The sequence below is a fragment of the Saccopteryx leptura genome, chromosome 2, assembly GCF_036850995.1.
Source record: "Saccopteryx leptura isolate mSacLep1 chromosome 2, mSacLep1_pri_phased_curated, whole genome shotgun sequence".
NCBI lineage: Eukaryota > Metazoa > Chordata > Mammalia > Chiroptera > Emballonuridae > Saccopteryx > Saccopteryx leptura.
The window spans coordinates 33366225-33493061 of record NC_089504.1 but is presented as its reverse complement, the minus strand read 5'-3'; the positions used below and the strand labels follow the sequence as shown (position 1 = coordinate 33493061).

General features: G+C 43.0%; 2 protein-coding genes across 3 annotated transcripts; one reads left to right on the top strand and one right to left on the bottom strand.

Moving 5' to 3' along the window:
* Positions 1-5333: 5333 nt before the first annotated feature.
* On the bottom strand, positions 5334-10229 carry ALG2 (ALG2 alpha-1,3/1,6-mannosyltransferase). The gene is made up of 2 exons (XM_066367567.1): positions 9759-10229; positions 5334-6831 (listed from the first exon to the last, which is right to left on the bottom strand). The coding sequence occupies exons 1-2, from the start codon at positions 10101-10103 to the stop codon at positions 5929-5931; spliced, it is 1248 nt and encodes a 415-aa protein (XP_066223664.1). The 5' UTR covers positions 10104-10229; the 3' UTR covers positions 5334-5928.
* A 204-nt stretch (positions 10230-10433) lies between these two features.
* SEC61B (SEC61 translocon subunit beta) lies at positions 10434-62941 on the top strand. Of its 2 annotated transcripts, XM_066367568.1 has the most exons (5): positions 10434-10591; positions 10776-10873; positions 16392-16493; positions 19961-20032; positions 62086-62941. In XM_066367568.1, exons 1-5 carry the CDS (start codon positions 10589-10591, stop codon positions 62117-62119), a joined length of 309 nt encoding a protein of 102 aa, XP_066223665.1. In that variant the 5' UTR covers positions 10434-10588; the 3' UTR covers positions 62120-62941. The 2 variants fall into 2 exon arrangements, with proteins under 2 accessions (XP_066223665.1, XP_066223666.1); XM_066367569.1 differs by lacking the exon at positions 62086-62941 and having other exon boundaries at positions 10435-10591; positions 19961-20327.
* The last annotated feature ends 63896 nt before the right edge of the window (positions 62942-126837 follow it).

The following is a 126837-nucleotide window of genomic DNA, read 5'->3' as shown; positions in this document are numbered from 1 at the left end:
GAAAAGCTACTCCAGAAGCTGTATGGCCCCCCTTGTGAGGAACCTCTTCCATTCTACCAAAGCAGTACTCAACACAGATCGATTGTTCTGGTAAAGTAGCATACCTTGCCTCAGAGAAAAGTATAGGGGGAGGTCTCACACAAAAGTGGGTCTGCTGGGGCAAACCTCGCATAATTCCCAATGTTTTAGGCAAGCCAGGACCCTGTGCTGCTGAGTGTACTAACTTCCAGGATCAAATGCACTCCTCTTGTTATGAAAGTTTTCAGGAATGCACTAGTGGTAATTATACCTATTTCACTGCCATCCTTCAGAGAACTCAAGCTGGCGTGAGCCCGGAAATAGGATCACATGGCCCAATGCAGGCCTCATGCAGAGAGGAGCCCAGAAAGTCCGTATGTTGGTCCAAGGTACCCTCTCTACATATTTTGGATGGTGGAGGACCCCAAGATACTATTAGGAAATCTATAGTACAAGAAAGAATTGAACAAATCATTAACCTTATGTACCCAAAAATTAGTTTATCATCCTTTGGCTTTGTCAAAGGCACGAGGTGTCAACTTAGACACTCAATCCTCTGATATACTCCTAGCTACCCATCGGGCACTAAATGCCACAAATCCTGCCCTAGCTACTGACTGCTGGCTCTGTATGACTCTAGGCACCCCCATGCCAATTGCTTTACCAGCAGCATTCAATGAGTCTTTGCTTACCACACACTCAAATTGCAGTGCTAACACTCCTTTTAGAGTTCAGCCCATGGACTTCCTTAATACCTCTTGCATCTCCAGTCACCCACAAAATAACAGCTTTGATATAGACGTTGGGTTTGCGGATTTTGCTAATTGTAGCAAATTCATTAATTTCAGCTCCCCCTTCTGCCCTAGCAGGGGGCAAGTATTGCTATGTGGAGGTAACCTAGCTTTCTCCTATTTGCCCGCCAATTGGACCGGGGTCTGTGTGCTAGCCACTCTACTACCAGACATAGACATTATACCTGGGGAAGAGCCTGTTCCCGTCCTCACTTTGGACTATATCGCAAGACGCTCTAAGAGAGCTGTTACACTCATCCCACTGTTGGTAGGCCTAGGTATTACCGGGGCCGTAGCTACTGATACTGCTGGACTAGGGGTTGCTGTTTATTCCTATGCCAAGCTTTCTAACCAGCTAATAGATGACATTCAAGCCATATCTAGTACAATTCAAGATATTCAAGATCAATTAGATTCGCTTGCAGAAGTAGTCCTGTAGAATAGGAGGGGTCTAGACTTACTTACAGCAGAGCAGGGAGGCATCTGTTTGGCTCTACAGGAACGTTGATGCTTCTATGCCAACAAATCTGGTATAGTCTGAGACAAAATCAAAAGGCTACAAGAAGATCTAGTAAAAAGAAGAAGAGAGCTTTTTGAAAGCCCCTTATGGAGTAGCCTCAATGGTGTTTTGCCTTACCTTCTCCCTGTACTAGGTCCATGTATTGGTTTCCTATGCCTCTTGTCCTTAGGGCCCATTTTGTTCAACAAGCTACTCAGTTATTTTAAAGAAAGAATAGAAGTAGTGAAGTTAATGGTTCTGTCCCAACCTTATACCATTCTTCCCACTGATGAAGAATCAAGGGTTTGATTTATGCCCAAAAGAGATGGGGGAATGTTAGGTTTGGGGAGGTGTGCTGTGGCTGCCAGAGTCTGACTCTTGAAGGAGCAGAAACAGGGAAGTGCTGATAGGGTCCCTGTGAGGCCGAGAACAAAGAGATCAGCACAAAGCTGAGCAAACATCCTGTATTACATTGGTTAGAGATCCTTATCAGAAGTTTATGTTTGAAATTCACCACTGAGCTAAACCTTTCCCCTGTTGCTATGTTGCGCGTGACCCCCCTAGCGAATAGCGAACTGCCACATCTGCTTCTGTAAATGCTTGCTCACTTAGGATATATAAGGACCTAGTTGTAAGTGCCAGGCGCGACTCTCGTTTGCAGCCCCTTGTGGGTACGGTGTCTCTGGACGCCTTGAGAGTTCGCCCCTGTGCAGGTTAAACTTGGCCAATAAACAAGATCTAAACCCCTGAAAGTCTCCGACATTTGTTCTCGTACTCGGTGGATGCAACAGTGTTACCTTGAAAGTCTTAATGGTTTTGTATATCTTGTTGTAAGCTTGTGCCATTATGTCATGCTCTCCCCTTGCCTGTGTGTGATCAAGGGTATATAAACAGCTCCTGAAATATTTTTGGGACACATGATTTGGGCTTGGAACAATTGCCCCATGTCAGCTATATGCGGCTGGCTTATTTAATAAATCTCCTCCTTTAAGAAAACTCTTCAAAATTCATCTGGACTTGGTGTCTCTACATTAACCTGCGGAATTGAGGTACAGGTACTTCACAACATTTTGTGTTCATTTTTGTATATAGATCCATTTTGTGTTCATTTTTGTATATAGATGAGTTAAAGGTTGAGGTTCATTGTTAGATGGTGAGGAACACATCTAAGTGTTCCAGCACCATTTCTTGAAAAGACAATCTTTTCCCCCCTTGAATTACCTCAGTACCATTGGCAATAATCAAGTGACTGCAAATGAGCAGATCCATTTTATGACTCCATGCTGTTGACTTGCTCTACTGGTTTATCTTGACTTCCCTACCACTGTTTGACAGTTGGGAAGCCTCCTGATGCTGAGTTAAGCACTGAGAAGGATATTGCTAGGGCTGTTATACCATCGATCCATTTGCCCTGGTGTGACTCCCTGGCTTAGACTTCCACTGCTACTCTCACTGGGGTGGCGACTGACTGGGGTGATTCATTCAGGCCTCTGAAAGGCTGCCTTCATCCCTCACAAGGTCATGATACTGAGTTTACAATCCAGCTTCACATCCTGTCTCAGTCATTCATATGCTAATTCAGGGCCTCTCAGGTGCTCTTTTATTTGTCTATTCTTCACGAACACCCTCTGGGGTGGGCTACTTAGATCTGATTATACCCATTTAACAGATAAGGAAATTTAGACTTCAGGATTAGCACCATCGGGACACTTTCTCAAAAGTTGAAATTCTAGGTTAAGTAACACAAAACCAAAGGTCAGTCTGAGTTCATCATCTTAGCAGACTGTTCTAATTCTGCCTGGTAACTTCTTGTGATAGTGGCAGGCCTCAAGGTTAAGTCACACCTCTGTTACACTTGGGCCCTCTATACACCCCCACCCTCCCCACGCACACCCCTGAGCAGCTCTTTTAGACCATATTTGTCTCAAATGGTATCTGTGGCTGGCCTAGTGATAATACTTCTGCAAAATATTTCAGCATTTGCTTGTGGTCATATTTCTGGGTAACAAGGGCAGGTCACCCTTACTGTGAGCCCCACTCAATCCTCAGTCCTCTTGACAAGGACAGAGTGCTGGAGGGTGACTGTATTTTCTGGCTTGGATTCTTTCAAACACTCAACTCAAAATCTTCTGAGTTAAGCTAGCTTGAATTTCTGCTTTGTGCAAGTAAATGAATCTGATACCTCTACTAGGACTTTGCAAAACCCAGTGGAGGGCAGGCAGTGTGGTCTCAACGCAGTGATTCTCACAGGTGTTGAGATAGTGTAATGGGATGCGTATGGAAGATTCACATCTTTTCAGATCAGAGGACTAATTTGAAGACAGAAAAGCATGTTGTCCCCTCCTGTAGACATGACTTAGAATGCTATTTGTTTAAATTTCATGAAGTATTAAAGGACATTTAAGCTATTAAAGAGGGGTAGGCTGAAAAATTCTGGCCCATGCCATCCTGGATGGATCAGGTAACCATGGGTGGAATCCCAGCTTGCTTACTTTTCAGTTGTGTGCTCTTGGGCAAGTCTTTCGTCTCTCTGAGCTTCTTTCCTTGTGTATAAAATGGGGGATAATCACACCCACCTCACAGTGTTGCTCTGAAGATGAAAAGGGAGTGTTTCTAAACCCAGGGACCAGAAGGTGCAACTACAATGCTGCAGGTGGGATTTCACTGAAGAAATGCCACACAGGAGACCGCACCCATACAGCGGATGAAAGGTAGAGGACAGACTTCAGAATCAGAGAGCCTTGAGAGTCTAATCCCCCAGCCCAAGGCTGTGTAACAGAAGCAAGTTGCTCAACCATGCTCATATATAAAGGGAAGACCACCTACCCACATGCAGCTGCTAGGAGTCAGTGAGCTATCTGCTATACATCTCACGTTATACCCGGCACACAGTAAGAATTACTATTGTAAGGAAGCTGGAATTCCTATTGATAAGGTCCCAGACAATTCACTTCAGTGTTCCATGCTCCCATACTCCCCAACTACAGCTTCCTTTTGGAAGCTGTAAGCACCTCCTACGGACAAAGCTCCATCCTGGATCCAGGAGCCAGGGGTCAAAGCACCAGAGCCTGAAAGCTCCTGGCAGGCAGGGCTCTGCATCTCTCTCAGATCTGGGGTCTACTGTCACCTGACGGAGCTTAAGGCAATGAAGGAAAGTTAAACTTTAGGCCCACGAATCCCATTTTGGAAGGATCTGCAAAAAATGGTGAAATACACAGAAGTTTTAGTGCTTGGAATGGGTAAGCACTAATTATGGGTCAGAACTGACTCTGTCCTAACCCAGCAGCCAGAGCCACCAGGCCTCTCGGAGGCTGCAGTTCTCTGAGAAACACATGCACCCTGCCAGAGTGGGGATGACCTGCTTTTCTGGACGGTAAGATTTCACAGTACCAAAGAAAAAAAACTCAACAGAACTTTTCATTCCATAGAAGACTCAATATATCCACCACTCCCATTTAAAAGAACTCCTTTTTGGTACTGTAACCTGCAGTAACCACCTTGTGAGAACAGAACAGAACATCCAGTCATCCCACTTTATAGCTGCAGCAGCTGAGGCACTGAGATGCAGTAACTGGCGCAAGGCTCTCGGGCCTGTGCTGTCCGAGGGGGTTAATGTGGAGCCTTTGGCTAGTCATCATCGCTATTTAAAAAAAAAAATGAATTTAGCTTTAAAGGTTTGTTGAAAAGTGCTTTAAGTTTATTTGTACTTAGACCAACAGGTAAATAATGAACTGTAAGACTGGTCAGTGCCACGAAAAGGACAGACTACATAAAAGGGGAAGATCAAGTCCTCTGGGAGGTGGGTGGTCAGGAAAGCTCCACAGCAGTGGCTGAGGCAGCCTGGAAGGGCAAAAAGCATTTGTGCCTCACACAAACTGAACAAAACTGACGCGTCAGATGACATTAAGAAATAAACTGTAACCAACATGCATACTACATGCATGATAGTATTCTTCCTTTACAGTTCACTCTTAGTCTCTGACTCCAGGCTTGGCTGTCAATACCTACATATGGATCACGGAAGCCAAAATTTAATATTTATTGTCTTTTCTTATGATAAACATCTTTCATTGATCTGCCTCAGTGTGCAAAAGTACAAAAAAGTTATCTTTGTAAAAGAAACAACAAAACAGAGCATTCTTGCTATGGATCCAGGAAAAGTTATGACTAATCAAAATTTCCCCATGGAGGACAGGGAACACGTAAGTGCACCGATTCTGGGAACTAGTGTGACCCTGTTCTCATTATGCTATGAAGCCAAATTCTTCAACTTTGATGATGATATACAAGTGATCAAAACCAATTAAGTTACAGTATCACTCAAAACTTACAGGCAGAGCAGCAATAATCTAGAGAAAATATAATTAACACATAGATTTATATCATATCTTAATCAATACTGATAAGACTTAGAATTATAGCATGAAGATATTGTTTTTCTGAAAAAGTAGACAGGAAGGTATAGTATATAGGAAGTTGACTCAGACCAAGATTCAAGTTTATTTAAAAAAAACCTCTTCGGCACTAGATTCTAGGTTTCCTTTCTGGTTTCAAACTTGGGCATACAATCTATAAGAATGATATTAACGAATGTAGCATAAAGACCTTAAAAAAATCTGATTATACTAGCAGTTTGGTGACATATTGGTAGATCTGTTCTGTGAATGCTTCGGAGGAAAACTTTTCCTTCACCCTGGCTCTGCCTGCCAGTCCCATTGCGGCTTTTAAGGAAGGTTCACGGATGAACTTTTCTAATGCCTCTGAGAAGTGCACTGGGTCAGGCTCGCACAGAAACCCCGTGACGCTGTGGACAATGGTCTCCAGGGGCCCTCCTGAATTAACAGCAATGACGGGGCACTGCATGTACATGGCCTCCAAAGGGACGATGCCAAAGTGTTCATTGCGTGGTGTGTAAATCACACACGTACAGCTGTGGAGGAGTGAGATTTTCTGTTTGTCTGAGAAAGACTGCAGGAAGGTCACAGACTGGTGAAGGTCATACTGCTGGACCATTTTCCACAATTCCTGATAGTGTTCCACATTCTCCAGGACTCTCTCATCATAACCACCAGCCATGATCAGATGAACCTTGTCCCAGTCTTGGGATGTCAATCGTCCACGCAGCTCTACCAGGGCTTCTAGTGCTAAAGTCAGATTTTTCTTCCTTTCATATCTGTTGATGGAGAGGAACAGGAATTTTTTCCCCTCGGGGACTAGATAATCAAGTTTTTCAGGGACAGCTGAGTCAAAGCTGGTAACATTCAGAGATGGGTAGAGGACATCAGGGTCTATGTGAGACAAGGATGTAAACGTTTTCTTAAATATGGCAGCTGTGAACTGGCTGTTGACTAAGATGCAGTCAGCCATGCCTGTGGTGCATTCTTCTACCCAGTCAATCGGGGCTCTGTATAGACGTTTGAGAAAAGAGTCCCTCTTGGTAAGAAGCAGATCTGGGAAATGACAATAAAACAAGATCTTCTTATGCCGTCTGGCCAGCTTGAACACTGGGATACAGGCAGACACCTAGCCAAGGCAAAAATCAGATCAAGTGATTCATCAACTAAACTTCAACTATCAAAAGAACAGACACCCAGCCTGCCTACTAGTCTGTGGGCTCCTTGTGGGCAATGTCTCATTCTGCTTTGTGTTTCTACAGACTCTCAAGCAGTACAGTGCCAGGTATATTAAAGGCTGAGAGACATTTTCTGGATGTGTGCTAAATACTTAAAGCTGCAAGTCCAGTGTTTTCTCTAGAATAGCATTGTACAATGAAAACAAAATCTAATAACCACATTATAATTTTTTAGTGCTCATCATATATATACAAAGGACAACCTTCTTTCCAAGAGCTTATGAATAGGTTCAAAGGTAAAGAAAATATATGAAAGAGTAAATAGCAATGCTATAGACTGAATATTTGTTAACCCCCCCACCCCAATTCCTATGTTGAAACTATTCCCCTAGTATGATGGTATTTGGAAGTGGGGCCTTTGGGACATAGTTAACCCCTTACAAAACTACCCTGACAAAGAGACCCCAGAGAGCTCCCCTGTCCTTCAGCCATGTGAGGACACAATGAGGAGATGGCCATCTGTAGACCAGAAGTGGGTCTTCACCAGACACAGAACCTGCTGGTACCTTCATCTTGGCCAGCATAGTCCCCAGAAGAGTGAGAAATGAATTTTTGTTGTTTATGGGCCACCCAGCCTGTGGCACCCTGTTATCGCAGCTAAACGGACTAAAGACAACTGAGTTCTCTGAAGATGACATATGATTAAGCACTGTGCGAGTGGCAAACTTCTGAGCACATTATAATTTTTTAAAGGGTTAAACTAACTTTAATGTATTTTGTTTATCTAAAATATTACCATTGCAAAATGTAATCAATATAAAAAATTTAACAAGATAGTTTATACTTTTTTCCACATTAACTCTTTAAAATCAGGTGTGTATTTTACACTTACAACACATCTCAGTTCAGACTGGCCACATTTCCAGTGATCAATAGCCACCTGTGGCTAGTGGCTACTGTGCTGGACAGAGCACCTGTAGTATACTTCTCTTTCTAAGGGACTAAATGAACTACAGTAGTCAGAGTGCAGGCTCTGGAATCAAGAATGCCAGGGTGTGAATCTCAGTTCCACTAGTTGGCTATGGGACCATGAGCAAGTCATCTACTTCTCTCTGGGCCTCAGTTTCCTCTGCTGTTAACATGGTGGTGACATATATAGTACCAAAAAAGCCCATGGATTTTGTGATTATTAAATGCAATAGGATGTATAAAATGCTTAAGAATTTAGCACGTGGTATGTGCTCAATAAACATTAACCATAATCATTACTGAACATGAAAGTACCTTCATGCCTGCATTACTAGACTTCCCTGTTGGATAATCTTCCAAATCACTTACTCGCCAGCTCACTTAACACCTGAAGGTGAGCTTCAGGGATATGTAGGAATTTATCCAGAGCTACTTAGTTAGAAAGTAGCAAATAAAGGAACTTGAATCCAGGTCTATTTCCAAGCTCAGTTTTTTTCTTTACCCACTGCAGTCTCAGTTGCTTCATACTTATGGAAAATGTTCACATTTCTCAAAAAGAACGGCCTTCTACACAAGCAAGGATGATCAAAAGTAACTCAGGAGTCATAATTAAAGGAACACAAACACAAATGTGATGCCATTTCCCCCATCAGTGTGGCAAAGATTAAAACCTTTGATAACATTCAATGTGCACAAGGAGCATGGACCGAAATGCTCTATCACACACGTGGAAAAGGGACAGAACCGCTTTGGAAGGCAAATATGGCAATAGCTACTGACATTTAAAATGAACAGCTCTTAGACTTTCTAGTTTTATTCCCGGGAAGTTACCCAAAGGACACAGATGTAGAAGTACAAAAAAAAATACAAAGATGTTCATGACAGAACTGATCTATTCACAAAAAACTGGTCACAATGTTAGTGTCCTTTACCAGAAGAATGTGTAAATGATGGTACATTAAAAAAAATACACAAAAATAAAACAACACAGATCTTCCAGCCACTATGATGAAGTGACTCTTTAATATTGATATATAAGGATGTCCCAAACAGAAATTTTTTTGTGAAAATCTTTCCAATAATAGATATGTCATAATCCTAATTATTACCAATAAGATTTACTTATGAACAGCCTGATGTAGTCATAGACCATTTCTGCAAGGATATAGGAGCCATTAACAGTGACTATCTTTAGAAAGAGGAACTGGGATGAGACTTCTATACTTTTATACTATGTGATTTTTTAGTCCTAGTGAATGTTAGTTATAAACCTTGGGGGGAGGGAGGAGGGATGACAAGGAATCTTTAGAACAATTAAAGCCCAGACCCAGGAGGGCATTCTTTGAGCGAAAGAACTTGGGCTTTTCTACAAAGACTAATGGAGAGCCACGTTCAAGTTTCAACGGGGACATGACATGTTTAGCTTGGTGTTTTAAGACATGGCACCGCTGAGGAGCAGCGGGGTGACCTGGCTGCACAGGCCACAGACAGTATGATGCACGTGGCCTAGTAGTGTCAACAGAAGTAATGCATAGAAGGAAGACATAGGAGTTACTCCTAAGTATTGTAAAAGATGACTGAAAACTGCCTTCTAAAGCCTGTGTTCCTTACAGCGAGCCCCAAGGCCCACCTGCTTCAGAATCATCGCATGCGCTAATGAAAAATGCAGATGTTGGGGGCTCCATCTCAGGGCTTCTGGATGAAACGTCTGAGGGTGGAGCACTGTAAAGTGCAACTTATATGTGTCCACACTAAAGTTCGAGAACTACAGTCACTCCCAGTTCTGATCTTTCCATATCATTTCCAATCTTTCAAAATTGCAGACCGGTAGAGGTCATCAGCGGTCATGCAGTGTGCCCACCACACGGAAAAAAGAAGGCGCAGCGAGGGCCCAGCGTGGTCACCTCACCTGGTCGCACACGACCACGTCGAACTCCTCGTCGCCGAGGAACAGCACGTAAAGCGCCAGGAAGATCATGCGCACGTAAGCACAGACCGCGGCGCCGCGGCCGCCCCATCCCAGGGTGCGCGGCAGCCAGTCCCCCGCGCAGCGAACTGGCAGTCTGCGGCTTTCTGCAAAGCAGTGGCCTGGGTCATAGTGCGCGGTCCAGATCTTCACGCTACACCCGCGCGCCTGCAAGGCCAGCGCTGCGTCCAGCACCAGCCGCTCGGCGCCGCCTATCCCCAGGTCTGGGTGCAGGAACAGCACCGACGGGCTGGAACCCAACTCATCCTGTGCCTGCTTCTTCGTCATGGTCCAGGTATCACTCGGACGCCCCCACCCCTAGGCGCTTGCGCGCAGTCTCCTACTCTCAGGTCCAGGATGGTCTCTGCGGGATGACCACGCCCTGCGGCACCGGTCACGCCCCCGCGGCGCGTGCGTCGGTTAGGCCACATCAGCGCAAACCTGTGGGCGCCTAGTAACTGCCGGAGAAAATTTCTCGTTTGACCATGGCTATATCCTCCCTTTGGTAGTAATGGGACTCTATGAAAGACGCTGTGATCTAAAAGAAGAAGGCGGAAGGTCTGTACTTCCCACACAGAAGCTGACCCAGTCGCCGGAAACAAAATTTCTGCAGGCATATAGTAGGACAACCCAAGAGTCCTTGGAGTCGGAGAGGACCCTGCCAGCAGTCTGGGGGCGGGACCTGAACTAGGTTCTCCAGACGCCAGTCTTTTAAGGACTCCGCTGCTACACAGCTGTCTGCTTCGGTCCCCTGCCACTCTCCAGTTTCCAGCATGGTAAGGCAACTTCTGCTGTCTCTCCTTAGTCCCCGTCTCTCCCCGACTTCTACCTAATTCCTTGTTCTCCTCCCGGGGCTCCCTTGCTTTAGCCACTCTCCCGTGCGGACACCGGTGCTAGCTGTCAGGGTCTGGGGGCCTGCGGGCTGCGCTCATCCGTCTGTCTCCTTGTTTCCCTCCACAGCCTGGTCCGACCCCCGGTGGCACTAATGTGGGCTCCTCAGGACGCTCTCCCAGTAAAGCAGTGGCCGCCCGGGCGGCGGGTTCCACGGTCCGGCAGAGGTAAGGATCCCTGCTACCCTCTTGGATGTGGGCTGGAAGTGATGGGGCCCCCAAACCCGTTTTCCTGAGAAGGAGACCCCGGAATATTAAGATTCACAAAGACAAAAAGTCTCAGGTGACGTGGCCGTAGGAGTAATGGCCTTTTGGTCTTTTGTAAGAGGGAAGTAACATTTTCTGATCATTGCACAGTTTCGGCTGCCACTTTAAAAAAAAGGAAAGTTAAATTAGAGTAGGGTCAGAGACAACGATGAGAAAACTGGTATCATTGAAATGGTGTTTCTGGACCTGAGCTTTGCAGTCATGTTTCTACCTGGAAGTTCCCTGCACGCTCAATGTAACGTGACTTGTCCAACACTAAACAGTCTCGGGGGTCATCCCAGTGCGGTCTCAGTTACATTTCTTCACTTCCATATGGCACTGCTCTACACTCGTTCACCCGAAGCCAGAACTTCAGCGTCATTTTGGAATTTTCTTATGCTTTGTCTTTATCCATTCACTTGTCAGACTTTAAATTATATTTATATTAAGAAACCTCATTATTTGTTTCTGTCTTCATTTCTACTGCCTTAGTTTAGCTGTCGACTTTGCTCATCTAGACTTTGCATTTTCTTTTTTTAAACAATATTTATTGATTTTAGAGAGCAAGGAAGAGAGAAACATCAATTTGCTGTTCACTTATTTATGCACTCATTGGTTGATTCTTTTTTTTTTTCTTTTTGCAGGAGAGAGAGAGACGGGAGAGAGACAGATAGGAAGGGAGAGAGATGAAAAATACCAACTCATAGTTGTGTTACTTTAGTTGTTCATTGTTTGCTTCTCATCCCTAATTTGCCGGTGTGGAGGGAGGCTCCAGCTGAGCCAGTGACCCTTTGTTCAAAGCAGTGTCCTTGGGCTTCAAACCAGCGACCTCTGGGCTCAAGCCAGTGGCCATGGGGTTGTGTTGATGATCCCACACTCATGGTGTTGAGCCTGTTCTCAAGACTGCCACCTTGGGGTTTCGAACCTGGGTCCTCAGCATTCCAGGTCGATGCTCCATCCATTGTGCCACCACCTGGTCAGGTCCAGATTTTTGTATTTTCTGTAGAACTCTTCTCTTCAGGTCATTTCCACTCCAGTCCATCCTGTACTCTGGTTCTGTCACTCTGCTGCTTAGTTTCTCTGTTTCTTTTTGCTGAACTTAAAAAAGTGTGTGTGTGTGGGATAATACAGTTTTTGGTGATACATTTTTTCAGCCTGACATCCTCTTTCCTTCCCTTCTCCTGTGATCCAGCAATGGTGAATTTATTACTGTTTTCTGAACCCTCACCACCCCCACACTCACACAATTTCTATTTATTCTCCCAAGACTAAGCTCAGAGTATTTCCTCTTGAGGCCTTCCCTGACTCCAAAAGTAGCAGTAGCTACCAGTTTTCTGTTTTGCTCTTAGAGCATTCCATTCATACTGTGGTAACAGCATTTATTTCTATATTAGACTTTGATAGAAACTGCCAAGTTATTGTCTATTTTACTGTGAGGCCTGATACCGTAAAGGATGAATGAAGGAATGAGTCAAGCAACACCTTTGTCTTGGGATTTTTATTTATTTATTTATTATTAAAAAAATTTTTTTTAAATTAATTTTAATAGGATGACATTGATCAATCAGGGTACATAGGTTCAGAGAAAACATCTCCAGGTTATTTTGACATTTGATTATGTTGCATACCCATCACCCAAAGTCAAATTGTCTTCCATCACCTTCTATCTGGTTTTCTTTGTGCCCTTCCCTTCCCCCCAGTCTCGGGATTTTTGAAGGAACTAGTGGGGTTTTATTTAGAGAGGGTAAGTAAGACCTTGAAGAACGCGAACTGTTCAGAAGGATGTGAAGATTGATGAGATTTTTGTGGTTGGTAACAGTAGCTAACTAGAAAACTAACAGTTTAACTTACATGAGACAGATTTCAGCTCAGAGGAAAGCAATCCTGGTATAACTGAGAAATTGGGCGGCTATCTTGAACAATTGGGAGTTCCTTGTCACTATGATGTTCAAGGGAAGGCTGGGACCCTGGAAAGTATGCCAGGCTGTGGTTTAGGTTGTATGGGTTTGGCTTGCTGTCCCATTTCCACCCTGTAGTTCAGAGGTTCTTTGCGCTGGAATGGAGAACACGTCCTGTAGGGGCGGCTCCTTGAGAAATGGGTCTGGTTAGTAAGAATGGGCAGTCCTGTGGCAGCGCAGTTCGGCATCTGAAATTTTTAAAGAAAAAATAGAGAAATCACATATTTATCAAATGTAAATAAAATAATGAAATAGTGTGTTTACTTAATAAAAATGAAATAGCTGCTACACATGTGAGATTGAGAAACAAGCATTGGAGGACAGGCAGCTTTTCAAGTTGTGGGTGTTGATGTCATTTGGGGTTCAGTAATGCTAGGACTAGTGTAACTAGCAGATCATGGTTGTATGTACTGAGAGAGACTACAGTGTTCCCTTCTAGAATTTGGCCACTCTTTAAGTTACTTAATGCTTGCAATAGTTGTTGGCTGTCTAAGAATATATCCCTGCTTTGTATGAAAAAGTTGAAGCTAATGCTTTAAAAAGTTGAACATAATGGTTTGGATTCTATAGTGTGCAGATTTGCATTCTCTCTCCATGCTTAATGAGGTTTTAGAGGTAGTACCCTGGAGAGGATTTCAAGTCAGGTCAGGGGTGGAGTCCTTGTTCTTTTCAATATAGAGTAAAATGAGATGGCTATGAGGATGAAAAGGGGTAATAGTGCATTGTAAACTGGAAAGCTGCAGAATACGCCACAGAGTTCAAGCAGGATTAATGAGAATCAGGGATATAAACGAGGGAATAGCCAGGGATTTTAAGATAGTCATCAAATAGTTATTTAAGGGAACATGCCAGGCTCTGTTTCAGCTCTGAGGATATATCTGCGATCAAGATAGTCAGAATTTGGCCTCATTTAATTTATATTCCAGTGTGGAAGACCGTAAGCAAGGCAAATAAATAAATCATGTAGTTTCAGACGAGAAGGGCTATGAGGAAGAGTAAGGCTGGGTGGGGATAGAGAGTGCGGGGGCTGGGGTGTGGTGAATAGCTGTTTCAGACAGGCGTTCAGAATAGTGGAGACAGAAGCAAGAGAGGAAATCACACGATGGTCTGGGGAGGAATAGGCTTCCTAGACATAAGGAAGGATTAAGTGTAAAGTCTAGATGGGAATGAGCTTGGCTTTGAGGAACAGTCAAAAGGCCATCTTTTTAAAACAAAGTACGGAAAAGGTCAGTTATGAAGACCATCGTGGTAAGGTATGGGAAGAGGGAAAGAGTTACAGTGGCAAGAAGAAAAGGGTAAAATAGACCCCAAATACTGTAGAGATTAAAACGGGCTCTATGTACTTCTGCCTACTTCCCAGTGGGGGGGATGGGAGGTATTTTGAATATTTTTGTTATTTCTAGGGGTCCTGACTTTCAAATCCTCTTCTGTGTTCCATATGCCAGTAGATGTAAGAAATCTTAAAAGAGGCCAGGCTGATCCTTTTGAATTCCTGTAATTTCAGGAGACTTTGAAGACAGGACCTGGAGTTGGGAGGTTATGGGAAAAGTAAAAGTGCATAGGTCCTAGTCCTGGTTCAGCCCATGACTTACCATGTCCATGCTGGTTTACTGTCTAGCTCGACTTCCCTTTTATGAACAAGGAGGAAAACTTCAGGGACCTACCCCACAGGTTAAAAGATATAGGTATGTCTCTGTGTGAAAGCTTTTCTAGGTGTATGAATTACTCCTTAAACCCTGGTACAGCATGTTTGCCGCTTACAGTCAGATGAACGGTGGTCTAAGCTCCCGGCCACTGTGTAACCTATAGTTAATGTATCTGAAATGTGTCTGAAATCTTTGTAGTGCAGTAGACCCAAATCGTTGTTTGACACTGATTGCTCCCAAGGTTCTAGCATGAACACAGCTCTTTTGCTGGCACGCAGGCTGGAACCAGGACTCTACTCTCTTATTCTATGCATCAGGGCAGGTCTGAGCTCTAGAACTGGGTTTCTTGCATGGTATGTGGGGTAAAGGCCGTGGCAGGACGAGCTGGGGTTAGGATCAGATTTGGGAGGGTAGCAGAAGAGATGGTAGGGATAAGGTTTTCACTACTGTTTTCTCCCTGTGGAAATCCATGATCAGTAGTCCACATTACTGGGGTAGGATTTTAAGGGGGGTGTACTGGGGTCTGGTTAAGAATGAAGGGCAGTGATGGGGCAGGGCTCCCCCCCCCCCCCAGGATTTCTGAGTTGGTGATAAATGGGCTGACTTTTCTCACACTTACTATTCACTCTTGTGTTGTAGCGCTCTAGCACTGAGGCAAGGTGAGAAGTGGAGTGAGTGGAGTAGTGTTTCATGGGAGCATGGTTGTTGGGTGGGCCCCTCCGTGACAGGAGAGGAGGAATGGGTTCCCGGGCCTGTTGCTGGCTGGTGTAAGTGACATCTGGCTCCTTCCGTGTGCTGGGACTGTCTGTGGTACACAGCTCGGCTCACAGCCTTGATCTCCTGCTGACGGAGGGACAAGTTCTGGTTGGGTCTTTTGTGCATTTTTTCCACATCTTACCTCTCTGTCCAAGGTCTGTGGTATATCAAAATAGTGAAAACGGGTTACAAAATATTTTGTTATAAAATGTATGTTCTACTTGCAGACCTGGATTATAATTAAAGCTCAATATTTTTGTCTCCCTTGTAGCAAATACAGTAATTTTAAAACATTTTAAAGTAATTTAAAAGTCATATTACAGTTTACCCTTGAACAGCATGGGAGTTAAGCCCCCCCACTTCCCCCACAGTCGAAAATCCACATAAAACTTTTGATTCCCCCAAAACTTAACTACTGATAGCTCACTGTGGCCTTACTGATAACATAGTAGTTGATTAACACATTATGTATGCTACATGTTATATACCGTATTCTTACAATAAGGTAAGATGGAGAAAAGAAAATGTTATTAAGAAAACCATAAAGAAGAGAAGGTACATATGGTATTGGGTGAAAAAAAGTCCATGTGAGGAAAGGGAGCACCCAGTTCAAACCCGGACTTGTTTGAAGGTTGACTGTATACAGATTCAGGGCATTTTAAAGCAGGACTTTGTTGCTTGATTTCACAAAAATACATGTGAGGAGGAATTGGAATATGATATATTGTCCAATGTATTGTCTGTATGTTTGGGCAAATAGATGGGCGTTAGAGTCAGAACTGGCTCCTCAGTCCAGCTCAACCACCTGCTGGCTGTGTGATCTTAGTAGGCCCTTTGCTTAACCTTTTCTGAGCCTAATTTTCCTTTTATGAAATAGGTTTATTGTATGCATTAGCATGGGGCAGGTTCTTAGTTCATGAGGTTGTTACGACCAGTGGAGAGAAAACAAGAATTTGGGGTATACTAACAAAAGAAGACTTTTTCTTGTTCTGTTTCTTTAACAGTGTAATGGTAGCATATGTTACAATGCCATTATAAGGGTTTCCCAAAAGCCATTTGTAACATTTTATCTCCTCCCAGGAAGAATGCCAGCTGCGGAACAAGAAGCGCGGGCCGCACAACCTCCGCTGGCACCGGGGGGATGTGGCGCTTCTACACGGAGGATTCGCCTGGCCTCAAAGTGTAAGTCTCGGAGTGCCCGCGTGTCTGTGGGTGTCACAGAGCTGGCAGCACTGTCTCTGCCACCAGTGTGCTGGGTTTGGTGAGGCTGCAATACACAACAGCTTCCTTTGTGCCGGGTGGGCTGGGTTTGGTTTGTCCATACATCAACCAATTAGTTTAAGGCCTGGAATGACGTCTCATGGTTGAGTGAAAGGGAAGCCCTTCCTACAGCTATGGAGAAATAAATGATGGGAGCAGAGAGAACTGGAGGGAAAACTGCTTCATTGGATGCCATTGCTCTTCATTTGGTGTTCTTGTCCCACACTGAGAAATAGGGGTAACCATTTGAATAGGAGTTGGGTGATTTTTCAAAGCTCTCCTGGAAGCAGAAGCCAATGTTACTACAGCCTAATGGAAGTTTCTGTATTAGGCTGTGTTACCAAAAGTTCTTTGGCCTTCTTGTCTTTTGTAGGGAGTGAGTAGACCCTGGAGGGTGAACATACCACTTTCCAAGTTCTTAGGCCTCAGAGTGTACATTAGGTAATGGGAAATGAGGTGTCTGTGGGACCCTTGTCTTCATGCCTTGCTCACCTCACTTTCCAGGGTTTCTGGTACTGTGAGGCAGGCCTCGTCCCACAGGTTTCTGATCAAGTAGGCTCTAGGACACCACTGCTTACAGTGTTTTCCTGGCTCGGCCCAGTGGATGAGGAATTGAAGTAATGATAACTCTTGTTTGCATAACACTGCATGTTCAGAAAGTTCAGGTTTAGAGGGACAGAGTCAAGAGCTGGAAACATATTCTGACTGTTCAGTCCTGTGCTCCATATATCTGTCTCGTAGTAAAAAGACAAAGTGAGATTTATTTGGATTAGTTTAATTAACTAGACTAATAGCTTGGTTTGGGTCACAAATTAGACTTGTATGGTAAGGTGAGAATGTGTTCAGGAAGTAATTCTTGGGGTCAGGGATATATAAATTGGCAGTATTCAGATAATCTTTTCTTTTTTTTTAGTGAGAGAGAGAGGGGGGGGCAGACAGGCAGGATGGGAGAGATGAGAAGCATCAGTTCTTCATTGCAGCACCTAAGTTCATTAATTGCTTTCTCATATGTGCCTTGAGTCAGGGGGGTAGGGTGACTCCTCACTCAAGTCAGTGACCTTCGGCTCAAGTTGGTGACCCTGGGGTTTTGAACGTGGGTCCTCTGTGTCCCAGTCTGACACTCTATCCACTGCATCACCACCTGGTTAGGCATCAGATAACCTTTTGGTCTTGGTTAAAGGTAAACTTTTTGAGTATTTCAGGGAGAGATTTCGAAGCCCCTTGCTCTTTTATTTTTTATTTATTTTTTATTTTAGTGAGAGGAGGGGAGGCAGAGAGGCAGACTCCCGCATGTACCCCAACTGGGATCCACCCAGCAAGCCCACTAGGGGGCGATGCTTTGCCCATCTGGGGCTGTTGCCCCACTGCAACCAGAGCATTTTTTTTAGCGCCTGCGGTGGAAGCCATGGAGCCATCCTTGGCGCCTGGGGCTAGCTTGCTTGAGCCAGTTGATCCATGACTGTGGGAGGGGAAGAGAGGGAGAGAGGGAGGGAGGGTTGGAGAAGTAGATGGGCACCTCTCCTATGTGCCCTGACTGGATATCGAACCTGGGACATTCACACACACACTGGGCCGATGTTCTACCACTGAGCCAACCGACCAGGGCAAAGCCCCTTGCTCTTTAGGGTATCCAGGGGACTCCTTTTAAACCCTTCTCCAGAAGGTGGGAAAGCTGCTCTCCTGTGAGTGAGTCTGGCTTGTGCATGGTCCTGCTTTCTGTTGTACAGCCAGGCTTGCTCATTACTACTGCTTGAGGGTTCCCAGGTTGCTAGAAACCTTTCCTGGAAGTATCATAAGGCACACTCTCATCACGCCAGAGAGATGGTAAAAGGACACAGCTGGGAACTCATAGCCACAAATCCACTTGGAGCAGTCGAGGAACATCTTAAGAGTTTGTTGTTGGCTCTTTGTAGGAGCTTAGAAATGTTTTCAGGTTGATTATAGTAGCAGTTTCTGAGCACTTACTATAAGCCTGTATTGGTTGAATATTAATTTATTTAATACCTCAGTAACCCTATGAGAGGAACTAGGATCATCCTTTCTTTCCAGATGAAGAAACAGGCTTGGGAAAGGTAGTGATGGGGCCACAGTGACAGCTCATACGTGGCAGACTTGTTTTACAGATTCTGGCACTTGGACTCTGAGAGCTGTGCTCTCAGCTTCATGCTCTGTGGCTGATCCTATTGGGTTACTCCACTGCCTATTACAGAGATTTCTGGGGTCTTTTCTGCGATGTACCCCCCAGTTGTATCTCGGAGGTGGAGTGACAGCCAAAACTTGGTGTTGGCAGGAAAAGTCAAAAAGGCAAGGCCCGTAACATATCACTGAAGTGAATGATTTAGGGAAGGGCTGAAGAGTGAAATCTATTTCCAGCCTGAAAGAAACCTGTAAGTAAGACTTACCACCATTACCTTAGAATGTTTGGTCCTTGGAGATGGGAATCTTAAAGCAGTAATATATGTGAATCAGAAAACCTGAGCTCAAATCTCTTTCATTCTGGCTGTGTGTTCTGAGGCAAGTACTCAAGTCTATGGCCTCAGTTTTCCCTATGTATAAAATGAGATTAATATTTGTTTTGCTGGTCCTGGCCAGTTGGCTCAGTGATAGAGCATCGGCCTGGTGTGTAGATGTCCTAGGTTTGATCCCTGGTCAGGGCACACATGGGAAGTGACCATCTGCTTCTCTTCCCCTTCTCTTTCTCTCTCTCTTCCTCTCTCACAGCCAGTGGCTTGATTGGTTCGAGCGTCAGCCCCAGACACTGAGGACAGCTTGGTTGGTTGGGGCATAGGCGCCAGATGGGGTTGCTGGGTAGATCCCTGTTGGGGTGCATGTGGGAGTCTGTCTCTCTCTCCCTTCCTCTCACTTAAAAAAAAATATTTGTTTTGCCTATGTTATGAGTTTGTTAATCAGTGGGATCATATATTTGAAAACACTTTGTAACTTAAGATTCTTATCTTTATAGGCCTAGTATATATATGTAGTTAGACGATGAAGGTTGCCTTTAAATAAATCTTAATTTGAAATAATAGTTTGATAATTGGGTTATTTTTACTTAAAGAGTTTTGGGAAGTTTTTCTTATTTTATTAAAGAAAATATCAAATACATGAAATTAGAGACTAATGTCTCCAGGACATCAGATCATTTTATTTGTATAATTTTAGTATGTTTAACTAAAAGAAGGATTTCTCCCATCTAAATAACCACAATGCTGTCTCCACACCTTCAGAATAACCACAGTAATTTGGAAATATTTTTAAATGATGCAAATAATATTCTTAGATGAACCTTCGGTGCTCTTCCCTCCCCCACCCCCAGGCAGTCTTTAGTATTAGAAATATAGTAATGTATTATTACTGAAAGTAAGCATGCCTTTTCTTCTTATTTTCAGTGGCCCTGTTCCAGTATTGGTTATGAGTCTTCTGTTCATCGCTTCTGTATTTATGTTGCACATTTGGGGCAAGTACACTCGTTCATAGATTTGGCTACATCCATCTGTCTGTCATCTGAAGAAGAAAAAAAAACAATATATCTTGGACCAAAAGCATAGTGATTTTTCTGTTCATGAAAAAGAAATTTTCTTTAAGCTTACTGTTTTACAGGGAACTTGATGAGAATTGATTTTAAGGAATCACTTTTTTTCTATGGTTAATAAACTTTTTAATTTCATTTATAGCAAGTCTGATTGTTGATACCTGACTGTGAGGACCCTTAATCTCTCTGCCTTTTGATTATGAGTAAATATATAGAAAACATGATTTGTGGAGTTTTTTATTGTTGGATTGATAGTTTTTTTTTTGTTATTTGTTTGTTTTACATAGAGAGATAGAGAGAGGGACAAATAAGGACAGACAGACAGGAAGGGAGAGAGATGAGAAGCATCAGTTCTTCGTTGCGGTACCTTAGTTGTTCATTGATTGCTTTCTCATATGTGCCTTGACTGGGGGGCTACAGCAGAGCAAGTGACCCCTTGCTCGAGCCAGTGACCTTGGGCTCAAGCCAGTGACCTTGGGCTTCAAGCCAGTGACCTTTGGGCTCAACCAGTGACCATAGGGTCATGTCTGTGATCCCACACTCAAGCCAGCAACCCCGTGCTCAGGCTGGTGAGCCTGTGCTCAAGCTGGCAACCTTGGGGTTTTGAACCTGGGTCCTCCACATCCCAGTCAGATGCTCTATCTATTGCATCACCACTTGGTCAGGTGGATTGATAGATAGTTCTTTATATGACCATGTAGTCATTCAAATCCAAGGTATTATAACTGGCCTTGCCTTGTTTTCTTCTGGGTATTTCTGTCCTGGTGATTGTCATTGTGGGCGGTCTGTGGTTTTTATGGATTGTGCCTGTGATTCCATTAATCAATTCTGTAATCAGAGACAGCTGACACCCAGGGGAATAGTTATACAAATCAGAAATCTTGGATGAAATATTTGTTTATTCTGTTCTTTGTCTCAAAACCACAGATAATATTTTTGCCTCTTTTCTTTCTAGTTTCATAATTCTGTGAGTGTAGACTAGGGGTTTTCATCTATTTATCACTTGTCACTAAACCTATTTTGAAAGAATTCATTTGATAAGTTGGATTTTTCAAGTAAAATTTTATTTTCAATTTGAAAATTAGAGACCTTTTTAATCAGTGAGATATCAAAATTTCTAAACTGAGTTGATATGATTCCAACCAAAATATAAAGATTTTGAGGTTTCACAAATGTTGTCATTCTAAACATAAACATTCAGTTTCTAGTAGAGCCTAGGAAACACCCAGGACACCTTTAAGGTGCATACTTCAGGACCCTGGGACTCCGAGCCAGAGTTTCTAAGGAGCTAGAGATCCATGTAAAGTCCCCTTAGTTGTCCAGCGGGATCACGACATGCTGAAGAGGTGTATTAATTAAAACATAATTTTTAAAATAGATATTTTTTGGTAAGTAAAACTTTAAAAAAGTTCCTAGACCAGTTAAGTGGTTTTATAAGTATTTTTTAAAAGCCCTGTCTGTAAATTTAGATCCACAGTACCAAATTTAAATGATGGAACCATGTATATAGAAAAAATTGTATTTTTCAAATTTTATTTATTGATTTTAGTGAGAATGGATGGGAGGGAGACAGGCAATTTCATTTTGGAAGAAATTAAAGATGATAGTATTTAGAATGGAATTTTTTTTCTCATATTCATGTTGGTAATCCTAGTAACAGCTAAAGAAGATGCTTTTAATTTGGGGAAGAACTCTATCCCTCTGTCCAGAGGGGTCTTTTTCTTTGGTGGAGCTGCTGAAGCCACTTGGGGGAGCTATTGGGTTGTCGGGGGTGCATTCTCTTTCCTGTATAGTGCTGCCGGTTAGTCCTGTCTGCCTAACAGTGGTCTCTAGTGGACTGATGGGGAAGGTCACTGAATTTTCTGAGCTGGTGATTTATAAGAAAAAGGTATTTTGTAGTGGCAGAGCAAGGGCATGCTTCATTCAGCAGAAGGAAAAATGGGGGTTGGGCATAGAGATGGACAGCATCTGTTATGTAGCTTCTTTTGGCTCTGATGATGCAATGCTAATACAATGTCGGTGTTCAGCCTGTTCCTTTCTCTCCTTTTTTTTTACAGTTTTTAAATATTTTGGTAAAATACACAACAAAATGTACCATCTTAACCAGTTTTAAATATTCACATCAATGGTATTAAGTACATTCATATTGTTGTACGTCCACCATCACCACCACCTCCCGTACACTTTTTCATCTTAGAAAACTGAATCTAAACCCACCAAGTACTAACCCCCCATTCCCCTCAGCATTTGGCCCCACCATTCTACTTTGTGTCTCTATAACTGTGACTCTAAGTACTTCATATAAGTGGAATCATACAGTATCTTGTACTTTTGTGACTAATTCCACTTAGCAAAATGTTCTCAAGATCCATGTTACAGCATGTGTCACAATGTCCTTCCTTTTTAAGGCTGAGTAATATTCCATTGTATGTATGTGTATATATATATACATTTATATATATATATATATATAAATGTATATATATATACCACATTTTCTGTTTATTTTTAAATGATTCCTCGACTTGTTTCTTGAACCGTTGATAGTAATTCTGGAAGCCTAACAAATTAGATGTTTACCTGTATTAAGGTTACCTTAGCCCAAAGAATCCTCAGGCTGCTTTGACTGTGGGCAGTAATTCTCACCACCTCTTGAGTGGCGGCCACCAGCCAGCACATGCTGGGCAGAAGGTTTAAGTGGTTAAAACTGGAGAAATGATTTACATTATAATGCAGCTTGGGCTGAGCCTTTAAGTCATTGAGAGACAGCCAACACAGGGAAAGGGTGAGACCCTGAGACAGACGGGGGATGGAGAGACTAGGATCTCTGGGCACAATGGTGCCCTGAACACATTTGGTAAAACAGTAGTTGGGAAGAGATCTATCTGTTCCTGGGAGAGGTGAAATATGCCTCAGCTTTTCTTCACTCCTGTCTTGGCCTAGACTCTAGCATTTTTCCCCAGATGCTAATGTCCTCATAGGAAGAATTGAAAAAGACGTTCTGAAGTCATGCACTGTTGGCATCAAGTTGAAATGGATGAAAAGGTCTACAAAGCTGGCTTCATTCAACAGAACTTACACAGTATGTGGAGTTCTGTATGCATGGTGCCATGCTTTTGATTCCCTACAGCTGCCCTTGGGGAACCTCAGAGCTGCATCGCCTCTCCTCTCGGGGTCTGTTTGACTCTTCTTGTGCAGTAGTAGGACTTGCAGACTTACTACACTTACGACCCAGCTTCCAGGCTGGCAAGTGTGCCTGGCCTGGGTTCAACTGCTGGCCCTACAGTTTACCAGTTGTGAGAACGTGGGAGACTTACTTTCTCTGGGTCTCATTTTTCTTATGTGTAAGTGACTATGGGTGTGATAATTCCCACAAAATAGTGTTGAATGAGAAGAATGATCCAACAGTGCTTTGTTAATTAACAGCAAGTGCGTATTCTCAATAATTTTAGAGATCTAGGTTTCTTATTTAACAATCTGATGAGGAATTGACTCTTTGCCTCAATTTATACAAGAGGAAACTGAAGCTTAAATCACTTAGCTTGTAAGTGAAGGAGCTGGGATTTAACTCCAGATCTCTGACTTAACCCACTAGAGTCACATAGATGGACTATTAAGTACTTGGTGTGGGGGCACGGGAAGGGTAGCACAACAGAAGAGGTTCCACAGTGGAGCTTTTAAAAATAACACAATTCCAAGAAAGTGCCACTCAATCATTTGGTGTGTGTGTGTGCATATATGTATATTTCTTTTTGGTTGGGGGGAGTGTCAGACAGGGGTAGATGAAAAGAAGGAAAAGAGATGAGAAGCATCAATTCTTGTTGTGATTTCTTAGTTATTTATTGATTGCTTTCTCATACGTGCCTTGACCTGGCGGGTACAGCAGAGTGAGTGATGCCTTGCTCAAGCCAGCAACCTTGGGATCAAGCCAGCAACCTTTGGACTTAAGCCAGTGACCATGGGGTCATGTCTGCAATCCCATGTTCAAGCCGGCAACCCACACTCAAGCTGGTGAGCCTGTACTCCAGCTGGTGACCTCAGGGTTTTGAGCCTGGTTCAGCATCCCAGGCGATGCTCTCTCCACTGTGCCACTGCCTGGTCTGGCTCATTTGGTGTATTGAGGCATTACATAACTTTAGTTCAAGGTTTTCTGTTCCACAGAAGGAATTGATTTCTCTGTTTTAATACTTCTGGGCTTTGTTTATGGTATGAGACTCCTGTGCTGGTAGTGAAAGCATACTGTTTATTCAACAAACATTTACTGATCACTGTGTTCCTTGCCCATCTATTGAGGCTTTACAAATGACCTGATATGGTCTTTTATAGTTTAAAAGGGCTTGACATTTGGCTGCTAGGTCCTAATCCTATCTGGGCTACAAGTTCTAAATAGCTATGTGATTATGGGAAACCAGACAGGAAACCCTCTCAAGGCCCCCTCAACTATGAAATTGACAGTTGGGAATACAGTTTAAGAACTAGTCTGTTCGTCGTGTGTGGGCTGTGGTGCCAGGGATTGCAAACTGGCACTCCATACTGTATGGCCACTCGTCCAACAGCAAAGCCAGAGGACCTGGGATGCCTTAGCTGGAGTGGCCGAGAGTTCGCTGTATCCTCCCTGATACAACAGAGGAGCATGGGGCCCAGAAAGGAGAAGGGACTTGCCCCAGATTGTTTTCTTAGCAGAGGAGAGCCAGAGCCAGGCTTCCTGTTTCCAGGCCAGGGCTGCTTTCCAGAACTGCACTGGGAACCCTATTTGGGGCCTGTGCGTAAGCCAGCTCACCTCTCTCTAGAGGTGACGGTCTGGAGTTAGATAAACCTAGTGGTGGGCTTTGATTAGTGGGCAGTGCTAATCGGATGGAGGACTGAAGGCAGCAAGGTTAGCTAGTTAAAGTAAAACGAATTATGTTAGTAAATGTAGGAGAAGGTTGACAGGTTTATGAGCCGTAATAATGGAGAGACAAAATAGGGAAAAGCAGCCAGCAGGACTGCTCTGTTTTGCATTCTTGTGACCACAAATGGTAAGTGAGCCAGGAACACAGTGAGGTAGACCAAGTAGGGTTAAGGGAAAGGCTGAACTGTTTAAATACTTCTCCTGGTCACTCAGGCAGCTAGGTCTTTTTGCCATGCTAAAGACAGTAAAACAAGATAAAGTGTGCAAATTAACTAAATAGGAATCAAAGGTAATAGTCATACACAGTTGTAGTTTAGATTGCTTTAATTTTGAGAAAGCTATAGAAGTTTGTACTCAGAAAGCAAATTGAAAACATAAGAGGAAGAACTTGACTTACACACAAAAGGGTTAAATTGGTCCTGCAAACATACTCGCTTTCCTTCAGAGAACAAAGCCTGTGGTTGTGTGTCCTTATTGTCTCACCTGCTCCACTCAGTAATAGGCTTCTGGTAAGGAAGGAAACTCATTTTCCTAGGACCTTATCTAATTTTGTTTGGGTTGTAGAATTTTAACCATTGGTTCTCAGACTTGGGCATGCATCACTAAGAGGACTGGCAGATTGGGCCAGCAGCAGACTGGGAGTCCCGGCTCCTTACAACAACAGTCACAGTGCAGGGCCAAGGTTGCTGGGCCTGTGGCTTATTCCAGACTGGGAGTCCCGGCTCCTTACAACAACAGTCACAGTGCAGGGCCAAGGTTGCTGGGCCTGTGGCTTATTCCAGGCCCATCACTTGTACAAGTGTGTTAATTTTGCACACCATTTTCTTCTTTGAAGCTTTCACTGTGGCACTGTTTTGCAGTCTCTATGCTGTATCTGGGGAAATTCAACCTGCCTTCTGTGATTTTGCATTTTGTATATTCATAACCTGGTGGTATGCTTGGTCAGCTAGCTGTGGAGTGGGAATACCTTGAGAGGCCACAGAGCCCCGATTCTCCCTTCAGTTCTCTCCCTTTGACTCAGCAGGGCCTCTTTTATAGAGGACGTGCTGCCTAAATGAACAAGACTCTTGTCAGACTTCCTTTTTTTTAGCAATCTGGCTGTACAGCCATCCCCGGAGAAATGAAAGAAGCAAGTATGTAATGATTGTGCTGGGCAAGGATTTTCTCACTAGGTGGACTGGTATGGCATCCCCCATATCCATCCTGATGGTGTGAACAGCAGGGAGCCATGGCTCTGTGCTCCTGTGCCCAACAGATGCCTCACTGAAATCTGCTGAATCTACCGGACTTGAGGCACACCTCTGTGAGACACCAGGGAAGGTATCAGGGAGCCATGAGCATTTGTGTTAATGCTGTGTACATCTTTTCCATGCTTGTTGGTGGGCTTAGTAGTAAACCAGAATTTAAGCAAATTTAGGTGAAATTGGTGGTCTGATGTAGCTCACTGCTCTTCCCCTTTCTTTTCCTCTTTCCCCTTGTCCTCTTCTCCTTTTCTTCTAGTTCCTCTCCCTTCAGACCCTCCTCTTCTTTCACCCTTTCATTACTCTCTTCTGTTTGTACAACTCAAATATTCCTGGGCTATTGTGTGTGCAAATAGAGTATGCAAAAAAACATAACCCTCCAATAAAAGTTAGAAAGTAATTCTAATTTTCACATATACACTGCTCCCAAAAATTAGGGGATCAGGGAATGTGCAGATACTCCAGTACTTTCAGCCTTTTGTATAGAGCATTTTCACCAATGAAATAAAAGTTGGTTTTGCATCTCATTTGCATAATCAAACAACTTGCTTTGACTTGTTTGCTTTTCTGATGTTCTTGTTTAATAAAAAATCAAATGCTTTTTTTTTATTACTTTATATTCATTTTGAAATTTCCCCTAATTTTTGTGAGCAGTATATTTTCCCAAGTTATGGGTTGACTTGTGTCCTTCCCCCATTCATATATTGAAGTCTTAACCCCTAGTATCTCAGAATGTGACCTTATTTGGAGATAGGGTCTTTATAGAGGTAATCAAGTTAAATTGAGATTCAGGATGGCTGCGGAGTAGGTGGAAGCTACACTCACCTTCTCCCAGGACCAAACTGGAATTACAAGTAAAATATAGAGCAGTCAACATGATAACCAACTGAAGCCTAGCTGAAGAAAAGTCTTACAACCAAGGATTTACAGAAGAAGCTGCTGCATTGAGACTGGTAGGAAGGATGGAGAAGTGAAAAGGGCTGGCCAGTCCTTTGGGATATCTGGGAGAGATATCTCCAGAATCTCTCTGAGAAGTGTGAGGGTCTCAATTCAAATTGGGCTACCCAACCCAGCACACCAGAGCTGGAAAGAGGTGCCCACATAGTATCTGGCTATGAAAATGGGGATTCTGTCCACCTGAGAGAGACAGTTAGAGACACAGGTGCCCTCTTAAAGGGCATATGCACAGGATCTCTTGTAGCCACTCACCCTGGGCTCTGGTGGAGGGAGGCTGGAGCAGACTAGAGTCCTGTGAGGAAAGACTGGGGTTTGTGGCTCTGGGGAGAGAGCTGAGGGGATAGCCACTGGGACTGCCTGTGCCGAGTTTCTCTCCCACATCTCAGACACCATCTTTCTTTGGTGGAGCGTGCCCTTGCTTCCACCTGGGGCAATGCAATAGCCCCACCTCCAGTCTTCATGTACACTTGAAAAGACTGTGTTAGGACACAAAACAAGTCTCAATAAATTTAAGAAGGTTGAAATCGTATCAAGCATCTTTTCTGATCACAATAGTATGAATAACTAACAAAGCCCAAAATGAATAGAATAAAGAAATAATAAAAGTCAGATCAGAAATAAAATAGAGTCTGAAAAAATGCAAAAGATTAATGAAACCAGGAGCTGGTTGATAAGCAAGACTGACAAACCTTTAATCAGAGTCATCAAGAATAAAAAAAGAGTACCCAAATCAATAGAAACCAAAAGCATGAGAAGTAACAACTGACTCCACAGAAATACAAGGGATTGCAAAAAAATATTACAACTATATGCCAACAAAATGGATAAACTCCAAGAAACATACAGTCTTCCAAAACTAAATCAGGACGAATCAGAGAATCTGACTAAAGAGATTACAAGTAGTAAAATGGAAGCAGTAATCAAAAAGCTTCCAACAAAAGTCCTGGACTAGATGGCTTCAAAGATAAATTCTACCAAACATCCAAAGAACTACTACCTATTCTCAAACTATTCCAAAAAATTCAAGAGGAGGTAAGATTCCCAAGCTCATCTTATGAGGCCAGCGTTATCCTAATTCCAAAATCAGATAAAGACACTACAAAGAAACAAAAGGCCAATATCCCCAATGAACACAGATACTGAAATCTTCAACAAAATATTAGCAAACCAGACCCAACAATACATTAAAAAGACAATATACCATGATCAAATAGGATTTATTCCTGGGATACAAGGTTGGTACAATATCTGAAAATCAACTAATGTGGTACACAACATAAATAAAGGATAAAAATCACATAATCATATCAACAGATGCAGAAAAAGCAGTTGATAAAACCCAGCTCCCATTTATGATAAAAACTTTTAGTAAAGTGGAATAGAGGGAACATACCTCAACATGATAAAGGCCATATATAACCCATAGTAAACATCATCCTCATAGGGTGAAAACTAAAAGCATTTCCCTTATGGTTAGGAACAAGAGAGGGATATCCTTTTTCATCGCTCTTATTCAACACAATACTAGATGTCCTAGCTGTAGTAATCAGAAAGAAAAAGAAAAGGCATCCATATTAGAAAGGAAGAAGTAAAACTGTCATTATTTGCATATGACATGATATTCTACCTAGAGAATCTTAAAGATTCCACCAAAAACTACTAAAAAGAATTCAGTAAAGCTGTAGGATACAAAATTGATATTCAGAAATCACTTGCATTTCTATATACCAATAATAAACTCTTAGAAAGGGAAACTAACAATCCCATTTACAATTGCATAAAAAATACCTAGGAATAAATTTAACTAACGATGTAAAAGATCTATACTCAGAAAATTATAAGACACTCAAGAAAGAAATTGAAGAAGATACAAATAAGTGGAAGTAGATACTGTGTTCATGGACAGGATGACTTAACCATTAAAATGTCCATACCACCCAAAGCAATCTATAGATTTAGCACAATTCCTATTAAGATACCAATGGTGTATTTCACAGAACCAGAACAAATATTCCAAAAATTTATATGGAACCACAAAAGACCTCAGATAGCTTCAGCAATCTTGAGAAAGAACAACAAAGTTGGAGAAATCATGCTACCTGATACCATTATACTACGCTATAATTGTCAAAACAGCATGGTACTGCCTTAAAAACAGACATCTAGGTTAATGGAACAGAATAGAGAGCCCAGAAATAAACCCACATCTTTCTAGTCAATTAATATTTGACAAAGGAGGCAAGAACATATGATTGGGTAAAGATAGTCCATTCAATAAATGATGTTGGGGAAATTGGACAGATACATGCAAAAAAAAAAAAGAACTAGACAACCTTCTTACACCATAAACAAGAATAAACTAAAAAATGTATTAAAGTCTTAAATGTTGCACTTGAACATAAAAATCCTAAAATAAAACAGTAAAATCTTGGACATTTCTTGTAGCATTTTTTTGCCTTGTATATCTCTCAGGCAAGAGAAACAAAAGAAAAAAAACCCAGAAAACAAATTGGACATCAGTCTAAAAAGCTTTTGCACAGCAAAGAAAAACCATCAACAAAATGAAAAGACAACCCACTGAATGAGAGAACATACTTGCCAATGATACACGTGATAAGGGGTTAATATCCAAAATTTATAAAGAACTTACACAACTCAACACCAGAAAAACAAACAATCCAGTTGAAAAATGGGCAAAGGACCTGAATAGCCACTTCTCCAAAGAGAACATAAAGATGGCCAAAAGACATGAAAAGATGCTCAACATCACTAATCATCAGAAAAATGCAAGTTAAAACCACAATGAAATATCACCTCACACCTGTCAGAAAGTCTATCAATAAATCAACAAGTGTTCTTAAGGATGCGGAGAAAAGGGAATCCTCAAGTACTTTTAAAGGTGGGAATGCAGATTGGTGCAGCCACTGTGAAAAGCAGTATGGAGTTAACTAAAAAAATTATAATAAATGGATCTGCCTTATGACCTAGCGCAGAGGTCGGGAACCTATGGCTTGCGAGCCAGATGTGGCTCTTTTGATGGTTGCATCTGGCTCGCAGACAAATCTTTAATAAAAAAAAAAAATGTTAAAAATATAAAACATTCTCATGAATTACAATCCATTCATTTCCTACCGCTCATGTTCATGGTTGCGGGTGGCTGGAGCCAATCACAGCTGTCCTGAACAACACCAAATTTTTATTGGATAATGCGTAATGTACATGGGTCATTGTGAAGTCAGGAAGTAAACTTTCCTCCTTTTAATCAAGTAGTCAGCTAGCTAATTGCAGAAACCCTTTTGACGAAGAAGATGGCTAAAAGAAAAAAAGATGAGGAGTATCGTACTTTTCAGCAGGAATGGACAGAGGAATTTGCCTTTGTGGAGAGAGCAGGTTCTGCAGTATGTCTAATATGCAGTGATAAAATTGTGTCGATGAAATGGTCAAATATAAAGCGGCACTTCGACACACGCCATACTACATTTGCATCGAAATATCCAGCTGGGGACAGCAGAAAGAAAGCATGTCAAGAGCAGAGTGCAAGCTAGTCAGCAGCAACTCCGTGTTTGGACCCAACAAGGTGACTGGAATTCGGCTAGCTTTGCTGGTGCTTTAGCAATTGTGAGAAAAGGAAAGCCATTCACAGATGAGGAGAATGCCAAAACATTCATGCTTGATGTTGCCAGTGAACTTTTTGATGACTTTTTGGATAAAGACAAGATAATCAAACGAATAAAAGACACGCCTCTGTCAGCAAGAACTGTTCATGATCATACCATCATGATGGCAAATCAAATTGAGGCAACACAAGTGAAGGACATAAATGCAGCACCATTCTTTTCTCTCACTTTGGATGAGTCAACAGACGTAAGCCATTTATCCCAGTTCAGTGTGATTGCAAGGTATGCTGTTGGTGACACACTATGTGAGGAAAGTCCTGCTGTTTTGCCTATGAAAGAGACAACAAGAGGGGAGGATTTATTCAAGTCTTTCACTGAGTTCGCTAAAGAAAAAAATTCTACCGATGAATAAACTTATTTTGGTGTGTACTGATGGTGCTCCGTGCATGGTGGGGAAAAACAGAGGATTCGTAGCGCTTCTTCGTGAACATGGAAAGAGACTCATCCTAAGTTTTCACTGCATCCTACATCAGGAGGCACTTTGTGCTCAGATGTGTGGCGAGCAGGTTGGTGAGGTGATGTCGCTGGTCATTCGGGTGGTCAACTTTATCGTTGCCCAAGCTTTAAATGTTGCCAGTTTAAAACAGTGCTGGATGAAGTTGGAAATAATTATCCTGGTCTGCTTCTGCACAGCAATGTGCGTTGGTTCTAAAGAGGGAAGGTGCTCAGCCATTTTGCGGCTTGTCTGAGTGAAATCCAGACTTTTATTAAAATGAAAAATGTCTAGCATCCTGAGTTAGCTAACACTGAGTGGCTCCTGAAGTTCTACTATCTCGTGGACATGACTGAACATCTGAACCAGCTCAATGTGAAAATGCAAGGTGTTGGAAATACAGACTTATCCCTTCAACAATCAGTGTTTGCATTTGAAAAGCTGGAACTCTTCATCGCTGACATTGAAACTGGTCGTTGACTACACTTTGAAAAACTGGGAGAGTTTAAAGATGCATGCACAGCAACTGACCCTGCTCAACATCTTGATCTCCAGCAGCTAGCAGGCTTCACATGTAATCTCCTGCAGTCATTCAAAGCGTGCTTTGGAGAATTTTGTGAGCGCACTCGTCTTTTTAAGTTCATCACCCATCCACACGAGTGTGCAGTGGACAGCGCCGACCTGAGTTACATCCCCGGTGTCTCTGTCAGAGATTTTGAGCTACAAGCTGCTGACCTGAAGGCCTCAGATATGTGGGTGAATAAGTTCAAATCACTGACTAAAGATTTGGAAAGACTTGCATGACAGCAAGCAGAGTTGGAAAGCAAAAACAAGTGGAGAGAAATAAAAAAACTTCAACCTGCAGACCAGCTGATTGTCAAAACTTGGAATGCTCTTCCTATCACATACCACACACTGCAGCGTGTGAGTATTGCTTTACTGACAAGTTTGGCTCTACGTATGCATGTGAGCAGTCTTTCTCACATCTAAAGAACGTTAAGACCAACTTACGATCACGTTTAACGGATGGAAGTCTCAACGCCTGCATGAAGCTTATCCTCACCACATATCAACCAGACTACAAAGCCATCAGCAAAACCATGCAGCACCAGAATTCGCATTAATGGTAAGAAGTACTTTATTCATCATTGGTTAGCAACAGCATAACCACGTTATTAAAAAGAACTCAGAGACTTATTGTACTTTAAAAGTGTTGGTCTAACATAAAATGTACACATTTACTTGTATTTAGTGTTCAACATATTGTATGGCTCTCACGGAATTACATTTTAAAATATGTGGCGTTCATGGCTCTCTCAGCCAAAAAGGTTCCCGACCTCTGACCTAGCGATTCCACTTCTGGAAATATATTCAAAGAAACCTGAAATACTAATTTGAGAGGATATATGCACCCCTGTGTTCATTGTAGCATTATTTACAATAGCCAAGATTTGGAGGCAGCCCAAGTGCCCATTCATAGATGAGTGGATAAAAAAGCTGTGGTGTATTTACACAATGGAATACTACTTGGCCATTAAATGAAGGAAATCTTTCTGTTCGCTGCAACATGGATGGACCTGGAGAGTATTATGCCAAGTGATATAAGCCAATCAGAGAAAGACTAGTGCTATATGATTTCATGTGGAATCTAAAGGACAAAATAAAGTAACAAACAAAATAGACTCATAGATACAGAAAACAACTTGACAGCTGTCAGAGGGGAGGGGATGAGGGATTGGGTGAAGAAGATAAATGGATTAAGCAAAAAATAGATAGTCTCATAGTTGACAGTATGGTGATTACTAGAGGAAAAGGGGAGTGGGGGAGGTAGGAGAGGGTAAAGGGGGTTAAATAGTGATCGAAAGAGATTGACTTTGGGTGCTGAACACAATACAATATACAGGTGATATATTATAGAATTGTACTCCTGAAACCTATAGAATTTTATTAAGCAATGTTACCCCAATAATTTTTTTTACAAAGTTAAATTGAGGTCATTAGCATGGTCCCTCATTTGATATGACTTATGTCCTTACAAGAAGGTGAAATTTGTACTTAGAACACCACGTAAACTTGAGAACATCCATCTACAAACCAAGGATGGAGGCCTGGAACAGCTCATTTCCTCACAGTTCTCAGAAGGAACCACACCTGTCAGCACCTTGACTTTGGACTTCAAGCCTCTAGAACTGAGACAAAAACATTTCTGTTGGTTAAGCCACCCCATTTATGGCACTTGATCATGTCAGCCTGAGCAAGCCAAAGCATGAATCTATTACAGGGGAAGCCAATCCAGAACTCTCAGCAATGCCATTAGAAATCCCCCTTCCTATCTTCTAGTTCTCTCATTTTGTGTAGCTCTGAAACTTCTTTTTTTTTTTTTTTTTTGTATTTTTCTGAAGTTGGAAACGGGGAGGCAGTCAGACAGACTCTCGCATGCGCCCAACTGGGATCTACCCGGCATGCCCACCAGGGAACGATGCTCTGCCCATCTGGGGCATTGCTCTGTTGTGACCAGAGCCATTCTAGCACCTGAGGCAGAGGCCATGGAGCCGTCCCCAGCGCCTGGGCCAACTTTTGCTCCAGTGGAGCCTCGGCTGCAGGAGGGGAAGAGAGAGACAGAGAGGAAGGAGAGGGGGAGGGGTGGAGAAGCAGATGGGTGCTTCTCCTGTGTGCCCTGGCCGGAAATCGAACCCGGGACTCCTGCATGCCAGGCCGACGCTCTACCACTGAGCCAACCGGCCAGGGCCTTTTTTTTTTAATTTATGATTTTAATTTGTGTTTACATAGATTCAGGTGTCCCACTGAATGTATCTCCCCCCACCCACTTATTCCCCCTCGGCCCCCTCATGCCCCCTACCCCCAATGCCTTCCCCCTTCCCTCCAGGATTTGCTGTCCTGTTCTCTATAATGCTGTGTTATGTATATATAATTTCATTAATCTCTTTCCCTTCTCTGATCCCTTCTTCTCTTCTACTTTCCCTCTGACCGCTTTCCCTCTGAAACTTCTTGATCTCTAAACTCCAAAATCCTTCCCCACTACTAGCCTTGGTGATTTTTATTTTTCTTTCACCTCTCCCCTGGGGAGCGAGAAATCAGCCGGCTCTGATTCATTGCTCTGGTATCTTAATCTTGAGAAAGGTGGTGCCTCCTAGATATGAGACAGAAACATTTTGGATCACTAGAAGTGGATATCTCCATTGTAGATAAAACACTGGCCTCTGTTTATGTACGACATTAGCACTATTTCCCTTTAGATTGTTTAGTCTGTAGACTCGTTTATCTCATGGTGAACTGATAGAAACCTAGTGTTTTGACTGAAGAGACCAAGAAGAAGACTTTGGTTCGTGGTAAAATCTTGGCAGGGAATTTGGTAGTGACCAGAGTTTGTTTAGCTTGGCCCAGTACAGGCCTGGCATAGCCAGCTGGCGTTGGATGGTATACACAGCAACTTGGGTACCCAGATTCAAATGACCACTTGTGTGTATTATCCTTGCATTGCTAGAATGAACTCCACTTGGTCATTTGTGATGAAAAACATTCACCCAGCAGGCTGGACACGGCTATTCTTAGAAAGGTCTGTTTGTGAGGTTGGCCCTCAGTTGCTGGTCTAGAGACTTGGCATTTGAACTGTCACCTAACTGATAAGCTGTGAGACAAAGGGGTTTATTCTATACTCTAGCTTTCCCTCAGGAAGTCTGGACTTTTGGTAGTTGCCAAGCAGCAGATGACTGTGCTGCGACCACCAATAAAATCCTTGGGCACCAAGTTTTTAAGGGGCTTCCTGGGCGGGAACATTGCACACATTACTGCATCCTCACAGCTGGAGAAAGGAACATGCGTGATGTGCTCCTCACAGAGGAAAGGATATGGAGTTTCTCCAGCCACACCTGTGTCTTTCCCCCCAATGACCCCATTGTGTATCCTTTCACTGCAGTAAACCTTACCATATACTGAGTACAACTATGTGCTCAATTCTCTGAGTCCTTCTAGAAAATCACGGAACATGTGGGTCGTCTTGTGGACCTCTGAACTAGTCACACTGATATTTTAAGACACTGTTACATTGTGTTTGCTAATATTTTATGTCTTCTTTATCAGTATTCTTCAGTTCAACTTGCATTTATCAACCTTCTGCTTCACATACACTGCTCTAGATATCTTGACATATGGCAACTTCTTTAATCTTTTGAGGAACCCTTGACAACTCATTTTACAGATGAGAAAACTGAGGCCCACAGAGATGGAGTGACTCATCCAAAGTCATGGAACTACTCACTGCCAGCAGAGCTGAGAACCAGGGCCATCTGCCCCCATGCTAGGGGGCCCGGCCATCTTGGTTTACCCTTGACTGAGGGCTCTCCTGGGACACGGCACTTTGAGTGCTAAAACCAGGATGGTCCAGGGAAACTGGGAGAGTTGATCATTCTGTTTCAAGTCTATGGCTTTTTATACTTCATCTGGATACTTGTGTTTTTGTCCCCATTAGAAGCTGGGCATATTTAGGCCCAAACTAGAAGAGCCCAGACCTGCCACGTCTCCCAGCCCGTGGGCTCTGCCTGCTCTTCCCTCCTCACCAAGCCCCCCTGCCCTTGGCTCTGCTCAGCACATTTTTCAGCATTACTGGTTTTAATTTCCTTTGCCATCCCCTTTGCAAAAACTTCTTTGCTGATTTAATTACTATTTCTCTTAATTCAATTTTATTCTCTTGATTGTTATTAAACTCCTAAAGTTGTTTCTCCAAAGAATTTAATGGCTAGACCTTGTGCTTAGAGATTAATTGTCGTCATTTTGCCTTCAAACCGAGGTACTTTCCTACTTCTCTTTAATTATCTCTGGAAGGAAGGAAAGTCACCATCCTTCTTCCCAGGGCCTCTCTGAGAACGAACACCACTGGCGGCGGCCTTTGGAGGGAGAGAGAAAGCCAAATCTCCTTAATTTTTTCTTCCACCTCCTCCTGACTCGAATCTCTGAGTCTGAGAGGAGCCAGACAAGCGCAGGCTCCTTCAGGAGGCCTTGAGAGACGCTGGTTCTCTGTCAGGAGGGGTTTGGACTGGGGAAGAGGGGACCAGGGGCTGGCTTAGCCTCAGGCACCCACCCAGCCAAGGTCTCTCCGAGGAACTCAGGCTACAGCTCAAAGGAACAGAAACGCTATGGGCTAGAATTTCCCTTCCCTGGACTCGTCATTTTAGAAAACTTCAGTGTTCCACCCTCTTCTCATGCACTCAGTCCAGCAGCCCTTTGACCTTTAAGAGACTGCTCCCCACCCAACCCCATTAGTCTTCAAACTTTCTATTTCCCCAGTTCTGTTAGTCCTGAATCTCTGTCTTTGCATACAAACCTTGAAAAATGAATGGGAGCCGGAGGAGGAGGGACTGTCCCAGGTGGGGCTCTGGCCAGGTTCCAGCAGGTCAGTGGCCACAGCCCCTGCCCCTGGGTGAGTGAAGCACCCTTGAGAGTGGAAAGCACAGGCTCTGGGGTCTGAGACCCAGCCTGTGACACCATTGCCAGCTGCCTGTGAGCCCCAGGCCCATTGTCTGAATATTTGGATATAGGACCATGTGAAAGGGGTTAAAAGCTGACTTTTATTTTTGTCAGGGTTAAATGACAGACTGCAAGTTAAAGAATTCAGCACAGTGCCTGACACGTGCTGAGCCTTAAATGACATGTAAATGAAGCATTTGGTCCTATGTGCTATAGAAGCCCCACCTTTTAGGACTAAAAAGAAAACAGAAGTCCTCTAGATCATCCTTCTTACTGCCCTCCCCCATTTGAATATGAAATCCTTTATCTAGTCTCTGACTGTGTTTGGGTATCTGCTGTGATGGGGAGCTCACTGCTCTTTGGAAATCCCTCCCTTCTTTGGACCAGTTTATAGTAGTCTACTAGGAGCTCTGTTTAAAGGCCTGTTGTCCTTAAACTGCTTTCCACTTGCAAAGAATAGGAAGCCTTTCCCTATTCAACTACAATAATTTAGGCTGCCAGAGAATAGGACCAAAGGATCATTTGGAGGGTAAATCAGCAGATATCTCAATGACATACTCATAGGGGAGGGTTCCAGACTCTGGAGTCTCCCTTTATCCAGTTCCTGGGAGTCTGATCCAACTGAAGACAAGGTCTAGCAGTGTTTCCCAATCTTTTTTGTGCCATGCCCCACCTTAACCTTTCTAAAATTTTTATGTCCCTCCCCATGTAACATACATAATTTTTAACATTAAAAAATTGATTTGTTCACTTAATAAACATAAATGATAGGTTCTAGGAAGAAATCACTATGAAATTGTTAACAAAACACAGTAAGTAAAATTTCAAAACATATAATGAGAAACAAATTTAAATTCCAAATAATTTTAATACAGATTTTTTTATATTAATTTATTATTTTAATTTAGTGTGATTCTTATGCTTGATGCTTGCTGCACAGAGATTTTATATTAGGTTCCAATTTGGTTAGCTTTAGTCTCAAGTCTTCATGTTGTGTTATATCCAACCGATTTCTTTTTTTTACCAGTAAATCATTTACAGCACTAAATCCACATTCAGCTAAAAATGAAGATGGAAACGGTAGCAATAGTTTTCTTGCACATTTGGTTGAATTTGGGTATTTGATTTCTGTTTCCTCACAAAGCCATGCCATCGCTCCTTTGATATTAAATAAAGCTTTAACTGACTCATCATTTTGCAATTCTGCGAGTTCTTCTTGATACTGCATATTTGATATATCAGACAAATCCACTAACATTGGCTGCATCATCCATGTTGGGAAATCAATTTGTTTTAAATCAGAAAATCTTTCTTTTAAATCAGCCGATAAAATATTCAAATGATTGACAATAACAAGTAAAGCGGTATCAGTTACTTCACATTTTTGGAGCCAATGAAACTGTTTAAAGTTTTTGTTGTTAATATGTTTCTGACATAACTCAATATTGGTAATGAAACCAAATATCTTTGCTTTTGCATGACAAGAGTTTTATTTGTTCCTTGAAGTTGCTTATTTAATATATTTAGTTTTTCAAAGATATTGGCTAAATAACTCACAAATGCTTTACCATCTATTGTTAACAGATACTTCATTTCAGGTTTGTCGCTTAAAAAATCACTAAGAGTATCAAACAGTTCCATAAATCTTTTCAGTTTCCTTTAGATAGCCATCTTACTTCAGTATGAAGTAAAAGTCTCACATGGTCTTCATTTTGTTCTTCACAAAATAGCTTGAAAAGACGCTCACATTTGGCACTAGCTTTAATAGCATTAACACACTTTATTACTGTATGTAATACTTCATTCAGAACAGGCAAGATGTTTTTAGCTACCAAGTTTTCCCTATGAATAACACAATGCACAAGAATCATTTCTGGATTCGCATCTTTCATCAATTTTAAGCAGCCATTTTTCTTGCCCATCATATTGGGAGCACCATCTGCAGCACAAGATGTTATATTTTTCATTGGTGTATCATTGACATCTAAGTAGTTTTTTAGCTTATTATATATATCTTTGGAGGTAGTGGTGCTTTCTCATCTTTTACAGAACAACATTTCTTCAGCAAAATGTCCTTTATCAATATATCTTACGTAAGTTATCAATACTGCCTCACTGTCTCTCAAAGTTGATTCATCCATTTGCAAGGAGAATTTTCTTGTTTTCAGCTTTTCAATAAGTTGTTTTTCAATATCCTCACTCATTTCGTCTATTCTTCTGCTAACAGTATTGTCACTGAGTGGCATAGCTTTTACATCTTTGTCATCTTTTTCAAGAACCGTTTTAAGAAATGCTGATATTGATGGTTTTATTAAATTCTCTCCTATAGTGTGATTTTCTCCAGTTTTAGCAATGAATAAAGAAATTTGATAACTAGCCTCAAGAACACGATTATTAGTTGAAGTATGAGCAGTAAATAGAGACTTTAATGTTGTTCTTTTTTCAAATTTTTTCTTTAAAGTTTTAAAGTAACTCAAATCTGAATTAATATGAGCACTATGTTTCGCCTTCAAATGCGCCTCAAGACGACCTCGTTTCATTGATTCATTGGTCAAGCATTGCTGGCATAAAAGACAAAAAGGAATCCGCTCATCATGAACAGCGGGTATGAACCCAAATTTTAAATATTCCTCCGAATATTGACGAATTTTTTTCTTGCTTGCACCACTCATTTTACTATGGGCTATAAGAAATAAAAATAAGATCAATTAAAAACTAATATTAAAATATGTGTTAAAATATATTCAATGTGACATAGAGTAAACGTATACTAAAAATTCATATTTATTTAAATGTATATAACACATTTACTACACTACCACTGCAAATCAAAAGGTATCTATATTTTTTCCACTTGACAAAATTTTCTGGAAAGTTATGCTTCTAAAATTAAAATTGTCGTGCATGTACTATTATAGCCCCAATAATATTTATAAAATATTAGTGCTTTCTAGCCCCGATGCAAGAAGTACTTAATAAAGAGTTTAATATTGATAAAAATAAAATCAAATACTTACCAATTATATCTATACAATATATATATGTATATTTATTAAATCAATGAGCTTTTACAACAGTTTTGAGTGATACTTATTTCAAATTAACACCAACTGAATGATGTGAAACACTACAGAAGTTGTGATGGGCCAATTAGGTGAGAATAACTGCGTTGTTTAGCGAGTTTTTAAAACGTCCGGGGTTCCCCGCGGCAGACGGCACGCTCCGCAGTGAACCCAGGACGAAGTTTACTTGACGACACCAATCACCCAGTTGATATTTTGGTCTCGTCAAACGAAATTATACTTAATAATTATTTACCGCAATTATTTAAGAATTGCATTTTTTGTTAAATTTGGCACTGATATCTAGCATTGCATTTAAATGGCCCGGGGCGAAAGAGTTGAAGTCATGTCGAGTCCATTTTCAAATTGCCCCCCTTAACTATTGAATTGCCCCCCTGTGGGGCGTGGGCCCCACGTTGGGAAACACCGGTCTAGAAGATAAAGAGGAGCCCAGCTAATCCAGGTGTATTTTATAGACATGGTCTCCATGATCCCAAAGGAACCTTTGACTTCACCCTTTCCCTGGGTTCATGAGGACTCAGAACGATTCCATCTATTCCTGGTTATTCATGCTCATTAAATGCCAAGATAAAGAGCTCAGTGCTCCTGAGGGGCTACATCCCCACTATTCCAGGGCTGCTGGGCTGCATTTATGATGAGAAGGCCCAGGTTATTTAATAAACAGCCTGGCTTGTCTAATAACCCCCTTTGTGGCCTGCTGATGTTACCACCTTCATGTCACACACTCTTGTGCTATTGGGACAGTACCAGAATGTACTTTAAATTCCCATTGTGTCTGTTTCATTTTTATTTAAAGGAAAAGATTTTCAAGGTTTAAAGCAGATTTGTTCAGGTCAATGTATCTTTATAAATACATGTGAGGAGCGAGAAGTGTGCTATCATGTGTATCATGACGGTGAGGCAGTGACTTAGGGTGAGTCCAGGGGAGCAATGAGCAGTTGAGCACCCACGGCTCATCTAATCACAGATCTATGCTGTTCTCCTGAGTGTGGTCACTTATGAAATAGCAGATTCTCACTGTTACGTAGCATACATTTATGTAGAGCTGAGTTTATTTTTGTTTACTGCTTAATAGATTTAACCCTACTTTAATGGTCTATTTTATATAGGCTCATATAAGGTGAGAGGAGGATCGGGCTTTAGAACTTTGTGTGACCAATCCATCCTGTCACAGATGAAAAATATTAAGGCCCAGGAAGGTTAAAGGATTTTCCCATGATCATACTGGTATTAAGTATAAGGCTGAGATTCAATTTATAGATATATACTTTTTTAGAGAGAGAGAGGAAGAGAGAAAGAGGTGAGGGGAGGAGACATTGATTTGTTGTTTCACTTATTTATCCATTCATTGGTGGATTCTTGTATGTGCCCTGACCAGGGATTGAACCTGCAACCTTGGTGTATTGGGACAACACTTTAACCAACTGAGCTACTTGGCCAAGGCTCAATTTTATATTTTTAAAATTCAAATGTGGTGCTTTCTCTATCATAATAAGAATCCCTTAATATATAGCAATATGTACCTGGCTTTCATATACATACCTCCAAGGAAGTAGGCAACATGTACACATCAACATGTTTCTAAGAAGGGAGTCTGGCTGAATTATTTGTCATCATTAGCCACTTGGATTTGCATGGCCCGTCTGGTGCCTAGATGACTATTCTTTTCTTCCTCACTTCTCTCCTGAATCCTGGGTCTAGCTCTGGTGTAATAAAAAGTAGACAAACCCTGAATTGGAAAAGCCACTTTCAAGCCATCTGTTACTTCACCTCCATGGCCCTCAGTTTCCACAGTTGTAAAGTGGGGTTACATTTTCCTGTAATCCTAATACTAATGCAGTACCTAATAGGATGCAAATGGTGTTGGCCCAGACTCACTCCACGTGTAGTAAGGTAAGCTCCTCGGGCAGTCTCTGTGGTATGTTTCCCCTCACGTGCACACTAGCATCTACATGTGTGCAGACTTCATAGAAGACGGAGGAAGCTGAGAGGTTTGCATCACCATGTTGCTGCTTCCTTCCCCTTTTTAGAGTATCCTTCTGCAGGGTTCATCCCAGAAATTCTCTGTCCCTCTTTTCAAAATACAGGATAACTTAGCTCATCAATTCTTTATTATTTAGAGACTGTGTTTTGCTGCAACAGAGACTTGTAAAACAATGACTTAAATAAAGTTTATAATTTCCATCTGTGTAAAAGAAGTCTGTGCTATTGGGACAGTACCAGAATGGGCTGGTATGATCATGCTGTAATCTCATCAATGCCCTTACATCTTGTCTTTCTGTTTCGCTATCCTTAGCACAAGCCTATTTTCTTTTCTCAAGACCACCTCAGGACTGCGAAATGGTTGCTGCAGCACCAGCCATTACGTTCACGTTTCAGGCATAGAAAGAGGGAAAGCCATCAATGGGCCTGCTATCTGCGAGAATCCTCTTTTCAGAGGGCATTTCCAGAAATTCTATACTATAGTTTATTCCTTCATTCCATTGGCCGGAAGTTAGTCATATGGCCACTCTTACTTGGGAGGGAGGCTGCGAAATGTAACTTTTCAGCTGGGCAGATTGCCACCTCCAACAAAATTAGGGCCCTTGGTAAGTAGGAAGAGAAGAATACATTTTGGATAAGCAACCAGAGAGATGCCTGTCACAACCGCCAACTCAGCTCTGGACCTATCTTTGCTTAGCCAGTGACTCATTTGGTTAAAACAGGACATCACACTGCTGAAGGGAGGGAGCCAGAGGGAAAGAACTGGCTGAATCTTTCATCTGCTGCCTTCACTATCAGTGTCTGAAAGTGGAAGGGGCAGCAAAGGGGTTGATTTTCCCACAAATGCAAAATTTACCACCTTCCTTAGAAGGCAGAAGTGGTACAGTTGCCTTTCATTTTCTTATCACTATACCCAAGGATTGTTGTGAGAATCAACAGAGATGAAAAAGCTTGTTGTAAACTATAGAATGCTATTCGATGACAGAAATGATCGTTTATCATTATTATGAGTGTTGTTATGTCTCCTAAAGCTGCCTGCTGCGAGGAAGAGTGAAAGCCAAAGAGAAAAGAGAGAGAGAGAGAAAGAAAGAGAAAATATAGAAGAAGGAGAGATGAGGGTGGGAGGGGTGGAGAAAAGAGGAAAGAGAAGAGTGGAGGCCCTTTTAACATCAGAGGCAGAACAAAATTCTGTGGACATACCTGAACGCCATGACTGAGCAGACATACACAACCCGCTGGGAGACAGCATCAGTTCTGTGCTCAGGCTTTTCTATTTAAAAACATCTCCCTATTTCAAGCAATGGATTATAAGTGAAAACAGGTAAAGGCACCAGGAAATTAAAAAAAATAAATTTTTTTTTTTAATTTGTTGATTTTAGAGAGAGGAGAGATAGAAAAAGGCATGGGGGAGGAGTGGGAAGCATCAACTCATAGTTGCTTCTTGTATGTGTCTTGACGGGCAAGCCCAGGATTTCGAACTGGTGACCTCAGTGTTCCAGGCTGATGCTCTATCCCCTGTGCCACCACAGGTCAGGCACAAGGAAGTTTCTTTAAAAAAAAACAAAACTGCTTTATTGTTGTATAAGTGACATACAATAAACTTCCAAATTTAAAGTTGTATACATTGATATGTTTTGACCTAAGTATACATATGGAACCATCACTACAGTCCACATAAGGAATATGTACGTCATCCCCAACAGTTTACCCGTGCTCCCTCCTTCACGCCCCTCCCTGCCCCCACCCCCCAGAAACCACTGACCGGCTTGCTGCCACTAGAGATTAGTTTGCATTTTCTTGAATTTTATACAAAAGAAATATAAATTTTCATATATCATGTATGTTGTTCTTGTCTGGCTTCTTTCACTCAGCATAATAATTTGGGAAAAAATCCTCCAAATTACAGAGAAGTGTAATTAATGACATAACATAGGCCCACCAGGATTGAGAACAGTTAATATTTAGTCATATTTGCCTCAGTTTCCTCCTTTTTTTAAAGTAATGTGATTTATACAAAGAGAAAAAAATTTTAATTATACATTTTAATGAGTAATTATTAAGCAAACCCTTGTGTAACCACCACCCAGGTCAAGAAATAGAGCGTTGCAAGCACCCTGTGGTCTCCGTCCTTTCCCTGACAACCCCCTTCCTTCCCCCTCCAGGTCACTGCTATCCTCACTTTAAAGAGAACCGTTTTCTTGCTTGTCTCTTTGGTTTATGACTTATGTATTCATCCCAGTATGATGGAGTTAAGTCATCTGTCTACGAATTTTACAGGAATGAAATTATGTTATATGTCTTCTTCTGTGACCAGCATTTCTCACAGTTACGTGTGTGCAATCAGCCATATTGGACCATGTGGCTATGGTTTGTTCATTCTGATAGCTGAAGAGTATTTGATTGTATAAATAGACTGTGGTGTGGTACAGCCCACGCCTCTAGAGAAAACCCTTTCCGTCATGACCAGGATGATTTGGCCTGCGTTGGCACTCAGGCCTTGCAGCTATCACACAGTTGTCACTAGAAACAGCAAAATGACACCCACCCTTACTGCCAGTTCCCTGAGCCTCACCCTGTGCTCACAGGAAGTTAATCCCATAAATATTCACGTGTGGAAATCATAAATATTGACAGAAATATCATCTGCCCTCCCTCTCAGTATTCTTTCTCAAGAAGCACTGTACAAAGTGGCTTTAAAAAAGAAAAAAAGCGTGAACTTTATGTCATTGTATTAGCTCAGGCTACAATAACAAAGTAACACAGACTGGGTGGCTTAAAACAACAGAAATGTATTTTTTTCCTCATAGTTCTGGAGGCTGGAAGTCCAAGATCAACATGTTGGTAGGTTTGGTTTCTTCTGAGGCTTCTCTCCTTGGTTTGCAGACAGTTGCCTTCTCCCTGTGTGCTCACGGGATCGTCCCTCTGTCCTCTCCCTGTGTGCTCACGGGATCGTCCCTCTGTCCTCTCCCTGTGTGCTCACGGGATCGTCCCTCTGTCCTCTCCCTGTGTGCTCACGGGATCGTCCCTCTGTCCTCTCACTGTCTTCCTCTGCTTCTCTGCGACCCAGTCCCTTCTTATAAAGAAACCCAGTCAGGTGGGAATACAGTCCATCCTAACAACTGCATTTTACTTTATTTATCTCTTTATAGGCCCAGTTTCTAAGTACAGTCACTTTTTAAGGTACCAGGGGTCAGGGCTTCAACATACAAATTTCAGGGAGACACAATTCAGCTCATCCAGTTGTGCCAATCATAGTACAGCTAGTCATGGTCTCTGTGAGAGAAAGACAAAAGAGGAGGTCAGTAGGCAATCTCATTCAAAAGAGGTTTTCACTTCCACCCTTTCCCTCAGGCCTTCCTTCCAGACTGTCCTGGCTCACTGCTCCTAGATGCCATTACTCACATGCTTCTGTAAAAGATGCTCTCACTGTAGATGATAGAAGGGCATAAAAAATCAAAACCTAGTCTTATGTTTCTTCATTATACAAAGCGTTATAATAAGAGCAATCGCAGTCACTGATTGCAGTCTGAGACTTAAAAAAAAAGAATTCAGTGCATTATTCATGTTTAGAAAATGATTTAAACGTTGCTTTAGTCTCTAGCAGGTAGACCATGTCACCCCTCCCCAGCCCTTTCTTAAGTCCCCTGAATTCTGTGATACCCTTAAGTGTCTGCTGGCATGGTGGTTTATTAACACATTCTCACGTGGTGAATAATTAGATCCTGATCCCACCCAGGGAAGTGGAGAAATAATCCCTGCTATACACATGAGATAACTGGAACATAAAGACTGTGGGATTTCCAAGGTCACACAGCAGGAAAGTCACACAGCCAGTTTCTGTTGCTCAGTCTGGGTAAATATGGACCTCACAATTCCACGTTGCCTTCTGCCCCTGAAGTGGAGGGCTAGCCATTTTTCGTTTAAATTGGGGTGCAGTACTGCTAGTCATTGGGAGGGCAGAGCAAATGCAAACACCATGATGAATCAGAGCAGTCAGTAAGAAAATGGACTGTTCTCAATGAGGCAGAGCTGGGAAGTAGTTTTCTTCTGATAGTAGGGTGCATGTTTTGTTTTTCAATCAGCATGCACATGGGGTGGGCATCCTTCTTACCTTTGTCTTTCATGTTTTCATAGCTTCCTTTTTCCTTCATATTCCAAACCTACAGCACTTGTTTTTCCATTCTTTCTACATTTAGTAGTTGTCGTTCTACTACAAAGAAGGGCTTTCCTGTTTGCTCCGTTCATTATACTTCCATTTATTAGTTTATATTACTATGGTCTCATTGATTCTTACTTTATTCAATAGGTTCTTATTTTATTCCATGCATTTTGATCACCAGGCTGTACTGAATTTGGTCGGTGGGAAACCCTTCATTTTTGCTCCTGTCTTCTGGCACGTTCTTGTAATTCTTGGAGCATATCTTTGCTTTCGGTACAAAAAGGTCTTTCATGCTCATCTCATACTTTCAATGCCCCAGCCTTAAACTCACTGTATTCTGAGCGTTGGTTACTAGCCAGTGTTAAAAGTCTAAGTCTTGCTAAAGAACAAGATTTTCCCTAAAGGATGTGACTCTTCCTGGCCTTTAAGTGAAGGGATTAAGAGGACAATTGTCCCCATGGTGGCATGTGCTTATAATTCATTACAGGAACAAATAGATTATTGTCTTGAGTTTCTTATGACCTCAGTTTCATGGAAGAGAATTTAAAACAGCCTCAGATGACACTAAATGGAAAATGGGAAATCAAATTTGTGGGATGGGGTCATAGGAATTGGATATGGGATAGACTGTCTCATTTGCTAACAATGACCGTTGCTGGACTGCCATTTTATATATTTTAGAATTTATCAATTTCATATAGGTTTTTTTTTTTTTTTTTAATATTTATTTATTTATTTATTTATTTTTTTCATTGTGCGTTACAACACCTTAGTTGTTCATTAACTGCTTTCTCATATGTGCCTTGACTGTGGGCCTCCAGCAGACCGAGTAACTCCTTGCTGGAGCCAGCGACCTTGGGTCCAAGCTGGTGAGCTTTTTGCTCAAAATCAGGTGAGCCCGCGCTCAAGCTGGCGACCTCGGGGGTCTCGAACCTGGGTCTTCCGCATCCCAGTCCGACGCTCTATCCACTGCGCCACCGCCTGGTCAGGCTCATATAGGTTTTCAAATTCATTAGTGTAGAAGGTTTTATACCTTAGGGTCTCGAACCTGGGTCTTCCGCATCCCAGTCTGACGCTCTATCCACTGCACCACTGCCTGGTCAGGCTCATGTAGGTTTTCAAATTCATTAGTGTAGAAGGTTTTATTCCTTTATTTCCCCCTTTTTGTATCTTATTGTTTCAATTATCTTTTGTAGTCAACATATTATTGATCTTTTTTTAACTGCCCAATCTGAAAGATTCTGTCTTCTCATTGGAGCATTTAGCTCATTTATATTTATTTTATAGTAGGACTTACTTAGCCACCTTATTTCATATTTTCTATTTATGTACCTTCTTTTATTTATTTTTATTCTTTTATAAATTAAAAAAAATTTCCTGACCTGTGGTGGCGCAGTGGATAAAGCGACGACCTGGAGTGCTGAAGTTGCCGGTTCGAGCCCTGGCTTGCCTGGTCAAGGCACATATGGGAGTTGATGCTTCCTGCTCCTCCCCCCTACTCTCTCTCACTTTCTCTCCCTCTCTCCTCTCTAAAATGAATAAATAAAATATTTTTAAAAATTTATTGATTGATTTTAGAGAGAGAGAAACACTGATTTGTTTTACTTATTTATGCATTTATTGATTGCTTCTTAAATGTGCCCTGACAGGGGATCTATTTTTATTCTTTATTCCCACTTCCCATTGGAGATATTAAATTTTCATTTAATATGATTTAAAAATTATGCTTTAATCTCGTACATCGGTTTTAAACTTAAGACTAATATTGTTTATTTTCTCTAATTAATGTATTAAACTTATCAATATTATGCCTTTCCCTTTAAAAATCAAGTACTTTAGCCTGTTCTCATGCCCGTCAATCTCTTTCCTACCACATCGGTCCCTTTGCCATCATTATGTGAAAATGCTTTCTTCTTTTCTTTTTTTTCAATCACTCCAGATTTTAAAAACTTCCTGAATTTATGTCTCTTAAGTTTTGAGTACTTTTTCCAAAATTATTTATTCTTTATGTTGTAACCCTTTTGGTACCCTGTATGCCTAAGAATATATATTTTTTATTATTATTCATATTTTAATGCCAATTTCTGGATATAAAGTCTTAACTTCCAAATTATTTTCTTCTAATTTTAAAAAATATTACACTTTTGTCTCTTTGTATCCAAACCTTCTTTTGACAAGACTAATGTCAATCTTTGTAGGTCTTTCTTCTCTAGGTATTTTTCTACTCTTTCTCTAGGTAGGCATTCTCTATTCTTTGGAGACTTCTAGAATTTCAACCTTGTCTTTGGAACATTAAAAAAATAGCACTGTAGTAAACCTATCATTTTTCTGACCTACTGTGACTATTTACACTTGATTTTAAAAATTAGTTTGTTGTCTATGTTTCATAATGCAAATATTTATTACACTTATTTTAAATTCTTGATCTATTTTTCTGCTTCATATTGTATACAGTGCTCTACTTCTATATATTTTTTCTTTTTGATAGTCTTACTTTTCACATACGTAGTTTTTGTTTTCCCAGTGAGCTCATGCGATTCTGGTAATGCACATCAGGGGATTTCCAACTGAGAGCTCTCGCATGTCTTCCTTGTGGGCAGTGAACGGGCACCAGTGGACCACTGTGATCACTGCTGATTGTTGACTCCCCATAGGCAGATTTTGGGGTCATAGTTGCAACTTTAAACCTCTAAGGCAGTGGTCCCCAACCTTTTTTGGGCCATGGACCGGTTTAATGTCAGAAAATATTTTCACGGACCGGCCTTTAGGGTGGGATGGATAAATGTATCACGTGACCGAGACAAGCGTCAAGAGTGAGTCTTAGACAGATGTAACAGAAGGAATCTGGTCATTTTTAAAAAATAAAACATCGTTCAGACTTAAATATAAATAAAACGAAAATAATGTAAGTTATTTATTCTTTCTCTGTGGACCGGTACCAAATGGCCCATGGACCGGTACCGGTCTGCAGCCCGGGGATTGGGGACCACTGCTGTAAGGAATAGGTACAACGTGGTATCTTGAACTGGATCCTGGAACAGACAAGACCGTTAATGGAAAATACTGGCAAAAGCTGAATAAAGTTCGTAGTTTCATTCATCATAATGAACCAGTTCAGTTTTAACAAACACATGGCAGTTATGTAAGATGTTACTATCAAGTGAGAGTGGGTGAAGGGTACACAAGAAGCCTCTGTATTATCCCTGAAACTTTTCTACATATCTGACATTATTTCAAAATAAAAGTTTTTATAAATCTTTTTGAAAATAAGTTAGCTATAAACTCATGATATGTGTATTTGTATCCACATATATACTTCCCTGAAATAAAATATTACAAATGTAAAGCACAAACCCATACCCTAATAAACCCTTTAAGAGCCCCACTGGGTGAACAAAGCCACCCTTTGGCGGTCCCCCAGCCTTTGAGGGTCTAGAAGGGGAAGATTGAAAAAATAAATGCTCAAGTCAAGCTGGTCCATCTTTATTTTCTTTTTCTTTTTCTTTTTAAAAGTTCTTTTTTCTCTCTGTGTTTCAGTTTGCATAGATTTATATTGCTATTCTTTCAGAGATCACGAGTCTTGTTTTTCTGCACTCTCTAACCTACCATTCATCCAATCAGTGGTTTTTTTTGTTGTTTCTTTAAATCTCGTGTAGCTTTCATCTCTGGAGGTCCGATTTGGATCTTTTGTGCATTCCCTGTGTTGCCTGTTTGAACGCTGAGAGTACCGCTATAATAACTGTTGAAGGTCCTGGGTTGGTTTTGTTGATTGGCCTCATTATGGGTCGTGTTTTCCTGAGTTTTTGCATGTCTGGTGTTGATTGGATACCAGACCCTGTGAATTTTATCTTGTTGGTGTTGTATATTTTGCATTCTTATAAATCTTGCGTTTTGTTCTGGGATGCAGTTCAGTACTTAGAAACAGTGTGACTCCCTCCGGTCTCCCTTTTCGGTTTGCTGAGCGGGCCTTGGGCAGTGCAGCTTAGGACTGGTGATCCCTTATTGCTGAGGCAAGACCCTCCTGCGCGCTGCCCCTCGTGCTGGGATTATGAGTCTCTACTGCTCCCAGTTCTGTGTGAGCACCAGGCCCGCTTCCTCCAGCTCTTTCAGGTGCAGTTCCTTCCACCTCGGGTGGCTTCCTCACGCAGTGTGTGGTCGATGGGCCGAGGGTCCTGTGCAGAGTTCTGAGGTTTTTTCTCTGTCCCCGCTCTCCTCTTTGGTGGTCTGTATTATGAACTTGGGTGTTTGGGTCCCCCTGGACCCTCAGGTCCATCTCCTCAACTCAGGGGCCTGCCAGGCTCTGCCTCGGTTTCCCCTCATGTGCCACAGCCAGAGATCTGTCATAAAGTAGTAAGTTGGAGCAACCATAGGGCTGACCGCCTTTGCTTCTGGTCTCTCAGGCATGATTTCCTGTCGTTCCTCCCCTCCCTGCCCCTTCCTCCTTTCGTCGTTGTGTTGTCTCAGCGTAAGTCAGTCCCTGTTACTCCGTCTTGGCTAGAAGCAGAAGTCCCCACATTCTTTTTTTGGTTACAAATTTAAGTAGCCTGTGTAGGGAGGTTACTGTGGCAAGGGCAAAGAGGGGCCAGGACAGCTTTGCCAGTTTCATGCAAGGGCTCCCACTTCCTTTGTTCCCGCCAAGAACTCAAAATGTGGCCTCTCCGTGTTGTCACTTAGTCTCTTAGGGCTAAGCTTTCTGCCTCCAGTCTGTGTTTCCTAGAGCCTTCCCTTCCCTTTCAAGCCTTCCCTGCCCACGTGGATAGGGCACAACTCTTTAAAGACAGAGAAAACAGCAGCCTGTGTTGGAAAGGAAGCCCGTTTGTGAAATAGCAGGGCCGAGGGAGACCCCGGGGCAGATGCAGAGGCGGGTGGAAACACAGGCTGAGGACCACGTGTTCACATGGTCTGTGGCAGGGGCAGGTACACGGGGTGAGTCTGCCGAAACAGAGGAGGCAGCCGTGTGTGAGAAAAGGCCCACACGTGGCTCTCTGGGTGGAGCATTTGAGAAGAGCGTGGTGTCTGAAACATACGTGGCAGAGATGGCTAGCTGCCTACTGAAGAGAAGTGCTTCCTTTGTAGAGCCTGTCACTCCCAGAGTCCACATTCCCAGTCCCCTTTGTAGGTAGATGTGAGACTCAGAGCCAGGCCATGGAGTGTAAGTGGTGGTGGCGTTCACCTCCAGCATGGGCTAGTCCATGTGCTTTTTCCCTTCCAGCTGACTGCGATGGAGATGACCCCCAGGACAGTCCTTGAAGTCAGTTGCTGACATGGGAGATCCTTCATTACATTGGGACTAGCCCACTTCATGAGGGCATGAACTATTGCTACCAATGTCATGTGAAAAACTTTCCCAGCAAGGCAGTAACTTTTGACAATCCAGTTTTCAGTGGCTTCTTCCCTGAGTAGTGTGTGTGTGTGTGTGTGTGTGTGTATCTCACTTGGTTTGCTTCCTTTGGAAAGACCCAAGTGGTGCTTTGAGTAGAATGACACACCAGTTTTAGCAAAGAAGCAGATGATTTTACTCATAGATTTATTTCATAGATTGTTTGCCCTGTGGTTAGGTGTGGAGAACTTGCCTTCATTTTTCTCCTCCCATCTTTAGGATGCCAACCTCCCTATAATGCTCCCTCCACACATAAAAGGAAGAAAACTTAAGGGGAAAAACAGGGGAACTAGAGAGAGGGGAAGAGAGAAGGGAGATCACAGAGGGGACACTCATTTAAGGTTGGCAGAGCCGGACTAACCGTGGACCAAAAAGACTCAAGGGGAAAAGCAAAGGCCATTGTGCCCCATCCATGGGCCATGTGTTTTGTATACTAGATTCTTTAATTACTAAAGGTAATGTTCTGCCCTTCTTAATGTTAGGGGCATAACAGTGGAGTTATAGATCTAATTCTTTCATTTTCTAGAGGGGCAAACTGAGACCCATGCAGAGACCTGGGGCAGCCCACAGTGCAGAGTTGGGATTTCCCATACTGACTTGATTCAAAGACTTCACAGAGGGTCCTTGCTCTCTTTTATGCCCATTTTTACATTTGACCAGTTGAACTTGTCTTCCTGTGAACTGGTGGAAACCACAGGGTGGGTCTACATGGAGTCAAGCCCAAACAGAAGGCATGGTGCAGGGAGAACCCCACCGCAGAGAGCTGCTTCTTGCATGGGGCCCCACCAACGCATCTTGTCCCGGTTTTATTTTCAGGGGAATCCCGCCGGTCTTCAGCTGGTGGTCCCGTGAGGCAAATGGCTTGAGTCACCTTCACCGCAGCCCTGGGGAAGTGACCACAAGACTGGGAACTGAGGTCTGGAAAGCAGTTTCCCTCTTTTTATTCTTTTTAGGTGAGAGGAAGGGAGGGAGTAAGGTAGACTCCCACATGCACCCTGACTGGGATCTATCTGGCAACCCCATCTGGGGCCAGTGCTTGAGTACTGAGCTATTTTTTTTTCTTTTTTAAAATCTATTCTTTTATTTAAACAATTAAATTTTACAAGGTGACATTGATCAATCAGGGTACATAGATTTGGAGAAAACATCTCCACATCATTTGGACAGTCGATTATGCTATATACTCATCACCCAAAGTCAGATCATCCTCTGTCACCCTATATTTTGTTTCTCTTTAAGCCCCTCCCCTTCTCCCACCCCCTTCCCTCTCCTCCTTTCCCCTCTCCCTGGTAACCACTGCATTCTTATCTATGTCCATGAGTCTCAGTTTTGTGTTCCACCTATGTATGGAATCATACAGTTCTTAGTTTTTTCTGATTTACTTATTTTACTCAGTATAGTGTTATCAAAGTCAATTCATGTTGTTATAAGTGATACTATGTTATCATTTCTTATGGCTGAGTATATTTGTACTACATCTTCTTTATCCAATCCTCTACTGAAGGGCATTTTGGCTGTTTCCATGTCTTGGCCACCATGAACAATGCTGTGATGAACATGGGGGTGCATGTGTCTCTATATACCCATGTTTTCAAGTTTTGGGGGTATGTACTCAGTAGAGGGATTACTGGATCATATGGTAGTTCTATTCTTAATTTTTTGAGGAACGACCATACATTCTTCCATAATGGTTGTACTACTTTACATTCCCACCAACAGTGGATGAGGATTCCTTTTTTTCCACAGCCTCTCCAACATTTGCTATTACCTGTCTTGTTGATAATAGCTAATCTAACAGGTGTGAGGTGGTATCTCATTGTAGTTTTGATTTGCCTTTCTCTAATAGCTAGTGAAGATGAGCATTTTTTCATATATATGTTGGTAATTTGTATTTCTTCTTGGGAGAAGTGTCTGTTTATGAGTACTGAGCTATTTTTAGTGCCTGAGGCTAATGCGCTCAGACCAACAGAGCCATCCTCAGTGCCTGTGGACACGCTTGAACCAATCCAACCACTGGCTGTGGGAGGGGAAGAGGGAGGAAAGGGAGAGAGGGTGGGGAAGAGAAGCAGATGGTCGCTTCTCCTGTGTGCCCTGACTGGGAATTGAACCTGGGACGTCCCTATGCCAGACTGACACTGTATCCATTGAGCCACCGGCCTAGGCCCAGTTTCTCTCTGACTGTCTGTCTAGATCTGGTGTTTCTCTTTACACATCTTCCCCATCCATCTGTCTGTTCTCCCCAGGCTCCCCCTAATTGTAGTGTTCTAAGCCATGCTCTGACCCTGTTGTTCCTGAGAGCCTACAGAGTGGCATGCAGACTTCCCAGCAGGGCCTTTGGGGATCTTCTCCAGCCACTGTGGCTCCCCAGGCTGCTCTGTGTCTCATACACTGGGGTGCCTTGGCTATTCTCCCTCACCTGGGCATGCAGACTTCCCAGCAGGGCCTTTGGGGATCTTCTCCAGCCACTGTGGCTCCCCAGGCTGCTCTGTGTCTCATACACTGGGGTGCCTTGGCTATTCTCCCTCACCTGGGCATGCAGACTTCCCAGCAGGGCCTTTGGGGATCTTCTCGAGCCACTGTGGCTCCCATGCTGCTCTGTGTCTCATACACTGGGGGTGCCTTGGCTATTCTCCCTCACCTGGGCTGCTTGGAAAACTCCTGCCTCATTCTTTTATTTTTTTAAATTGTGGTGAAATACGCATAACATAAAATTTACCATTTACCATCTTAATCACTTTTTTAGAGTACATTCAGTGACATTAAGTGCATTCACAGTGTTGTGCTGCCATCTCCATTGTCCATCTCTAGAGCTGTTTCATCTTCACAAACTGGCACTGAACTCATTAAACACTAACTGCCCATTTCCCCTGCCCCAGCACCTGGCAGCCACCATCCTACTCTCTGTCTCTGTGACTAAGTGCCTCACTGGGGTGCAGTCAGATGGTATCGGTCCTTTCGTGCCTGGCATTTACTTTGTATAATGCCTTCAGGGTTCATCCAGGTGGTAGCAAGTGTCAGAACTTCCTTCCTTTTAAAGGCTGCATGATTTCCCATTGTATATGTACCACATTTTGTGTAGCATTTCACCTGGTGATGGCCACTTAGGTTGACACCATCTTTTGGCTGTTGTGACTTATTCATGGCCTAATGTGGTAGCCTGTCCTGAAGAGTGTCCCATGCGCCTTTGAGAAGAAAGTTTGTGCAGTTGCTGCTGGGTAGAGTGTTCTGGGTTATGTCTGCGCTGTTAGTTCCAGTTGGTTTATAGTGTTGCTCAAGTCCTCCCATGGCTTCCTGATCTGCTGGCTGTGTCATTCATTACTGAGAATGGGGGGTTGAAGTCTTCAACTGTTATAGTACAATTGCCTATTTCTTCCTCCAGTCTGTCAGTTTTTGCTTCGTACATTTTGGTGGTCCGTTATGAGATGCGCCCATGCTTGTCATCAGTCTCTAAGACTCCATTCTAATGCCATCTCCCTGGTTCCCTCACGCCCGCCTCCCCCGTGCCCAGTGTAGTTCCTCTCTGCTGTGCTTCCACTGTGCCTTGTATACGCCTCTGTGTAACGCCTCTGTGTACCACCTCTGCCTCAGTGAGTAATTGACACTTCTGTCTTCCCAGTTAGCTTATCTTGGAGGACATGGGATTTTTGTCTTATTTATGTTTGCATTTCCGGGATCTGGCACAATAGATACCCAGGGAAAGTTTATTACGTGGACATTAATTATTGAATAGAATTGTTGAGTCACCCATGTTCTGCCTGGGATAAACATAATTATAGCCAGAAATTCTCAACACACCATTGCTTTTTGTATAAGTAACCTGTAGCCTTCAAGGCCTTGCTCTTCTCTCCCGTTTGATCCTTACCCAACCCTATGATGAAGATAGGGCAGGGGTATGTATACAGCTCCATTTTATAGGTGAAAAGAATTGTGATTCACTCAGAGAGCTGAATGTCTTGGGAGAAGCCAAGGTTGTAAGAAGCGAGCTGGGACTTGATCCCCAGTAGGTCTGACTCTAGAGCAAGGCTCCTTTTTGGTGCCCACTGCCCTGGTAGGCTCTGCTGTGTGTGGCTGCCTGGCTGGGATGCAGCCTCCGTGTGGGGGAGGCTGAGATGGACACACACGACTGCTGAGCGTCCTTCCTCTTAGGGAATTGCAGGTTTGTCTCTGGATGTGCTACAGGGAGTTCTGAGTGAGTCTGAGATAAACCTCAGAAGATTCATTTCAGAGGTGCTGACTGTGAGGACCTTGCTCCCTGGGGCACGGGCAGGAGCTGGGCTCCAGTCTGCACTTCCCTGACTCCTAAGTATCATGTGCTTACCCTTTGATCTGAAGTACCTTGGGCCATCCTGGGACAGTAATGGAGATTTTTCTTATTTTAAAGAAAGTGTTCCCCTGTGACTACCCTCCCACTGCAGGCTGACCCTGTTCTCTCTGCTCCTACATCCTTCCAGGGACATGGAACACGTTCTCCTAAGGTTCCTTTTCCCCGGGACAAGTGGCTCCAGGGCCTTCCAGCTCTTACCCTGCTTTTCCAGGGACCCGAAGTCCAGCCCCTCCCTCTCTCGGCCACCTTCTCCGGTTGTGCTCCAGTTTGTCCACTGGCTGGGTCTGAATGACAGGGAGGGCACAGCCAGGGCAGGACATCGCCAGGCTGGCAGGAGGCAAGGCTGCCGAGGGCTCAGGGCTCTAATTGTGGCTTCCTCAAGTGGACGGCAGCTGACTGCGGCGGAGGGCAGGAAGAGAGGGCCGGGAGGGGGGGAGGAGGGAGAAGGAGCCGGGAGCAGTTTGGGTGGTGTGATGGAACAAAAACAGAGGCACTGGGTTCCTGGGGGCCAGGCTTCTTCCCAGCATGTGCTCTGCTGGAGGCTCCTGCTCAGGTGAGCCTCCTGCCCTGTGCTGGTCCCAGGGGGCGCCACCTGTGGGGAGCGTGGACATTCCCAGGCTGTGCCCTTCAGTGGCTGGAGAGGGGTTTCAGATGGCATTTACCAGAGTCTAGATCAGGGGTCCCCAAACTTTTTACACAGGGGGCCAGTTCACTGTCCCTCAGACCGTTGGAGGGCCAGACTATAAAAAAAAACAACTATGAACAAATCCCTATGCACACTGCACATATCTTATTTTAAAGTAAAAAAACAAAATGAGAACAAATACAATATTTAAAATAAAGAACAAGTAAATTTAAATCAACAAACTGACCAGTATTTCAATGGGAACTATGCTCCTCTCACCGACCACCAATGAAAGAGGTGCCCCTATCGGAAGTGCGGTGGGGGCCAGATAAATGGCCTCAGGGGGCCGCATGCGGCCCGCGGGCCGTAGTTTGGGGACCCCTGGTTTAGATAGTGGTCCCGAAATTCTATTACGGTCATTCCCTCCTGTTCCAGGGGTTCTGTAGGGAGGGCTGCTTTACCCCTCCATTGACTGGCCTCAGTGAGGGGCAGGGCGGGGAAAACATGGCCAAGGGATGACCAAAGAGGGCGCAGTGAGGGCCTCTGGCTAGATTCTCATGTAAAGGAAGGTGATAACTGCACTTACTTGACAGGAATGCTGAACACAGCAAAAGGCAGTGTGGCAAGCAAAGGCCTGAGGCTGTCACTGTGCTTGGTGCCCTGTGAGGGTGCTGGGTGGCTCCTATGGATGTCTCCCTCATGACACTGTGGGAGCCTGCAGGTCTGTCACCTCCATACTCTGAAAGTGCCTGTTGGCTGAGAACTGGACCGGATGACGGGACCAGAATTTAGTCCTGGCTCTGCGCTGCTGTGTGACCCCTGGCAGGCTCCTTTCCCTCTCTGGGCTTCTGTTTTCTTTCCTCTACCATGAAGGACTTGAGCTAGATCTCTGAGGTCTTTCAGCTCACAGAAGTTGAGTGATCTGGGCCAAGGGCAGGGTGTGACTTTCCGATGCCCTTGGCTCTGTCTTTGGGGAGGGCATATACTCCCCCTTTGCCGAGCTGGTCTGCTGGCTTCCTGAACAGGCCCCACGAGACGGGTGTGCTGGAAACAAGTCTGGAACTAGGGGTTCTGAAACCCAGGCTGTCTATTCTCTTTGCATGACAGCAGGAGACGGGATGGGGCCTTCCTTCTCCATGCCCTGCAGATACCCTGGACAGAGGTGCCGCCTGGATTACTCTCAGGGTTTCTGCCCGTCTGCCGGAGACAGCTCAGCACGTCCTCCAGTCCCAGGGAGAGCTCAGCATGTTCTGCTGAGGGCACACGGGACAGAACATGGCTAGAGGGCAGTACACCCAAGCCCCCCTGGTGGGCAGGTGATCCTTGTGGAGCTAGCCAGGCCTGACTCAGTCTCGGCCTGCCAGCCCCCAAGCCAGCTGTCCCCTGGGCCACCACACAGAAATCACGCTGTGGAGGATGACCTCGAGCTCCGAGAGAGCGTGTCCCACACTGGGGCCAAGGAGGGGGATACAGTATCAACCTGGCACCAACTGGCCTAAAAGAACAGCTGATGCTCTGTAGGCAAAGCTGAGATGAAGCCCAAGTTCAAGGTTGGCCAGTAGCCTTGGGACAGAGATTGCTGATGGTCTGACCCACAGCCAAGGAAGGAGCTGGACTGGGCTCTCTGAGTGCAAGTCCCTGTCCCCCCTCCACCTGACTGTGTGCGACCTTCTCTTGGTTCCTGCCCCTTCTTGGGACCTCTGCTTCTTCTGGTCTGAATATGAAGGTGCTAGTTAAGAGAACAAATTTTGTGGTGCCTTTACTTAAAATGTGTGGACCCTGTTCCTTCAGCCTTTAATGGAAATGTAATGTAACTATGAGGGTTAAGAATATGATAGGGAACTATCTGCAGCATGGACCCCGCCCCCTTCCCAGTGGCCCCCCCTTTCCTCACCATGTCCTATGTCTGAGATGGCACCTCATCTCCCATTTCTTGAAGGAAAACAACCTTCATTCTGGATCTTGGGGAATGGTAATCTGGACATTTCAATGTATAGTTGAAGAGGTTTGATCAAAGTGGTCTGATTCCTAGTTCCAGGTCTACCAGTGGGATCTTGACCAATTCTCTTCCTCTTCTGGGCCTCAGTTTCCCTCTTTGTAGTGTGAGGTGCTTGGGCCAGGTGATCTCAAAATTTCTTTTCTGATTTTGCCTTAGTCTCTAATTTCCTCTTGGAAATTTTAACCCCCCCCCCCCCCCCCAGTCTCACGGTTAAATGGGAATGACTGAGGATGGGAACAGTTAGGCTGTAGACCAGTTCAGAAGGACACTGAAACATCTAACCTCTGAAGCGGCGAGCGGCTAGAGTATGCGGCCCCCACGGCTGCTGGTGAAAACCATGGGCTGCTTCATGTTCCTATCTGAGCCCCTGAGGAGGATTTCCGTGAGTGGACACACACACACACACACACACACTCTCTCTCTCTCTCTCTGTCTCCAAAGCTTGCGAGTGGGGCTTTTGGAGAATGTCCCTGAATGGAAGTCAGAAGAGTGTGTTTGGCACCAGGCCTTGCTGGGATTATCTTCATGGCAGAACTATAATTTATTTAAAGTGGATTCCAGAAGCTTCATGTGAGCAACGCGTCTCCAGTACCCTGGGGCTCCGCCACCACCTGCTGACTGGGAGCCGGCTGCGGCCACCCGGGGCCCCCGTGGCATCCCGGGTCATGTGAGAGACGAGTCAGGAAGCCGGCGCTCAGCTCTCCGGCATGTGGGGGGAACCTCTGCCATGGAGCTGTCAGCACGCCTGGCGGGCGCTCACCTGCATGTGCCAGGGGCAGGGCCACACTCGGCAGCCCTCCCGGCGTTCCTGTCACTGTGCTCTGCGGCTGACACAGATATCCACAGCCATATCACTCATCCGTGCTGGCACCAGCCTGGCTGCCATCGGAGCAGCTGGGCCTGTGGGTTATGGCCCGAGGGAACCCTACGCTCCTGCCCCTACGAGCTGGGCTTTGAACGGTGAGCAGGAGAGAGGCAGCAGACGCTTCCTGATACAAAATCGCATGGGAACGTTCCGAGCAAACTTGAGTCACACCAAGTAAACCAGTCTGCTTAGACAGATTTCAAAGTTCCTAAGCGCCTGACCACACACCCATGATGATTTGTAAAGGATGGTTATCATTCATAGCAAAATGGGCAAAGGAAAGCCAATAGAATGAATTTCGTAAAACTAATGTAGCTTGAGGACTTTTTTTAAAAGAGATATCCTCTTTTTTTTTATAAATAAATTTTTATTTTAATGGTGTGCCATCAATAAATCAGGGTACATATATTCAAAGAAAACATGTCCAGGTTATCTTGTCATTCAATTCTGTTGCATACCCATCACCCAAAGTCAGATTGTCCTCCGTCACCTTCTATCTAGTTTTCTTTGTGCCCCTCCCCTCCCCTCTCCCCCTTTTCCTCCTTCCCTCCCCCCGCCCCCCGTAACCACCACACTCTTGTCCATGTCTCTTAGTCTCGTTTTTATGTCCCACCAAAGTATGGAATCCTGCAGTTCTTGTTTTTTTCTGATTTACTTATTTCACTCTATATAATGTTATCAGGATCCCACCATTTTGTTGTAAATGATCCGATGTCATCATTTCTTATGGCTGGATAGTATACCATGGTGTATATGTGCCACAGCTTCTTTATCCAGTCTTTTTTTTTTTACAGCGATTAAAGCCTTTAAGCAAACTCTCGGCCAATACAGCAAGAATCCATAAAAGAGTAGTGTCCTTAACATGTTCACCAAGTCCAAGTTGGCCCCAACATGAGATATCCTTTTTAATGTTAAACTGTTTTTCTCCTTATAAAATAATAGTGATATTAGATGATAGTTTTTAAAAATATACTTTCCTGAAAACCCTATGTCAGTCCTCTGTCATTAAAAACTATTTTAACCGACAGATGAATTGCAGAAACGTGGGCACCAGTGTACGCTCACAGGACTCAGAGACAGGGCGATGAGAGGAAGGGCAGGGAGGCAGGAGAGCCTTGGTCTGACAGCAGGGGACTGTCCATTTGCTCACTGTGGCATTGTCAACATTGAGCACATGGCAGTCAAGTGTTTTTTCCTTTTCTGTGAACGGCTTGGTAGTAAATATTTGAGACTTTTTGGACTATACTGCCTCTTATACGACTATTTGACTAACTTCCAGCACAAAAGCTGTTATAGGCACTATGTAAATGAGTGACGATGTATGCTGATAAAACTTTATTTACAAAACCAAGCAGTGGGCCTGATTTGGCCCAGGGATCTTTAGTTGGCTGACTCCAATCTAGCACAATGCCTAGCATCTAGCAAATAAGTATTTATTGAGTCGCTATACATTGTTTCTAGAGGGCCAAGAGGAGACACTGGAGGGGTCTGAGGTTGGATTTCAGAAAGAGCCGGTGGTGGGCTGTGTGAGATGGACAGGTGGGCGTGGGCAGGATGAGTCAGAGCCTGTGCTCAGGAAAGGCTTTGTTACAATGTCGCAGGCCTGGAGTCCTAAGGGCTCAGTGGGGAGCAGGCGGGGAGGAGTGAACATGTGGGAGCGACTGAGCTGTGTGATGAGTATGTGTTTAAGGGGAGAAAGAAAAGCCAGGAGAGTGGCGGGAATTAAAGCCCCCATTTCTTAGGCTCTGCTTTTCATGCCCCAAACCACGCTTCTAGAACTCACAGTCCTATTCTGTCTGCAAAAGCCTGGCTCCCCCAAACCGGAATCTTGGCTCTCAAAACTCCTTTTTGCTATGAATCTCAAAAGCCCACTTCAGAAGCCAAGAATGTGATTCTTTGCTCCCCTGTTACGTTTCCACTGTGCCAGCTTTGCTCGAAGGCAGCAGTCCTGAGTGTCGTAGCCTCCTGATTTTGTTTTAATGGGAGAAGGGCTGTGCATCGAAAAAAAGAGAGAATGAAAATGTGCTCATTAACCATCACAATATTTTTCTGCCCTATTTGGTACTAGTAAGAGGCAGGAATGTCTGGGGAGGATGCTGCTCTTGGTAAATGCACGGTGAGTGGGCTTCAACAGCTGCAATGATAGGAGGGTGTCCAATTAAAATATCTGGGCAGCTTGGAATTGTCACCCAAGTTCACCCATGTGGTGTGTCTGGCTGGAGAGTTCTGGAGTGAACTGAGTAGGGGAATTCTCCAAGAGTGGGAAGAGCCAGAAAACCTGAAGTTTAATGTTCAAAAATGCTATCATTCATGGGGCAAAAGATGGGTGAAGGCATTGGAGGGGCCTCAGAAATGTGCAGAACATCAAGACAGGGTCCTGTCACTGAGGCCCCCAAAAGAGAAACTGCAGGGGCAGGGCTTGGTGAGAAGCATCAGGTCCTGTGGTTTCTCTCTGCTTCACTCATTCCTTTGCCAAACGTTCAGAACTTCCTCCTGTGTCTGGCTGTATTTCAGGCAGTGGGGCTGTAAATAAACCCAGGCCCTGCCCCGAGGAGCGCTTGACTTAGTGAGGGAAAGATGCAGACACAATTGCAGCTCCTTTTAAGGCCTCCCGCAGAGGTCTGGCTGAAGCGTGTCCCTGCAGTCTCCCTCTGTACAGAGACAGCTAAAGGGAGATTTACCATGGAGCTGCTCAAAGGTGGGAGGGGGCCTCCAGGAGTACTGAGTCCCTGGCCATCAGGATGTTCAGGCATTGCTGGATGACCATCTGGTGGGAATACCACAAAGGGGACGCACCCCTCACTTGTGATCTTTCTTCCAACCCTGCGATGTGAAAACAAATCTTCTGATTCCATTTCTCTTTTCTTGTTTCTCCAGGCAGACTCTCCGGCAGAGTGGCCATGAATTCCACTTGAAGGATCTGTTTCCAGGACTGGAAATGCAACGTGTGCGAGAGGGACCCCAGCCTGTAGGCAGAGCCAGCGTTCTCGGCCCGGATCTGCTGTTGACTCACTAAAGGACCCTGGACAAACCCTTCCCTTGGCCAGTCCTGATGTCCCCTTCTGTACCACGGAGGTGTCAGACTAAGCATTCCGTGTGGCCTACCCCATTGCTTCTCACACTGGCTCTGGGGAAGGACCACTTTTTAAGTTACAGATTTGTTGAGATGCAGTTCACATACTACACCATTTGCTCATTTCAAGTGTACAGTCCCATGTTTTTTAAAAATGTATTAATGGAGTTGTGCAATCATACCACAATCATTTCTAAGAATGTTTTCATTATCCCTCAAAGAAACCCCATGCTAGTGGTGGGATTCAACCTGTTTGCACCAGTTTGGCAAAACCGATAACTAATTTTTTGCTGAGTTCGACAAACCAGTTGTTAAAATGGCACTTGTAATCAGGGTTCTCTCTAAGGTGGGCCCCTGGGCAGTTGCCCAGTGTGGGAATCACAAATTTACATTCCTTACTCTTTTTTAATGTTCATCTGTGCAACAGTGTATTCTAAGCGCCCGTTGTAATGTTCATTCCCTCCGTAGGGTCCATAAGTGAAAAAAATTGCAATTGAGGACGCCAATCAAGAAGCAATATGGAAATAATAACAGTTTTATTGTTTTTTGTCAGGTATTATTTAATATTTTTATTAATATTGTAAAACTCTTTCTTAGAACATAATCCAGTTTTGTGTACTTCTTTTATTGTTCTTAAGTATTAAATGCATGAAATAATAAACTACCTTTTGGTATATCGTTTTTTTATACTTAAAACGGTCATTAGGGCAGAGAACCAGTTGTTAAATGATTTGAATCCCAGCACTGCCTCAAACCCTGAGTCATCGCTCCTAATCTCCCCATCCCCCACTGATTCTGGTCAACCACCACTCTTTCTGTCTCTGTGGAATTGCCCATTCTGGGCCTTTCACGTAAAGGGAATCATATAACGTGGTTTTTGTGCCTGGCTTCTTTCCTGTAGCATGTTTCCAAGGTTAATCCATGTTATAGGGCGTATCAGTACTTTATTCCTTTTATTGCCAAATGCTAAACGGTGTTCTGTTGTATAGACAGACTATATTTTATTTATCCACTCATCAGCTGGTGGAAGTCTGGGCTGTTCCCACTTTGGGCTACTGTGAGTAATGCAGCTGTGAGCACTGGTGTAGGGTGTTGATAATGGGGCAGGCTTTCAGTTCTCTTGGGTACGCCCCTGGGAGTGGGACGGCGGGAACGGTCACTTCTCTGGTCGCAGAACCCACAGCACCCCCGCACACTGCCTGTGCTCTGGTCGGCCACAGCGGGGCTCCCAGTTCCTACTTTCAGGTCCTCACACTTCTGCCCACACTGCTGTTTCCCCTGAGAAATTCTTTCTTCCTATCAGTCTTGGATCCAAATATACTGCTCACAAATATTAGGGGATATTTAATAGCTTCATATTCATTTTGAAATATCCCCTAATTTTTGTGAGCAGTGTATTATGTTACTAAAAGCTCTGCTCGACTGTCACTCAACGCCGTCCTCCCACGCGGCCTCCTTTGAGAGTCACGCAGCCGCTGGTGCCTGTCTTCCTACACCAGGCCTTTCAGCGCTGGACTGTGGTTATTCCGTGCCCACACCTCACCTTCCTAGACCACACTCCTCCTCGCATCATGTGGACTCGGGTTTTGAATTTACTTTAATATTCCAAGTGCTTTGCATACAGCAGACCCTAAATAAATGTTTGGATAGTGAGCGTTCGATGCGCTGTTATTTAATGATTTTAAGATGATACCCCCACGCCTCTTATGGCTGTCAGGATTGCAGAAATCCTTCCCATCGTCTCAGAACGAAGATGTGTTCTCCAGGCAGCACTTGGGAAGTAAGGCTGAGCTGCCTTCTGTTCCTCTGGCCCATTCTCCTGTCTCCAGTCTGACAGGGGCATCTCAGCCTCTTCCTCACATTTCTAGCTAAAATCTAATGAATTACTCGGAAAAACAAGGTTATTGCATTTTGGATCCTGACTTCTTTGAGCATGGCTCATGACTTTGAAATTTATAAACAGACAGTTAGCTTCCCAGATGACCAACCAAATCATATTCTCCTGGAAAGCAGAGCTCAATTAGACATTTAAGGCATCAGATAGTGAAATGGACTAGATGATTTCCTGCCCTATGCAAGGTAGGGCGCAGCCCTGACAATGGTCATCTGGTCTCAGAGCGGGCATTTCCCATAATATGCGAATACCTTCCCAAGACTGCCCGAGGGGTATGGAAGTTCTTGACATTGGACTAAAATCTGCCGCCCTGCCGCGCTCAACCCTTGCGCCTGGCGCAGCCGCTTGGGGCCTCTCAGACCACCTCCATTCCTTCTGTTCCCACAAGCGTGGAAAACAGGAACATGGCTGTTGTGTTTCTTACCAGACAGCATGGCCCCAGATGCTTCAGTACTCAGTACTTCAGAAGCAGTAAAACTAGCAAATCTAAATAAGCAATTAATAATAATAAATAATTTTGAGCAAGAGAAATGCCAATAATATAATAAAAAGTAACAAGTTTTATCATTTAATGATTAAAATTATAGTCTTTAATAACTGATTATTGAGCATTTAGCATATTAAAAGCATTTTGCCAAGCTCTTAACACGGATTAACTCTTTTCACTCTTTCAACAACTGTAGGAGGTAAGGGTGATTATGATTCCCATCAGCCAGAGAAGGAAAATGAGACATGAAAAGCATAATAACTCGAAAAACATCACATAGTTGCTGGTAGAGGTGGGTTTTGAGCCCAACACATCTTGAATTCAAGGTCTAACTTCTATGTGCACAGCCTTGACATTGGCCCTACCAGGTGACAGTGACTGACCTTTCAGAGAGCTGATTGTAGGCCTTGTTCTTCTGTGGCTCAGAGGAAAGAACACTGGACCAAGAGTTAGGAGAGGTGGGTTCCAGTATGGACACTCCCAACTTGTGGACTGACTCTGTGTGAGGTCCCCTCCTCTCCTGAGAACAAAGAAGTCAAACCAGCTGATTTGTAAGGTTGCCATTGGTTTGCGATTTGAATGGCCCAACCTTCCCTGAATGCACTAAACCCTTTCACACCTCTGGGCTATTGAACTTCCAGTCTCATGGAAGTTTCTTCCATCTTTTATTGCTTGGCAAAAAATTACTCACCTTTGAGACTTGGCTTGAATATTGTTTCCTCTGTCTAGCCTTTCCCCTCAGCCCCAGTGAAGGTTAGCCACACTCCTCCCTGTTCCCTAAACGCTTGCATAAATCTCCTCTAGAACCTGTGATTGTCTCCCTACATGGACGGTGAGCTTCTTCAGGACAGAGACTTGTTTGTTCATGGTGACCTCAGCACTTAGCACAAGGGGTGCTTGTCTTGAAGGACTCCAGAATGGCCCACGTGGTTCTGGCACCATTTCTCCGTCACATCTGCTAGATGGCGCTGCAGCCCACAGCAAGGTCGCTCCCAGGTCTGCAACAGCGCAGGTTTGCCAGTGGGGGCGGTAGCCTCAGGCCAAACTAGGAAATCGCTTGGCCAGAAGCCCAGGAAAAGTACAAGTTTCCATTTCCTCCTCATCTGCCCAGTGTTGCATGCTGCTATGATTGAGTCCTCTTTATATTTCCAATTCCTTGAGGTCTAGGAAGGCAGACGGTTCTCTCTTTTCTCCTCCTCTGTTGCTTCATAGCAGGAGAATTTAAACCATTCCATTCCTCTGCCTTCAGACTGTTCCAGGTTAATTGTCCAATGTTACGTATGATCTGCTGATTTTTGCCACATGTCATGCTCACCTATTCCTATGAAAAAAGGAAACATACAGTTGAGCAAAGCACCTCATGGTAACATCTCTGACCCCAACAAACTCCTTCCGTTTCTGATTCTTTTACTGCTTATTTGAATCCATTTTGTTTATTTTGTTTATATCTCTATATATTTTTTATTTTCCTGTGTCTTCTTTACACTCTGTTTCTGTGTCTCAGCACACCCTGTACTTCTGCCCCCCAGCTGAGGGAAGGCAATATGGTAGTGATTAAGGGCCCTGGGACTGGACTGAGCAGGGTTTGAATCTTGCCTTGGCTATCTACTTGTTGTATGATATCGGGCATATTACTGGACCTTTGGGTGACTCAGTTTCCACATCTGTAGAATGGAGGTCATAGTAACTTCTTGAAAGGTTGTTATGAGGATTAAGTGCTTTACTCTTAGTGCTTTCCTTTTAAAGGGGCCAATAAACACCAAGTGCTACTATATGCTTATTATAGAATTTGTTAATGGAATTCATTCACAATGTGTTGAATGTTTCTCTGATGTTAGGTTGCAAGTCCCAAGGAGGCAGGATTGGGTCTGTCATGTTCACTGACCCACACTTGGTCCCCAGAAGAGTGCCTGGCATATGAGAGACACTGAATTTAAGAATTTGGAAGAACTAGTCTGCTTTGTTTCTCCTTTCTGATAAAAATGAACCAAAATTATGATTTATAATTGTTTACCCATTTAAATTGATTAGGATTTGAAATTAATAATAGTGCTGGCGATGGCATGAAATAGGTGCTTTCATTCATTTCTGGTGGTGTATAAAATGGTAGAACCTTTCTGGAAGGCAACTAGACAATATGTAAAAAGAGCCTGAAAAAAAAACTCAACTTGGTCATTTCACTGTTATTTTAAAAATAATATCTTGTGCTCAAATATGCACGAAGTTTTAAGTACAAGGGTGTTCATAACAGCAGTATTCTATTAAGAAAATCACTAACAACCGAACAGAAATACTGAATTGGCTAAATCAACGATGGCATGCCCAATGTGAGAGACTGTTATGCAGCTATCTCTTCTGTGGAACAGTTGAGGATGTGGGAAAGCATTCCTGCTATAAGCTTAAGTGATGCAAAACTAATCCAAAAAACTGGATATACAGAAGGGGTACATTTTTAACCTCTCTAGTCCCAATTCTCTTTTCTTAAAATTTTTAATTTTTAAAAAATTTTATTTATTTATTCTTGAGAGATTGGGGGCAGAGAGAGAGAGAGAGAGAGAGAGAGAGAGAGAGAAAGCTGGGGGGAAGAAGCAGGAAGCATCAACTCCCATAAGTGCCTTGACCAGGCAAGCCCAGGGTTTTGAACCGGCGACCTCAGTGTTCCAGGTCGACACTTTATCCACTGCACCACCACAGGTAAGGCTTCCCTTTTTATTCCTGTTATAGTAACTTAGTCCCAATTTTTTTATCTGTAAAATTAAAACAGTCGTTCCTCAGGCAACAATACAGTGGTTACCAGAGGGAAAGAGGGGTAGTGTAGGTTGAAGGGGGCCAAATATATGGTGACGGAAGGAGATTGGACTGTGGGTGGTGGACACACAATGCAACATACAGATGATGTATTATAGAGTTGTACATTTGAAGCCTATAATATAATTTTTAGGGAGATTTTATTTATTGATTTTTAGAAAAAGAGAGAAGGCCAGGGTGGGGGGCAGAGCAGGAAGCACCAACTTTTAGTTGCTTTTCGCATGTGTCTTGACCCCGAAAGCCCAGGGCCTCGAGCCAGTGAGCTCAGCACTCCAGGTCAATGCTCGATTCACTGTGCCACCACAGCTCAGGCTGAAACCTATATAATTTTATTAACCAATGTCACCCCAATAAATTTAATGAAAAATTAAAAAATAATAGTGCCTATCTCTTAGGATTGTTACAAGGTCTAAAAATATATTTTTTGGAAATGGGGTTTAAATAAAGTATTTCATTATTCTAGGCATAGGAGTAAGGGCTCAATAAATGTTATCTACTGTCATAAAACGTATCAGAAGAACAAGACTGGAAGGAACTCAGTAGTGTTAGGAGTGGCTAATCTCAGGTGGTAGGATTACAGGAGTTGTCATTTTCTTTTCCTTTTCTTTTCTTTTTTTTTGTATTTTTCTGAAGCTAGAAACGGGGAAGCAGTCAGACAGACTCCCGCATGCGCCAGACTGGGATCCACCTGGCACGCCCACCAGGGGGTGATGCTCTGCCCATCCGGGGCGTTGCTCCGTTGTGACCAGAGCCACTCTAGCGCCTGGGGCAGAGGCCATGGAGCCATCCCCAGTGCCCAGGCCATCTCTTGCTCCAATGGAGTCTCAGCTGCAGGAGGGGAAGAGAGAGACAGAGAGGAAGGAGAGGGGGAGGGGCGGAGAAGCAGATGGGCGCCTCTCCTGTGTGCCCTGGCCGGGAATTGAACCTGGGACTTCCGCACGCCAGGCCGACGCTCTACCACTGAGCCAACCGGCCAGGGCCATCATTTTCTTTTTTTATAAAATAAAGTACATATAAAGCAGCCAATAAAGTGCCGGACCATAGTTGGTGCTCAGTTAAGGGTAGCTAGGATTGTACTATTTTTCTCTATATTCTCTCTTTCTTTAATAATGAACACACATGTTACTCTAAAGCTATTTAATATAGCCGCAATGCAACTTCTTTATATTTGTTAATTAACAAACTGTGACCTAAGTGACCTGCATTCTATGCGAGGCTTTGTGACAGCCGCTATGAGGGGGCTGCCTGTGGGCCTTTCCCTGTCAGCTGGGACCCCGTTGTAACCCACTCGGTTCTGTTTGCATCATCTTCTTTTTAAGACCCTCCCAAATATTCCTTCCCTATGGCCATGATTTTTCTGATAACATGTTCCTTCTATGACTCAGTAGTTTTCTCTTTTGCGACTTTTCCCCCAGACTTTCTTTTTTCCCAACACATCCCACGGCTGTCTTACCGCCTCCCGGATTTTGTCCCATACCACTCTCCTTTCCCATCCAAAACAAATAACAATGCATCTCACCCCTGCAAATGAAGTCAAGATTGTTGATGATAATCACTTCTCCCTCTTTCCTACCAAATAAAAATATATGAGTAAGTTGGGATTACAAACCAGAGAGGAAAGGATGACTAATTCAATGAAAGATATTGGAAAATTTGACCAACTCTTACGAAAACAAAAAGGGAGATGCCTATGGCATACCGCATGACACAATAAATTCCAGATGGCTTACAGAATCGCAGATAGGTGCTAATTGTTTATGATAGTAAAAAAAGTGAACATCTCATCTCAATTTGGGAAAACCTTTCCAAAGACTTATGATATACACAGGTATTTGTGTATAAATAAACATAAAACACCCTCTCACTCAAAAGAGTCCAAAACAAATTGGAAAACACAAACATATTTGCAAGTTTTACAATGAAGGTCGATATCCTTAAGATAGAAAAAGTCTTTACAAATCAGTGGGAAAATTTGAATAAGTCAACGAACAATCAGGCAAAGATATGCAGTTAAAAGATAGTGACAAACCAGTAGAAAATGTTTGTAGAGTGTAAAATAGATAAAGTATTAATAAAGTATTAATTGTATAAAGAGCTTCTCCAAATCGATATGAAAAAGACAAATAACACCAAAGAAAAAACAGCGAGGGCTCTGAACAGGCAAATCACGAAAGAAGAAATAAAGATATCAACAGAGATACAAAAAGATGCTCAACTTCAACAACAACCAGGGAAACGAAATTATTTTTTTAAGGTCCCCTCCTCACCTAACAAATTGACAACAATTAAAAAGTTTTAAAAAGAAGAAAAATAGAGTGGGAAACAGATTCTTTCATATTCTCACTGGTGGGAGTATATAAATAGGTAAGGTCTTCAGGAGGGCAATTTGACAGTAAATTTTTAACGTAATTTTTAAAATGTTTATTTTAATAATTTTAGAGGGAGAAGAAGGGAGAGAGAGAGAGAGACAGGATCATTGATCCATTCCTGTATGTGCCCTGCACGGGGATTGAACCAGCAACCTCTGCGCTTTGAGCTGATGCTCCAACCTATCCAGCCAGGGTCAACAGTAAGTTTTTATATTCTTAGAAGTGCTAGCCCTGGTTAGTGGCTCAGTGGTAGAGTGTTGGCCCGGCGTGTGGAAGTCCTGGGTTCAATTCTTGGTCAGGGCACACAGGAGAAGCAACTATCTATGCTTATTCCCTCCTCCTTATCTCTCTTTTTCTCTCTCTTCTTCTCCCACAGCCATGGCTCAAATGGTTTGAGCAAATTGGCCCGGGCACTGAGGATGTCTCCATAGCTTTGCCTCAGGTACTAAAGTTGCTTGTTTGCTGAGCAACAAAGCAGCAGCTCAGATGGACAGAGCATCGCCAGGCAGGGGACTTGCTGGATTGAGCCCAGCCTGGGTGCATGTGGGAGTCTGTCTCTCTTCCTCCCCGCCTTTCACTTAAAAAAAATGTGCTACACATATGCAGAGGTATATGCAAAAAGGTGCTAATTGTTTATTATAGTAAAAAAGTGAGCCCTGGCTGTTTGGCTCAGTGGTAGAGCATTGGCCTGGCGTGCATGAGTCCCGAGTTTGATTCCAGCCAGGGCACACAGGAGAAATACCCATCTGCTTCTCCACCCCTCCCCCTCTCCTTCCTCTCTGTCTCTCTCTTCCCCTCCCACAGCCAAGGCTCCATTGGAGCAAAAGTTGGCCAGGGCGCTGAGGATGGCTCTGTGGCCTCTGCCTCAGGCTCTAGAATGGCTCTGGTTGCAAAAGAGCTATGCCCCAGATGGGCAGAGCATCGCCCTCTGGTGGGCGTGCCAGGTGGATCCCGGTCGGGCGCATGCGGGAGTCTGTCTGACTGCCTCCCCGTTTCCAACTTCAGAAAAATACCAAAAAAAAAAAAAAGTGAAGGAAAATTTATTCACATATTCTAGAAAAATGCATGGAAATGTATGCAAAAGAACTGTCACTGTAGTTTTGGAAGAATTTGAAAATATCTCAGATGTCCAATGAGAGCAGATCATGTAAATAAACTATGTGCACCCACTTATTGGACTACTACTCAGCCTATAAGACAAGTGAAGTAGATATTATTACACTAGGGAACAATTTTTTTTTCATTTTCTGTTGCATGAGGTTTCAGAACTGTTTCTATATATTTCTGCATCGCTGATTCCAAATCTGAAATCCATTTTTTGGTGCATGCTCTAGTTTTTATGCAATTTTAATTTCTTTTTGTTACAGTTAACGGCATGCATTGGTTTTTAAATTGGAGTTAAAGGGCAACGACTCTTGGATTGAACATAACCACAAGGCAATTAATGCTTTACAAACTTCACTTTTACATAATTGTAATTGTTTTTAAATGTAAAAAATTATTATCTGATAAAAACACCCTCTTATTTTGTTTTAAGATTGAATCATGGCTTCTTCGAGTAGGCGTAAATATAAGAATAGTCCTGATAACTTCTGTTATATATGTGGCTGTTACACACTTCAACGCCAAAGGTGCAATATTTCATCATTTGTGACACGTGCATATATTGCCTATTTTCAAGTTCCCCTTGGCGATCAAGACAAGAATTAGGCTCCTCATATTGTGTATCATAATTGTGAGGAAATACTTTGTGATTGGACAAAAGGAAAATGCAAAGGAATGCCTTTTGGTATTCCCATGGTTTGGCATGAACCTAAGGACCACAGCAGTGACTGTTATTTCTGTCTGATCCATACAAAGGGCATCGGCAAGAAAAACCAGCATATAATCGCATATCCTAATATTCCTTCAGCAATACGGCCTATCCCACACTCTGAGACACTCCCGGTTCCAGGTTTCAATGGTTTTATTTCGTCTAAGGACAAAGAAAGTGAACATGGTAATCAAGTGTATTTTGATAAGATGCATGAGGAAATGGTTGTAGAATCTGAAGGGTCTTCTTCTGATGCCAAGCAGTCATTAACCCCTCAGCAGTTTAGCCAACCTGAAATGAATGACTTAGTAAGAGATTTGGGCCTATCAAAGAAAGCAGCTGAGTTATTAGTCTTTAGGCTTCAAGAAAAAAATGTACTTCACCGGTCAGCTAAAGTATCCCATTTCAAGAAGTGTGAACAAATTTTTGTGGACTTTTTTTCTGAAGACAAACACTTTGTTTACTGTCATGATATCAGTAGTCTTCTCAGCCAGCTAGGTGTTACCACTTACAGTCCAACAGAATGGTGGCTATTTCTTGAAAGCTCTAAACGGAGTCTGAAATGTGTTCTCCTACACAAGGGTAATGTTTATGCAGCGGTTCTAATTGGTTATTCAACTAATTTGTGAGAATATTATAATGACATAAAAATATCTTTGACTTTCTGAAGTATGAAGAGCATAACTGGATCATTTGTGTGGATCTTAAAATGGTAAATTTCCTGCTAGGACAAATTCCTGCTAGAGAGGTTTCACAAAGTATCCTTGCTTTCTGTGTTTGTGGGACAGCCGAGCTCAGGAGAAACACTGGACACAGGAGGAGTGGCTGAAATGTGAAGCTCTGGAAGTAGGGATGCAAAATATTGTGAATGAACCTGTAGTTAATCGAGACAGGATCATTTTCCCCCCACTTCACATCAAACTTGGCTTAATGAAGCAGTTTGTTCAGGCTTTGAATAGAGAAAGTGAATGCTTTCAACATATTATTTCTGCTTTTCCTGCCTTTTCTTTTGAGAAGATAAAAGCAAGGGTATTCGATGGACCTCAAATTTGAACCCGCATATATGACGAAGAATTTGCCGGGAAGATGAATAAGGAGGAGAAAGCAGCAAGGAAAGAACTTCCTTGGCAACAAAAAGCAGAAAACTATGAACTTCGGGTTCAAAGGATGCTGTTGGCTTTCCACGACATTGGAGGTAACATGAGCATTAAGATTCACTTCCTGAACAGTCACCTTGATAAATTTCCTGAAAATCTCAGAGCTGTTAGTGATGAGCAGACTACTGCTGGAGCATCAAACGAGATTGTCCTCAACAAGTACACAAACGCAAGAGCTACAAACGCAAATTTTTGCCTAAATAGAATTTAAATAAGTTTTGAGCAAATTTTATGATTAAAATAAGTGTTTTAATATGTTCTATTTCAAAATTGTAGACAATTTCTGATGCAATCATATCTTTTAGTGTATTAGTGTATTTACTGCATTATATAAATTATTACATTTTCGCAAAGTTGATACCCAAGAAGACATTCTACTTCATTATGTTAGACTAAATGTTGAAAATTTTACAATAAGATGAAAACCTAAAATCTTGAATTGCAAAAAAACTGTAGCTTATAGAGAAAAATTAATGTCAGATTTGAGATCAGCACACTCGAATTAGGTAAGAACAAGTGTTTTTGTGGATGCAACAAATATTTTGATCCCCAGTGTTATGGACTGATATGGAAAGATGTTCATAATAATAAAAATGAGCAATGTTCACAACCATATTTAAAATAGAAAGTTGCAGTACTTTAGGTGAAGTCTGATCCCATTTTCATAATAAAGCCGTGACCCTGGCATCAAGTTGTGTTCCTCTGCTGGGTGGGTGGGGGTCCTGCCGATGGAGGCTGGGCTGTGACTGCCGGCAAGGCTGAGAGGCAGCGCCCGTTCCCAGCGTCTTCTGCTGCCAACCAGTCACCGTCCAGGGAGGGCTCTTGCCTAAGCATTCTTCTCTCTTTAGTCTTACGGGTGGACTTGAGCCTCCTTTCTCTTGGACCACTGCTCCCTCCTGCTTGTTAGGCACTATTCCTTGAGGTCTGTAAAGCTCTTGGAGACTATGAGGCCCACTTCTAACCAGAGTCCCTTTTAGGAGAGGCCTGAATTCGAGCTGCTAGGCTCCCCAGGCAGTGTCCAGTTCAGATGGAAAGCTGGGGCCAGAGAGCAGGGTAAGGACTTGCTCCAGATTGAACAGTGAGCTAGAGGCAGAGCAGGGCTGGGACCCAGCCTTCCGTCTTTTCATGACTCCCTGCTGCCCCGATCAGTCCACTCGACCTCATGTAGGGTGGTGAGTAATCCTTTGCACCAGACACTGTCAGATGATAAATTACATCTCTCAAGTAAGAAGGATGCCTCAGTGCTGCTCTGGGCCAGGATGTCAGAAGACAGGAGCTATTTGTTTAAGACACAAACAAGGAGACTGGAGACAGAGTGACAAGGTAGGGACAAGGTCCCAGTGGATGACTTATTTGTCCACCCTCATACCTGAGGACTATAAATCCAGGTCCATAACGAGTTTTTAATTTCAGAGGCAGAAATAAACTAAGACAAAAGCAAAGCAATCACTATTAGCACCAACAAAAACCTGTGTTGGTCAACTGGGATTTTGACTTACGTAACTGTTGATTCTAATAGCTAACTGTCAGGTTGGGTGGAAGCTGAGTCAAAGGCCTGATTCGTAACATTCGGCTCCATGGTAGAAAGGAGAGCAAGCGCAAGCCAAGGTCAGAAATAGACGTGTGACAGTCTGTTGGCTTCACCTGTTACCCAGTGTTCCAGAATCCCTTTGGTCTTTCCCGTAGTGTTTGCAAAGAGTCTTTCTTAATGAGAGATCATAAGAAAAGCATAGAGATAGAGAACAAGGTGGTTGAAAAACAGAGACAATTCTCCCAGACTGAAATGGAGCCAGAGGTTCCTCCGTCAACCAAGAGGTTGGTTTTTGCAAAAGTGTTCAAAATCTATTTGTTGCTAAGTCGAAAGTGACCCTCTATCAGTTGTTAACGTGTATTTGCTGATGTAAAATTACAGTATATGAGAATTAAAGATATATATGGCATTTTTTGACATTCCATACAGATCCATGGTGAGACAGTCATGATTTTCAATTTAAAAAATTATCTCTGACTTTATTTCCCTCATAACCACATAAAGGCAGTCATGTCCCGATGCTAATACCTTTAGGTGATGGGCAGAGTGGGTGTGAATTTAATCTGATGTACACTTTTGATCTACATTTCAAGAGTGTCATTTGTAGATTATTTTTCCTGTCTAAAGTTATGAAGATTTATGAAATCCTTTGGTTACAGGACAAGCCACTCTGAGGAGTTGCCCTGTGGGTCCCTTCAGGGTCCCTGTAACATATCACCTACAGATTCTGCATGTTAGAGATTTGTGCAATAACTGGTATAATTCTCAGAAAGCAAGGGGTGGGGAGAGTAGAGGATGTCTCCTGGCGGAGGGCAACATTAGAATATCAGACTCTTGGGTTAAGGGGCACAGAGTTTGAAAAAGCATATTCAATATTATTACATCATTTTATGTCTAGAAAACACAAAATGGCTAAAACTGTAGGAAGTAATGCTCAGTGAACTCTTTGTGGTTGATAGGGTCACAGAAAAGATATAGTGAGAGGCTAGTCTTTGGTGGCTCAGTGGATAGAGTGTCGACCTGGAATGCTGAGGTCACAAGTTTGAAACCCCAAGCTTGGTGGGTGTAAAGCCAGAAGCCAGGGCCACCATCACAGCTGCCTGGCCCATGCAGGTTCGCACTGGATTCGGACAGTCGGTAAAGAAACAACGGAGCCAAAAACTGATGGGCCATTATCTTTAATCCTAGCTTGCACCCGGCCGGCAAGTAAAAACATTCACTGGGCTCTAAAACCCACTCACATTCAGTGCTCACAAAGCTACTGACTTATCCGAGTTTCCTAGAATCAAAGGTTTCTAGCTCACCAGACTTACTCACCTCTGTCTCCCATCTCCTTCCTCCTCCCTGCACAAACTGCACAAACTGGCTTCTCACTCAACACTCTGCCATCTTGGCTGCTTCTCCTGGCCTCCTCCACGTGGCCTTTCTCTGCTCTCTGCTCTGCTCTCTCCTCTAATGATAATCTCAGGAACCAAGAGCGCAAGCTCCTGTTCTGTCCCCATTTTATAGTGTAGAAATCCAAACCTTTAATCCAATATACAAAATAGGGAAGTCTCTAATACAAAGTCACTTCTCTGAGGCATGATAGGATTGTACCACCCCACATCAAAAAGGGTGGGAAAGGCTTAATCCCAAAACCAAGCCCCAGGCTACAAGGATTCTGCCTGCCCACAGCCTGCCCCCAACACACATTAATATCACCTGGGTGACGGCTTCTGTGTGGGCAGCGCCATCTTTAACAAAGTGAGCATAATACATTTTATCTGCCCAACAGTGGGTCAAGGCACAAGGCACGTATGAGAAGCAAACAAAAAAACAATCTAAAGTGAGGTAGCTACAATCTCTTCCTCTCTCTTACCCCTCTCTCTCTAAAATCAATAAAACCCTGGGATATAGTGAAAAGCATTTGAGATGCTGGCCACAAAACTCTGAATCTCTCAAAAACAATACAGAACAATAAGAAAGATAAATAAAGCAACACAAAACTCTTCTCTTCAGTATATCAGAAGAAAGAAAAGAATGTATCTTTTTCTATTTGTAGAAGTGTAAATTTTCTCCTTATGTGTTAATCTGAATCATTGATGTGGTCATATCTGCTAGGTCTTGTCTTTTTCTGTTTCACTTACTACTAGGTCTATCAATTCTGAAAATGGCATTTAAAAATCTCCCACAGCAGCTGTATTTTTAAAGTCAAAATTTCCTAGTGTTTCTATGAGTTTTTGCCTTATATTTTTAGAAGCAACATTTTGGAGGGTAAGAAAAGTTTTATTGCTTCTCATCTTTTTTATCGTGTTTACTGTTTTGACTTTGAATGCATTTTGTGTGAGATAACATTGCAACTTTTGCTTTCATGTTGTTTGAATTTGCTTGTATCCCTTTATTTTAACTCTTTCCCTATCTCTTTAAGTGTGTTTCTTGTTTTTTAATCCAGTAGATGGGATTCCTCTGTTGAGAGGAATTCAGCCCATCTGCATTAGGGTAATAAGAAATACACTTCCATGTAATTTTATGTCACCTATGTATTTTACTGTTATTTTTTTCTCTTTTCTTTCTCTCATTCACTAATTAATTTGCTTGCTTGTGCAAGTTACTATTCATTCCCTTTTTCCTTTTGGTAATTTTCATGTATTTCTCTGCTTTTCAGTTCTTCAAGTGGTTACTTCTTTTTATCTCAGGCATCACCACCGAACATATATCGTATCTGAATATGACATTAATAGTAACGATCAGTTTGCTTCCGTCAAATTGCTTTCTTACCTATCCCTTTTCCTTATAGCAAAGTGAAAAAATACTTAGGCTTTACTCCTTTACTCTCAACTTTCTCCTTATTAGATTTATCTCAAATAGTTTAGAACATTTGGTTTAGGATATTATTTGGCTTTAGCTTTGCCCTTCTCTGTTGTAAAGCCAGTAGCCAGGGCCACCATCACAGCTGCCTGGCCCATGCAGGTTCGCACTGGATTCGGACAGTCGGTAAAGAAACAACGGAGCCAAAAACTGATGGGCCATTATCTTTAATCCTAGCTTGCACCCGGCCGGCAAGTAAAAACATTCACTGGGCTCTAAAACCCACTCACATTCAGTGCTCACAAAGCTACTGACTTATCCGAGTTTCCTAGAATCAAAGGTTTCTAGCTCACCAGACTTACTCACCTCTGTTTCCCATCTCCTTCCTCCTCCCTGCACAAACTGCACAAACTGGCTTCTCACTCAACACTCTGCCATCTTGGCTGCTTCTCCTGGCCTCCTCCACGTGGCCTTTCTCTGCTCTCTGCTCTGCTCTCTCCTCTAATGATAATCTCAGGAACCAAGAGCGCAAGCTCCCATTCTGTCCCCATTTTATAGTGTAGAAATCCAAACCTTTAATCCAATATACAAAATAGGGAAGTCTCTAATACAAAGTCACTTATCTGAGTCAAGATGGGATTGTACCACCCCACATCAAAAAAGGGTGGGAAAAGCTTAATCCCAAAACCAAGCCCCAGGCTACAAGGATTCTGCCTGCCCACCGCCTGCCCCCAACACACATTAATATCACCTGGGCAACAGCCTCCACGTGGGCAGTGCCATCTTTAACAAAGTGAGCATAATATATTTTACCTGCCCAACATCTGTTCTCAAGCCTCCTTATTTAAAACTTTCAATAAAACCCCCACTCCCATTGTTTATACATACATACAGACAGACAGACATATATACAGGTCATATCAAGACTATTTTACAACCTTTCAGAAGGATGCCAGCCACAAATAAGCATGGTTTCCAGTGTTGCTCCCTTGAGTTTCATTCTGCTTCACCTTCCTGCTCGAGCTGTCAATTGGTTACCACTGTTTCTTAGAGAGGGTGGGTGGGTACATCCCTCAGCATCCTTGCATATTGGCAATTATCCTTATTTACCCTGTAGGTGTGACTCTATAGCTTGTTATAGCGCCACTGAAGACCAATGCTGTTCTGCTTCTGGTTTTAAATCAAATTTCTTCTTTCTGCTACTTGCAAGGGGAAAAAACAGTAGTTATACAGTGGAGAAGTTGAAACACAAGATTTTTTTTTTTAAACCAATCTATGTCAAGGTCTCTACTTCTTTCTTTAATCAGTTGTGTCTGGGGGCTTAGAGGGGGGAATGGGAAGAGGCTGGTCAAAGTATTCAAAATTTTAACTCTGCAGGATTAAGTTTTGAAGATCTAATACATGGCACGGTCACTATAGTTACTAATACTATATTCTATACTTGAAAATTGCATAGAGAGTAGATCTTAAGTGTTCTCACCCAAGAGACACTGTGACTGTGTGAGGGGACGGGCAGTTTGACCGTGGCTCCCCTTTCACAAGGTGTAGGTATCTCAAACCATCACACTTCAATCATCCCTTCATAAAACTGGGGAAAAGGGGTCTAGGACTCGAATAGCCCTTTTAATCTTGACATTTCTCTTTCTTTAGGTGGAACATTCTTTGTTATTTTGTCACTTTGTATGCTAGTTTCATTATTTCCTTCTCTCCTCTGGAACCCTTTCCTTGCCCGTCAGGTCTCCTGTATCCGTCCCCCAAGTGTCCTGTATCTTTTCATGACTTTTGTCTTTTTGAATTTGTTGCTCTGTTGTGAGGTATTTCTTGCACAGCTACTCAATCTGTTTTCAGAAACAACTGTCTTCTCTTTCAGTTTATGGATGAAAAGTTTCCATCGGAAGGCTATGTTGTTCTGACTCAGAGAGTTGTTCTTCTCTCTAGCTGGATCTCCCTGAGAGTCCTTCTCAGGACAGTTTAATGTTCACCTCTGACTCTGCCGTCGTCCCGTTCCAGCGGGGCCCCTGCCCTCCGTGTTCTGCTTTGTCCTGGTTACTGAGCGCTGGTCACAGTGGTTATTCTTTTCATTAGCCCTGGTCCCCACTGTGTCAGGTCGACCGCTGGCTAGCGTTGTTGGACTCTCGCTAGTGCAGGCAAGGCCTAGGCAGGCTGGCCCTATGGGGCGGTGCTGGACCAAACGGCCAGCCAGGGCTCTTCTCCCGCGGAGAGGGAGGGAGCTCTGACCACACCTCTCCCCAGTCCCACGAGGAACCTCTCCGCCTCAGGGGCCAGGATTGGTCATCCTGCTTCCCGTTTCCCAGCAGGTCCTCTGAGGTCAGGAGGTCCCAGCCGGCCCTCCCAGGACCACACAGGCTGGGCTCCTCCAGGTGCATAAGCCATTCTCTCCCTGTGAGCTGGTGGCCTCCCATGCTCCCTGCGGGTGACTTCTGAGCCTGATGCTGGATCCTGAAGTCACCAGGCGGGCAGTTGGGAAGGAATGGTGGGCAGGAAGTGGGGAATCAAGGACGGACACGGTGGAGCCTCGTAAGGATGGGCTGGAATCTGCCCGGTGTCTCGCTTCCTGCAAGATTCCAACTTTGATGGTAGGGATGACTTACAGGGAAAGTTTTTACTTTCTTCGTGGAGCCAAACACTGGCCCAGGGGGCAGAGGAACTGAACGGGGGGGCCAGCAGGAGTTGAGGACTGAGGGTCCGAATGCCGCTGCACCCCACCCGGGTGAGCAGCAGACAAGCAACACGGTGCAGGAGGCCTTGCGCCCTGCCCTGCCCTCTGAGTAGAAGACAGGATAAGGCTGCTGCTTCCTTCCCGCCTGCTAAATCTCATGCAAAACGTTCTTGTGGTCAAAGCCAACCTGGGACTGTGCACAGAAGGGAATTCTGGGAAATGCATTCCAGCTCAGCTAAGCCAAAGCCCCCGCTCCCCTTGAGGCGGCAGTCCAGTCACTGACCCGGGACGGTGGCTGCCTGCTGGCCTCAGGTCTCACCTGTGGCTCCTCACCTGGCCCCTTACATGCCCACATTAAAGGGGGCCTCTTTCCCACAGGTGCCAGGCGTTCCCAGCTCGGCCCTACCTCCCAGAACTTGTAAAGCTCTGCTCTCCCAGGTCTTGGCTTGGCTCTCAGAAACCTGGCTCTCGGAAACCAGACCTGCTTCCAGCTGGAAGTCCGGGGAGCTTGCAGAAAATCCCCGGTGGTCCCTGGACCTCCTGGAGTGAGGTTTCCCCTCTCTGTCCCAGATGCACAGCAGCACTGGGAAGCTGACACCACATGCAAGAGGCACACACTTAACCTTCTACCCTGATTGCCTCACATGTAAAATGGGGGAAAACCACAGAACCTACCCCATTGGACTCTTATGCAGATTAACTGGAAGTTGTTAGGTGCTTGGCACCAAATACGTTTTCAATAAAATGTATTATTATATCTAGACAAGTTCCCCATGACAGCACCTTCCAGCTGAAGGGAGCAGGCTGTGGGGACTTTCTCCCTTCCTCTCAGCCACCCTGCATACCCCATGCTGACTGCTGCTCACCTTGCTCCAGCACTTGCGCCATTTTGCCTTGCACTTGACTTACTGGCTGGCTAGTCTGTCTCTTCACTGAGCTGGGATCTCACTGAGGATTCCCTGGGGGTGGGTTCACTCCGTCTTTCCCTGGCCCACAACCGGGCACAGACGAGGCCTTCTGAAGAAACTTGCAGAAACAGGTGTTTTTAATATCCTGAATCTCTGATTTGCAGAGACTTGGAGGTTGTCTAACCTAACTGCCCACCCAATTTCAGGAGTTCCTTTTTAGGCCATTCAGCAGGTACTCTTTTCAGGCTCTGCTTACATACCTCCAGGGGTTGGAGGTTCACTACTGCTCATAGGATCCATTCAATTTTTAAAAACAACTCTGGTTTTAGAACTAATAATTTTTGGTCAATGGGATTATTTATTTATTTATTACTATTTGCATTAACTTTCAATTGAAGACTGCCGTAATACGCAGTAAAAATGCTGGTAATCAAGAATTGTCCTGGCGCTGGCCGATTGCTCAGTGGTAGAGTGTCGGCCTGGTGTGCAGAAGTCTTGGGTTTGATTCCCGGCCAGGGCACACAGGAGAAGCACCCATCTGCTTCTCCACCCCTCCCCCTCTCCTTCCTCTCTGTCTCTCTCTTCCCCTCCTGCAGTGAGGCTCCATTGGAGCAAAAATGGCCCAGGTGCTGGGGATGGCTCCTTGGCCTCTGCCCCAGGCGCTAGAGTGGCTCTGGTTGCAACAGAGCGACGCCCCGGAGGGGCAGAGCATTGCCCTCTGGTGGGCGTGCCGGGTGGATCCCGGTCGGGCGCATGCGGGAGTCTGTCTGACTGTCTCTCCCCGTTTCCAGCTTCAGAAAAATACAAAAAAAAAAAAAAAAAAAAAAAAGAATTGTCCTGAGTTTAGGGCAGAGGTTACAGAACAGTAGAAGGGTGATGGAACCCACAGTCTAACTTCTATAAGCTTTGCTCAACTGTCAAAAACAGGCTTTCAGGAATGTCTGCACGTTTCTGCCTCCACTGTTTACTGGGAAAATCCTTATATGGTTGTTATTCCAAATTCAGACAGGCATTTATAGAGGGCTTGAAGATAGAGGGCTTGAAGACATCATTTTATAGACAGCTTGATGGATTTGTTTGCACGCTAATCTTTTAAAAGTTCTTTTTCTGTTGCACAATTTTAGGGAGTGGAGATGTTCGAGTTCTGAGGGTGCGTTTGAGAGCCCCCGGAAGAAAGGCATTGGACCTTCCCCTCCTGAAATAGTTCGATTGCCTTCTGGAAGTGTCGCTGAGATCTTAGGATAGACACCTTCCAGCCACCCAGAATGTTCCCTGGAGTTTAGCCAGAATATCTACCCCCGTGGATTCATTTGGAACTCACTTAAGTAGTCATTCCTAAAGGCGTCCTCTGGGCAGAAACGGCCCTGCAGACACTCCTGACTGGAGAGTGTAAGGACCAAGAGAAGATCAGAAAATAAGCAGGGCACTAATGGAACAGGGAACTTAAGGGTTACACGCAGGTCCTGCTCCTGTTCTGTTAGGAATAACATGCCCAAGGTCGTTCAAGAAGCAGAGACAGATAGGGACTCTGGGAGGCTGAGAGAGAGGAAAAAAAGAAAAGAAAAAGAGACAAACGTTTGCATTCTATTGGTTAAAAGACCCTTATCAGAAGTTTAGGTTTGGAATTCGCCAATGAGCTAGACCCCAGCCCCTGCTGCTATGCTATGTGCAGCCCCCTTAGCAAATAGGTTACCGCCACATCTGCTTCTGTATTAGGCTTGCTTGCTTAGCTTATAAAAAGATTTAGCTGTGAGTGCTAGGTGCGATTCCCATCTGCAGCTCCTTGTGAGCACAGTGTCTCTGGACACCTCGGGAATTTGCCCCTGCGCAGGTAAAACTGACCAATAAAGTTACATCTATACTCCTGAAAGTCTCCGACGTTTGTTCTTGTACCCGGTGGATGTTACAGAGAGCGGTGGACAAAGATAGAGAGGTGCTGACTCTGGTCCCTGCCGGAAAGTTCTTTGAGCCTCCCTGTGGCCAAACCGTCTCCGGTGGGTTAGGACTCCCCAGAAAACTTAGAACTGTGGAGAACTCTTTCTTTCCTCAAAGCTTGCCTCTAGAGCGGGGAGGCGAGATTTGGGGGCAGTGTGGTGTGTGGAAAGCACAGAGTGGGGAGTTGGCTGTCCTGAGGGTAGATATCCATTTGATATCTAACTCAATTTTCCCACTGAAATGTGAAGAATCTAAGATGCTCCCAGCTCTTACATGATGCAAATTTAAAACTAACCAAGCAGCCACCGTCTTCCCCGACTGGATAGAGCTTCATGGCTCCCATCCTGCCCTCATTGGAATGGAATCTTCCCAGTTCCCCTGAGACGTACATAGGATGAAGATATGCTCTCCAATCTACAGATGGAGAAACTGAGGCTCAGATTCGAAGACATGCCAAGCTCACACCATTGGGGACTGGCAGATTTTGGACTTTGGATGTTTCCCCACACAAGGGTTATTACTAGCCTTCTGATCGACAATCTGTACTTCTGTGGTCAGTCTCAGTACTGCAAAACATCCATTGGGGGAGGGGAATAGTTAGATGGCAAATGTGGCTTTTAGGTCTCAATGCAAAAGTGTTTGTATGAAGAAGATGAGGCATAGGGGCTCAGACTGTCTCTGGAATAGTGATCTTTTGTCAGTTTATTAAATTCAGATTTATTGCTGATGCCCTGACCAAAAACATCGCTGTTAGCAGTCCATAACATGGATCAGAAATATGAGTTCTCTGTGAATCTGAGGAGAAAAAATAAAGAAGAAACCTTAACGACCTGTCGCTTGGAATAAATCTTAGTGGTCATATAAACCAGGATGACAGGAATTTATATTGTTCCTCAGCACTTGAATGACTAATGTGGTCAGAGGTAGGGGGTAATACAGAAATGATTTCTCTTTCTTTTTTAATTTTTTAAATTTTATTTATTTTTTTACAGAGACAGAGAGTGAGTCAGAGAGAGGGATAGACAGGGACAGACAGACAGGAACGGACAGAGATGAGAAGCATCAATCATTAGTTTTTCATTGCGCGTTGCAACACCTTAGTTGTTCATTGGTTGCTTTCTCATATGTGCCTTGACTGCGGGCCTTCAGCAGACCGAGTAACCCCTTGCTGGAGCCAGCGACCTTGGGCTCAAGCTGGTGGGCTTTTTGCTCAAACCAGATGAGCCCGTGCTCAAGCTGGCGACCTCGGGGTCTTGAACCTGGGTCCTCGGCATCCCAGTCCGAAGCTCTATCCACTGCGCCACCGCCTGGTCAGGCAGAAATGATTTCTCTTAACAAGCCAGCACCTGCTTGCAGACTCTCCAACATTCCTCAGTCATGCTCTGGGTAGGCAGCCACCTTCACACACAGCTTGAGACCAAAGCAACATTTCAGCCCTGTTCCGAGACCCTTAGCTCAGCTGCTTCCCAGGGCTCTCGAAGGTTCTGCTTTAGAGGAGTACCTGAGAGGCCAGAGAGAATCACTGGACAGACATTGATGCTGGTGGGGCAGGGGCAGCCAAAAAGGGCCTCAGAGGGTCTCAGGGCGCGAGACTGTGCGTCTGAGCCAGTCCCAAGCCACTCCCCCATTCTGGGATTCTGGATTCTGTGGCATCAGAATCACTCTAATGAAACAAAAAGGATCCCCAGAAGTCAGTTCGTTCCATTTTTCAGATGAGAAGACTGAGGTTTACAGGATGAAATCACAGGGTAAGAGAGTGGCAGGTACAGAATGAGAGCTCAGATTTCCAGACTCCTGGCCATCCTGCAGCCCATGTTAGTGTGAAAACAGTCCTTCTATATTTGGTCCTAAGTGAATATAAACCTACACACCATGGGTATTTATCATATGATCCACATTCAGTGCTGGGAATGAGATCCCAGTCCAAACAATCCCATTAAGATGCTCCCCATGAAATTCATTACTGACCCCCCAAATCCCTCACTGATATAGCGTGTTCTTCTATACTACATTTTCACATTCTTCTTATGTGATCCTTATAGCCACACTGAAAAGACATACAGGATGCTTACTTTTATTCTTACTGGAAAGATGAAAAAGCTGAGGTTTCTAGGTTAGGGCTCACAAGGCTGCACTTCTGCTGCCTCAAAGGAGCAAGAGCCTGAAGAATCAATGAAATTCTGAATGGATTGTGATGAAGTGCTATTAATGGGTCAAGTCTACAACATTGCTGGGTATCAGTAAGAAAAAAGAGAAGCCCCAGCTCCAACCCTGTGTCCGAAAACACTGCAGTGTATGGGGGAAAGAGGCGGCCACCAGAACCCCCGGCCTCTCTGGGGATTGGGGCCGTCCTAGCCTCCCAGAGCCCACACAGCCAGTTCCTGGAGCTTCCGGTTAATTCAACTACAGCCAGGGCCAGTCTTTTCCCTAAAAACACTTCATCTAAATTTTAATTTTAGAAAAGGGTTGTTTCTGGCCTGCTCAGGCGGTGGCGCAGTGGATAGAGCATCGGACTGGGATGCGGAGGACCCAGGTTCGAGACCCTGAGGTCGCCAGCTTGAGCGCGGGCTCATCTGGTTTGAGCAAAAGCTCACCAGTTTGGACCCAAGGTCGCTGGCTCCAGCAAGGGGTTACTCGGTCTGCTGAAGGCCCGTGGTCAAGGCACATGTGAGAAAGCAATCAATGAACAACTAAGGTGTCGCAATGCGCAACAAAAAACTAATGATTGATGCTTCTCATCTCTCCATTCCTGTCTGTCTGTCCCTGTCTATCCCTCTCTCTACTGTCTCTGTAAAAAAAAAAAAAAAGAGGGAGTTCTGTATTTAATTTGGGTGCCCTAGTCTTTCTTGTCATTAAAAAAAATCTTAACTATTTTGAAACCTTTTCATCTAAGAGTACCTCTAGCTAAATTTTATGCTTCTATTCATTGATCATATTTCAGCATTTTATGAGATGGTATTTCTTATCTATGCAGGTGTCTTTTCTAAAACCACCTTTTTAAAAATTGATATGAATCTAGCAATAAATACTTGAATTAAAAACCTGAGTTCTAGTCGATTATTATGCATAGACACATTTGAGCTTGTCTTTGTAATTATGGACGATATATACCAATGTTGGGTATATTTTATCTTGGTCTTCATAATCAGCTACTAATTTATGAACTGAAATACAGAGCTTATATCCCAGGTAACGTGGAGCGAGCTGCTGCAGATTTGATTTATTGTGATCTGAAAATGGGCATTAGAGATTATCTGAGGTCTCTGAACTCGGGGTTGACAGTAGTTTTAGGGCCTGGCATTTGAGTCCATCTAAATCCTAAAACACTTTAGAAATGCTGGCTTTATCAATCATTTCATTTATTCACTCATTCTACCACTTAGCACATATTTATAGAGCATCCACTGGGTCCCAGGCACAAGACTTGATTCTGGGGACACAACTGTGTGTTTAAACACACATGATCTCTGACCTCTGGAGCCTATTCTCGAGTGAGGGAGACACATCTTGAGTCACGGTCACACATTTGTGTCATTCTCCTTTTTTCCTACTAGTAGAATCATGGTGTTGTCTGGGGTGGCAATATGCCCAAATGAGCAATGACATTTCTCAGGTTTCCTTGTAGCCAAAGGTAGCCATGCGATACATCCTGGCCCTTGAAATGTACATGGAAGTCTGTTGAGTATTGCAGGACAATTTTGCTTTCCCAATGGAGGTGTTACCTCTTCCATGTTGTTGTCTTTATTTTTTCTCCTCTCCCCCTGGAATGTGAATGTGAGGCTAGCAGTGAGCAGTCATCTTGCACTTATGAGCTGGCCATGCAGCTTTGTTAAGTGAGGGGAAAAAATATGCCCCTAGTATTTGGTTAAACACACAGTAACTGCTTCCCTTCTTACACACAGTCCCTACTGATAAACTCATTGTATCTTGGATGTGAGCTGATGAGGGCAAAATTCTCCAAAGGGGTGGTAGGAGCCTGGAAAAGCAGTCAACGGCCAGGACTTCAGAATTATATCTGCTAGGGCTGGCCAGGTAGGTAAGGTCTAGTCTTCTGTGTTTCAGTGCAGACTGCATGTCAGAGTGGGTTATAAATACCTTTCCCATCTACCACCTGATTGCATTGCTATCATCCTGCCTGCTTCACAGGGCTGTCACACATGAGAGGAGGTGGGAGGGTGTGGGCGGAAGCCTGTAAAACTAATAGGGAAGGTCAATTTCCTTTCTTTTAATAAGAAGGCAGTCTGAAATTAGAGGGGGCAAGAGAGGAAACACATGAAGTGAAAGGCTAAAGGAGAGGTGGATTTTCAACTGGCCCTAAGGAATGGTGCTGACGGTGATGGATAGAGAAGGCTGAATATGAAGGGGACAGAGCTGAGGGACCCAGCAGGGCAAAGGCCAGGCGACAGGAAAGGCTAAGGACCAGCTGAGAGCCAGTGCAGAAAAGGACCAGGTCAGGCCCCAAGTGCTTTCGCATGTTAAAGATTAGATTGGAAGCCGACTCATTGCTTGCTCAGTGCCCGTGGTATAAAGGCAAAGAGGGTGGTGGTGGTGGTGTGTATGTGTGTGTCCATGTCCAGGGTGATGTCGGGGAGGTGGGTGCACCAGGTGGAGTTTTCTCCAACAATCAACTATGCTGAAGGGAGGTGGAACCTAGGTTGAGTTTTTTGAAGCAGTGTTTCCAAGGCCTGGAGTCCAGAGCTAGAACTGACTCTGCAGCACAGGCTTAGAAGAAACCCAGTTCTAGCGCAGCCTACCCCTTCCTTCCCGGAGCTGCCCACTGACTATTTGACCGGCACAAACGGAGGACTTCTTTCCACATGGTGGAATCATGGAGAAATCACTCCTGGGTAATGAGACAATTAGCTCCTTGCATTCTTCCTGCAGGAACAAATCTGGGCCCCCATGGCATCTGTCCCCTCCTGCTCCTCCAGCTGGCCGCCTTGCCATGCACATAGCCTGCGGGGAAGCAGGCCCCTGCCCATTGCCGCTTCCAGGAGGGGTTTGGGGGAGGCTGGAGGAGCAGGGAAGGAACCTGAGGCTCGCAGCGGGCGGAGTGATTGATGACAGCGCGCCTGCCCCTGAACTCCTCGTCGAAGTTCTCCTACAGGGTTGGCAGCCCCAGCCTGAAAGCTGCTCCGTCGCTCAGGCGGCATATGGACTGTTGACAGAGCAGCTGCTGGGGAAGAAGATGCTGAAAGGAAGCCTCGAGGGATAAACAGAGAAACCCGTGACACCACGTGGCACCCAAGGCACAGTGCTCAACGCTCCAGCTCGCTGACTGTCATCTCCTTCCGGGGAGGAAATTGGTTTGGGCTGCTGTGCTATCTTCTCTTAAAATAATGATGATGGTAATCATCATCATCACATTTGTCGAGCTCTTGCTTTGCCAGCCAGTTCTGTAAACTATATACTTTAGGTGCATTATTCCGTTTACTCCTTCAAACAGCCCTCTGCGGAAAGAATCGTTCCTGTTCCTGTTTTATAGATGGAGAAACTGAGGCTTAGAGGGCTGGTCACCCAGCTGGTAAGTGAGGGGAAAAAATATGCCCCTAGTATTTGGCTAAACACACAGTAACTGCTTCCCTCTTGCACACAGTCCCTACTGATAAACTCATTGTTTATCTTGATCCCTCTTGATCTATCCCTCCTAGCTTTCCATCGTCTTGGATGTGAGCTGATGAGGGCAAAATTCTCCAAGGGGGTGGTAGGAGCCTGGAAAAGCTGAACAGCGCAATGTTATGTTGGTTTCCTGTTGCAAGCAATTTAAGCGTCAGATCACTTAAATGTTGATTACAAAGATGTGCGGTGATGTAATTCACAGGGCAACGGGGCAGTCCTTCTCTCACCGGCTCTCCAGCGTGTAGGGGCAGATTCCAGACACCTAGAACCGGGTCTTGCGGGAGGCATGCAGTGAATTAGATGAAACATACAAGAATGAATCAATCAACCCCGGGAGCGCTTTCATATTACTTTGCAGGTGGAAAAGCAGGGTTCCCAGGAGTCTTGCAAAAGACCTTATGGTAAACTTGGAGGAGAGGAGACTCGAGCTCTGATTTTCAGGCCACAGTTGCTGACCTATCTCTGTCTTACCTGGAGTGCATCAGGTTAAGTGGGGAGAGGTTGGCTAAGGCCCTGAGTGTGGAAATATTAGTAAGTCCCTGGTATAGAGAGTTTAGGAAATATTATTTCAAGAGCATCTAGCGTGAGCAAAAAGTCGTTAACTTTTTTTTCTTGTCATCAGAGGTCTGTCTTCACCCTGATCCCTGGCAGCTGTGGGTCAGTCCCTGTCCCTCATGTCTATCAAATGCCATTTCCCTCAGGTGGAGCAGTCACCCCAGCCGGGAATCTAGACCTTCCAGACATGAAAACAAAAACCAAGAGCCCATTCATCATATTGAAAGCTGATACCTGACAGATTCAATCCCATCTTGAGGCTGGAACCTTACAGAGAAATGAAGAGGACTAATTTTCTCAGACTCCGTGGGGAAAAGTTTCCCAAGTGTTAAAGCAGCACCATAAACCACAGGATGGCACTGCTAGAGAGCTTTGCTTTGGGTGTGGCAAAGCAGGGCCTGACAGTTGGCAGTCTCTTGCTTCCAGAATATGATTTTAGAAGATTCTTCAGATGCATGTTGCACAGGAAGGTCCCAAGCATGAATTGACTATTCTGTTTGGGACAGAAAAAAAAATAGACAAACTCTTTGCTTCCTTTTAACTTGAGGATGGGCCAGGAGCCTAGAGGAAGTCAAGTTCCTTAGGATTGGCCTTTACTAAATAGAGTAATAGGGTGAGGTGCAAGGTGTATTAGCCCAGGGAAAGCTAAATTGCTAACACTTTATGGGCTTAGACTTCAAGAATCTCTGAGTCCTGCAGAGTCTGCAGGCATAAGGACAAGAACAGACGCCTGTCACATCTGGATAACAACCATTTTTCAAAGGTCCACTGAGACCACAGGCACTTCTTCTTCGGCCCTCCTCTAACCTGAATGGGTCCCTGGAGGGAGAAGAACCAAATTCCTGGGCCCTTCTTGATCGATCCCTCCCTAGCTTTCCAGCCCCCACCTCACCCCCACCCCCACCTCCTCACTCCGCCACCTCATCTGCTACCGTTTCCCCTCTGGGCATTATGCTGCGCCTGGGGTTCTGTCCACTGACCTTCTATTTATACTTAGAAGCCCAGCTTCTGTCTCACTCCCCTGAACTCCCTCTGCAGAGGGGGTCACTTCTGCTGGAGCTCCCCACAGCACTTCGTATATTCTTCTCCTCTTACATTCTACTGCCTTCTTTATCCTCGGAGGGTCTGTTTCCAACAGCAGGCAGAGGAGGCAGTTGCCAGCCCTACTCCCTCCAGGAGGTCCGAGGTCCAGTAGGTTCTGGTGCTTGGTTCCTGCTCCCTGTTGAACACACAATAAGGCATGACATCTAACCTGTTGGCCAACTTGGGCTGATTTTCCTTTGAATTATTCATTTTGCACAAACTCCCAGGGGACTTGGAGAGACTGGAGGGAGCAGCTTGGAGGATTCCTGAGGTGCAGGGGCTCCTGGAATTGGTCCATGCTGACTTTCTGTCCAAGCAGAAATGTGCAACCAGAGAGAGCATGTTCTCAGGCCAGACCTGGGTCAGAGGGAGAGGGAGGGCTGAGTGGAGACAACAGAATTCAGCCTCAAAGACCTCCACAGGGCCTTCTGGCATCATGATTGTTTTCCTCAGTCCTTCCCAGCCAGACTCATGTCACCATCATCCCTGCAACTAAGTGGGACCTGAGGAGTTCGTGCCAGTCAGTTCTGTTTTCCCAGCCATTCCACTGACCGACCCTGGATCTCGGGGAGTCACCCAGGTTCAGGTGTTTCCACTGTGGGTAACAGAGATGCTGACTTCATAGGATGGTTACAAGGCTGAAATGAGGTGTTATTTATTTATCCACTTACGTGTTTATAATTTCTTACTGCCATATAAGATAGAATGAAGTGACGAATCTTAACTGTATGCTTGAGATATATATATCTCATACATACATATATATATATATATATATTTTTTTTTTTTACATGCACATATACTCAGGTCACCATTCCCCAGATCGAGATACAGAGCTGAGTGAAATTTTTAAAGCTGATATAAATTTATAAACTTTAAAGTGCTGAAGAAATGTTGATTTTGAATATTACCAGGAGGTGGAGCCTCTTTCCTGTTAAATTTCTCTCTTCCTACAACTTCTAGGCTTCTAGAAATCGTTAGCATCAGTTTCAGCCACCCTAGCAAATTAGGGCAGGTGCCCCGACCTCCACACCCCAGCTGTGCAGAGTCGCCATGTGATGCAGACCCACAGCTCCCAGAACCAGCGCTTTGAGTAGGTAGACCCTGTACCCACCACCTCCATCACCAGGTTGTCCTCACAAAGCAGGGCCAGTTACAATACTGCTATTGTGTGGTTTTAATCCTATATGGCTTGATTCACAGATGTGCTCTGCATGCCAGGCCCTGGGCAGAGAAGGGGAGAAGCTTCCTAGGCTGAACAGTTTTCACAGGTAACTGTCACAGAAGGTGGAGCTATGGACATGAACACATACACACCTATGAAGTGAGGCCCACAGAGGCAAGGGCTCTGTCAACTCTTCTCTCCCATTGAACTCTCTTCCCAAGGGTTCCACCAGCTCTCCAGTGCTGACCACCCCTCTGGGCTTTAGCCAGCTTCTCCACTTTATCTGCTAGGTGTGTGTCCACCTGGCTGCTCCATGACCCTTCAAACTCAGTGTGTCCCTGAGGAAACCCATCTTAATTCCTAAACCTGGTTCCTTTCTCCTGGCTTCCCACTTCCTTCATTCCGGCTTCACCGACCACTCCCATCAGCTAATCAGAGCCGGTTTTGTCCTTACCCTGGCTCTTCCTCCTGGTATTTCCGTACCATCGCCTCTGCCGTTAGGAACCCTCATTCTGCTGGCAGCTACCTAACCAGCTCCCTGACAAAGCTGGAACCCACTGCCCCATTCCCTGACAAATCTTACCCATCCTTCAAGACCTCAAAAAATGCCTCCACTTTAGAAGTCCTCCCCAAGAACTCCAGTTACCTGTTTTGACCTCTTCTGCCTGTGGACTATGGCCACCCTTTAGCTGAGCCTCCTTATAGATACTGGACAGTTTCCACCTTGTCTCACTCTTTTATCTCCCTGACTCCTGGTACCTAGCACAGTGGCTGGCCCTTGGTGCTGGTGAGGAGACGGATGAAGACTGCGCCAATGACTAGACAGCACAAGTAAAGGCAAACTCACTCAGCTATTAATCATACTTGCAGAGACCCAAGCGTTTTGGAAAAGGTCAGGATATGCTAATTCCAGTCCGGAGAGTCTTCCTTCATCTTCTCCATCCCTGACCCTTGCACCTCCCAGCAAAGGGCAGAGGCCTGGCACCTCACAGCCCTCGCTGCTTGAAAATGCCAAACTAGAGAAACTTTGTCATAATTACACACCTACTTGAAAGTACGGACTATGTAATTTGCCTTTAAGTGATCTTAAATTAATATAAATAATGAAGTATGCTCAGAATACTCAAGTACTGGTACATCCAATTGAACACAATTCAAATTAAGATGGATTTATTAGCATTGTGACTTATTGATTAAAATGGTAATGATAAATAAGGAGAAATGTTAAGTACAACAGGGAATCGGTAATATTTCTTCAAAGTAATCATTTTGCTGTGACTATCCAATTATTAGTACATTTAATGGGTTATTCAGTGCAATTAATTACTCGCTTTGCTTCTGGGAAGGCACTAGGAAAAAAATTACTTTCTGCCCGGAGTGGGGGTTGCTCAGGAGAGGGGCCGGGAGAAGCCACTGCTTGCAGGGGCCTCTGTGACGGGGGCCACGCTCTTTGGGGTTGTTGTCCCAGCAGCTCTGATAGAAGCTGCTAGCGCCCTTGGGGAAGAAGAAGGGATACAAGGAGTCTAGGCTCTCAGTCTCACAGTCCGGGGCTTTTATAGCTGAGGGAGGAGATGGTGAGCAGGCTGGGTGGGGAGTGGAATCAGAAAACCTGGCTTGAGTCTTGACTGAGTTTAAAAATGAGGCCACTGGGATCGAGAGAGGGCAAGTGACTTGTTACAGTCATAGAGCTATGAGGGAGCCTGTGGACTTGAACCCCAGTCCTCTGACATGAAGAAACATACTCCCCTGGCTGTATAGCCTTCCTACGTTATCCCCAAGTCTCCTGGAGTCCTCTGGCCCCCACCTCTCTCCAGTGCTAAGGATTCACTGTATTGTTTCATAAAGCTAATTGCTAGTTTTTACATAAGGCTTTATTTTTATGAGCTCCAAATTGCCCAAATTAGATTTTATTAAGCTCATACATATGATTTTCCTTGTTTTTATTAAAATTAAGTTCACTCATTTGCCATTTGCAAAGGAGTTTGAAATTAGGATCGCTTTGTATCCACGGAAACACAGGGAGATTCTTATATGTGATCAGACTTTTACCCACAGAATGGGAAAAAAGGCAGCTGGTAATTAGGTGCGTAATTCATAGGCAAGCTCCTGCAGCACAATAGCTCTGTTCTTCTGCTTTGTGGCTGACAGTTACGACAGCTTTCTCTTTCCGGCATGGAAGTGGTGGGCAGGGCTGAGCAGCGATGGGCAGGGGTGGTGGGAGGAGCTGCTACCAGTCCCAGCTCTGCCCCTCATTCATTCTGTGGCTTTGGGGAAGGCATGTCTCTTGTTCTGAACCTGAGTTTTCCCATCTGTAAAATGGGGGATTAAGGAAGTTAGGCTTAGTACAAATATTTTATCCCGTGTCTAATGGCTATAATGTTGCGGTGGGAAGGATTTTAATGCCATACCTGGACTCAGCAGAAAAGTAATGCCTCTTGATTAACTGGATTATTCAGCAATTACTGAGCAACTACGAAGTACTAAAAACTCTTCTAGCACTAGAGATGTGCTAGAACAGGCTTCTATTCTCAGGAAACAGCAGCTATATCAACAACAACAACAACAACAAAACCCAGACAACTAAAGAAATTAAATTTAAAAGATGATGATATGAAAGAAGATAAATCTGGGAAGATGATTGCAAGGAAGGGTGCATGTCCAAGGAACAGAGGCAAGGCCAGTAAGGCAGAGAAGGTGGAGATGGGCTCAGAGTGGTAGATAGTGATTGATTAGTTATGTCTGCATTGGCATGGGATTGAAGAGTGGCATTAGTGTGTGCTCTCTACTTGCCATCCCAGCAATGATGTTCCAGGATTCTGCTGGCAAGAGCCCCCTCCTAGTAGAGGAGTGTGGCTCCACTTAGGTGGATGAGCATGACTCTCTTGAGGCAGGAGGGGGTGACATTTGACCTGGGCTTTGAAAGATGCTCATTTCCATAGCAAGGGGTGATGTGCCCTTCTTCATGGTGTCCACCTTTGTCCTGCAGTGTCAAGGATGTACTTCTTCATTCAGGAGAGGTGTAGACCTGTTTGGGTAAGGAGGACTGTTTGTGGAGGCATAGAACCTGGGCCCAAGTCCATGCTCTGCTGTTCATTAACCATGTGACTCATTGGGGTCGCTTCAGTTTTTCTGAGCCACAGTTTTCTCATCCTTAAAATGGAACAGTAATAAAATTTACCTCTCAGAGTTTTGTGAGAATTAAGTAATAAATTAGCACAAAAGCATTAAAAAATGTAATAGCATTTTAATATTTATAATTTATACAACAACTATAATATACTACTAAAATATACTACTTATGCTATAAAGTATTTTTACTAGGATTTAAAAAATGTTATTATTAGGGGGACTCCTGATACTCATCTCTCAAAATAATTTGATGTGTTTTCTTGAGTGTAAATTGTCACAGCTTTTATGGAAAGTAATTAGCAGCGTGCACCAACAGCCTACAAACATGTTTCTCTTTGCCTAGGGATTCTACTTCTTAGAATTTAACAAAAAGAAGTAAGTGGGTTTCTGCTTCTGGTATAATGGACAGCTTATAGCAGCCTTATTAATGCTCCTTCTAACAACTAGAGACGCTGAACAAAACACAAAAGAAAAGTAGTGTATATCCATTCAATTAAATAAATAAGGGGAAATGAATGAACTACTGCTTCAAGCAAAAAATATGAAAGACTCACAAACACAATGTTAGAGACAAGAGGAACCAGATGCAAGGTAATAAACAATTTTAAATTTGAATTTTACATAAATTCAAATATAAATTTATATGTAGGCGATATATATGATATATAAAAATGTTCTAAGATAAATATACGTAAGATATATAAGTATAAAGTAGAAGTAAGTCTATACATACAATATAAATAAGCAAATATATAAAATACATAATATTTTATATAGCATGTATTAATATATATCTGAATCCATATAAAATTCAATCTATTGGTGTTAAAGATTAGGATAATGTTATCCAGGGGGGAGGTGTAGTGACTTGATGGGGACACAAGGGGGTGGGGTTCTGAGGGTTTGGATGATAATCTGTTTCTTGATCTTGGGTGTTGGCTCTATGGAGTGTACATGTTGTGAAAAGTCATTAAACTATATTTTTAACTTGTGTACTTTTTTATACATATAGTTAACTTTGATGAAAAAATATTACCTACACACTCATTCAGTCTGCCACAGATTCATACAGTCCTCTCCTACTATATACACTTTTCTTTGCTCAAGCACACAGGCAGGCACACACACACACACACACACACACACACACACGCGCGCGCGCGCGCGCGCTCAAGCTGACATGCCCAAGTAGTGATGCAGGAACAAAACAACAACAACAACAACAACAACTTACCTAAATAGAAAAGACAATAATTGGATATATGAATAAAGAAATTTATCACAGCATCACGTAAAATAGTGAGAAATAGAAAAATCTAACAGTTCCCAAATGAGAATTACTTAAATAAAATGTGGTAATGATACTATCTTTTAAATGATGTTTTCAAAGAATTTAGTCAGGTGGGAGAATTTTAATATGGTATCTTGAATGGAGTCAAGTACTATGAACCTTGTGCGCAGTACCTGAGCCGGGGTTGTATAGAATTCAGCCGCCTCCTTTGGCACGGAGGACGAGGAGGTGGGAGGGGCCGGTGTGTGGGATGGGCCCCCTTCTGCTCAGCACCTGCTTTCCCCACCTTCAAGGGAAGCCAAACAGATCCTGTTTCTTGACATTACTCCTCTTTGCGCTCTCTAAACACTCTCATCCTTTAGCCACTGTCCTCAAATCTCCGGGTCTGGGGACCCCCACCGGAGACCCGCCCTCCTGCAGCGTCACCTGCCGGCCCTAGCAGGCTGGCTCAGTCCTGCTTTCCGGTCTGGAGAGCAGCTCCCTCCCCAAGACTCCCTCGGGGCACTCCTCCCCAGCTGAGTCAGTCCAGATGACAGTCATGGGGAAGAAGATAGCATTTTCCTACCTGCTCTGCGGTTTACAAAACTGCTCCTGCCCACGGAGTTGGGAGTGCCGCCTGTTAGTATTCAGAGCGGTATCAGCAGCTCTCTCCCCGCCCCCGCCCCTTGCCGCCCGCCCTGCCCCAGGCCAGTTGTATTGGACTTGGGATGGCAGCTCCATTAATACACATCACCACGTGTCAGAGCTTGATTATGTTCCTGTTCAAGTTGCCTTCCTGCTCCCTTTCCTCCCTAGAGTATTCATAATTTCTTACAATGACTTTATTGTTTTTATAATCATAAAACATATTAAATAATATTCTTTATCTGTATAAGTGCTCTAGGTCAGTGCTTCTGTAATGATATAATATGTTGTGCCTACGAATCACCTGGGAGCTTGTTAAAGTGTAGCTTGAGAGTCGGTAGGTCTGGGTGGGCCAGGGCTCTGCATGTCTGACACTCCCGGGTGATGCTGGTCCAGACCTTGCTTTGAAGACCAAAGTGATGGAGGATAGGGGAGAGCGAGTACAAGCTCCACCCTGTCTCCTGGCTCCGCAGGCCCCCTACCCACCATGTTCCACTCTCTTTACATTTTCCTGAACATTTCGTGTAATGATGACTACTAAGCCAGAAGTTTTTCAAGAGGTCTTGAATCTACATCTGTACCTGGGCTCATGAAGTACTTTTTGGAGGTTACTTCTTCAGAGAACAGACTCCTAGATTTGAGCCGTTTTACTCCCCAAGCTGATATAATAAGTTGAGTTTATGGCAAGGGATTTAGATAAAAGTATAGAGGTCAGGACTTTAACTCATGTTATGCCAGTGGCTTAGTTTTCCTCAGTGTAATTGATAGGGATTGGTATAAATTGTTGGTAAAGATAATCATTTTCATGGTCCTGTAAAAGGATTGTCATGAAGTTAGGGAGTCTTCATTGGAGGCCAGATTGCAGCTTCTTGGGGGTATTATAAAGGGGACTTGAATGTCAAAGAGGAAGGTGGCTAAGAGACCTACCAGTGGTAGTCAACCTGGTCCCTACCACCCACTAGTGGGCGTTCTAGCTTTCATGGTGGGTGGTAGCAGAGCAACCAAAGTATAAATAAAAAGATAGATGTAACTATAGTAAGTTGTTTTATAAAGATTTATTCTACCAAACAGCAAAAATTCGACATAAAGTACTTGGTAAGTAATTATTATTATATGTTTTAACTTGCTGTAACTCTGCTTTATAAATTTTATAAAGTAAAGTTACTTCCCTACTTAATAAATCATCATTACTGTGGAACTGGTGGGAGGTTAGAAAATTTTACTACTATCAGAGATACAAAAGTGGGCGGTAGGTATAAAAAGGTTGACTACCCCTGATAGACTATCCTGATTATAACGAGTTTCAACTAACCTTTCAGTTCCACTACAAATAAAAAGTCTGTATTATCTCTTCTTGGAAAGATGAATAGGAAAATATTGAAACTACATTTGTGAGCTTTTTAAAATTATTATTCCAAATTGCAGAATCAAGCCATGCTAGGGTAGAAAGGTCACTTAAATGCCTTTAGTCCCACCTACTCATATGAGACATTGTGTTGATCCCAGGCTGTGATAAAGAGGGCACCCAAATTCAAGGGGACCAGACCTTTTATAATGCACTCTGGGATGTTCAGAAGAGATAACTGTAGTTTTCTGGCCTCCAAACAAACACTTTCAAGGGCAGGGGAGAGAGTGCCTCCTGGAAGCCTTTATACCTCTACATGGATCTAACTGTTCAGGAATTCTCTGAGATAAATGGAAGTCTGACTCCCAGTGGCCTTTACCCACTGACCCCACGTCTAAGCTAGGTGTTTTCAAACTTCTCTGATGTCAAGGATTGCCTGGGAAGCTTATTTAAAATTCAACCCAAACCCAACTCACATTGATCAGATTCTCAGGCCCTTCCTGGAGATTCATGGGGCTGAGATGGGGCTTGAAATTTTTTTTTTTTTTTTGATAGCCAGGCTTACCCCCTTTAGGCAAATGAAATCAGTAAAGGACACATTTGGATACAGAGATTAATTTCTTTGACTCAAGAGAAAAATCCATTGTGAAAAGAGGCAGATATAGGTTGACTTCTTTATTTGATATTTGACTATAAGAACTGGTAGAGGATATAGTTTTTCATCTGGACCTAAATATGAGATGTATATTTATTTCTTCTGAATGTTTCTAAAGTCCCTTATCCCTGTGATTGTGAGAAAGATAAGTGAGGCTGTTTTAAGGCAGGTGAAACTCAAAATTGAGACTGATGGACATAGACAGGGGTGCAGTGATTATCAGGGGGAAGGGAAGGGTGGAGAGAGAGGGGGAAGGGAGAAGGGGAAGGGCTTAAAGAGAAATAAAATATAGGGTGACAGAAGATGATCTGACTCTGGGTGATGGATATACAGGATAATCAACTGTCCAAATGATGTGGAGATATTTTCTCTAAATCTGTGTACTCTGGTTCACCAATATCACCCTGTTAAATTTAATTGTCTAAATAAAAAAAAGAGAAAAAAAGAAATGATAAGGCAGGTGAAACTGAACAAGGGATAGAAAAATAAATATTAAAATAAAAAAGAACCTACTAATGTAGTTGTGATAAATAATAGCAAACTTAAAGTCAATGCTTAATACTGAGATTAGCAGACTAATTTTAATTTTAAATATGTTTTTCAAAACCTAGGAAGAACTACCAAGATATCTATATTCTTCAATCCAATTTTTAGGGTAAGCAAATCATTCAATAGAAGATAAAGGTGCCTTAGGCACAAAGATACTTGTAGAGGCATTGTTTATAATTTCAATAAAATTATGAACAAATTCAGTATTCAACAATAGAATAGTAAGTCAATTAAAGCACAACTATGGACTGAAATATTATATAGCTATTAAAATGATTAGATAATCTATATATCAACATGCACAAATGCTTATAACATTCAATGTAGAGTAGCAGAATAAAAATTTGATCCATTTATAGTTTTTTGGGTATATGGCTGAGTTGTAAAAGAGAATGGAAAAAGTTCACTTTTTTAAAACAACTATTTGTTTAATAAATATATATTTTTAAAATAATGTCATTAATACAACATGACAATGAAACCAATGGAAAATTCCATCTAGAAGAAGCAGAGGGTCAAGTCTTTGATACCATCCATTGAAACTGAGGCCTCCTGCTTCACAGTGACTTAAGACCTTTGAGGTGTTGAGGGAGGGCCTTCTGAGTCCGCTGGTTCAACCTCCTCAGTGTTGCAAAAATGTTTCTTTTAGTGACCTTGATGTAGGATACCCTACACTCTTCTTGACTTCCGAAACTGGTAAACAGCCTTAAAAGTTTTCTTCAAAGTTTGTGTCTATCTTTGGGAGAGATCCAATGGCAGGGTGGGGGGAGTGTTAGAGACAGATGCTCAGAAGTGTAAGTAGGAAAACCAGAAAGCCAGACTTCCCAGCTCCAATTTTTTTTCAAACCAAAATTCTTTTGTTCAGAACAGATTGGCATCAACTTTTCAAAATTTGCATCGTAGAACAAAGATTCCTGTTTGAGTAAAAACAATGAGAGTTGCACAGCTTGTGTCTCAAAGGTTCCTCCTGCCTGCATTGCCACTTGCTCAGATTTTCTATTTCTGATCTTCTGGGGGCAGAGAAGCCCATTGAGTCAGGTCAGGGACAATGAGGTGAGGTCCTATGGGATGAAGGATGGGCCCAGGGCAAGGACTCTAAGGCAGCTGGTCTGGGGCCTGGCTCAGGGACATTAGGTGTTCTCATTTCTGCATTACACATAATGCTCCTGAGCATTAAATTGACCACGTAGAACTTAAGTAAATGTGATACTACTGATTATTTTGGAATGAGCTGGATTTAGGTAGAATGATTGTGTGTTGAAGAGTCAGAAAGCCTGTGTTCAGTTTTGATTCTGCCTCTTACTAATGATGGGATTTTGTGCAATCACACTCCTATTCTGGGCCTCAGTTTCCTTACTTATGATGTAGGAAAGTAATCCCTGTCTTATACCCCCCACAGCCTTAACTGTAAACATCATTTAACTAGTAATTTTATGCTAGGGTCTTAAGTATTGATTCTTACAGGCTTGTACCTATTTAAGGGATGATTTACAGGCTGCCATGCACTGAGGTTGTAGTATAAATTAAATTGTTTTCCATTTGGGCTGGTGGCTGTGGAGGTGGTAAGCCAGGCAGTCAAAGTATCTGAAGAAGACACCTGCCTCGAGAAAGCCTGACCAGACACCTTGCTTTGTCTTTGCCTGTTCTAAATCTCTGAAATTATCTATCCATCTATGGAGGGAGTATGTGGGCCAGTATCATAAACGATAGACATCTTGAAGTTCCTTGCAAGAATGATGAACTGGAGGGGCCTGCGATGGCTCAGTTGGGGGATGTTCATTGACCAGGGGGAAGTGGTGATCAAGAAGGCGGGGCACCTTCCTCCGAACCACTCCTGACTCTCTGTGCCCTTTGCTCCCTTCCTTCCCCAGTTCTGCATCTCAAGGCCAGGGAACTGGAACTCGAAGAGATGTGAAGCTGCCCTTCATTGCTCCCTCTTTCCTCTTCTATCCCATCCTCCAGCTACACAATTATAGTGATGATACATAATGCATGTTCAAGACATTATTACTCAAGCCATACAATGACTGAGTTCTTTTTTTTGCAAAAGAGCTAAACAAGACGGATGTGATATCTAAACAGAGGCAAGGTCTTCCTTCCCCACTCTTCCCCACCCCAAGAGGAAGCATAGTGTATGCTCCCCACACCCCTCTTGCTGCATTCTTACACATACACATATTAATCACATGCTATTTTATAGCTTTCTTTTTTCACTAAGTAATGTATTTTGGAGATCTTCTCATTGCCTTATCTCTAATGCACTCTGCTTTCTGAGGAACAACAGCTTACTTAACTATTCTCCTCTATGAGAGTAAGTCAGGTTTTGATTTCTTTGCTTCTGTACACAATAAATTGTGATGAGCATTCTTGGATTCATGTACATAAACTTGTGCAATGAGTTGTGTGAGGCACACAAACAGCCATTTCTTTTGGAAAGAGTCCTGGGTGTGGAAAGTCTCGATCAACTGATATGTGCATTTGAAATTTTGATGGGTGCTTTCAAGTGACCTTCATCAACTGGCTTCACCAGTTTACACACACAGTGTGGATGACAATGTCTGTTTCTCCACATTTTTGCCAATACTTGGTCTGTATGTTTTTACATTTTGTCAAGTAATTCTCTTTTTCCTGACTAATGCAGCTTTGCCTAATTATTATTTGTAAATTGTTAATTTTCTGTGAATAGCCATTATTTTTTCCTTCCCAGAATTTTTACAACTGAGTTGCCTTTTTTTTTTGGCCTTGTTAGAAACTCTATGTGGTCTGGATCTGAACCTTTTGCTTGCTAGTGTGTTATAAATATTTGCTCCCAATCTTTTTTAACAGGGCTCTTCTTTTTTTTTTTTTTTTTATTTATTTATTTTTTTCATTTTTCTGAAGCTGGAAACAGGGAGAGACAGTCAGACAGACTCCCGCATGCGCCCGACCGGGATCCACCCGGCACGCCCACCATGGGGCGACGCTCTGCCCACCAGGGGGCGATGCTCTGCCCCTCCGGGGCGTCGCCATGTTGCAACCAGAGCCACTCTAGCGCCTGAGGCAGAGGCCACAGAGCCATCCCCAGCGCCCGGGCCATCTTTGCTCCAATGGAGCCTTGGCTGCGGGAGGGGAAGAGAGAGACAGAGAGGAAAGCGCGGCGGAGGGGTGGAGAAGCAAATGGGCGCTTCTCCTGTGTGCCCTGGCTGGGAATCGAACCCGGGTCCTCCACATGCTAGGCCGACGCTCTACCGCTGAGCCAACGGGCCAGGGCCCAGGGCTCTTCTTTTAACTTGGCTTAGTGTGTATGTCGACTTACAGAATTGTATAACTTTTATGACTTTAAATCTAAGAAATTTTTATGGTTTTCAGATTTTTGCCTCTTGCTTAGGAAGGCCTTACTATCTTAAATGCAGAAAAATATTCACCTATATTTTAAAAAAATATTTTTATACTTTTGCTCTTTAACTCATCTGAAGGTTATTTTCTCTGGATAGATAGTGTGAATTGGAATCTGATTTAATTTTTTCCCCAAATGAGTAACTGATTGGTCCAATCTCACTTGTGGATTAGGCCATTGTTTCTTTTTTGAAAAACCACCTTAACTGTCTCCTTAATTTTCATATGTAGGTCTGGTTTGTTTCTAGGCTTATGATTCTGTTCCACTGATCTGTTTGTCAATACCTGGACCAATTCTAGACCATTTTAATTATTATAGCTTACAGAGTGTTTTGACATCAGGTAGGATAAGGCCTGAATAACAAATGCTGTTGACTTTAGAGTAGAGCTGCATTGATCGATTAATGTGGCGGAAATTAGTGCACTTTCAATACCAAGTCTTCCCAAGCAAGATTATCACTTCATTTATTTAGGTTTTCATGTTATTTTATCTTCACATAAATCTTGTACATTTAAAAATTATATTTGTTTTCTAATAAGTTTGCTATTTTGTTATAAATTAAATCCTTAAAAAATTTTTTTAAATCTTTAAAATTTTTTATTTAATTAATACTAATGTATAAAAAAGCTATTAGACTAAGTAAATGGATGTGCCTCTCTATGGTTTTTAACTTTCTTAATATTTCCAATAGTTTTTGGTTGATTCCTTGAACTTTTTTTTTACATGGGCAATCATATTATTTACAAAAAGTGAAAAGTGTTTTTTTCCTTTTCAAGTTTTATGTTTCTATTTTCCTTGTCTTTTATCCTCCAGGGCAATAATGACTGAATTCAATGATAGCAATTAATTCTCTCTTGCTCTAATCTTTTGTGAGATTTTCTAAGGTCTCACCATTAAGTATTTAATTGCTAATGATTTCTGATATCTTTTTTATTTTTATTTTTATGTTGAGGAGCTTACATTTCATTCTGAGTTTCTGGGATTTAAAAAATTAATTTTGGATGTTGAATTTTATCAAATCCTTTCTTGTATTTATTGAGATAATTAATATCACTTCATTTTTGAGGCGAATTACCAGATGAATTTCTCTAATGTTGAATCGTCCTTTGCCCCTTGGCTAAGCTCTCCTTAGACAAAATGCCTTGTTTAGTATTCTCTTGGAGCTGATTTGTCACTATTTATAATTTAGGATGCTTGCACCTACCTTTTCAAGTGACAGTTGGGTGTATTTTCCTATGATCCTCATTCTCGATGTTCTCATCTCGAGGGTTATTCTACTGTTAGCTATCGTCTATGGCCACTCCAGCTTTCCTACCTGTCCTCAAACACATCAGACTTTGTCACATCTCAGAGCTGATACACTCACTGCTGCTTGGATTGAAACGGCTTCTTCAAGAGGTTTGTGTGGCCAGAGGCTGGATGCTCATTAAGACTCAGGCAACTGGCCAAATATCACCACCTTCTCTAAGCTAGCCATCCTCTGTCATTCTTGACCCCTTTAGCCTGTGTTATATACGCCACAGCACTATTTCTCTCAAATATATTATTTACTAATTTGTTTCCTTGTGTATTATCTGTCTTTTCCTCCTAAGCTGCCACACACGACAGCAGGACCAGTTTCTGCCTGGATGCTGCTGCCTGTCACAGAGTAGATGCTCAGGAAATATCTATTGAATAGATGAGTGGCTTTGTTTTTGTTGTTTTGTTATTTTGTTTTTTCCAGCCAAGGGCATGGAAACAGAATTTTTAGTCCCTCTAGGTTTGAAACATGTTTCAGTTTTGTCTTCTTTATAGCATGCTGGCTGGCTGGCATAGGATTCTAACATTTAAGTGCCAGTCCCTGCATGTGCAAAATGGGGATAATAAAGGCACTCATCTCATGGAGTTTCAAGGACATTTTATGAGAAACGTATGCAAAGTACGTCCCATCGTGCAGTGCCAGGCAGGTCAGTAGCTAGTGTTCAGGAAATGCTTGCTATTATTATTATTGTTGTTCCTGATTCCCTCACACAACATGATGGGGCCTCCCTGAGCCTCAGTTTCTCCTCTCTGGCCAATGAGTACAGCAATCCCCGCCCTGCTTATTGCCCAGGATGATATGAGCACCAAATGAAAGCATGGGATTTGAAAATGATTGTCATGTGAATACATATTGTGATTCTTTCCTGCCATGTCCAACAATCCCCATTAAGTGAACCTGGGAAGCAGTGTGCCCCACAGGCAGAGAATGAACCTGGAGCTGGGCAGACCTGGGTTCAAATCCTGCTATTTACTCACTTTGCTATTTACCAGCTGTGTGTCTTTGAGTAAACTACAAGCCCCTCTGATCCTCATCTTCAAGTTATTGCTGTTTATTTTGTAAAATAGGTGATAACACCTACTTCCTGGGGTTACTGTGAGAATTAGATAAAAGTGAATAGATATAAAAACCCAGGTTAATATTTTTCACAGAAGTGGATATTTAATAAATGGTATCTATTAATATTATATTTGTCTATAAAAAGGATTGGCAAGCCATGATTTAGAACATTCTCTTTCCAATTTCCCATCATCAAAATAATCACACGTCGCACATCTTCACTGGCAGATTTCACAGCTAGTGCACTCAGGAAAAGTTATTTATTTGAATAACAAAATCTTCACTCAGTTCCCCAAACTGCACATTCACATAGGGGATGTTCTAGGTGTGGAGCACAGGGTGGATTGAAGAAGGTGTGGTGACGATGGTCGTAGAGTTAACGTGTGTGGGCAATGCGCGTGTTTTACACACTGTGCCGGGAGGGCTTCACAGGAACTCCCTCACTCCCCCTCATCTTACAGATAAGAAGGCAGAGGCCTAGCAAGTCTAGACAACTTGCCCAGAGCCTCACAACATCAGAGGCAGAGGCCAGCTCTGAGTCAGCAGCCTGACGTTGGGGCCTTTGTTCCCAGCTGGAATGGAGCAGAGGCCTCTGGGCAAAGCAGCTCTCTTCTGGAAGCCTGCAGAATGCAGAGAGAGCCCCAGGCCTCCGAAGAGTCATTTTTCATAGGTACAGTAACTTGCTCATAATGTGTACTTCATTAATACTTAAAATTTTTTTTAAATTTTATTTATTCATGATAGAGACGGGAAAGAGAGAGAGATAGAAATCAGTAGGAGCAGTGGTGGGATTTAAATAATTTAACAACTGGTTCTCTGCCCTAATGACCATTTTAAGTATAAAAAACAATATACCAAAAGGTAGGTTATTATTTAATGCATTTAATACTTAAATAACAATAAAAGAGGTACACAAAACTAGATTGTATTATAAGAAAGAGTTTTAAAATAGTAATGAAAAGATATTAAATAATACCTGGCAAAAAACAATAAAACTGTTATTTAAGATAGTTCCATATTGCTTCTTGATTGGCATCCTCACTTGCAATTTTTTTTTACCTATGGACAGAATGAACATTACTATAGGCGCTTAGAATATGCTGTTGCACAGATGAATGTTAAAAAAGAGTAAGGAATGTAAATTTGTGATTTCCACATTGGGCGGCTGCCCAGGTGCCCACCTTAGAGAGAACCCTGATTACAAGTGCCATTTTAACAACTGGTTCCCTGAACTCAACAAAAATTAGGTATCAGTTCTGCTGAACCAGTGTGAGCCCGCTGTATCCCACCACTGCGTAGGAGTAAGAAGCATCAGCTTCCCTATATGCCTTGACCGGGCAACCCCAGGGTTTCAAACCAGCAACTTCAGCATTCCAGGTTGATGCTTTATCCACTGTGCCACCACAGGTCAGGCTCATTAGTACTTTTTTGAATGAATGAAGAGTCAACAAAGAAATTCAATGAACAAGTGCAGTCGTCCTTTGAAGGCCTCTGAAAATGTGACCACAAGAGTAGGCTGTAATATTATTGCTTGTAAGACTATATGAGTGTGCTGGAAACAAGACTCTAAGACATCACAAAGAGAGTCGTATCATTCATTTTGAGCCCAAAACTATAGGTAATGCTCAATCTCAGCATTGATTCTTGGCATGTGTTTTCTTCTGTTAATTACATTGATATGCGTGGCAGGCGGGCTAGCTGCTCACCAAATTTGGATTGTGTTTCCCCTCTCCTTTCCCAGGTAAATGTGCGGGAAAACGGGTTCTTGCCAGTGGAATGTGATCAGTGTTGACGAGCATCACTCTCTGGCTGTGGAGGTTGAAGTAGGTGTGTGCCTTCTCCCTCCTTTCATTTTCCTCATCTGCTGGCTGAATGCAGAGGGCCCTGCCGCTCTAGAGCACACGGATAGAGCTACAATATAGAAGGAGCCTGGGTCCCTTGGCAGACTCTCCACTGACCAGCCACACCTATATTGGATGTTCACATGGGCAACAAAACTTCTATTATGTTGGGTCACTGAAATTTGGGGATTTGTTACAGTTTATTGCAGAATTTCACTCAAAATTTTGATTCCTTCTGAATTATCAGATCTCCTTGTAAAGTTATATATATATATATATGTGTTCATATATATATATATGTTCATATATATATGTTCATTTTGTTATTGATAACTTGTAAAAAATATACTGAATAATGATTAGGGCATAAAAAAGTGCCCTAGAAGTTCCTTCTCCCTGTCTACTCATGGTTTGGAAATGGTCATTATAGTTGACAAAGCAGTTTTACATAATCATTTAACTTTTATAATTTAGTACTGTATTTACTTATTGTCACACAAAAGAGGAGATTGAAATTCACTTATGGAATTGCCCCCGGGTCGTGCAGCTGGCAATGAAGAGGTAGTGTGAGGACTTAGCCCAGGTTTGTCTAGTTTTACAGCCTCTGCTTTGCTGCCACAGCACAGGAGTAGACATGAAGGTCTGGGTGGATAAGTTCCCTCTCCGTAGGAAGGTGTCCAAGGTGGCTCTGACAAGTGCCTTGTCCCTTCCTTCTTTACACCTTTGTCTCTGCCAGGGTTTCTTTGGGAGGCAGTGCCCAAAGCTTGTGATTAAAAACAGCTGCAGAAACAAGAGGAAAACATCTCCTAAAAATAAGTGGCACCTTGGAACACAATGTGCGTGGGCTTTCAGGAGATGGATGAGTCCGGTGACATGGAGTGGCCACAGGGACAGCTTTGGGTCTCCACAAAAGATGTCTCATTCTGTTATCAGGTGTCCTTGGGAGGCCCCATGGACTTGATCTCAGAACCAGGGGCAGAAAATTGGACTCATCTTTTTACTAACAAATGAGAAGACTTCCCTCAGGAGTTTGATCTGCTTGCAAGGTAAAGCTTAATCAATCCACATAGATTATGTTATTCAATGATATGGTTGGTTCAAAAGTATTTAATGAAGTAGTAGAAAAGCGCTCAACTAAAAATACCACATGATAAAATAATATGATGCAAAATAGTATAATAAAAAATGTATTAAAATTGTATACAGTCACAAGCACACATGGCAAAAAGACAACATACCTCAGTGTAGCAGGAGTTCCTTCTAGATGATGAGAGATCAAAGTTAAAATTTACTTATTTTAATTTTTTTCTGCCACTTTTAATTTCTGTAAAATAAACAAACACTATCTTTATGATCAGAAAATGATAAGAAAGAAGTAGAGGTTTTTCCTGAACTGACTCAATGTTAAGATTTTTGCTCATTTTCAAATGATAGCTTTGTTGCAAGAAAAAGAACAATTAAATGAGCTACAGAAAATTTGCCACAAGTAATGCATTTCTATGAGTTATAAATTACATAATAAATTATCAGATTAAACTTTAAAGCTACCATAACAAGTTATTCATACAACACCCCACCTCAAACTTTTCAATTCATTCTGAATGGTCTAGTCTACTTCATAGAAGTTTGAAAACATATAAGTTGTTTCATTTTGTTGTTGATGTGTTTAGTTAGGTTTAGTTTTCCTAAAAAATATACAAACAAACAAATTCAATCCTCCATAACTTAAATTAAAAAGCAAACTAAATGACAAAACCTATCTATATAACTTTGATAGGGAGTTAAGAATTACTTTTTCTAAAGAGTTTTAACGTAAAAAAGATTTATATTCCCTCTCATCTCCATAGATAAAGAAAAAAATCTAAATATGTGATTTTATGAAATTTGAGTTGATTTGATTCTGGTTTAGACATTTACAAAGAAAGAAAGATGACAAATAACTATAATTGGTTAATGATGTGAGTATTTATTGAGTTTTATATTATCTGCGGCAGCTGTAACAAATGATCACAAACTGAGTGGCTTTAAACAACACAAATATAATATTTTGTGGTTCTGTGTGTCAGAAGTCAGATGCAGGTCTCACTGGGCCAGGATCAAGGTGTCGGCAGCTCTGTGTTCTTCCTGGACTCTCAAGGGAAGAATCTGTTTCCTTGCCTTTTCCAGTTTCTCAAGGTTGCCTGCGTTTCTTGGCTCGTAGCCCCTCCCTCCATTTTCAAAGCCAGCCGGGGTGGGTTGAGTCCTTATCACATTACATCACCCTGACCCCCTCTTCTACTTTTAAGGACTCATGTGATTAGACTGAGTCTACTGGGATAATCTCCCTCTCTCCAAACCAGCTGATTAGCAACCTTGGTTGCCTCTGAAATCTCAATTTCCTTCTGCTGAGTAAGGTAACCTATGAATCACTGTTCTGCCTGCCACAAGCTCCCACTACGTGCTAAATGTGGTTCTAGGCGACGTTGGGGAAGGGGGCAGGTAGATCCAAAATTGAAGTTCATAGTTAGAAGCCGAGATCAGTTATGTAGGTGAGTATCTTCAGTATAATGCTGACAGTGATGAGGATCGTGATAAATGAATGTGCAGAGACTGGGAGGGGACCATGGTTCCTTTCAGCTGGAGACTTGAGGGAGGTTCGTGGTGGATTGGCATTTGGACTGGGCCTTAAAGGATAAATAGGATTTAGATACAAAGTAATGGCAGAGGAAGCTAGTGGTATTTCAAGAAATAGATATTAATCAAAGCTAGTGAAATAGCCATTTTTGTGAGAAAATAATGTTCAAATATTGACTTTTTCACTCAACCTCATGCATCAAAGCAAAAGGCTTAGAGTCAAAGACAGCAATAAATGTCACAGGAGAAATTCGGGAAGTCTCTTGTAACTCTTTTCTAGCTTGACCAGAACATCTAGCTTGTTTGTTTTATCCACTGTTTGTACTCTTACTCTCTTCCTTACACAGTCTCTAAGGTCTCTAAAGTGTCAGTTACACAGTTTCCTTCTGAGAAAAGGAGCTTCTCAGCAATTTTTTTAAATGGCTTATAAAGCCTATGTTTTGAGCAGAACAAACTCACCTGTTTTGATTGGACCAGCTGGAGCTAAAGCCTGCCTAACAGAGAAACCCCTGCTGGATACCCCATCCGACCCCATAAGGTTGTATCTGTGTAGGGCAGGTGAACAGGAGACCATGAGAAAGCAGAAACTCCCGGAAAGGAAGAGGGAGAGAGAGAGAGGCATTAGTGAACTTCTCTTTCTCACCTTATCGCACACAACTCCTATTTGCCGATTTTCAAATAGCTACCCATAGAATTTCTTTTTCTTCCAAGTCCTGGATAGACTCAGAATCATATTACATCACATCACATCATAGGTCTGGAGAGTGAGGGGGCTTCTGAACCCCTCTGTCTAAAATCCAGAGAAGATGGCCCCTGGTAGACGGTGTTGCCATGGGCCCTGTCTCAATAACCAGCTTTCAATGGCAAACACGGAAAGATGCAGTTAGAATGAATTACAAGCTTTTGCATTCAAATTTGTGGGCTTTTTGTTTCTTATAAAAATAGAACTCTATTAAAACTCGGAGCAGAGGAGGAGTCATGAGGGCTGCTGTGTTATAAGGCAGGCAAACCCTCGAAGAAAGATAGTAGACTAGTTAGTAAATTGATTTAGGAAAGAAAAAAAAAGGTGTCTAAATGAAAAAAAAAGATACCTTTGAGTGGTATTGTTAGTAATTACTATTATAAGATGAAATAAAATGGGAGCAGGCAAGAAGGACAGAGAAAAGAAATGGTTCACAAAGCATTTCTCAGAAATTTAGAAGCGAGAAAATTTTGAATCAACCTTTTTTTAAAAAAAAAATAATTACCAGCTTCAAGGTATTATAAAAAAGATATAAGAAACAATGACTAGCAAATTGGAAATCATTACCAGCTGACGAGAAGAAACAGAAAATAGGCTCATAGATGAGAGGGTAAATATATATATCCAGAGCGAAAAAATTCCATAAATCAGGCTTTAAAACGAGAGAGGGCTTTGAGGACTGGCAGGGGAGGAATGTTCAGTCCCCAAAGTACAGGTAAGTTTGAAGGAGTAAAAACAAAAACAGCAGGAAAAAGGGAAGAAAAGAATGAAAAATTCTTACAACAATACGGTTCTCAAAGAACTATCTTAGAAACAGCTCAAGGACACCCACAAAAAGAACTCCAAATAAAGGTGGACCCTGGGAATTAGTGGCTGAAATTCTTGAAGTTCGTGTGCAAAAGAAAAGATCTTAAAAACATATGGAAGAAGAAAAGTGTTATCCTGTACAGTTCGATATACTAAGTATAGTAGCACATTTAGCAACAGCCACTCGAGAAAAAAAGTGAAATGTACAGTCCCTGAGTTTAATACACCAACTGAAATAAGAGCAATAGCTCCTGGTTTAGTTTCTAGCTAAAATACATCTTTGCAGTTAAGGGGAAGAGAAGATTTTTGCACAGCCAGAATGGCCACAAAAAATAATCAGTCTTGGGGCTAAAAAAAATCATTGAGGGCAGAAAAATTTGTTCTTCACTTGTCACAGGTGGGTTAAGCCAAGGATTGTGCTGGGTTGTGTGACCATCCTGGTTTGGTTGGGACCAAAGGGTTTCCTAGGATGCTGGACTTTCAGTGCTAAAGCCAAACCAGCCCTGAGCGAGTTGGGATGTTCAGTTACTCTAGCACTTCTTCCATGTAATGACCCAGGCAAGCTAACTAGGCTCAATGGTCAGTAAACTTAAGATAGAGCATGCTCTAACCTCTTCTGGTACTACATTTTCAAGTTTGTTATTTTACTCTGTCTTCAAGAAAAATGTTCCTCAAATATTCAGCATTCAATCACTCATTTACTCATCCAGTTAAAATACCAATTGCAGACTTTTTTATGCCTTGGGCTGAGTGTGTGGTTACAATGGCAAACACTCCCCTGCCTTCATGGGACTTAGTGGTGCAATGGGAGAGCAGGGTATGAAACGAATGCAAATGAGCAAATAATTAGAAATGTGATAGATGGCATGAAGGGAAAGAATAGAATGATATGGCTGAGAGTGACATAGAAGATGTAATTTACATGGGGGATGGGCAGGGAGGGGGCTTCTGGGCATAAAATCCCTTCTGCAAAAGTGACATGAAAACAGACCTGAAGATGAGAAGAGAGAGGAGCCAGATTAAGAGTCAGACAGCAGTTTCAGACAGAGGGGCAGCATATGCAAAGGCCCTGAGGCAAGAAGAAGCTTGGTAAATTAAAGGAGTTGAGAGAAAGTCAATATGTATCTTAAATTAAGATCCCCTTAAATTAAAGGGAAAGAGAAATGGCTTTACCCTTCAGCTAGAAAGCCAGGAGTACAGGAGTGATGGCGGTAATAGTGGTCCAAGCAGAGTTGGAGAGAGAGAGAGAGAGAGAGAGAGAGAGAGAGAGAGAGAGAGAGAGAGAGAACCAAGAAACAAAGGCTAAAGGTCAGTGATGGATGGTGATCCTTTTTTCCTGAATTCTTCTTATGGTATCAAAAGAAATCAATGGAGCTGCCCTGGAGTCTCTCTGATGAAGACACACTGTAAAAGACTTTGGAACACAGACAGGAGCAGGAGCTCCAAACAAAGCTGAAAACCAGAGAAGGACAGACGAAGAAGGACGCATGTGGAGGATAAAACACTACTGAATCTGAGATTTGCAAAAGCAAAGGGAAAAACTGTAAAAGCTGCTTCTATCTCTGCTAAGCGCCAGAAGAATAAGTGAGGTATTAAAATATGGGCAAAATTGGTGCTAGTGGATGGTCTCATGCCCAGAAAACCCAGAGATGCTAGAATATTGCTTAGTCACCTTAAGAGGTTCTCCAAAGAGATACACCTGAGACACTGGCATAGAAAGAACAATATATTCTTGCTGAGGTTTGTTTGGTTATTTATTTATTTATTTATTTATTTATTTTCCCTGCACGCATGAGTCCATAACCTGTTAATTACTCTGCTAAACCTGCAGGAAAATTTTTTTCTATACTTCTAAACTCCATCTTTGGACCTATTAAATAGTATAAGTAAAAGCTATGTGAAGATGTTAAGAATGTGTTTTACAGTTTTGAAGGTGGAAACAAAAGCAGGAATTGTGGTGGAAACACACAATTACAGAAGCGCCCGATCACGTACGTGGACATGGCGGGAGGACTGATTTACAACAGGAGGAAAGACTCTAGCAATGAAGGGAGCCCAATGCTCAGGCAGAAGGAGCCTCAGTGCTGTTGAGGAAGGATGGGAATAGGCTTTTCTGTCCAAGAGCCCAGCTCGGGCTAGTCCCAGGCTGCACGGGACTGCAGAGGCAGCCAGGACATGGACACAGACGTGGCATGAGCTCTACCAGGGAGACTGCAGCCCAGGAGGGGAGGGTGGCCCTTCCCACACAGTCATGTAGCAATTGCTCTTTTATTCGGGGCTTGTGTGTGCCCTCCCTGGTGGCGCAAGTCTGGGCATTGGGACACATGTTAGTTGAGGTTTTTGTCATGTCCTCCTTTGCTTTCAGAAGGTGGAACACAAACTTCCATAAAACAGTGACAAGGAACTCTCACTGTGGTCAGCTAAACCCCTGAGCACCAGCGTGCCAAACAGCACAGGGAAATATTTAAAGGACAGCCAAGTACATACACCAAAAAGCTGCAGAAATGACTTTGAACCTGAGGAAGTCGATATATTGTGTGGATTCTAAAATATAGTTCAAGTGATGGTGCGACCTGGAACTATGAATGTTCATTTCAATTCTTGCCATACAATTCCCATGAGGTTATTTATTTTATATGCTTCAAAGAAATGTTGTGGGGTGTGGTTATATGGCGAAACTGAGTAAACAGAGTATCAGGAATGAAGTCAAAGACCGGAGAGGATGAGCTCAACCAAATTGTGAGTGTTACTGAAAAGCAACTGGGTCACATGAGGCGAGTGTTAAATATAGCAGAGCACAGACTCTGGAGTCAGAAAGACCTAGGTTTAAATCACATTTTGGCACTTAGTGTCTGGGTTAGTGTGGTCGTAGGATAAATGGGTCAGTGGTACTTATTTTGGGATGATTATATGAGATGATGTATGCAGAACACTTAGCACAGGGCTAGGAACATAATGAATACTCAAATTTATTATCATTGCTATTATGGTTGTTATTATTGTTATTGCAGGGCACGTGAAATCATGTTGAGAATCCTCACCATCAACTGATTTAAAAAATCACTTTAATAATAGACTCAAGAGACAACAAATCCATTACATCCACAGGCCTGGTAAATATCCCGAGAAGCTGGCAAATTAAATAGCATCCAGTGAAATCATCATTGTAAGTCAAGAGGGGATTTCAACATGAAGCCTAAATGTTATGGCCTGAGTGTGTGTTTGTGCCTTCCTCCTCATTCATATGTTGAAACCCTAACCCCCAATGTGACAGGATTGGGAGGCTATTTGAGAGGTCCCCCCACCCCTTCCATGAATAGGATTAATGCCGTTATTAAGAGGAGATGGGACAGAGCTTGCTTCCTCCCTCTTGCTCTCTGCTATATGAGAAAACAATGAGAAGAAAGCATCTGTAAACCAGGAAGCCGCCTCTCACCAGACACCAGATCAGCCAGCACCTTGATCTTGGATGTCCCAGCCTCCAGCACTGTGAGCAGTGAATGTTTGCTGTTTGAGTCACCCAGTCTATGATAATGTGTTATAGCAACCTGAATTGACTAAAAAACTAAGACAATAGGAGTCTAAAAAATAAGAAGACAATGCTATTGGCTCGTTTGCTTAGATGCGATAAATTTATGCAGTATTTAAGTATATGAGAAATAATACGAGATAATATCACCTACTTAGAATATGCAAAGCTAAAATGTCTCTGCCAAACAGGCAGACAACGATGGGGTTTTAATGAAAAGAACAAATGGGGTAAGATGACAACAAGGAAAGAGAAAATCTAATAATAGATTAAGAATCAATCACAAAAAATGATTTCACATAAAAATAAGCTAAAAATGCACACTATTTTCACAGAGAAATTAAAATAATTTATTAAAAATAATCTATAGCATCTAAAATCCCCCATGCCAACAGAAGACATGCATAGAAACAATGATAAGATTTTTTTAAGCAATTAAAAAGTAGGAATAATAAACATGAAGACAATATAGCTAATAAGAATAGCATTCTCAAACATGTGGAAATAGGTAAAAAAATATAGAAGATAAAATAAATCACACATATTCATTTCTCAAGGAGTAGGGTTTTTTTGTTTTGTTTTTGTGTGTGTATGTGTGACAGAGACAGAGAGAGAGAGACAGATAGGGACAGACAGGAAGGCAGAGAGATGAGAAGCATCAATTCTTTGTTGCGGCACCTTAGTTGTTCATCAAGGAGTAGTTTTGTTTAGTAGGAACTATGAATCCAGAAATTCAAGACAGAAATATAAAAGAAAACTGATAAAAATTTGCAGTGATTTGGATAGTGGTCTCTTTAGATATATAACTTATTATGTTGCAGGAGTTTTTGGTTGGTTCATTTTACTTTGTTTAAACAACATAGAAATCTACATATAAAAATTATATCAGGAGATTTATTCATTCTTCAAGCATGACCAGAGTGATGTTCCTAAATTATATGTCATTTCAGCCTTAAAGAAATCTGAAAGCTCTCCCTGACTGTAGAGTAAGGTTTAGACTCCATGGTCCACTGCTGAAGTCTCTGGTTAAGAGCAGAGGCCTCGAATCAGGCTGCCTAGATTGAAATCCAGGCTTCATCACTTATTGGCACTAGCTGTGAGAAGTGGCACAAGTTATTCTTCTTAACCCTTAATTTATTCACCTGTGACGTTAGGATAACAGTGTCTCATAGCACTGTGCTGGTGTGTGGTGAACACACAGAGTGATTGCTGATAGTATATGGACCTCTCTCTGCATTTTCAGTCTTCTCTTCCATGAATTCTTCTTCCAGAAGAATAGCCATTCCCTGCATACACCATCTCCCACATCTGTGATTTTAATATGATGTTTTTAGAGCTGGCCAAGGTCACAAACAGAGTAAGTCAAAAACAGAGCAAAATCTGGGTTTGAAGTCAGCTTTGTTAGATACCAGACTCCTGCCTTACCACATCTCTGCTATCCATCTTGTACTCACTGCCATTCTGATAGCTGAGCTTGTATCAGATCAATCTCCTTCTAAGGAAAACTAGGGGGAAATGTCTGTTTGAAGGTGTTGATGAGCTACTGACCAGAGCTTGAAGGGTTGAGATCCTTGAAAGAAGAAAACTCATTGAGGTGAGCCTGCCATTCTGTGTTCTTTTTTCTCTTGAAGCATTTGCTGGTTCATAAGAAGAGCTAAGCGAGTGGAAGTCTGCTCCACATTCATGAATTAGAAGACTCAATATTATCACTTCTCTCTGGATTAGCTTATAGTTTATTATAAGCCTTATCTAAATGTAAGCAGCTGTGTGTGTATAAAAATTAATAAACTGCTTCCAAAGTTTATATGGAGACACGGAAGGCCAAGAATACCTAAGGCAATCCTGAAGAATAAAATTGGAAGGCTTACGATGCCAGTTGAAGCTATAGTAATTACAAGAGTGTAGTACTGGTAAGAGATAGACAAATAAACCAGTGGTATTGAGTAGAAAGTTCAGATATAGAACAACTCTTGTATAGTCACCTGTTTTATGACAAAGGGGACATTGCGATACAGTTTTTTCAATAAGTGGTTCTGGGTCAACAAGATATTCATATGGAAGAAAAGTAAATCTTGTCACTTATTTTACTTTTTATTTAAAAATAAACTCCAAGTGGATTATAGCAGTGGTCTCCAACCTTTTTTGGGCCACAGAACGGTTTAATGTCAGAAAATATTTTCAAGGACCGGCCTTTAGGGTGGGACGGATAAATGTATCACGTGACCGAGACAAGCGTCAAGAGTGAGTCTTAGATGGATGTAACAGAGGGAATCTGGTCATTTTTTAAAAATAAAACATCATTCAGATTTAAATATAAGTAAAATGGAAATAATGTAAGTTATTTATTCTTTCTCTGCGGACCAGTTCCAAATGGCCCACGGACCAGTACCTGTCCTCAGCTCGGGGGTCGGGGACCACTGAATTATAGCTATAAATATAACAGAATTATAAAGCTTCTAAAGAATAGTTTGGGATAATGTGTTAATGACTTTGCAGCAGACAAAGAGTTCTTATACATTAGGGTGAAAGTAGGACTAAATGAAAAGGAAAACATTGAAAAACTGGACTATGTAAAAACAAAGACCTTTTGTTCATCAAATATGCTATTAAGAGAGGGAAAAGCAAACCACTAAGTGGGAGTAGATATTTACAAAACATATATTTGACAATAAACTTGTGTCTGGAATATAAAAGGAATGTGTATAATTAATCAGAAAAAGATAGATAATCCAATGTTTTAAAAATGCAAGAAACTTTGAAACAGAAATTCAGGAAAAGGGATTTCCAAATGGCCAATAAAGATGTGAAAAAAGGGTAAGGGTCACTAGTCATAAGAATGGGAATTAAAATTGCAAATAGATAACACGAAACACAGATTATATCACAGGTTGGTGAGGATGTGTAGCAACGGGAACTCTCATACATCTCTGACAGAAGTAAAAATTGGGGTTTAAATCACTGAAATTACTGATACTCAACTCTTTTCATTGCAAAAACTATAATTTCCTAAGGTTTAAACTAACACGGCCATTTCGGAGAACTGTTAGCAATTCCTGAAGCTGAATATACACAGAGCTATGATCCAGTAACAGTTTCACTCTTAGGTATAAATCCAGTATCTATGCGTACATGTGGGCAACATAAAACATGATCAGCAATGTCCACTGCAACACTATTTGTAATAGCCCCAAACTGTAGTCCACTCAAATATCTATCATAAGTTGAATGGAAAAATAGTGACATATTTATTCAACAGAATACTCTTTTTTTTTTTTCCTGAAGCTGGAAACGGGGAGAGACAGTCAGACAGACTCCCGCATGCGCCCCCCCCCCCCCCCCCGGCACGCCCACCAGGGGGCGATGCTCTGCCCCTCCGGGGCATCGCTCTGCCTCGACCAGAGCCACTCTAGCGCCTGGGGCAGAGGCCAAGGAGCCATCCCCAGCGCCTGGGCCATTTTTGCTCCAATGGAGCCTTGGCTGCGGGAGGGGAAGAGAGAGACAGAGAGGAAGGAGGGGGTGGGGGTAGAGAAGCAAATGGGCGCTTCTCCTATGTGCCCTGGCCGGGAATCGAACCCGGGTCCCCCGCACGCCAGGCCGACGCTCTACCGCTGAGCCAACCGGCCAGGGCAACAGAATACTCTTTAACAATGCAATACTCCAGCTCTCTGAAGTCTCTTTTATATGGGAACTAATCTCATTTATGAGGGCTTTATCCTTGTGATCCGATCACCACCAAAAGGCCCCACCTCCAAATACCATCACACTGCATGTTAGAATTTTACTATATGAATGTGAAGGGGACATAAACATTCAGTCTATAACAGGTACTGACACCCCAACATAGTGGAATGGTTGAAGAAGCTGTATGTTTTAACTTTAAAAAAAAAAACAAAAAACCCAAAAGCCCCAGGAGAGCATATCAGTTAACTTCAAATACCCGTCTAAAAGGTTGTTCCTTATTATTTTAAATAATACTTACAACTGTGTTCTAGGTTATGTCAGCTTATGTTCATTTTGTTCACTACAAATAGTAATACATTTCCAAACAAATACAGTTTAGTTTTGTACACAGATTAGGTTGATCTGTTCAATATAGTCCTATAGGTAAAAAATTTGATTTTTCATTTTCAAATCAAATAAAGAGGCTTATTTTATTAAGACAACTATATGTGTATCACTGAAGAATTTACGGCTGAAGAACAGATTACAAAAGCTTGTTTGCTTCTTTAAATGACTTTATGTAATAGATAGCTGTTTTCTGCTCAACATAGCACAGACAATAAATACATCCTTAAATTTAGTATGTATAATTCGAGAGCATTCACTGTCCACATTTGCTTAAAACAACTTTGGAAAATAAAATATCCACACTGAATTTTTTTTTTGATGAATCTATAAAGTGGATAGGAATAAAAAACCAATAAAAACCTATTAAAATATTCATTTACATAATAAAATAAGCCTTTATCAGAAACATGGAGAATAAGGATTATGGTTCTTTTATATAGACATAATTCCCTTTTTACAGAAAGAAATACATATTAGTTACTTGCATTTTTCTGGCTAGTGTTTTATCTCATAAAATTGATCAGATACAAATCAAATTCCCCAAATGATCACAAATTCAAGGATCAACAAATGGTAGGAGAGAGAACAAGTTTGATACATGCTCAGTTGAACTTAAAATGTCTTTGGTTTTACAGGCTTTGCAGGAGAATATTAAATGAGTGAATCTCCACTTAACCAGTTAAATAACAGCCACCCTAATGCCCAGTTTCTTGGAGCAAACTTTCTGATCAGTACTTTAATAGATGTCTCAAAAATACTTGTAACAATCTATTGCAAAATTCCTATGTTTCAGAGACATAAGAGACACATTGACTTTAACATTTTATCTGAGCATAAGTAAAATCTTGGCATTTGGCATTTTTATCATTACACTGCTTAGGTGTTCTAGTTCCATTCCTTCTGTCCCATCCCATCCCATCCCACTCCACCACACCACACCACACCACATCACACCCCACCCATCCCATCCCATCCCACCCCATCCTAGCCCATTCTAACCCTCACACAGCCACACACTTTAAAGCCTAGTTACTCTCTTTAGAGTCTGACACAACATTGACATCTGAAAGGCCCTTAGATAGCTTGTAGTGGTGGCTTGAGAAAGAGGCTTTGAGCATAACTTATTCAGCCATTTATTCATCTCTCTGTTAGTAAACAAGTATTTATTGTGTATTGAACATGCTGATGCATGCAAAGGAAAACAATGGGTAAGACAAGATTCCTGACCTCTTTGCAATTCTTCAGGTGCTAAGATGATTCCCTTCCTTTTTACCTTTCTTTGTTTGTGCTCATTTGTAGTTCCCCCTAATTATCAGTTCTTAAGAAATTATTGGAGGCCCAGATTTCAACTCTGTGCAAGACACATACATTGGGTGAGACTAGCCATATGTCTCAGTTGGCACGTATTTCTTTTGTCAAGGAAGGTATTTGTTATGTCTTTAATAGAGATTTAAAAGATAGATGAAGTTTTTAGTCTATCACACCATGGAGATACTCCTACAGTTCATTAGTGAAAATTAACATAGGGTAATGACACTGAATTTGGGCATAGGGATGCCAGGTGCAATCCAGTGTTTGGGACATACTTACTAAAAATTGTTGTTTATTTAAAATTCAAATTTAACTGGGCATTAGGGCTTATTCCCCCCCTAAATTTGGCCATTTTATTTGGGTCTCATAAATATTATAAAAGTGGGCCAGGTCTACTGTTAGGTAGAAGCCAGTGCCAACCAGGAATGTCTATAAAAGCGGTCTGGGGATCCTTAATTATTGAAGAGAATGCTATCCTGACCTTACCAAAAAGTCACTAAGATCGTCAATCAAGATGATCAGATTGACATTTTTATTAACAGTGACACAGGCATTAGGAAGGATGCAAAATGTCCAAGAACCATGGGCTTTCCTATATTCGATCCTAGAAAGAAATCCACAGCTGTGAAACTGCTCTATAGAGGGCATGATAGTGCTTCAGGTGGGTCTCTGGGCTCATGGCATACACACTCCTTTACATGTTTATCTCAGACAGTAGAACAGTTCCAAAAGAACTTATCTCACTTGCCAAAAAAGATCTATTTTTAAAAATTGCTATTACAAAAAAAAAAAAAATTCCTATTTAAATATCATGGCAATAGTCTCCAAGGAATGTTGTAGTATTATAAAGAAATTGTAAGATAAAGAGATTTAGGAAGGAACTCGGGGAAAATTCTCTTTCCAGCTGAGACTTTCTAAACTCACATACCCAAATAACTCCAAAGAGATTCACTACTCAGTGTTTTTACATTATTTGTACATGAATAATTTACAGTGATTTTAAAGAACAGCTGTTCTTGTATTTTCCTCTCTCACAAATTTTCAAAATAATCTTTTAAAATGTCTTCAATATTCCAAAGTGCTTAACCTTTGCTCTGAGGTAATTACAGGCAAACAGCTTGTTACCCACTAGGCAGGTTTTTCAAGGATGTTCCTAAATCACCTGCAACTCATATTCAAATGTTTCTGGCACCTGGAAGAGTCTATCAAAGAGCAGGGTGAGGATTTACTCCACACAAATGCCCAATGACAGTGCGAACAATGATTTGATGCTTTCTTCAAATCTTCCTCATGACCCAGCTTCACACCACGAACCCAGCTTCACACCTGAAATAAAAGGCAGAGAGTTGAAAGCAGCCGTAGAAGGAGGGGTAGAGGGTTCTGGGGATGACTAGGCTACAGAGGAGCAACAGAAAGGAGGCAGGAGAGCTTTCATCCAGACTCTGGGATGCTATCAAGACAGCCAGGGGGTTGGGCTGGTTGTGTGTGGCCCGGAGGCCAGAGCCAGGACGTCTGGGAGAAACTGAAGGAAGGTAGATTGGGGTATGTGCTGGAGAGGACCCGTTAATGACAATGACGGTAGCTCTCAGTTCTCTGCTCTACTGAAGGGCATCAAAATATTAGCAGGAGAATTGGTCTAGGAAAACTGGCTTTTCAACTTGATGATTCTGTGCTTCACAGAATCCAGCAACAGTGAAGCCAGAATATGCTATTTCAGGCCCTGGACACAGGGGCTTCCTCTTTGAATTTGAAGCTCAGCTCTAGCTGAGTGACCTTGCTAAGCTGCTTGGGTTCTGTTGCTGCTGCAAAGCATTGCTGTGAGGATTGAAGGGCACAGGAATACAGGTTATGCCTGGCATACCCTGCACACCATAAATGTCTTTGAAAAAAACAATTAAAAAAAGAAAACCATTTCACCTGGACAGGGCATAGTTTTTCCGAGCTCTGGGCCTTCTTGGATGAACTCACAAATGTACGTCTGGGAGAAGAGTAGGTAATGTCCCCAAGGTTTAGTGGGGTGGAAGAGGTTAGTAGCCCGACCCCTGCTGGATTCCCGGGAAGGGGTTGCCGACTTCACGACGGGTGGATGCCTGAACCAGCTGTGGCTTTGCACCTCCCAGGCGAGGGGGCGTTGGAGGGTACTAAAAGTCATGACCACCCTTTGAAGGCACCTTGTAGTGAGGAGGCAAGCCAGACTTTTTCTGTAGGAAACAGCAGCACTAGAGAGAGAGAGTGGGGAACAACGAATGCATGCAGGGGAAACCGAGCAGAGAGATGGTGGAGGACACTGGATGGGTCGTGGGGGTTTAGTTCCAGTATCCATGGAGGAGAGCCACGGGGAGTCTTCCTTACCCAACAACAGTGTCAAAATATAAGTAAGCCCTCAGAATTTTCATATGATCCGGGGGGGGGGGGGGGGTGAGCTATGCGGGTGAGATACTGGACCTCCTGCTCTCCATGAAAGAGTTCTAATTCAAGTCACAACAAAGTCAATGGGTGGCCTTCCTTGCACGCCCAGAGTGTGGAACATTTGCACTGTTCCTGGCCCGTCCCCACGTCAGCGCCCTCCTCCGGCCTTCTCCGCTCAGCCTCGATTCTCCCAGCACCCTCGTTCTCCTCTCCCTCCTGCCTGAGGCAGGCGTCTGTCTCCGAGCAGCATTCAGGTACTATTTTCCTTTATTTTTCCATATTAGAGGGGGTCATGAAAACATCAGGGAGGAAATTAATTTTGTTCTTATACTGACTTTTTGTCCTCACTCGGTTCAAAAAAAGTAAGCAGATTAAAACGTGTGACCTGCTCAGGCCTCAGATGTCATCTCTTTGAGACGCGACCTTAGAATCTCTAAGTTTCTTTCTAGTTCAGAAGTCCTGCGATCTTTGGTAGAGTTGGGAGGTTCTATTTAGTTTCTTCAGCAGTGTCAGGGATGAAGACGTAACTGCCGTGATACGTTCGGCTATCGGATATTTCAACTTGTGCCGCTGACCCTCTCATGACAACAGCTGACCTTGGGAAGAGGGCAGGCCAGCCTGGGTGGGGAGGCACAGGCTTTATTCAGGAGTCAGTTGTACCTTGGGCTACAGTGGTCTCGAACTTCCAATTGCTTAATGACCTAAGTTCAAGGTCAGCCTTCACCTCTCAATTGGCAGCTCTTGGGAGACTTATTCAAAGCCAAACATCAAAGCATATTTGCTTTAACAAGCAGTCATCAACAGTGTCCTCATTCTTTGAAACTCATTCTTTGAAAATACTCCTGTGGTCCCTTCCACTCTGTACCAGAATCCTCAATATCTTTATGCTTAAAATGGAGGTAACAGCTTGAAGGATGATTGGGAGGACAGGTTGGGAGAGGGTGCCTCTCATGATAGCTGTGAAGAGGAGGTTCTCAGTAAACGGCAGTCTTAGTAGATGTTATTGCCGTTAGAGCTGGATCTCACATCTGCTGTTCTGTTCACACCAGTGAGAGGACATGACTTTCTCCTCCCTCTTATTCTTCTAGATCCTGAAAGAATCTATTTTGAGGAACCAGATTTCCCCACTGTGAACGATGAATCCAGGGGGATTGTCAATCCAGTGACCCATTTCTTTGGAACATTACTTGCATGATTTTCCATATTTAATGACATTCTACCAGCAGGATAAACATACACGCAGGTTGAATCATCCCCTCTTTTCCCTTGGATTGGGAACCCACGGAAGCAGGTGCAGGAAGCAGGTGGGAGCTCTGGTGAGCAGGATGCTGCTTCTGCATTGCTTCCACTGCTCAGCGGCCCCACGGGCTGTGGGTGGAAGGAATGAGGGGGCTCTTCCGCTGAATAGGGGCTCATCTCTGTAATATATATACAGCAGGTCTGCAGAGAAGGGGGCTGGGCTGTGCTCCCTGAAGGCAGTTCTCCCAGGAGCCCTTTCAATCCAGACCAGAAAGAGGCAGTTCCTACGGCCGTGTTTGAGAGTTTCAAGGGGAACCACATCGCTCTGGGGGCTTTTTTAGAGATTCCGGGATACGGCTTGGCTTAAAAGGGAAACAACTAATCACAGCTCTAGCAAGTGCCATTTGCCCTTCTGGTTAGAGGAGAAGAGGAGTGACCCCCAAAGAATATTTCTTCGAGCTTTTTTTGTAGAGAATAAAAGAGTTTCCAGATTGTATGAGAGATGACAGATGGACAGGAATGTCCTTGTAGAGGACCAATGCATCCCTGAGAACAACTGGAAAGCTAAAGGCAAAACCACATGGGTCACCCATTTCTATCGTCTGAGACTGACTCCTGATCAAGGGCAACAGCCGAGGTGGGGTGGGTGGAAGGAGACCGAGGTGGCAGCAGTTGCATTTGCCAGAGAGCCTGTGATTTAACAGGCTTCACTATGAACAGCACGGGCCAAAAGTCTGAAGGGAAATAAGCAACCAATTACAAAGGAAATAACGAATTTGATGAAAGGGGGTTTGAGACTGGAAACCTGATCCCAAACTGCAGAGTGCCTCCCCCAGCTCACTTCTCCTTCCCCCACCTCCTCCTCCATCCCCTCACCCCCACTCCTGGGCCCAAATGAAACTTTGATAAACAGCTGATCTCATTAAAAGTCAGTAAGGAACACAAAAGAACCCACCCAAGACTTAGGTATAGATCCCAGAGGGAAAGAAGGCATATGGCTATAAAGGAAGCAGAAGCAGAAGAGACGTCTTGATTATGTTTGAAACATCCAGGATGCTTCACTCTGGTGCGTCTGGTGGTGCCAAATTAAAACATTATTTCTGTTGTGAAAAAAATAGACTCGGTTGCGGACTTGAGTTCTCCAAGTAAATATTTTCTTGGCAGTGCACAACATCAGTGCAAAATGCCTATTAGGCATCAACTATAATTATAGCATTCAATTAACATTCTCAAGTGATTATCATTTCTGGCCTGGTGGTGGCTGGGGACTTGGAAGGTCTGAGCTCTGCTCAATATCTTTGCCCAGAAATCATCGATGGATATTTGAGTTTGGCGATTTGATGTGGTCATACTAGTGTGGAGAATAGAGGGGAAGTGTGAATTGTGGCAAGTTCACAGCACAACTCACAGCGATTTGTTGCTCAGTTTTTTCGGTAAAACTGATCTTACTAAGCCTTTTTTTTTTTTTTAAGTCCTGTTTCAAACCCAATAGACACTTTTCGATATTAGTTTTCTAGATTTATTTCTGGGATATGTGAGGTTTTGACCATCCTTTTTGCTCCAGAAGATTAGAAAAGAAGTATAGAAGGAAAGAGATATGTAGACAACATGTTAAACTTCTCCTAAACACAGGAAGGAAGGCAGTGATTTATTGAGTGCCTATAATGAGCCATTTGTATTTATTTCTCGAGTTTACAACCACCCATTTAAAAATGGTGGCATTATTTCTATTTTACAGATAAGAAGACTGACTCAGAGAAGTTAAATAATTGGTTAGCTGGAATTTAAACTTAATCATGAGAGAACAAGCCAATTTGCACCAAAGGGGTCATAGTATCGAGCATTCCTCAGTCAGAAATGTTTCTTGAAAGAAACCTGTCTACTTAAAAACTTTGGTGGGGTCCAAAAGTTGGAAACCTAAATGTATGCATTTTAGTCCCTTCTTGTGTAAAATATTATTAAAAAGGCCAAAGGAATATAAAACGAGAGAAATAAATATGCAGGAAAATAGGTGAGGGTGTTTCCCACTCACTAGAAGCAGTAGTGTTTTTTGCAGGGTGCAAGGGAGACATGCATGCCTGGACTGAGCAGAGGGGAGCAGGAGGCTGGTCAAGAGCACCTGGTATATTCCCTTAACATCTCTCAGCTTCGTGCTGGGCTGGATGTAAATGTGGGCCATGGAACCTCCAAAAGTTCATTAGAGCAGAAAGTCTACTCAAGTGCACGTGCCTGCCTCATGTCGACCTGTATGGTGACCAGGTGAGGTGAGGGCCCTACGTGTCACCAGCTCCTAGTGCAGGCTATGTCTGACCATGGGAAATGGCAGAGTCAGGGTTCAATGTTCTCTGGGATTCAGCCCATTTATGCCTGGGAGGACTACTGTTTGTCCAGTTTGTGCTGGGACTACTTGAGATGATTCCAAAAAGAGTCCTTATCTCTCATGAATTCCAATCTTTGGTGGGATGCAGAAATAACTAAGCTATGACAAATGGCAAGGAAGCCCCCAAGGCAGGAAAAGCCCAGAGGAGAGAGTGACTGTGTGTGAGGCCTCCTGGAAAAAGGTGACACTGAGCTAGACTTCAGTCTGATGAAGACATTGCTCATTTACGGGGAGGGCAGCTCTGGATGAAGGAAGTATATGGGGAAGACAAGAGTGGGCAGAACAATGGGAGTAAGTGCTTGAGAAAGTGGGAGGAACTGGGCAATATCCCTACACCCATGTACACCCCTATGGGGCACCCTTTCAGGCCTCTGAGGAAAGTTGGTTGAGAGGTGCCCACGGTGCCTTTGCAGGAGAGGGGGGTAGGGCAGTGTCCTCCCATGCTTCAGGAGGTTCTGGATACTCCTGTGTGTGCTGGCAGGACTCACCAGTTGAAGAAAGAGGTGGGATTGCTGCTCTTCATGGCAGAAGGAATGTCCCTGCCAAGAGAAGAACAATGTAAACTTGTAGGGTATCTAAGGTGGTGGGTCCAATTATTCAACAACCCTGGGTTTCAACAAGTAAGACTGAAAAGCAAAACAGTAATGCTAGTCCCAGACAGCACTCACCGAGCATCGGTGTCCCCATCTGTAAATGAGAGGAGCTAAGAAATTCTCCACCATGCAGTGACTGTGTAACTGAGCCTGGCACATACTGCAAGTGTAAATGGAATCATTATTTTTTTGAGCTACTGCTGTTCCAAGTTCAACGCTGCTTCTTCTAACTCAAGACCTCTCCTGGAAAAGCAAACAAGCAGAGAAGCAAACAAATTTAAATTTCATTTGTACAACATCTTAAAATTATCTGATTCATCCTTCCTACGTCTTTGGCCAGGCTTCCTCATGCCATCTCATTCCATGGTTTTACACGTGTTGTTCTGAAACACCCTTCCTTGTTATTTCCCCAATTAACTCATCTTTCAACACTCAGCTCAGCTGTCACCTCTGCACCTACCTCTGGTCTGTGTGTCCCTCCTATGATACCTTTTCCCTGGCGTGCCTTGATCCCAGACAATATGGGTCCAGCCATCTGTCACCCTCCATAGACTGTGAGCCCCTAAGGTCAGGGATGCTGCTTTAGTTTCTTCACCTGGCACCTAGTGTGTAGTAACCTGAATAGTGTTTGTTGAAGAGTGTTTTGAAGCAGAATCCATGAAATATTGAAAGAAAATGCATTTTTAACCATTCTTGGCATTGAGTCATTGTGAAAAAGAGATAGAGAGAGAAGTTCCGAAATTAGATAAACTCTCATGATTCATTCAGTGAAACAATCTGAAGACTCCTCTGCCTGGCATTGTTCCAGGCTCTTGGATACAAAGGTCAGTAAGAGAGTCTGTTCGTACACCCACATTGAATGGCTGTGACGTCAGAGCTTTACATCAGGTATCCAGGGGGTGGAGCCAC

What these genes read in the sequence shown, in the direction of transcription:
- ALG2 (XM_066367567.1), bottom strand. Translation starts at nt 10,103, where the DNA reads ATGACGAAGAAGCAGGCACAGGATGAGTTGGGTTCCAGCCCGTCGGTG. An exon ending in ACGTGGTCGTGTGCGACCAG is followed by an intron (nt 6,832 to 9,758) that starts GTGAGGTGACCA and finishes TGCCTTGGCTAG; the next exon opens with GTGTCTGCCTGTATCCCAGT.
- SEC61B (XM_066367568.1), top strand. An exon ending in GATTCGCCTGGCCTCAAAGT is followed by an intron (nt 16,494 to 19,960) that starts GTAAGTCTCGGA and finishes TCTTATTTTCAG; the next exon opens with TGGCCCTGTTCCAGTATTGG. An exon ending in ATGTTGCACATTTGGGGCAA is followed by an intron (nt 20,033 to 62,085) that starts GTACACTCGTTC and finishes TTCTCCAGGCAG; the next exon opens with ACTCTCCGGCAGAGTGGCCA.